At 49.1% G+C, this 126,971-nt stretch overlaps 1 protein-coding gene across 4 annotated transcripts; it reads right to left on the bottom strand.

Annotated features, from left to right (window-relative positions):
- Window positions 1–5,300: 5,300 nt before the first annotated feature.
- On the bottom strand, window positions 5,301–116,333 carry LOC119973913 (inter-alpha-trypsin inhibitor heavy chain H3-like). Of its 4 annotated transcripts, none has more exons than XM_038812527.1 (25): window positions 116,198–116,333; window positions 116,055–116,111; window positions 114,513–114,542; window positions 114,020–114,180; window positions 107,945–108,049; window positions 107,606–107,768; window positions 107,386–107,496; window positions 107,176–107,304; window positions 106,968–107,084; window positions 84,843–85,011; window positions 71,647–71,772; window positions 66,371–66,552; window positions 63,194–63,379; window positions 56,681–56,820; window positions 54,167–54,324; window positions 52,939–52,977; window positions 47,977–48,066; window positions 43,292–43,381; window positions 28,644–28,664; window positions 28,267–28,284; window positions 21,883–21,996; window positions 19,332–19,533; window positions 14,827–14,999; window positions 5,664–5,775; window positions 5,301–5,558 (listed from the first exon to the last, which is right to left on the bottom strand). In XM_038812527.1, the coding sequence occupies exons 1-25, from the start codon at window positions 116,285–116,287 to the stop codon at window positions 5,414–5,416; spliced, it is 2,928 nt and encodes a 975-aa protein (XP_038668455.1). In that variant the 5' UTR covers window positions 116,288–116,333; the 3' UTR covers window positions 5,301–5,413. The 4 variants fall into 4 exon arrangements, with proteins under 4 accessions (XP_038668455.1, XP_038668454.1, XP_038668457.1 ...); XM_038812526.1 differs by having other exon boundaries at window positions 116,055–116,114; window positions 116,198–116,315; XM_038812529.1 differs by lacking the exon at window positions 52,939–52,977 and having other exon boundaries at window positions 116,055–116,114; window positions 116,198–116,315.
- Window positions 116,334–126,971: the final 10,638 nt, after the last annotated feature.

The following is a 126,971-nucleotide window of genomic DNA, read 5'->3' as shown; positions in this document are numbered from 1 at the left end:
TGTGGACCACGAAACATTACCTGAGACTCACATTGTCCTCATCACCCACAATCATCAGGGCAAGTACAACAAATGAACAGAGCTCTGAAACAATGACTTGCCAAACATCATCAGGAAGGAATGCCGTGGCCCCAGGCACTACCAATAGTCCTGCGCTGTATTAAGGCAACTCCAAATAGAACTACAGGTCTGAGTCCGTTTGAAATCATAACAGGGAGATCCATGACACTGCCAGGAACCATTGACTTGCGAAAAGCCGATTGTCACTTGATCAGTGATGCCTCATACTGTCAGAATCCAACAAATTCTAATGGTTCTGCTTCTCAACAGGTTTTGGTGGGCTGGGAAGATCCACCAGAAGGAGGACAACACATTGTCCCTGGAGTTTGGGTTTACGTGAAGAAAGTGCATAAAGAATCTCTGAATGCTAAGTGGGATGGACCTATCAAGTGCTACTGGTCACCCAAGCAGCTGTTAAAGCCCAGGGGAAGAAATCTTGGATTCATGCATATCGCATTAAACGAGCAGACTGTGATTAAAACTTCTATCTCATAAAAGGACAATTCTTATTTGCTAACATGTTTAACAATATTGTATCCGTTGCATGCTTTTTCAGTGTTTATATGTTTATTAAGTGTTGGTGTAAACAATTAAAGCCCCTGCTAAGGATATGCCTCTAAAGACTACCCATCATCCCCTCTTGCCTAATAAGCGTTCTTCCTATATTTAAAGGCTTGTAACAGCTTATTGGCTTGCCCATTCCAGTGTTGAAGGCTGTTCTTAAGCAAAGGGACCATCAAAGGCATCTGCGAATGTGTTCCACTGCAACATTTCCTGCTGGCTTGCTTTTATTGATTCATTCTTTGAATTTTGTTTTCAGAAGAATCAAAGGGGGAATTGTGAGGAAATATTAAAAACAAGCTTTAAAAATATTGCAATGGTGAGATGAAATATTGTTCTGAGGCAAAGTCAGATTATGCATTTGCCACTTGCGTGTGATTAAAGTGAAATGTTACACCAGCCTTTCAGGATCCTGACTGCAAATGTGCAGAGCTAGTAAGTTAGATACCATTGAGTCATGGTGTGGAGCACCATTCAGAAGTCACAATTCAAAATGTGCCAGTCAATTAGGGGCAGGGGGGGGGGGGGGGGGGGCGGTACCAAAACATGCAGGTAAAAAGCTCTTGGTGTACATTGGTTCTTTGTTCTGTCTCCACTGTTCTCTTTCTTATGCCCTGCTAGGCTTTTGGGTTTTTTTGTATTTGAAAGTGTACAAACCAAGTTTTTGCAATTAACTCAATCTCTAACTACCACCGGACCCCGCCTCTTACTAGAAAATAAGAGATTCTACAGGAGTCTTGTCTAAATTGCTTTCTAAACTCATTACTGACAGAGATGCATCTCTTCTGACCTTTTGAATACTGGCTACTGCTATCTCTAGGCAGATTTCTGCTTGTTGCTGGACATCTCGCATCCTTTTATGTCTTGTTAAATTTGTTTTACTGCTGTTCCCAGGCACATTCATGACACTCACCTTATTAGGAAGTCAATGGGACAGTGGCGAGCTACACTTTCCAATAGGCAAGTGCACTGGCTACATTGTGGTTATTTAAATAAAGATCCAATCAACTTCAAGAGAAATAAATATTGTGAGGGAGAGGGAAAAAGATGATGCTTGGCTAGCTTTGACACGTGGGTTATGATTGTGAATCCAACCCACATTCATAAAAAGGAAGATTCTTTTCTCTACAGGTTGTAAAGATTGTTAAGCCCAGCCATGTCATTTTTCCAGAGGTCAGCATAATTTGCCTCAGGTCAGTGATAAATTGACGATCACGCAGAGGTGCTGTAAGGCTGGTTGCCATGGGGGGACAATTCTATGCATTTTGTGGTTCTCATATTTCAGTGTAAATTTCAAAAATCATATATGTAAAATCGAAGAGAGAATAATTTTGAGAGGCACATATTGCTTTGGGATGGAGCCTGTTCTATATTCTATAAAATAAACAGAAATTGTTTAACCTACGCCACCTCCAATCCAAAACCAAATTCATCCCAGCCCCAGTCATAGAGCTTCAGTATGCAGATGATGCTTGTGTGTGCTCTTACCCGGAAGCTCTTGATCATTGTCAACTCCCCCAAAGCCTTTTACCCAATACCCAAACAGCTAAGTTCGACATTCAACCAGCTCCCACAGAAAAAGAATTCCCATGCTCTATCAAGATCAGTGGTGAGATCCTGGAAAATGTGGACCATTTTCCCTATCTTAGGATCCTCCTCTTGATGAAGGCAGGCATAGAAGACAAAATTCATCATCACCTTAAATATGCCAGCAGAGAAAAAGAGTGTCTGAGGACCAGGATCTCAATCCCGAGGCTTAGGGTCACTGTTTAACAGGCAGCAGTGATCCCCAAGCTCCTATTCGATTTGGAGATTTGGACAACCTACAGTAGGCACCTCAAATCACTGGAGAAGTACCACCAGCAGTGCTTCACAAACTTCTCCAAATTGGGGAGGCGGTGGCATAGTGGTAGTGTCACTGGGCTAGTAATTCAAAGACCCAAGGTGATGCTCTGGGGGCAGGGTTAGAATCCCAACAAGATAGATGGTCATGTTTGGATTGAATAAAAATCTGGAATTAAGAGTCAAATGACGACCATAAAACCATTGTATTGTTGAGAAAACATATCTGGTTCACTAACGGCCTTTCGGGAATGTAATCTTACATCCTTACCTGGTCTGGTTGACATGTGACTCCAGACCCACAGCAATGTGGTTGACTCTTAAATTCCCTCTGATACGGCCTAGAAAGCCACTCAGCTCAAGGGCAATTAGGGATGGGCAATAAATAGTCCAGCCAACCATGCCCATATTCCATGAATGAATAAAAAACGATGGTGTCAGAAGAATGGCACAAAAGTTTAATAGGTCTATAGATTATGTCTGTGCCTTTGGTAATTTGCTGGAGGTGAGGAGCAGTATTGTATCAAGGAAAATGGTGAGCGTGGACTGTTTTCTACAAGTACTGTAATTGGAAACGTATTGTATTATTCAAATAGGTTGTAGGGTTATCAGTCGCATTAGTTGCTTACTAGATAATGTTTAATCAATATTGTTGTTAGTTTGTTACAGTAACAGTCTTCAAGCTTGAAATCTTGTTGGCCATTTCCTTTAAATTAATCACTGGGAATTCAAATCTCTTGTTTAAAGTTATTAGCTCCTAAGGGAATTGGGACACAATGGTTCTTTGAGATCCACTGCCATCACATGCAAGATAAATGCAACTCACACAAGAGAGCAACTAATTATGCAACTGAATGTACAGACAAGCCATGTCCTGATAAATGATAATCACTTATTGTCACAAATAGGCTTCAAATGAAGTTACTGTGAAAAGCCCCTAGTCACCACATTCCAGCACCTGTTCAGGGAGGCTGGTACAGGAATTGAACCCACACTGCTGGCCTGCCTTGGTCGGCTTTAAAAAGTCAGCTATTTAGCCCCGTGTGCGAAAGAGCCTTTATTGAACCCAATTTGATTCCAAAAGGATACTATATTGATGAGACAGCTATTGATTAGACAAGAATTATTCAAAGATTTTGAAATTCATTTCATTTCTGACATGCCGTATCCTGTAAATTGAATATTTTAACAGTGGAATGACATTGGGTTGATTTAAAATCAATTTTACCACATGAATTGTAATGAAGCTGTACATCAAGTTCAAATCTGGTGACTGGTCCATGTGCAAGAAGTATAATCATTAAGAAAGCAATGCTTCTGTGGTTTTAATTCCAGCTCCTCCTTAATAAGTGTGACAATCTCTTGCTTACATAGGAAATAGGAGCAGAAGTGCTGGTCAGTCCCATTACCAGGCCACTTTCTCTCCAGCTTTCAATGCTGGAACTATACCAATGCTTGTATCAATGTCACTGTCTCTGTTGTCAATAGGATTGAACAAAAGTAGTTATTGCAGTGAGATCAGGACACTTCCCTGAAGCAGTTCTTTAAATGTCTCAGTGGGTACTGCAACCCATCTCATAAGCTACCAGAGGATGATTATGCGATTGCTTTTGCAGGGAGAAATGATACCAGAATTTCTGCTTTTAATTTAGTGGGGGAATTCTCTCAACCCTTAGAGACAGGTTTGAGATGGAGTTTGGTGGAGATTTGGGAGGTTAGGGTTGGGCCGGGGGGGGGGGGGGCGGGATAGGGGGTGGTCGTAGTTTTTGGCACCAGGAAAATCTGAAAAAGTGTTTTGAGCCAGTTTGCTGACGTGGTCCCAGGGAGGCGGGAGGAAATGTTGAGAGACCATACAGCAGCAGAGGGAAAGAAATTGAGGTCACGAATGAGGCAATTATCAGGCATTTTCACTGGACATTTAAAATTATGCCCAGAAGAATATGCCCGCTTACTGGAGGTAGGTGCACATCCGCTCGTCCAGGTGACTTGACAGTTACAGACAATCATTACACGGCACAAATGGCAAGATGTCAATCATCTGGAGGCACAGTATTGCCACTGTGCCAGTCTCACAGGGAGACTACTATCACAAGAGAGTTCTCGAGTTAGCAAGAGCTCTCCAAAACCATCAGCCAGCTCTCCATTTCATCGCATTGCTCCCTCATGTCCCAGAATCTTCAGCACCCTCGCTGTCGCCACAGTAAAGACTGCTGACCGAGCACTGGTTAAACCTGCCAACTCCTGAGCCCACCTGCCATTTGGGCGGCACGAGAGCACAGTGGCTAGCACAGTTGCTTCACAGATCCAGGTTCGATTCCCAGCTTGGGTCACTGTCTCCGCGGAGTCTGCACATTCTCCCTGTGTCTGCGTGGGTTTCCTCCCACAGTCTAAAGATGTGCAGCTTAGGTGGATTAGCCATTCTAAATTGCCCTTATTGTCCAAATAGGTTGGGTAGGGTTACTGGGTTACGGGAATAGGGTGGAGGTGTGGGCTTAGGTAGGGTGCTCTTTCCAAGGGCCGGTGCAGACTCGATGGGGCAAATGGCCTCCTTCTGCACTGTAATTTCTATGATTCTATGATCACTGATTGGACGGTGATCTCAGAGGAGGGGTTTTAATTGACCAGTGGGATCGCAGCTGGAGTCCCGCTGCTGCCACGAGGAGAGTCAGACTCTGAAATTGCTCCCGATGCTTGAACTTTGGAAGATTCAGCACATTGGGTCAAAGTTCAGGCTCACCTTGTAACACTTGGTTTCACTCTTAACACACACGAACCACATTTGGTCATTTTCCAAGGAATGGAAATTAACATTTAAATTTATATAAAGAGATAGGAAATGCTTGCAGATTTACAATTTTTAATCTGTATGTATTTGACATATAATGTGATTGAACAATAAAGCCGATGCAAGGGATACTAAACGGATGAACTTTCACCATCTGCTCCCAGGTTATGAATACAACGAGTCAAATAAAGAAGTGACAACGTAGTCAGTGGGAATTCCATCAATAAATCCTTTCCCGTTGTAGTGAACAAACCAGCATGGGATATTGGTACCTCGCTTCGGGTCAAGTCTGTAATCTTTCTGGTACCCCCTGAAATTAAAATCATCAATAAAATGTATGTAAGAAATGTAGTAAAGAATTGCAATTATTAGATAGGATACATCAAAATTGCTAATATTGTCTTCGCAACATTACCTTGTCACCCTGAGTTTGTGACCTTTTACAATCATTGTTGCGTCAGGTTTGCCTTGATCTAAGCCAGGGCGGATGTTATATATCTCAGCATTTACTTCACGATAAAACTGGCCTGTGTCAAAATAAAAATAAATTAATTTAACTGGAAAGTCACCAATTCAGTACAGCGTACTGAATGCAGGATATGCAACAAGAATATATGTTTCATTCTACCAATGAGGATGATCGAATGGTTCAGATGGGATGAATGAGTTTAGAAGCTATTGCAAATGCTATGATTAACCTGTTATGGAAGTCAATTTACCTTAACCTTGATGTGGAGATGCCGACATTGGACTGGGCTGGGCACAGTAAGAAGCCTTACAACACCAGGTTAAGTCCAACAGGTTTGTTTCGAATCACTAGTTTTCGGAGAGGTGGGTTCCACAATCACATATGTAGACAAAGTCAATGATGCAAGAAATATCATCAAAGTATCATCTTGCATCATTGACTTTGTCTATATATGTGGTTGTGGAATCCACATCTCCACTCACCTGATGAAGAAGCTGCGCTCCGAAAGCTAGTGATTCGAAAGAAACCTGTTGGACTTTAACCTGGTATTCTAAGACTTCTTACTGTACCTTAACCTTGAGAATGGACCTCAGAGCTCTTGTGCTTCTGCAGATCGGGAGCACATTTGCATTTTTGAGTTCTTTGGGCCCAGTGCGTCTGTGCATGCAGAAACATTTAGGGCAAAAACCCAGGTTGCGTGACCAGGAGCATGGATGATTAGTATCCCAGGAAGTGGATAGGGAGAGGAGACAGAGAAGTACCAAACAAAGAGTCCCAGACAGGGGACAGGAAGAAGTCCTAGTTAAGTTAAAAGTAGATGGAAGGTGGCAGTTAGCAGACTTTAAGCAAAGGTGGCTCAGGAGAAGGCCTGATAATTTAAAGGAGCTCAGGAGAAACACTGAAGATCCAAAAAGGCAGCCAAAGATTGGTGAGTCCGTGCTTCAGGCCGCTGGGGTGAAGCTACACCTTTGGAACAGTGGTATTCAGCTCAGCTTGGCCAAAGAGCTGAAGTTGTGTTTGTGAGTTGGTGCCTGAGTGCATACTTGGGAATCCAACGGAATGGAATCTTGGGGGATGAGATTGAAACCCTGCGAGTTGGAACAATTTGTGGAGCGAGTTCCAAGGTGAGATCTTTGAATACTTCCAGTCCTGCCGATGTCTTTGCATGGCTCACATATCATGCCGCCAGGGAACCCGCCGTGGGGGGGTCACCTTTGGCAGGACCGGAAGATCCTGCTGGCGGGAAGGGCCAGAAAACCCCACCCACAGTGTTTACTGATGTATGGGCGGGTTGTTGAGAAGTCTGTGGACTTTGCCTTGGTTACATTTTAGTGTGCAGCGTGGTGTGTTTGACCCCAGCTTGTTTGTTAGCAAAGCAGGAAGAAGAAAAAGAAAGAGCAAAAGAAATGGCAATGCAAAAGCTTGAGCTTGAGTTTCAAAGAAAGAAAAGAAATTAGACAGCATGAACTGGCTAGAGAAAAGCTTAAATTACTGGGTGAAAGAGAGTCTAGTAGTTCAGACAAGATATTGAGTCCCGTTCCGAGCTTTGATACAATAAAAAGTCTTTGTGTCTTGCCTAAATTTCCTGAAAATTGTTTGAAAATTTGTTTGAAAAGGTGGCTGAAAAGCTGAAGTGGCCAAAGGACACATGGGTAGGAAGTTTCCAGCTGTTCACACCGGTTGGACCTTCCAGTCCTGCTGAAACCCAATGTGGGTTTCCCAGCGGGTTTCCCAGTGGGTTTCACCTGGAAACAGCGATGAAAACAATGAGACCAGAAGATCCTGCCGCCTATGCAACCGTGAAACATGCAGCAGGTTGTGCGGACATTCCAACTCATGGGCCCTCATTTTGCAAAGAGTTTCGGTTGAAAAGGCTACGGATGTACCCCTTCAGAAGAACAATCTTCAAATTATGAGGTTGTTAAAACAGAGGTACGTAATGCTTATGAGCTTGTCCCTGAAGCTGATCAGTTGAAAATTTGGACTCCAAAGAAAAGACCAAGTGAAACGTGTAGAGTTTGCTGAGGAGAAAGAAATGTTGTGGGACCGATGGTTTTGACCACTGATGTTTGAAAATTTTTTTGAGAATGTGAGGTTGCTAATAATATGGAGAGAATTTTGAGATAGCATCCAAATAGCTCACTGGGCTAATCGCTGGCTTTTAAGCAGGCCAGCAGCACGGTTCGATTCCCGTACCAGCCTCCCCGGACAGGTGCCGGAATGTGGCGACTAGGGGCTTTTCACAGTAACTTCATTGAAGCCTACTCGTGACAATAAGCGATTTTCATTTCATTTCATTTTCAATAGTTACCAGGTCACATCAGGAAGACCATAAGGCTTCTAAGGTTTGGGAAGCAGTGGTTCTGGCTTCTGGGTAAGGTATATCACATGGGCACCGAGGGGGAAGTAGATTTCTATTTGTAAACCCACAGGGAAGCTGGAAGAACAGAAAAAAGTCTAGATTTATAGAGACAGCAGAAACTGCTTCTGTCAAGAAAAATGATAGTGTAGAGGATAAAAGTGATGTAAAAATGCTTTTCTTGCTATAAGAGAGCATCTCAAAGCCTATTGTTTAAAGCTGAATGGTAAACTGGTGGCAATAATATGAACACTTAAGAGGTCTTTAGAAAAGGCTATATACCATATAAAGAAATAGGTGTTCTATAACAATAGTACAAATAAAACTTGTTCCTTCAGGGGGATATTGCCAGGATGGTCCAGGGTATTCCTGACTCCTGATAAAGCGAGTCAGATTACTTAAGGTTTTGAAGAGAAGTGTCCCATGACTCCTCCAACAAAACAAATAAACAAATTAATATTTTGAGAGACAGTGGGGCAGATCAGTCATAGATGGTGGCTGATAATACAGTTTGTGTTCCAGATGGCTTGATGAAGGAAAAAGTATTAATAGGGGTATTCATGGGATTCATTTTGGTAGAAAACATTTGAATGCAGATTACAGGGTCAACGGCAGGGTTCTGAGGAATGTGGAGGAACAGAGAGATCTTGGGGTTCATGTCCACAGATCTCTGAAGGTTGGCACTCAAGTGAAATGAAAATGAAAAAAATGAAAATCGCTTATTGTCACGAGTAGGCTTCAATGAAGTTACTGTGAAAAGCCCCTAGTGGCCACATTCTGGCGCCTGTCCAGGGAGGCTGGTACGGGAATCAAACCGTGCTGCTGGCCTGCTTGGTAAGCCAGCGATTTAGCTCAGTGAGCTAAACCAGCCCCTCTAAGTGGATAGAGCCGTGAAGAAGGCCTATAGTGTGTTAGCGTTTATTAACAGGGGGCTTGAGTTTAAGAGCCGCAGGGTTATGCTGCAACTGTACATGACCCTGGTGAGACCACATTTGGAGTATTGTGTGCAGTTATGGTCACCTCACTAAAGGAAGGATGTGGAAGCATTGGAAAGGGTGCAAAGGAGATTTACCAGGATGCTGCCTGGTTTGCAGGATAGGTCTTATGAGGAAAGGTTGAGGGAGCTAGGGCTTTTCTCTTTGGAGCGGAGGAGGATGAGAGGCGACTTAATAGAGGTTTATAGGATGATGAGGGGGATAGATAGAGTGGACGTTCAGAGACTATTTCCTCGGGTGGATGTAGCTGTTACAAGGGGGCATAACTATAAGGTTCAGGGTGGGAGATATAGGAGGGATGTCCAAGGTAGGTTATTTACTCAGAGAGTAGTTAGGGTGTGGAATGGACTGCCTGCTGTGATAGTGGAGTCAGACACTTTAGGAACTTTCAAGCGGTTATTGGATAGGCACATGGAGCACACCAGAATGACAGGGAGTGGGATAGCTTGATCTTGGTTTCGGACAATGCTCGGCACAACATCGAGGGCCGAAGGGCCTGTTCTGTGCTGTACTGTTCTATGTTCTAGATGTAGAGAACAAAACTCCCCGCACAAAAAACTAGTTTGCTAATGACAAACAAGAACTGGTAAGAACACTGGAGTATCAGTGACAGGAATTAAAACACTTGACTAAGGACTTGAAACATCTAAATAATAAACGTGTAGAAGCAAATGCAAGAAAAACAGATCTTCAGGTAAAACTTGATGAACTTCAAGTATCAGAAATCTTTATAAAGTATTGTGAAAAGTGCGTTTAACAGAAAAAGGAATTACTGATGAATCAGAATAGTGGGTTGAATGCAGAATGAAAACCAAGATTATTGAACTGTTGAAACTTCATTGTGAAAGGAGCGATGAGATTCTTGAACTATGATAAAATCTGGAGAACAAAACAAATGAGGTGGGCAGTTTGGACAGTTCCAGTCTTTGAAAGCAGATTAGGAAAATTTGAAGAAACATATTGAGCATCTAACGAATGAATCGGATAAGTCTAAGGGCCAGTCAGTGATCATGGCAGAAAGATTCTGAAACAAACTGAATGCTCATTTGAAGTTGCTAAGCTTGTAAAACGATTCCACAGATAACTTTGAGACAAACACAACTGAACTGACCAGAACAGTTGTTGAACTGAATGGAAAGCAAATTTGGAAAAGAATTAGAAAATAACAGAGTCAACAAATACTGGGTGAAACTGTGAAAGAAGTAGAACTGAATGTTCCATTTTTTAAACATTAACCAGAAAAATATAAATGTTTTCTGAAGACTATAGAAGAGCTCTTGGAGAAATTAGAAAGTGACTTGAGTAAAGAGAGCAACGTTAATTCAGTGCGAGTTCATTAATCTAGTGCAAAGAGAAAGTTTGTTATGGAGGAAGTGAATGAAGAATATCATTTTGAAACTGATTGTCAATCAGACATATGCGGTATCCGTAGCAAGCCTAAAGGACCCATCTAGTGTTGTATATTTCCATTAACGGAGGAGAAGAATAAGAAAAACTCCATGTTCTTCTGTATTAAAGTTGAGAAACCGATGTGAAAATCATTCATACCACATAGCATGACTAATACACACCCCATATGTGAAGAGGGGAAGATTGCCAGAGTTTTGGTTTGCAATCGCACCAAAAAAACCCTGGTACAAAATGGAGGTGCAAACTGGTCAAGATGTTTCTAAAGAAAACATTAATGTAACTTCATTATCTTTGGTTGACCATGAAAAAATATAGCCAAAGATCATGGGTGGGCTTCTCTGGTCTGCCAGGCACGTTTCCTGCGGGGCGTGCCCTGGCGGCAGCGGGATTCTCCATTCCTGCAGCCGGCCAAGGGGGTTTCCCATTGTGGCCACCCTACACCGTTGGGAAACCCGCGTGCATGGGTACACTGCTGGTGGACTGGAGGAGCCCACCGATGGAGACTTCCGCTGCATACGATATTTAATCTTCTATTCACTTGAAAGAAAATACTGAATGTAGTTGTTGATGATCTATTCAGAGTTTAAGAAAGGGTGTAGGAAAAAGGGCAGATTCTAAGTTATGATAATTCTATGATTTTTAAATCTTGCTAATCCGACTTGTTACATGTAGTGGTTTTTGTTTTGGTTAACTCTCTGTAACTTTATATGGGACTGCAGTGGTCAAGAAGGCAAATCACGGATGCCGGGGGTGATGGAGCTTCTAGCTGAGTTTGGGACCTTTTCAGGCTACAAACTAAATCTAGGCAAGAGTGAGGTGTTTGTGGTGCACCCTGGGGACCAGGAGGAGGGAATTGGTAGGCTCCCGCTTAGGAGGGCAGGGGAGAGTTTTAGGTACCTGGGGGTGCAGGTGGCCAGGGACTGGGGGACTCTTCACAAGCATAATTTCACCAAGCTTGTGGATCAGATGGAGGAGGAGTTCAAGAGGTGGGACATGCTGCCATTGTCATTGGCGGGGAGGTGCAGTCTGTCAAAATGACGGTGCTTCCGAGGTTCTTGTTCCTCTTTCAGTGCCTGCCCATCTTCATCCCCAGGGCCTTCTTTAGGAGGGTGACTAGCAGTATTTTGAGCTTTGTGTGGGCACATGGGACTCGGAGAGTGAAGAGGGTTTTCCTGGAGCGAGGGAGGGATAGAGGCGGGCTGGCGCTGCCCAACCTTTTGGGGTACTATTGGGTGGCCAATATGTCAATGGCGCATAAATGGGTGATGGAGGGGGGGGGGGGGGGGGGGGGGGGGGGGGGGGGGGGGGGGGCGGCGTGGAAAAGAATGGAGATGGCGTCTTGCAGAGGTACGAGCCTGGGTGCCTTGGTAACGGCGCCGTTGCCGCTCTCTCCTAAGAGGTATACCACGAGCCCGGTGGTGGTGGCGACCCTAAGAATCTGGGGACAGTGGAGACGGCATAGGGGGGAAACAGGGGGCTCGATACAGGCTCCATTAGGTAGAAATCATCAGTTCATCCCAGGGAACACTGATGGGGATTTAGGGGGTGGCATAGGGTGGGCATCAGTAAACTGAGGGACCTGTTTATTGGCAGGAGGTTTGCGGGCCTGGGGGAACTGGAAGATAAATTTGGGCTCCCCCAAGGGAACATGTTCAGATACTTGCAGGTAAAGGCGTTTGCTAGGCGACAGGTGGAGGAATTTCCTTTGCTGCACTCGCGGGGGGCGATGGACAGAGTGCTTTCGGGTTGTGGGTCGGAGAGGGGAAGGTGTCTGACATTGATAAGGTAATGCAGGAGGTGGAGGAGTCGTCAGTGGAGGAGCTGAAGGCTAAATGGGAGGGGGAACTAGGGGAGCAGATAGAGGACGGGACTTGGGCGGATGCCTTGGAGAGAGTCAACTCTTCCTCTTCATGTGCGAGGCTTAGTCTCATCCAATTCAAGGTGCTGCACCGGGCCCACATGTCCGGGACTAGGATGAGTAGGTTCTTTGGGGGTGAGGACAGGTGCACCAGGTGTTCGGGGAGTCCAGCGAATCATGCCCATATGTTTCGGGCATGCCCGGCACTGGAAGAATTCTGGAAGGGGGTGGCGGCGACGGTGTCGAGGGTGGTTGGATCCAGGGTCAAACCAGGGTGGGGACTCACGATTTTTGGAGTTGCGGCGGAGCCGGGAGTGCAGGAGGTGAAAGAGGCTGGTGTCCTGGCCTTTGCGTCCCTAGTTGCCCGGCGGAGGATCTTGATGCAGTGGAAAGATGCGAGGCCCCCAAGTGTGGAGACCTGGATCAGTGACATGGCGGGATTTATAAAATTGGAGAGGGTCAAATTTGCCCTGAGAAGATCAATACAAGGGTTCTATAAACGATTGCAGCCTTTTCTGGACTTCCTGGCTCAAAGATAGGTATCTTGGTCAATAGCAGCAGCAACCGGGGGAGGGGGGGGAAGGGGGGGTGTTCTTTATTATTGTTTCTATTTTTTCTATGGTTATGTAACTTAACATTGTGTTAATTTAAGTTGTTGTTAATATGTTTTGTTGTTCATTGAGGATGGGCGAATGTTTATGACGGCTATCATTATTGTTATTGTTGGTATTTTATTGCAGTTCGTTGTTATATAAATACAAAATTTTTCAATAAAAATTATTTTTTTAAAAAAGAAGGCAAATCACCATCACTTTCTCAAGGGCAACTGGGAGTGAACAGTAAATGCTGGCCTAGCCAGTGATGCCCACATCTCATAAAATTAATTTTTAAAAAATATGTGTAACTGTGGAACAAAATGAAAAGTTTAGTTGTATAATATGCAATAAGCAGGTCATGAGGAGTTCATGATGTTTAACACTTCTTGTGAAGAATTTCCATTGCCAAATGCCTCTGGTTGGCCTGCTAGTGACTCGATTGTGATGTATGTGCAGTCAATCACACCTTGCACCCTTGGAAAACCAGCCACGTCAGCCTAGCCTCTGGCTCTATTGATCTGATTATTGCGATCAGTTATGAAGACTATGGATTGATCCACACATTTAAATATGGCCTCTGTGAACACCTTCATATAGTAGTGTGCTGCAGGCTGGATAATGCTACTTAGGTCCCCACAAATGCACTGAAATGAGCCTGAAGAAAAGCCACTATAACTTTCAAAGTGACATACTGCCAATGGGAGGCCCCCTCATAGATTGATGTTGTCTCCTTGGCCACCATGTCACAAAGAGAAGTTACAATCACTCTAGAAAGCTGAAGCCGTCACAGGCACTGTATCCTGCTATCTTCAGGTTAGTCATCCATATCCTGAATGTACGATTGGCCGGGTATGGCCTCCTTAGGCTCCTCCATGGCTGTTGCACCCTGCACTCAGCAGCCCTTGCCCCATCACAGGTTGAGCTCCTTCATGTGTCTCCTGTGGTTTCTGTCCCCGTTCATCTGACCGCTTCCCTCTCCTTCTCTTCCTCATCCTCTCCTCCATACTGGAGGATGTTTCTCCACCACAAATAATGCACTGAGTGACAATGCTGCAATGATGATATATCGCTAAGTCCACCAGTGTGCAGACAACATAATGCCTAAAACCCTTGATAATGTCGAGGAGTTCTAGAACTTCTAAGAGTAGCCAAGCAAAAGCATCTCCGCAGTCTCTCTCGCTGAGGTCAGGCACAGGCCCAGCTGTCGCCTTTATATCTGCCCTTATTATCCAACCAAATGTTTGCGTCAAATATTTATTATTGCAGTTGATTAGACTGCTAGAGATTAAATAGCTTTTATTTGCTCATTTCAAAATGACCCCCCGATTTTGGATTCCGCGTACCCGCCGTGTAATGAGGGTGGGATTGCGATTCAATGTCATCACACCAGATATAACCGAATGAAATCAGTCCTATTTTCACAAGCTAAAATGGTCTAATTTTCACAGTCAGTTTCAGCGGAGAACGGAAATTACTGTTCTTGGAATATATGTCCTGCAGGGTCATCACTAAATATGGTACTGCAGTATAATAGTTCTTTTTGTAAAATCTTTGTACAAGAGCTGTATACCCTGTTAGTAGTATTGAGTGGCTGTGACAACACCAACAATGACTTGTGTTTATAAAACATCTTTTAACGCAATATAAAGTCCCAAGGCACTTCACAGAGGCATTTAAAACATATGACACAAAGCAGCAGAAGGAGATATTAGGGCAGAGGATGAAAGCTTGGTTCAGGGGTCTAATTTAAGCCAGAAGCAGGAAAGTGAGGTGAAGAGGCAGAAAACGTCAGTGTTTGAATTCCAGCCGTTAGGTCCTGAGCAGCTTAAAGCATGTCCATGATGGTAATGTGTTGAACTATGTTTGAGCGCCCAATAAAGTGAATTCATACCAAGTAGTCCATGGGTCCTGTTTGAGAGCCTGTGGCTGTCGAGTGTATAAAATCCCAGAAAGTCTCTGTGCAGAGGGTGATTTTTCCAGACCCGATGCAGCACAATAACAAACGTTGCATCATCGCCCATCGTGAGTGTGAGATTCTTCTCTTTCACGATTGAAATTGAGAAACTAGGAAATAATGTTAGAGATGATAGATTATGTAGTGCCTAAACTTTGGAATACTGAATATTGAATGCAAGCAAATAAAACTCTCAAAATTATCTATGTTATGAATCCATTATTAGTAATGTTTATAAGTAAGAATACAATTCATAAAATCCCACAGTAGTCTGTTATAATTCTCTTAACCTCTGCCACTGAATGTGGGCAGGGTAATTTATTTTACCGTTGTTTGTGGGTCTGTTTGTGCATAAAAGATCTCAAAAACTAATGGACAGGTATCAACAAAATCTGGTACACAGATAGGATATGGCCCAAGAAAGAACTGGCTAGCTCTTGGTGAAGATGTGGATCCTGGATTTTGTTTTAAAAGGATCTGTTAACATTGGGTGTTAGGGCGAAGTAACTTCTTTTAAAATCATGTTATGGGTTGTTTTATTTAGAATGTTGTTGATTATTTTAGAATGTTTCAGACTTTTTCCAAGTGCTGGGGTGGAATTTGTCAAAGCTGTCAAAATGTGAGCAGAGTTTGCAGAGCAGGTTGTTGGATGTGGGTTGGCCTGAAGTCTCCTCAGTGAGATGAAAGCTCTCAATAAAACAATTTATTTTTCTTGATTTGTAAGCTGAAATTTTCCGACCGTTTACACCAGCGGAATCTTCTGGCTCCGCTGCCGACTCACCCCTGCCACAGATTTCCCTGTGGCGGGGCTGCATTCAATGGAAAACCCTGTTGACAATGGGTGGACCAGAAGATCCTGCCGCCGACCAGTGGCAGACCGCCTTCACCACCGCAAACGACGTGGTGGAGGTACATAAAATTCTGCCCATGGTTACCGAACATCAACCAGGCAAGGAAAAGCCCAATTAAGGAAATTAAGGAGTTCCCAATTAAGGGGCAATTTAGCATGGCCAACCAATCTACGCTGCATATCTTTGGGTTGTGGGGGTGAGACCCATGCAGACACACGGAGTATGTGCAAGCTCCATTAGGATAGTGACCTGGGGCTGGGATCGAACTGGGGTCTTCGGCGCCGTGAGGCAGCCGTACCATCTGAGAGCTGTGTAACTGTAATTATGTTGAGCTAACACAGTGTGGCCCAGTTATTTTTTAAGCATTATAATATTAATTTTACTTTTCTGAAGCAATGAATACTTTGAATAAGATTTCTGATGTGCCTATGTAAGAGTCCTTAAAGGAAAATTTACAATCAGCCCAAATGCATGAAGGGAGTGGGGAGATACAAAGTAGAGGAACCTGTCAGACTGAAAGAGAGAGGACTGCTTCTTGTGCAATCTCCTGCCAACATTAGTCAAGCACAAGAGATACTGGAGCTCAAATCTCAGCAAGGCAACCTGAACATTGTTGTATAATGGTGCTGGAGCATGCTGGTATCAACATAACAACACAGGAAATGGAGGCAGGAGTGGACCATACAGCGCCGTGAGCCTGCTCCATCATTCAATATGATCATAGCTGGTCTTCTGCCTCAACGCCAATTTCAAGCCTCCTCCCTATATCCATTGATTCCCTGACAGACCAGAATGTTTCTTTCAACCCTTTAATAGTCTCAATAATAGTGTATTCACAGTCCTGTGGAGTTGATAATTCCAAATATTCACAAACCACTAAGTGAAGAAATGTCTCCTCATCTTAATGCCAACATACATAACATAACATAACAACAACATAACGGGCTACAAAGCAAAGCCGAGCAGTATCTCTGGCAGCAGCGCACCCCTCCCCGATGAACTTAATGCATTCTATGCTCGGTTTGAGCAGGTAACCAACAATCCGCTGTCGAGTGCCCCAGCAGCCCATAATTCACCCATACCCACCATCACAGTTTCCGAAGTCAGATCGGCCTTCCTGAAAGTGAACCCACAGAAGGCGATGGGCCCCGGACGGGATCCCTGGTCGTGCACTCAGAGCCTGCGCATACCAGCTGCCAGAGGTATTCACAGACATCTTTAACCTATCCCTACTCCACTCCGAGGTCCCCACCTGCTTCAAGAAGACCACCATCATACCAGTACCAAAGAAGAACCAGGCAACATGCCTCAATGACTACCGCCCGGTGGCCCTGACGTCAGTTATAATGAAGGGCTTCGAGAGGCTGATCATGAAGCGCATCACCTCCATACTCCCGGAACGCCTTGACCCACTTCAATTCGCATACCGTCGCAACCGGTCCACATCAGACGCCATTTCCCTGGCCCTGCACTCATCCCTAGAGCATCTCGAAAACAAGGACTCCTACATCAGACTCCTATGTATTGACTACAGCTCCGCCTTCAACACCATAATCCCAGCCAAACTCATATCAAAGCTCCAAAACCTAGGACTTGGCTCTCCACTCTGCAACTGGATCCTTGACTTTCTGAACAACAGACCACAGTCAGTAAGAATGAACACCAACACCTCCTCCACAATAGTCCTCAATACCGGTGCCCCGCAAGGCTGCGTACTTAGCCCCCTACTCTACTCCCTGTACACACACGACTGCGTGGCAAAACTTGGTTCCAACTCCATCTACAAGTTTGCTGACGATACGACCATAGTGGGCCGGATCTCGAATAACGACGAGTCCGAATACAGGAGGGAGATAGAGAACCTAGTGGAGTGGTGTAACGACAACAATCTCTCAGAGATTTAGAAGTCTGAGAACACGCACGAACAGACTCAAAAACAGCTTCTTCCCCACTGTCACCAGACTCCTAAATGACCCTCTTATTGACTGACCTCATTAACACTACACCCTGTATGCTTCAGCCGATGCCAATGCTTATGTAGTTACATTGTATATCTTGTTTTGCCCTATTATGTATTCTCATGTATTTTCTTGAATTTAGTTTAATTCCCTTTTCTTCCATGTACTGAATGATCTGTTGAGTTGCTTGCAGAAAAAATACTTTTCACTGTACCTCGGTACACGTGACAATAAACAAATCCAATCCAATCCAATCCAAATGTTCTGAGACTGTACCTTCATGTTCTCGACTCCCAGTGTGGGAAACAACCTCTCACTGTCTACTTCATCAAGCCCCTTCAGAATCATCTGTTTCAATTAGATCATATCTCATTGTTCTAAAATCCAGGTATAGGCCTAATTTATTCAGCCTCTTATCAAAAGACAGTTGTGCCATGAATAATCCCAGGACCCATTTTGTGAACCTTCGCTGTACCAAATTCAGATTATCCTTCCTTATGTATGGAGATTATAGCTGCACAGAGTACTCCACATGTGGTCTCAGCAAAGCTTTGATCAATTAGAGAAAAGCCTCTTTATGCTTGTACTTCAATTCCCTTGCAATAAAGCCCAATGTATCATTTGCGTTCCTAATTGCTCACTGCACCTACATGCTGTATTTTTGTGTTCCTATATGAATGCAACTAAGTCTTTATGAACATCAACATTTATAGGTTCCATGCTTTTTAAAATATATTCTGCTTTTCTGTTCCTCCTACCAAAATGAATAACCTCACACTTCCCCACATTATAATCCATCTTCCCATTCATTTAATCTGTTTTTATCTCTTCACAGCATCTGTGCAACCTGCTGACAACTTACATTTCCACCTAGCTTTGTATCTTCAGCAAACGTAGAAACATCACTCTCAATCTCTTCGTCAAAAGCCCTAATATAGATTATAAATTGCTAAGATTACAGGATTGATCCTTGCGAAATTCCACCAGTTACGGATGACAATTCGAAAATGCTGTTTATTCTTTTTTCTGCTTCCTGTTCATTAACCATTCCTCTATCCGTGCTAATATATTATATCCAACTCCATTCTTTCTTATCTTGCATAATAACCTTTTATGTGGCACCTTATCAAATTCCTTTTGGAAATCTAAATATACTGAACCTACTGGCTCTCCTTTATCTACCCTTCCAGTTACATCCTCAAAAACTCAGGTCAAACACAATTTCATAAAACTATGCTGTTTCTGGTCGTACTAAGATTTTTTAAGTACATTGTTACAGCATCCTTCATAACAGATCACAATAATTCAAGTATTTGACAGATATAAATCTTCACTTAGGGTTGCTATTGCCACAATATTGTTTTCTGCCTCCTTGTTTGTGTGATGGTGACTTTTTGGTTCTTATATGCATTTTTGCAAAGTTTTTTCATCACATATTCCAACTAATATAATTTGAAAATGCAATGATAAACCCCCAAAAATACATCTATCAAAGTGCATTTATTATGCAAATTACTCTGACATTGCAAAATGCGAGAATCAAACTAATCAAACATTTTGTTTCTTGGCTATAGTTGTATATTTTGCACCAGCTATACCCTGAAAGCTGTGGTATTATTACAAAAATTGGTACCTCTCTTTTGTTAAAGATGCTGTTGATGACCAGGGGAAAATTATTTTCTCTACTCCATGAAAGACCGTAATCATTTTAGTCGATACTTCAACTTTCACACCCATTTGGGTGTTCACAATTCCAAACTTTCCGAAGTATGTATTCATTTTCACATTTTTTTCTATTTTCTTCTCTCCAATCAGCTCTCCATTTACCACAAAATCTGGATGAAAAATTCAAAACATAATCAATTGTCACAATGGCAAATTAAAATAAGGAGAATCATTTTTTCATGGAGCCAAATGATAAACGCAAATAATAATTATAGTGAGGGACTAGTAAACTGTTAATCATTTGGCCCGCTGCATTATTGATAGCTGAGAAAATAAATGGAAAATGTTATGGGCCAGGGCTTAGAAACTCCAAAGGATATTATGAAGTCCACCTGACCGACAACTTTTATGTTGAATTTGGCTAGGATGAGCACAAGAGCCTTCCCTTCAGGTGTGATTCAACAGTCTTCCCAGACACTTTAATCAAAACAGGCTATATTCTAAGAACTTAGTTAACACGTATCTTTAAACACAGAGCAAAATTTTTAAATAAATTACAAACATAAAGACACCACACAGCTACTGTAATCTATATATAACACTGAATGAATTCCCCCTTAACAGTTCCAATTCAAAAACAAAATCCTATAAACCAAAATCCCTTTTCAAGGGTGCGGCCCAGCACTCTGCATTCTCACTTGAATAAGGCTGGCTTTCCCTGAGATTCTGACTACGTTTCACCAACAGGTTTAACGCCTTTTACGCAAACTAAATCTTTTAAGTTACCAAAACAGGTAGCTATAATCAATGTTTTTTTTTAGTGGAACAACTCTTTAAAATGAAAAAATAGAAAGGCAGGAAAAAAAATTTTCTTTCTCCCTGAATCCACAGCAGTCAAACTAAAAATGAAACTTAAAAAAACCTCACAGCCACAGCCCAGTTCCACCCACAAAATGACATCACTGAAGCCATGTGATAAGACAAAAAGCTTTTTTAAAGGGACACTCCCATGAAAAATGCAAGGAATGAGATACAACATTTTTGTGATGTTAAAGCCATGGTCTCTCCCATGAGTAAAAGTATGAGGAAATAATTAAGATATAGCGAAAACATCAAGTTAATTATCCATAAGATTTGCACGGAACAAAAATACACTTATGCCACTTCATAAAATTGGAAGCATCATACTGAACTGGCAATTTAAAAGACCACAAGTTCAGGCCAAATGGGCTACTCTTGCTCCTAGTTTATATATTTGTTCGTTTGTTGAAATTATGGTTCCATCTGGCATTTAGCATAGTGGTCAGCACAGTTGCTTCACAGCTCCAGGGTCCCAGGTTCGATTCCCGGCTTGGGTCACTGTCTGTCTGTGGAGTCTGTACTTTCTCCCCATGTCTGCGTGGGTTTCCTCCGGGTGCTCCACAGTCCAAAGATGTGCGGGTTAGGTGGGTTGGCCATGCTAAATTGCCCTTAGTGTCCAAAAAGGTTAAGTGGGGGTTACTGGGTTACGGGCATAGGGTAGAGACGTGGGCTTAAGTAGGGTGCTGTTTGTAAGGGCAGTGGCTTCCTTCTGCACTGTAAATTCTATGATTTATGTTTTAATTTTTTTTTAAATTTAGTGTACCCAATTCATTTTTTCCAATTAAGGGGCAATTTAATGTGGCCAATCCACATGCCCTGCACACCTTTGGGTTGTGGGGGTGAAACCCACGCAAACACGGGGTGAATGTGCAAACTCCACACGGACAGTGACCCAGAGTGATTTATGTTTTAATGTGGAAAAGCATCATAATAAACCTGAGATTTTATTTTATGTTACTCATTACAAATAAAAACTGGGCAGTAAAATTCCAGAATGACCAGCTTTAATGACACTGTAAGATCTGCCAACTCAGGGGCGGTTTTCGGTCTGCATTCGTCGTCAGAATGGCGACATGATGGGAAAATCTGAAGAGAATTGGGAAACATGATTTTCTCCGGAGCGGTTGTAATTCCCAGCGTTCCCCGCCCCTCACTGATGACACCATGGGTTTACGCCCACAAAAGGCAAGAACCTAATTTTCATGGATTTAAATAATTTTAAGATAAATAGCCAGCCCCCCTGCCACATGAGCCCCCCCCTCACCGAATATTGACACCCCGCTGACGTGACATCATGTTGGCGAGGTTTATAGCTGCTTTTTAAAACTGAGATTCAGTTGAGTGGGTGGATCAGTGCTGATCGGGGCCCCCTTTAACAATCACGGTCGGTTCTCTGTCGAGCCAGATACTGGCTCTATCAGGCCCCACCCCACGAAAGTGATGACATAAACCCCTCCCACTCTTTCTTTTACTCAGAGAGCCTCAAGATCTGGAGAGAAAATTGGTGTGAGCAACTGGAGAACGAGACGCCAGTTTCAGTCTGAGCCTGACACTTTGAAAAAAATATGGTAAGAGTCTGCCCCAGATGTTTCTGTTTGTGAGCAATGCACAGCTATGTTTCTTTCCTTGTGACAGATTATATCAGAGCTTGCACCTACCTGTAGACGGATCTGTCACCACGTTTAGAATTGCACCTGGTTTCCCATCAATGTTGAAACAAATGGCATCACTGCGGTCGTTTATTGAAATGATAAAATGAGGATCGCTGTCAACTTGAAAAAGATGTCAAAGTTTTAGAACATATAAATCATTGCCACTTTTTTTATGAAACAAAGCTTTGAGTCTTCAACTTCACATATTATCACAGATGCAAATAGTCTTTTCACAATATACATGAATGAAGGAACTGAAGGCACTATTGCTAAGTTTGCAGATGATACAAAGATCTGTGGAGGGACGGGTAGTATTGAGGAAGCAAGGGGGCTGCAGAAGGATTTGGACAGGCTAGGAGATAGGGCAATGAAGTGGCAGATGAAATACAATGTGGAAAAGTGTGAGGTTATGCACTTTGGAAGGAGGAATTTAGGCATAGACTATTTTCTAAATGGGAAAATGCTTAGGAAATCAGAAGCAGACTTGGGAGTCCTTGTTCACGATTCTCTTCAGGTTAACGTGCAGGTTCAGTCAGCAGTTAGGAAGGCAGATGCAATGTTAGCATTCATGTCAAGAGGGCTAGAATACAAGACTAGGGATGTACTTCTGAGCTTGTATAAGGCTCTGGTCAGACCCCATTTTGAGTATTGTGAGCAGTTTTGGGCCCCGTATCTAATTGGTGGCCTTTGAAAGGGTCCATAGGAGGTTCACAAGAATGATCCCTCGAATGAAGAGCTTGTCGTATGAGGAACGGTTGAGGACTCTGGGTCTGCACTCGTTGGAATTTAGAAGCATCAGGGCCGATCTTATTGTAACTTCCAAGATACTGCGAGGCCTGGATAGAGTGGACGTGGAGAGGATGTTTCCACTTGCAGGAAAAACTAGAACCAGAGGGCACCATCTCAGACTAAAGGGACGATCCTTCAAAACAGAGATGAGGAGGAATGACTTCAGCCAGAGGGTGGAGAATCTGTGGAACTCTTTGCTGCAGAAGGCTGTGGAGGCCAATTCAGAGTGTCTTTAAGACAGAGATAATAAGGGGATCAGGAGTTATGGGGAGAAGGCAGGAGAATGGGGATGAGAAAAATATCAGCCATGATTGAATGGTGGAGCAGACTCGATGGGCCGAGTTGCCTAATTCTGCTTCTATGTCTTATGGTCTTATGGTCTTGAATGAAAGGCAGGGGGGTGAATTCTCCGCCAGCGGGATTCCACGTTCCACTGGCAGTGCACTCCCACCCATGGGTTTCCCAGCAGCATGGGGTGGCCACAGTGGGAAGTCCCATTGTGCCATTGCTACAACGAGATTATATCAGAGCTTGCACCTACCTGTAGAAGGATCCCACCTCAGCCAATACTAATCACCTCAGGCTTCTGGGGCACAAGCTGGTGAGCACCACACAGTCGCTGATGTACATCAGGTGGAGGCAGTAATGCCCAGGCGAGACAGCAGTCAGAGCTCTGCTGGATCTCAGGACCTAGCTGGGTCTCAGCCAAATGCTGAGCCTATGGACCGGACTATCCTGGAGCTGATGGACATGTTAGGGAGCAGCCGGGACATTCAGAGGGAGATGTCAGAAGCACTCCAGCATGGGCAGCACAGTGGTGCAGTGGTTAGCACTGCTGCCTCACAGCACCAAGGTCCCAGGTTCGATCCCAGCTCTGGGTCACTGTCCATGTGGAGTTTGCACATTCTCCCTGTGTTTGCGTGGGTTTCGCCCCCGCAACCCAAATCAGTGCAGGGTAAGCGGATTAGCCACACTGAATTGGCCGTTAATTGGAAGAAATTAATTGGGCACTCTAAAAAAATATTTTTAAATAAATAAATAATTCTTAAAAAAAGAAAGAAACACACCAGCAGATCCACAGTTGATTGGTAGAGTATCAGAGGCTGCGGGTGCAGGAGATGTGGCCAGTAATGCATGGCACCGAGGCCAACACTGCTAGGGTGGCGACCGCAGTGGAGAGCCTGGTGCACAGCGTCAGCAGCATTAGTGGAGGTGTCCAAGGTGTGGGGTAGTCAGTGACGGCCATGGCTGAGGGCCTCGGCAGAATGTCCGAATCGCTGGGGGATGTGACCCAGTACCAGGCTGACCTTGATGAGGTTCTGCGGGACATGTCCCGGTCCCAGATGGGAATGGCCGAGGCTCTGCGGAGCTTGTCCCAGTTGCAGGTAGGCTTTGCCAAGGTGTTGCAGAGCATGTCCCAATCACTGAGGAGCATCGGCGAGGGCATCAGCATTTTGGCAGAGACGTTGGGCCACCAAAGCTGGCATAGCCAGATGACGTGGGGCAGCCCTGAAGTGAATCCCAGGACTCCATGGGCGCCAAGCGAGAGGATAGGGCGCTGGGTCCCTCAGGTTCCACCCCTCTGATGAGTCCGCATCTCACAGTCAGCACACAGGACACATGTGCCACCGACAAGTGCGGCGGGACCTTCCAGTCCCAGAACTTTCAGAGGATGCCAACCAGGGTTATCGGAGGCCATGGAACGTGGTAAGAAGTTGGCTATCTTAACCTCTGATGTGCATCCTGGGGCACAGTTAGACGTAATGGTAGAGCTAGGAAGGCTAACTATGTTGCGTATCACTGATGGTACGGGTATGGAGGGGGTTGGAGGGGTAGGCAGGCTGTGAGGGGGGATGAGTGGGTGGAGGGAAGAATGGGGTGGCCCCATCGGGAGAGTGGGGCATTGTTCAACACCTGTGAAACATTAAACACCTTTCACCACAACCAGTCTGAAACCTCTGTCACTTTCTTCCGCAATGCGGGTCAACCTCCGAACCCTTCGCCCGTCTCTCCAGGCATGGCCCCACCCCTCCGGGCACACCGTGTGCAGGTGATGGGTGTGAGAGAGCACTCAGCAGACAGGCAGGGATCAGACAAAGGCATAGATTAAGGAGCACCAGCGCTCCCCTGCCCTTGACGGTGACCAGCTGATGGTCCGACACAGTCCTGGCATCCTGGAGTGATGCTACACATACCATGGGAGAATGGGAAATGGGGAGAGGGGGGTGGAGAACGTAGCGATGACGGACCAGGTAACGTCCTATGTGAAGCTGATGAGTATGAGGACCTCCCTGACCCACTGGGCTTGCCAGACCCTCACCGTTGCTGCCTGTCCTGCAGCCTCTGGGTGGTCTCCTGGTTCAGCCCCAGGATCGTCCTCCAGCCCCTGCTGATCCGGTGCCTCCTCATCATCCTCGTCCTCATTCTCCTCCTCAGAGGTAGCCACATATTCCTCATCCCCCACCTCCAGGTTGTGGAGAGCACAGGAGACCACCACAAAGCGGGCGACCCTCCGGGGGGGGGGGGGGGGGGGGGGGGGGGGGGGGTGTACCTCAGTGCACTACCAGAGTGGTCGAGCCTTCGGAACTGCACTTTCAGAGTGGTCTGATGCACCGCTCAATGACAGCCCGGGTGGCCACATGGGCCTCGTTGTATCAGATCTCCGCTTTGGTCTCCGGCCTCCGTACTGTTGTTATTACCCGGCTTCTCTACTTAAGCCCTTGTCTGTACTGTTAATGTTAGCCACCCCATATCCAAATGCTTCCCATGATTCAGCGGTCTTCCCAGCAAGTGGTCACGCTAGCGCCGATTAGTACTCCTATTTAAAAACGTGAACCTGATGGAAGGGCTACTGCAGTGCCTGCAGGTACCCCTTATCCCCCAAGAGTCAACTGATAATCCTGGGGTGTTCCTCAAAAAGCCTGGGTATGCCCCTGGATGTAGCTGTCGTGCACACTCCCTGGGAAATGTGCACGCTCCCTGGGAAGTGTGCACGCTCGTGCATGATCTGCATGTGGTGGTCGCACAGGAGCTACATGTTCAGGGAGTGGAACCTCTTTCTGTTAATGTAGGGCACTCCCATCTGGCCTGGTGCGTGCAGGGTGACATGCGTGAAGTCTATCAGCCCCCGGACCTGGGGCATCTTGGCGATGGCAGAGAATCCTGCTGCCTGGGCACCTTGTTGGACTTGGTCCATGTCAAAGTTGTTTAATTTTCTGCCTGGGCAACAGGGCATCCCTGGCCTGTCGGATGGACCTGTGAGATGCCACACAGGTCCCCACTCGAGCCCTGGCATGATCCTGAGATGTAATGGTCATTGACGGCCACAGAGAGAAGGTGTCCTCTTTCTCCAAGTGGTGCGAAGTCTGAGAGGACATCTCCTTGTTGTTGCGGAGCCTCCTGTGGCATGTGCTGTCTGTCATCTGTTCTCCTCCTCTGGGTCCATCACTGGCCTGATGGGTGGATGGGTCCTCAGAGTGTGGGGCGGGCTCCGGCACATGAGCCGCCGACTTTAGCATCTGCAGACACTGCAGTAGCCCTTCCACCAGGTTCACGTTTTTAAATAGGAGTACTAATCGGCGCTAGCGTGACCACTTGCTGGGAAGACCGCTGAATCATGGGAAGCATTTGTATATGGGGTGGCTAACATTAACAGTACAGACAAGGGCTTAAGTAGTGATTATTGGCTTCTCGCCATGCTACAGCGGGATCCCCATTTTGCCTATGGGAGCTGGCTGGTTGCATTGCAAACTGTTTGGCGCCTGGCGTGGTTTTCATTTTTGGCCTCTCCCCCTGTTATCCAGCTTCGTCACACCTCACTTGAGCGCAATGAGGCTAGAGAATCACGCCCCGTGAGTGAGCAGCCTTGGCAAAGGAGAGCTACTGGAATGATTCCCAGATTAAAGAACTTTGGTGATTCAAATAGTCTCAAAGGGCGCGATTCTCCGACCCCCCCCGCCGGGTCGGAGAATCGCCCGGGGCCGGCGTCAATCCCGCCACCGCCATGTCCCAAATTCGCCGCCACCCGAGATTCGGCGGGAGCGGGAATCGCACCGCGCCGGTCGGCGGGCCCCCAGCAGCGATTCTCCGGCCCGCCATAGGCCGAAGTCCTGCCGCTGACAAGCCTCTCCCGCCGGCGGGAATCAAAACACCTACCTGACTGGCGGGATTGGCGGCATGGGCGGGCGCCGGGTCCTGGGGGGGGGGGGGGGGGGGGCGCGGGGCGATCTGACCCCGGGGGGTGCCCCCACGGTGGCCTGGCCCGCGATCGGGGCCCACCGATCGGCGGGCGGGCCTGTGCCATGGGGGCACTCTTTTTCATCCGCCTTTGCCATGGTCTTCACCACCGGGTAGGGGAGAATCCCGGCCAAGGACTTTATTTATTTACTTTAGAGCAGTATAGGCTCTAAAGGTTATTGATCCTTATTGATGGATTATTCAAAGTTAACTGACATGGTTAAAATCTGTAAGAGTGGGAGTAGATTTAGGGCGCGATTTAATGGCTGCATTGCACTTAAGTGAGAGTGCGACATGGCTGTTAGATTGCAGGAGAGGCTAAAATCGATAACCGTGCCAGGTGTGGGTGGGGCGTGTGGGGGTGGGGCAGCATGGGCGGCACTGCTGGACATGGGTGTGCCAGAGTCGGAGCAGTGCTGGGTGGGGGCGGATCCTGGCACATTCTCGGTGGGAGGGGAGGTGGGGTTAGGGGGTCCAGTGTCAACCCACCTGTGCAGCTCAGTGGAGGTTGTTGATCTTCTTACAGGGAGCCGGTGATCCTGATCACACTCCCCTAGCTGACGGCGGCTGCCAGTTCCTCCCAAGCGGCACTGGCTGTCCTTTGGCTGACCCTCCCAGACCTTCGGGGTAGCCCTCTACCACATCCAACAATCTGCCCAGGTCAGCATCTCAGAATCGGGAATTGGGCTCCTCGGAGGCATGGCTGTGAGCTGAGTGGGGTTGGCTATGCAAGGGCAGTTTAAGTGCTGTCCCCCCCTGTTAGCAGGGGGCTGGCGAGCGCGATCCCGATGAATCAACCAGCAAGACCATAATTTGCAGCATGAAGCCGTGGGGCCTCGGTAAGTGAACCAATTAACATTTTATAGTGGTATCGGCCTCGCCCATCTGAGCAATGGGAAGCTTGCGGTAGTTCCCGCTCACTACCACACTTAGAAACCTTTTGGTTAAATTGTGCCCTCAATGTGAGGGAGTTCATCTTTTCCAAAGAGTGGTTAGACGTGAGAATGGTTCCAGTTGGCGTGGAGGAAGATGACTATCTGCTTTCAAGACGGAGTTGGGTGAGTCTTGAAAGGACAGAGATCTCACCATAATGAAGATAAGTGTCCATATAGACCTGTCTATATGATTTCTTGGACTGAAGGGGACAGTAATGAATTTCCCTGTGCATTTCTATCTTTTTTGCCTTTCTCAAGAAATGACACGGTTAGAGGGAGAGGGTGTTTAAACATGATGCTTTGGCCAACATGAGAGTGGGGCAGACTTGATGGGATCACCTGTTTTTTCCTGTCCATCAATTTTAAAAGTACCTGGTTGTATGCTTTACTAATACAACTATATTTTAAAAATGCTTAAGCTGCATCTTACCGTAACTGTAAACGGGTCCTGCAGGAAAGAAAAGGAAAATCAATCTGTGATCAACTAACCAAAGGAGCTCAAAGAATTTCATTACTGATTATCTCTGCAGTATCTTTGAATCACATTGGAACGTATATTTATCGGATATTGACGTGATTTTGTACCATATAACTTGAATATATTTTAAACTCCAGAGAATGCAATAGATTATGTTATAATTCATTCATTAGATGTGTCAATTAAAAAGCTTTTCAAGGTATTTAAAGCCGATAGACAAGAGAAAGCAGCTTGAAATTGTCAATGATTTATATTTGACATGTGTAGAGCAACTTGCCACAATTATCAGAAACAGTTCAAAATCCAAATGTATGTTAAAAAAAACTTACTCTGAAAGCGTGATGATACTCCTAAAAAACATGAACATTTAGATGTAATTATACAATTTTGAAAATCCGAGTCCAACATGTATTTTTATAAAAGAATAATGTAATTGCAGGAAGCATTATTGAATTCTAAAATTAATTATTAGCTGTAGATAGTTTGATGACTTGCGAAGGACTGAAAAATTGTCTGAGAAATTTGGTTGGTTAGTTTAGTGGCACATCATAGTTCATGGCCATTGGATCGGAATTGTGCCGCATTCAATCTCAATACTATCATACTTTAGAGGGCGACATCTCCATGGGTCATGTGGGATGTGGTCACCTCAGGCTAGGCCAGCATTTATTGCCTATGCCCGGTTGCCCTTGAGAAGGTGGTGGTGAGCTGCTTTCTTGAACTGCTGCAGTCCCCGAGGTATAGGTACACCTACACTGCTGTTAGCGAGGGTGTTCCAGGATTTCGACCCAGTGACAGTGAAGGATTTGGGATATAGTTCCAAGTCAGAATGATGAGTGTCTTGGAGGGGAACCTCCAGATGGTGGGGTTCCCAGGTAGCATCTTCCCTTGTCCTTCTAGATTAGAGCAGTCATGGGTTTGGAAGGTGTTGCCTAAGGAGCCCTGGTGAATTACTGCAGTGCATCTTGTAGATGGTACACGCAGCTGACATTGTTCATCAGTGATGGAGGGATTGATTGTTTGTGGAAGGGGTACCAATCAAGTGGGCTGCTTTGGCCTGGATGGTGTTGAACTTCTTCAGTGTTGTTGGGAGCTTCATTGGAGAGTATTCCATTTTACTTCAGACTTCTGCCTTGCAGATGGTGGATAGGTTTTGGGACTCAGGAGGTGAGTTATTCGTTGCAAGATTCCTAGCCTCTGCCCTGCTCTTATAGCCACAATATTTGTATGCCGAGCCCAGTTCAGTTTCTGGTAAATGGTAACCCCCAGGATGTTGATAGTGGGAGATTCAGCGAATGTAATGTCATTGAATGTCAATGATCCACTTTCCTGTTAAGTCACCAATCAAGTACCTGCTTGACTAAATACAAATGAACCAAAATACCTTCCCTTAGCCAGTGGCGAAGAGCAAAAATGAGGTTTGTGTTGTGAACAGAGAATGAAGGAAACATTTCCCCATCACACAACAATTCATAACCAGCTGGTATTAAAAAATAGACTGGCCTAATTAATGAATTTTCTTAGTTGTGTTTTTTTTCTGACCTCCCTGTACTCCATGCAGCTAACAATGTGATTGAGAACATTGTCATTTTTAATGTATTTATTAAATCTTTACAAAACTAACTAAATTTACAGAAACTTGTGCCAAAATACTTTCTTCCTCTCTTCCACCAACATTACCCATGTTCTTTTGAAATACTCCTGCTCACTCTTTCCTTCTCCTGAACCTTCGCTGTGAACAAGGGTTCGGGAGAGGAGAAGCGAGGCAAGAGCAGCTTTGACAGTTGTGGATGTGGATGACGAAGTGGATTTTAGCAGCCCCAGATAGGCACTTCTGCACCACTGGGACTTGCACTCAGTGAACTTCCCGCTCCATGAATCGTCCTCTCGTTGTTTCCCTCTTCCGGACTGGTCTTCCCATTCAAGGTCCAGATCCGATCCACAACATCAAAGCGAAAGCTTTGGATCGGATCTGGACCTTGAATGGGAAGACCAGTCCAGAAGAGGGAAACAACGAGAGGACGATTCAGGGAGCGGGATGTTCACTGAGAGAGTGGGTTGGGGAGGGGCAGAGGCTGCAACTCGGAGGCCAGGGAGCAGGAGAGGCCACAACGTGCAGATTGAGGAGCAGGGAGAGGCCACGACTCGGAGGTTGGGGAGAGGCTGCAACTTAGAGGTTCAGGAGAAGGAAAGACCACAATTTGGGGAAGGGGGAGAGGCTGCACCAAGATGGCGCCAGTTGGGTCACACAGGACAAAACATTAAAATGAATCTCATAATGCTCAACAAAATTACAGGCCCCATTAACATACTAATGTTAAAGTGAAACAATGTTAAATGGCCATTAAACATTAAACAAAGACAAACCGTAAATCTTTTCTGAGAGTTATGAAATATTTATTTAAATGTCTGCCACTATTTCTCTACTAACCTGCCAGTTAAGCTATTTTCCCAGTTCACCTTTGCCAACTCTGTCCTCACACTCTTGTAATTGCCTTTATTTATGTTTAAGATACTACTCTTAGACATACACTTCTCACCCACCTCAAATGTTATGATCACTGCTACCTAGACCAGTGTTTTTCAAACTTTTTGTCCCTGAACCCACATTTGCCAGATGGCCGGCCTTCGGGACCCATGACGGCGAACCTTCAGGATCCACACCAGCTGCCCTTCAGGACCCACGCCACTTTCATGATAAATTATTGATGTATTGATTCACTGATTTATTGCTTCACTGATGTATTTGGTGCCTCTTAAGAATTGATGCAATACATTTCTTAATTCAGTGCATAGGCAGGGAATGGAATATCCACAAGGCCAATGTGGAAAGATAGTCAGTGTTTCAGATAATGAAAAGGAATTGATATGTTTGCCGGAATATAACATTGCTTCATGAAATGTTGCATAAAAGCCTCTTGTAATAAATAAACCATTGTTCTTCAATACATTTAGCAATGAAAATGTATCAAAGCCTTAGCAACAGCAACCTTTAGTAATGAAAATGTGAGTTTGGGTGTTGAAGATGGATGTTGGTTGTGTTGAGGTCGCAGTGTAGAAAACTGAACATTTGGAATCATTTCGAGTTGGATGTGGGAGATTTGGACTTGCTATTCCCGAGAGCGATGGCATATAAAAATTACAGTGCTCGAGCAGAGATATGGGAAATGGCAAATTGGTATTCAGTGCCAGCATGATGCGTGCACTTAGGCACTTAGACTGTGAAGGAAGCACGGCAGCAGGCATTAGAGATTGTTAATGGGTTAGATACAACGTGCCCATATGGTGCAGATCGTAGATTTCAAGAACGTGGGTATTTTGTATGTGAGGCTTTAGAGGATTGGCCGAGGAAATTTCAGCAGTTAAGATCCACATTGAGTTTCTCTGATCATAGCAAGGATGGTAAGCTGCAGTGATTTACCAGCTTCCATATTTGCGGATGCTAATGATGCACATAATAGCTTCAACAATGTGACACAGCTATGATAGATCAGATGATTCGGATGAATGAGATGTACAACAGGGCCATATTTGAGGCAGTATTTGCTTTAAATTGGGTGTTGACATTTTACTTGTGTGTGCGGGAATTGAGATGTGCTAAGGGTATTAGTTAGTGATAGAGATTATGAGAGGAGTTTCTGTGGTAGTAAATTCGGAAATCTGGTATTGGGGGTGTGAGCTAGAGATAGGCTCGTAGAGGTTTGTGGACACAGTTGCTATGGTGGCGGCTGTGAATTTTGGTGAATTGGGCTAATAGTTGCAATGAAAGTTTAAATTTAAAGTTTGTAGGTTTATTCATTGTGGTGGTATGATTAACATAGCTGCCTGCCATTGGTGCAGAACACCGGCTTACCATTGGCCCTGGTCGGTCATGTGCCTCTCGACCGATTGGTTGAGACCAGTCATGTGACGGCTCCCCGATTGGTCGAGAGGCTGAGCTAACCCCGCCTCCAGGGCGAGGTATAAATACCCAGTACGCCCGGCGGTCGTCCATTTACTGTAGTCGACCGCAGGGCTAACATCTAGCTTATTAAAGCCTAACTTTTGTACAGCAACTCGTCTCACGTTCGATTGATGGTTCATCATTCATATAAGGAGATAGCAGTATGGTAGGATTTGGTGTAGGTTTATATGATAGTATTGTTAACAGTTGTAACATTGAGTTCTGACTGTAGTTGTCAAGGTTAGTTGGTGATTAGCAATTACGATATTCAGTTGAAATTGTGGTTGTGACTAGTTAGAGCTCATTGGTAGTTATAAATAGGCAAAGTTTCAATAGTTTGGATTTGGTTTAGTTTTCGGGTGTGTGGTGTGAGTTAATTAGAGTTTTGTTTTAGAGAGTTTTGGATAAAAAGGAAATGAAAATGTATCAAAGCCTTAGCAACAGCAAGGTTAATGCAAGCACCTGGGGCGGGATTCTCCAGTAATGGGGCTATGTCCCCACGCTGTAATGAAAAGCGGCGCTAACCACTGCGGTGTCAACGGTCCCCGATAATGGGGAATGCTCCCCTTCCCTGGGGGGCTAGGTCTGTGCCAGAGTGGTCCCCGCAGCTCCAGCCGGCATGGAACTATGGGCGCTATGGCCAGCGTATTTCCGCGCATGCGCGCAATGTCCGGAGTGATTCCGCACATGCGTGGGGGGGTTCCTTTCTCTGGCGCGGTCCCCTGGCAATATGTTGGAGCCCTACAGCGGCCTGGCGTGGAGGAACATAGGCCCCCACTGAACCAGCACACCCGCTGACTGGTAGGTCCCGATCACGGCCAGGCCACCGTGGGACCCCCGATCACGGCCAGGCCACCGTGGGGCCACCGTGGGGCCACCGTGGCCCCCCCCCCCCCCCCGGTGTTGGATTCCAGGTCCCGCCATGGCCCATATCTTTTTAAGATTGGCGCACATGGTGGGCGCACGTAGACAATTAATTAATTTGAGGGACATTAATAAATCTTAGGTCATGACCAATGTTAAATAACAAATAATTTTCTAAGTGACAGACATCTATTTGAACAAATCAAGAGGTTCCAGCTGAGAATTAGAAGTCAATGTGAGTAAATGAGGGATTAGGCCATAGATATGGATTCCTTTAAAAGTAAGACCTCGTGGTTGAGGTTTTGTTCTTGAATTCCTGCCTTCCTGAATTCTTGAATGATCTAGTTCTTAACTTTTCTTATGCTTTTATGTTTAACGCTTTTCGTTACGTTCTGACCAGTTTATGTATTATTTGACCTAAGGTTTGATTTAGTTCTTATGCAAGTGTAATAAAGTGAATAATTAGTGTTAAAGTTGGATTTTTAGACACCTCAATGAACCGGACCTTGGCTCTTATTTAAAGATAAAATAAGAGATTGTTTAATTCACTTTCCCAGTCTATCCTGAGTCAAGACAGTGTTTAGGACACTAAAGCTTTCTTGCCCAAGGCAAGGGAGGGAAGGAAAGCCATCTACGTTTCCTGTTCATAATCACTATGTAATAGCCCCTGATGCATTGAATTTATGCCAGCATTGAGTGAGGACAGGATCAGACATGCAGATCTGTGATCGATGTCCTCCTATCTATGAAAATTCACCATCCAGTGCCACACATGAGAGATACTGGAGGTATTCACCTTAATGAATCATTAATCCTTGGGGGAAAGACATTTTGTATAAGTTCAATGAATGGCCTATTTTCACTGGATTCACTCTGTCTTGAGCATCTATTATTTACATAATCTCTTGTAAAATCCAGGAATAAAAGTAATAGACGACGATTCCCATGAAGCAGAGGAGCAGCCGCAGCTTCTTGCTGGGTATTTTCTCCTTCGAGGATTTTGCCACCTCGCCCTATGTTTCTGACTCCAGCAATTCCGACGGGCAATATACACTGGTCATGCCGTGAAGGGACGGCGCAATCTCTGTGCACAAGTTCTCCGTGTATTGATGAAAATGGTGCCGTTGGTGGTTGAACATAACGTTTTCAATTGCATGGCCTCCTCAGGGTGGCCAGGGTGAGTACACAACCCTGTGCCCCTGGCATCAACCCCATCGCACAGACCCGCAACCCCCACCCGGAGGGCAGCAGAACACCCACCCAGCACCACATGCAGGCACCCATACCGGCTGTCATGGCCCAGTGCCCTGGCCACTGAAGCCATCAGCTACTCACCACCTGGGCTGCATGTATCGGACTGTCTAACACTGTGCTTTTTCTATTTGCCCCCCTTATCCAGGATAAGGCCGCACACAATCACCGAGCGGAAGAAGGCTGGAGGAGGGCCCCGGCCCCTCACCGCAGCAGAACGGTGGGCACAGGACGTGGTTGGTGGGCCCGAAGAAAGGGCAGTCACTGGGACGGAGGTCGGCCTTGGGCGAAGATGTGAGACCCCGCTGAGTTGGAGTTCCCCATGGCACTTGTTCCCCGCACATCCACACCCCACATCCCCGCTCCACCACAACTACCACCCCTACCTCCCTCCCCCATCACCAACACCTCCCCACCCTCCCGGCTCGCAATGCAATCATGCGTCTTGCCGTCTGTCTTGCAATGGGGCTGCCCTTCCGGTGACCCCAATCCCAGCCGCAGCCAGAACCCTGTTTGTCGACCAGTGACGAAGACGAGATTGACATAGACAGGAGCTCTCAACCCGCATCCTGAGATACCCCGGAGCCCGAGTCCGGGGATGACACTGACTTCCCATCACCTGTCTCCAACACTCTCCACTATCCCAGAGACATTCAACTTGGTTGGGCATTTTAGTGAAGAGGCTCCTGGGGCACAATCTGCTGCACACCACACACATGCTCTGGTACAGCAGGTGGAGAGAAGAACCACCAGTGGTGGATAGTCAGAGAGCGGGTCGACCCCAGGGACTAGCTGCCGTGCAGACGAGCCAGAAACTGAATGAGGGGTTGTTGGCGGCCACCCAGCACCTGTAGGTGCAGTTGGAGGACTCCAACTGAGTGCAGGAGCAGGACGTGCCACCCAGGCTAACACCACTCAGGTGGCATCCATGGAGGAGGTCTTGGGGCAAAGGTTTTGACCGTGGGTCAGGATGTCCAAGACCTGGGGCAATCTGTGCAGACGGTGGCCGAAGCCCAGAACAGGGCTGCCCTCTCACAGACAGCCATGTGCCAGAGCCACCTGGACATTGCAGTGGCACTCCTGAGCGTGGCCCAGTCACAGTGGACTATGGCTGAGAGTGTTGGCTGCATTGTCCAGGAGCTGGTCATTGTGGCACAGTCCCAGAGGAACATGGCGCAGTCACTGGCTGATGTGACACAGACCCAGGAGGTGATGGCACAGTCACAGCGTGATGTGGCGCATTCCCAAATGGAGGTGTTCCACTCCCTGTGCTCTATGGCCTCTCGCATGCAGACCCTGGTCAAGACAAGATCGGGTTTCCAGGACTGGCAGCGTCAGGTGGCGCGGGAGCCTCATGGAGTAGCCCGGGGGCCACCGGGCACCCCGAGGGAGGAGGATGTAATGGGGCCCATGCCAGTGACTCCCGCAGGGTAAGTGCCTGAAAACTGCATTGCCTCGGACTACCCGCCCATCCCCCCTGTCTTTAGTGCATCACAGGTGTGGGGGGGGGGGGGTGGGTTGGAGGTGTGATGTGGTGTCTATGACCCTGACCAGTCCCACCCTCATCGGTGACCCTGGATGCGATTAGAGCCTTGGTGCATATCATAGAATTCATAGAATTTACAGTGCAGAAGGAGGCCATTCGGCCCATCGAGTCTGCACCGGCTGTTGGAAAGAGCACCCTACCCACGGTCAACACCTCCACCCGATCCCCATAACCCAGTAACCCCACCCAATACTAAGGGCAATTTTGGACACTAAGGGCAATTTATCATGGCCAATCTACTTAACCTGCACATCTTTGGACTGTGGGAGGAAACCGGAGCACCCGGAGGAAACCTACGCACACACGGGGAGGATGTGCAAACTCCGCACAGACAGTGACCCAAGCCGGAATCGAACCTGGGACCCTGGAGCTGTGAAGCAATTATGCTATCCACAATGCTACCGTGCTGCCATATGTTGTGCAACATTCCATGTCCTGCCCATCCTTGTCCTCTCCACATCCTCCTCGTCGGAGGAGAACTGACATACATCCTCCTCCTCCAGCATGTCGCCCCTTTGTGGAGGACACAGCAGGCCACCACGATCATAGATTATCATTGAATTTACAGTACAGAAGGAGGCCTTTCGGCCCATCGAGTCTGCACCAGCTCTTGGAAAGAGCACCCTACCCAAGGTCAACACCTCCACCCTATCCCCATAACCCAGTAACTCCACCCAACACTAAGGGCAATTTTGGACACTAAGGGCAATTTATCATGGCCAATCCACCTAACCTGCACATCTTTGGACTGTGGGGGTAAACCGGAGCGCCCGGAGGAAACCCACGCACACACGGGGAGGATGTGCAGACTCTGCACAGACACTGACCCAAGCCGGAATCAAACCTGGGACCCTGGAGCTGTGAAGCAATTGTGCTATCCACAATGCTACCGCACTGCACGATGTGGGAGACCCTCCCAGCACAATACTGGAGGGCCCCTACAGAGCGGTCCAGGCACCTGAACCGTATCTTTAAGATGCCAAAGCACTGCTTGATCACACCCATGGTTGTGACATGGCTGTCGCTGTCGTGAGTCTCCATGTTCGTGTGTGGCCTCTGGATCGGTGTCATCAGCCATGACCGCAGTGCGTACCTCCTGTCGCCCAGCAGCCAACCTCCCCGCCAGGATCAGCAAGTGTGCCAGGATGAAGGCGTTGTGCACACTACCCTGGTATCGGCTGCAGACATGCATGCTGACAGTCACACACCAGCTACACATCCTTCAAGTAGAATCACTTTCAGTTTGGGCAGAGCGGCCTGTCATCTGCAGGTGCACATAGGGCGACATACATCCTGTCGATCACCCCCTGGACCCAGAGCATTTCAGCGATGGCAGCGAACCTTGCTGCCTGGGTATCCTGGTGGGCTCAGTCCACATTGAAATGGATGTATTGTGCCAACTGGGCATATAGGGCCTCCGTGATAGCGCAGATGCATCTGTGCACTGAGCTCTGAATTCTTGAGAGGTCCCCACTTGTCGTCTGGAAGGACTCCGTGGTGTAAATATTCAGTGCGACTGTCACCTTGACAGCCACCATGGGCGGGTGTCCTCCCCCATTGCCTGGTGCACCATGATGTGGCAGATATGTTGCACTGTCCCCCTGCTCACCTGAGTCTTTGACGGCATGCCCGATCCAGCTGTTCCTCGAATGACAGGCACTGCCAGTACACATGAGGCCTCATGCGGTGTCTCTTTCCCACCTCACCCTGCACCTCGGCCTGTTGGGCGGCTGGCTCTACATCTTCACTGGCTGCCTCCTATTCCTTTGGGCACACTCTGCTTCTGCATGGTCCTCCTCGAGCAACTCCAGCTCATAGAGCTGCAGTGCATCTCCCAGGGCTGGAACATCTCCGAGGCCCCTGACAATACCAGGTCAGGCCCGCTAATGATATGCAAACTGCATTTACTGCACGTGCGGAGCAAAACGCATTGACTCCGCTGTCAAGGCACCGGAGAATTGCGGTTTGGCATGTCCCCGGCCCCCGCCACGATTCCGGTGTCAAGACCCCCACCCCAAGAGTCAACGGCTAGCGGCACTCAGCCCCCCCCCCCCCCCCAAAGCACAATACTACGCCCGTGCCCTGGCTCACCCTGGTTCCCAGCAGTAGTGCCCACGCCTGCCCCTCACCGTAGACATGCCTCTCTTGATGCATCAAGTGAACAGCCCACGATGCCCTCTCTTTGTCCCCACAGGAGAAGTTGGTACATAACAGACGGGAAAGAGCCCAGATGGGCAGCCGAATGCTGGACATAAAAGTCTTCACCCCCTAAGTGGAACGGGCCCTGGTGATTGCAGGGATGACCGAGGATAGAGCGGTCACTGACAGTGAAGTTGGCCTGTGCTTCAGAGATGAGGATCCACTGCCCCTCTACCAGACGACCTGTCTCAAGTGAGTCATTCATGTCATTCCCTGCCACTGACCACATGCAAATTCTCTCGCACAACTCCATCAGAAGGTACCTCCGATATGGGAGTGCCACCCCATCTCCTCACAACCCCCCCCCCCCCCCCCATCCCTGCCAAAGGTTACGGACACGGAGGCCAATACTGCTAGGGTGGGGACCGCAGTGGAAAGCCTGCAACAAAGTCAGCATTATGAGTGGTGATGTCCAGCGCGATGCTCAGTCAGTGACGACCATGGCTGAGCGCCTTGACAGTATGTCCCAGTAGCTGGGGAACGTGTCCCAGATGCAGGTGGACATTGCCGAGGCACTCCAAAGTGTGCCCAGCCACAGAGGAACATTGCTCAGGACGCCTGGACCATGGTTCACACAATGGGGAGGCAGCAGGGCCGGATGACGCAGGGACCTCTGGAGCTCACTCCAGCTGCCCCGCAGGGCCCTATGGACACCGTCCAGGAGGAGGAAGCAACGGAGGCCAACCCGGAGCTTCCAACAGGGAGACAACTGCGGTCTCCATCTCTCCCGAGTCCCCTCTCCTGACAACTGCACATCTTGAGAGCAGCAGACCAAAGAGGTGGCCTGGCACGCAGGCCCCAGGCCCTCCAGAGGACGTCCACTAGAGGCATCAAAGTCCACAGGGCGCATAGACCAGCAGTCTGCCTCCACCTCTGATGTGCATCCTGGGGACACAGCTAAATGTAGCAGCAGAGCACGGAGGACTAAGAAGATTGGGGATCACTGAGTGGGCACTGGGAGTGAGGTGGTGGGGGGGGGGGGGGGGGGGGGTGGATGGTCACCATCGGTAGCTAAGGACCCTTCGGGTTTAGAACGCTCAGAATTAAAACACGTTATACCTGAGATATGTGAAGTCTCTGTCAGGTTCCACATTGCAGGCTGGCTTGCACCTCTACCCCCTGTTTCCCTCTGCTCTCCACCAACCCATGCACCCCGGCTCAGTGGTCCTATATCTGGAGCCCCCCCCCCGAGGCATACCATGTGCAGGTGATGGGTGTGCACGCGCTGTCAACAGAAAGACGGGAGTCAGACTATGGCACAGATTGAGGAGCACCAGAGCTTACCTCACAGCGGGTTATCATCACCTTCCTGCCTTGTGTAATGGCCCACTGATAGTGTCGACACAGGCCCATCACCCTGGATTGATGTTACACAGACACTGGGAGTGTGAAACAGGGTAGTCAGGTAGGGAGGAAGGAGGGGGATGGGGGAAGGAGGGTGAGGGGGATGGGGGAAGGATGGGGATGGGGAAAGAGGGGGATGAGGGAAGGAGGGGGATGGGGGAAGGAGGGGGATGGGGGAAGGAGGGGGATGAGGGAAGGAGGGGATGAGGGAAGGAGGGGGATGGGGGAAGGAGGGGGATGGGGGAAGGAGGGGGATCGGGGAAGGAGGGGGATCGGGGAAGGAGGGGGATCGGGGAAGGAGGGGGATGGGGGAAGGATGGGGATGGGGGAAGGAGGGGGATGGGGGAAGGAGGGTGAGGGGGGAAGGAGGGGGAGGGGGGAAGGAGGGTGAGGGGGATGGGGAAGGATGGGGAGAGGGAAGGAGGGGGATGGGGAAGGAGGGGGATGGGGGAAGGAGGGGGATGGGGAAGGAGGGGGATGGGGAAGGAGGGGGAGGGGGATGGAGGAAGGATGGGGATGGGGAAGGAGGGGGATGGGGAAGTAGGGGGATGGGGAAGGAGGGGGATGGGGGAAGGAGGGGGATGGGGAAGGAGGGGGTTCGGGCAGATTGAAGTGATCTGACACAGACACTGGGAGGGTGAAACAGGGTAGTCGGGGAGGGAGAAAGGAGGGTGATGAGGGAAGGAGGGCAGAAGGAGGAGGTTGGGGGAGGTTGAAATGATCTAACACAGATTGTGCAAGGGTGGAACTGGATAGTCGGGGGGAGGGAGGTTGATGGGGGGATGGGTGGGAGGGGAATGGGTGGGAGGGGAATGGGTGGGAAGGTATGGGTGTGAGATGGTGGACAGCGCCTCATCCTATGAGAAGCGGGCAAGGATGAGGACCTCCCTGCCCCTTCGGGCATACCGGACCCTCACTGCCTCACCGTCACTATCCTCCAGCATCCAGCACCTCCCGTGGCTCTTTCGCGGACTCATCGTCGAGCCCCCCCCCCCCCCGGGTCTGGCCCCTTCCTTGCCCTCCTCCAAAGACGAGGTCACATGTCCCTTCACCTCCAAATCCAGCACGACGCGCTGCTGTTGTGCCAAGTTATGGAGGGCACATCAGACCACCATAAAGCGGGCGACGCTCTGGGGGTGTACTGCAGTGCATCACCAAAGCAGTCAAGGCATGAGAAAAACATTTTGAGTAGCCTGATGCACTACTCAATGACAGCATGGGTAGCAACATGGGTCTTGTTTTATCGGGTCTCCACATTGGTCTCTGGCCTCCGTACTGGTGTCATTAGCCAGGACCTTAGTCTCATCACCCAAGAGCCAACCTGTCATCGAAGATGCTGGGGATCTCTGAGTGTCCCAGGATGTAGCTGTCGTAGATACTCCCAGGGAAGCATGCACAAACATGCATGATCGGAGGTGGTGGTTGAGCACGAGTTGAACATTCAGGGAGTGGATCCCCTTCCTATTAATTAAGGGCACTCACTGTTGCCCGGTGTGCGCAAGGTGACATGCATGCCATCTATTACCCCCTGGACCTAGGGCATCCCAGCGATGGTGGAGAATCCTGTTGCCTGGGCATCATGATGGGCTTGATTTAGCTCAAAGTTTATGTTGGCTGATGCCCAGGCATGTAGGGCATCCGTAACTTCACAGTGCGCTTGTAGGCTGTAGGCTGTGAAATGCCGCACAAGGTCCCGCTCGAGCCCTGGAATGAACACATAGCATAAAAATTCAGGACTGCAGTGACCTTCACGACCACCAGGAGCTGGTATTCTCCTCCTCCATGAGGCGGCAAGTCTGCAAAGGCATTTTGCAGGTGCCACACTGCCCCCTTGTTGAGATGGAGCATCCTGCAGCACATGGTGTCCAACATGTTCTCAAACAACTAACAACGACTATACACCTTGGGCCGTCATTGACCTCCCCCTCTGGGTCCCTCCCCGGCCTGATGGGCGGCCGGGTCCTTAGGGTGTGGGCAGGGTTCCTGCACATGGGCTTCTGCCTTGAGCCTGCATCAATGCTGCTGCCGCCGCCTTCTCCGCCGTCTGGACTGCCACCAGCACCATGAGGGCGGTTGCTACGTAGTTTACAATCCCATCCATAATGTAATATCTGTCAGGAATTGGAGAAGGTGAGAGACTGACAATCAGTTATGACTTCCACCCCGGGGCCCTCAAATCCCCCAAGCCTCCCCCACCCTTACGTGTCTTACCTTCTATCAGGGTGCATCCAACAAACTGGTTGTGCTGACCCCGCCCTGCACACGCACCCCGGATCACAACTGGTTCCATTGGACTTGGATCGCAGACCCCTGCCGGGAGCATTACGTGGACAGCACTCTGGTACGCTCCCCGATCCATGTACACTCACCTGTTGTGTTCTGTGATTCTGTCTAGCAATGAATCTACAGAACTGCTGGTGACTTAGCCAGAACTAGTATTTCTAATGTACACTTAGTAGAGTAACGATCAGATACAGACCAGGTTACCATAGAGTTACATTAGACTCTCCTTTTGCACGACTGTCCTCATGTACGCCTTCCAACCTTCTGGAGGTAGCCGGATGTCACCTGACTTATATCTGATGCCACCTGCTGGTGAAAGGTCACACTGCGAAGTACATGTAATGTTATCTACAGGCTTATCACTACATTCCTCTTCCTTAGGAGTTATTGATGTTAGTGTACAAGCATGATTACTATCTTTACTTTTTACGTTTGTAATATACAAAAACAATATAAACAGATTTAACTAGGGTGTCCATAAACATGATATGCCTGGTCGGTGTCTGTCCTTTCGCACAGTTCATTGCGCCTCCCTCATGGGATCGCCCTGTGATCATTTGAGCTATTACCAACCTTTTGAAAGCATGTCTGTTTAATGGACATACGTGCATCACCAGCTTCGTCTTTTTCCATTTCTTCCCACGACGCTATTTGCTGCTTTGTTGTATGTTCTCTGTTTCTTCTGTCAATCACAACATCAACATTTTCTCTTCTGTTTTTGTCAGTGGGATGCGCTAGCTCTCACTCTTCTCCTCTTCCTCTTTTTCTGTGTTTAGGTTATCTTGCAAATTCTTTACTTCTTGTGTTTGGGTTTGGCAATTCACGTTTCAGTGCTGGTCTGCACCCTGTGCATAGAAGTGTGCAGATCCTGAGTTGTGACCTATGGCGCCAGCTTGTCTTCAAGGGATTGTGCAGCCACACCCAATTCTGCCCCCTCATCTGGAGGTTGGAAGGCCTCGCTCCCTGTTGCCTGGGTGAAAGTGCCATCTATAACATCAAGTATTGTCCCTTCTTGGCTTGTTAGAGCAATGGTTAATATCTCCTCCTCACTATAATGACGATACAAACGCTGTCTGGCCCTGACGATCCAGGCGATGGATGATCCTGGTCTTGCTCTAGTATGTGTGTGTGATCCGAAAAGCTACATAGCGATATGGTCATCAGCTGTTCCTGCTCATCTTACGGTGGAGTAGCCTTGAAGATCAGAGAGTCGACTGCCGGAGCCACTTCAGAGGCCTGAATCAATTCACAATGTGCCTCTGGAGCGAGCTTCTCCAAGATTGGTACGATATAGTCTGTGATTAGCCTATGCAAGAGCTGTTCCTCTGAGGTATCAGTCACTGCGTTCTCACTTTCTATTTTAGAATGTGCCATCTCAGAGTTCTCTCCCTGCTCAGTATCCAGCATGGTCTGGGCATCTCTTGTGACCACCTCGTCATTCCCACCAAACCACCGGAGCAACACTTCTCGGACCCCTTCATTGAGCCCGCCATTGCTTCTGCAAAATAAATTTACGGACATTTCATATTAATATTCATCTGGCTCACCTTCCATGCTGTTGCTTGCTGCATCATATTCAAGGACAGCATATTCTAGGTGTTCATCACCCAAGTCAACAAGGTCTGCAATGATTCCTCCTGTAAAATACAACATTGCACACGGAATTATGTGTTCACGCAGAAGGCAGTCAATTTCAAAGTCAGCATCAAGTTTTGCCATCGAATTCTTATTTCGCATTCCATGCTGTGAAACATCCGGAGGACTGAAGAAATTAAAGGATGAGCAATTTGGTGCAATTTTCGGAACTTTTGCGAGGACCTCGACCCTTGTGCTTCGGCTTGGTTTTAATTGTTTTCAACGTGACATTTTTTTCCTTTCTTCCAGTTGATCTTGCAGCCTGTGCACGCCATAATTTCTAGTTCATCAAGGCATGAAGATTCAAGCTTGTCAGGCTGTGATTCCATCTGGTAAAGTTTCTTACAAAACTGTTGAAAGAATTGCCAGGTTTCTGGGTACACGTACAGAACACGCATCTCTCAAATGTTTCATTCTTTTTGGCAGAGCAATGTCGATCAACGTGCCCAATGATTTCATTGTATCTCTTGCTTTCCTCCTCATTGTCAAAGGAAAAGTATTATACAGTTCTATTGCTGGTGGACCCGGCACCATGAGCAGCAATGCAAATCGCCTTTCGTCAGGCCGTGCCTGCAGGCCAAGGGCCGAAACATAGAGCTTCAACTGCTGCTTGAAGACAGGCCAGTTTTTGTCTACATTACCTGATACTTGAAGCTGGTGGGGTGCTTTTAAACCTTTCATTTCAAACTTCAGTGTCTTTTACTGCATTGAGTCGCTGATGGTTGCAGTTCACCAGGTCAGTTCTTCAGCCGAATTTTAACTTTGTGCCTTCCGACGTGTGGTGATATGATTTGCACACCTGTCTGCCATTGGGGCAGAACACCGGCTTACCATTGGCCCTGGTCGGTCATGTGCCTCTCGACCGATTGGCCGAGAGGCTGAGTTAACCACGCCTCCATTAACGAGGTATAAATGGACAAACGCCCGGCGATCGTCCATTCCATTGTAGACGATCGCAGAGCTATGTTCTAGTCTATTAAAGCCTGACTTTTGTAAAGCACTCATCTCTCGTACAATTGATGGCACATCACGACGTTACCCTCAAGTCTCCAATCTGGTACCATGTTGTGTTCCGTGATTTTGCCTAGCAATGAATCTACAGAACTGCTGGTGACTTAACCAGAACTAGGATTCATTACTGTACACGTGACGATCCGATACAGACCAGGTTATATTAGAGTTACATTAGACTCTCCTGGAACTACCCTTATGCATGACTGTCCTCATGTATGCATTCCAAATGGACGGAATCATAGCGCTCCTGAAAGAGTTTGGAGCCTTCTCGGGCTACAAACTCAACATGAGCAAAAGTGAGATCTTCCCAGTACACCCGCAAGGTGGGGGGGCAGCACTAAAGGGGCTGCCGTTCAAACAAGCCCGAAATAAATTCCGCTACCTGGGGATCCAAATAGCCCATGACTGGAAAGGGATCCACAAATGGAACCTCACCAGCCTGACGGAGGAAGTTAAAAAGGACCTGCAAAGATGGAACACACTCCCGCTCTCCCTCGCGGGGAGAGTCCAGACGATCAAAATGAACGTACTGCCCAGGTTCCTTTTCTTGTTTAGATCCATTCCGATCTACATCCCCAAGGCCTTTTTCAAAGCGCTGGACAAACATATCATGGCGTTCATATGGGGGGGTAAAAATGCTAGGATCCCAAAGAAGGTCATACAAAAAACAAAATCCAGGGGGGGGCTAGCCCTCCCGAATCTACAATTCTACCACTGGGCGGCAACAGCCGAGCGAGTAAGGGGATGGATCCAGGAGCCAGAAGCCGAGTGGGTGCGTGCGGAGGAGGCCTCCTGCATGGGAACCTCCCTCCGGGCCCTCGCCACGGCAGCACTCCCATCCCCACCCAAAAAACACTCCACCAGCCCAGTGGTGACAGCCACCCTCCAATCCTGGAACCAACTGCGGCAGCAATTTGGCCTGTACAAAATGTCGGACAAGGCTCCCATCTGCAACAACCATAGGTTCAAACCAGCACTGACTGACGCCACCTTCAAAAGATGGAGGCAGGACGGGGGGACACTGACAGTCAGGGACCTATACACGGACGACAGGATCGCAACACTGGACGAACTGACAGAGAAATTTCAGCTAGCTGGGGGGAACGAGCTACGGTACCTGCAGCTCAAAAACTTCCTACGAAAGGAGACAAGGACGTACCCACAACCGCCACGACAGACACTACTGGAAGACCTACTGGACGCAAGTATCCTAGAGAAAGGGAACTGTAGTGACATGTATGACTGACTGGTAGATAGGGACGACACCGTACTGGACGCAACAAGAAGGAAATGGGAGGACGACCTGGGGATGGAGATAGGGTGGGGACTCTGGAGCGAAGCACTGCATAGGGTCAACTCCACCTCCACGTGCGCAAGGCTCAGCCTGATGCAACTAAAAGTGGTACATAGAGCCCACTTAACGAGAAACCGTATGAGTAGGTTCTTCCCGGAGGTGGAGGACAAATGTGAGCGGTGCCAGAGAGGCCCGGCCAACCACGCCCACATGTTCTGGTCTTGCCCCAGACTTGTGGAGTACTGGACAGCCTTCTTCGAGGCTATGTCCAAAGTGGTGGGGGTGAGGGTGGAGCCATGCCCGATAGTGGCGGTCTTCGGGGTTTCAGACCAGCCAGATCTATTCCTGGGGAGGAGGGCGGACGCCCTTGCCTTTGCCTCCCTGATTGCCCGCCGTAGAATCCTGTTTGGCTGGCGGTCAGCAGCACCACCCAGAGCTGCAGACTGGCTGTCCGACCTCTCGGAATCTCTCCAAATGGAGAAAATCAAATTCGCCATCCGAGGGTCGGACGACGGCTTCCACAGAACGTGGGAGCCATTCATGCAACTGTTCCGGGACCTGTTTGTGGCCAACGTACATGAGGAAGAATAGTCGGGTGGCCAAGAACCAGGGGAAAATGGACGGGAATCGGGGGAAGGTAGCCGGGGGGAGGGGGGGGGGGGGGGGGTGGCTACGGGCTCGGTATGGGGGTTTGATGGCAAGCCAAGGCCCAAAACCAAACTATAAATAAATGCCTATAAACATGTGCCTCGGCCATATTGGGGAATGTAAAATATGTATGCTGGCTAAAGGGGGCGGCCACAATTATTGTTATGAAGATGCTTACCTGTAAATATTCATGTTAAATTTTTGTGTTTTCCTTTTTTTTTTCTCTCTCTCTAATAACTTGTAATTTGTCATATATAAAATATGAAAACTCAATAAAAAAAATTTATTAAAAAAATGTATGCATTCCAATTTTCTGGAGGTAGCTGGATGCCACCTCACTTATATGTAATGACATCTGCTGATGGGAGGTCACACTGCTACATACATCGTTACCTACTAGTGGGAGGCCACACTGCCGAATACATGTAATATTATGAACAGGCATATCACTACATCCCTCTTCCTTAGGAGGTATTGATGTTAGTGTACAAGCATGATTATTATCTTTACTTTCTACATCTGTAACATGCATAAACAATATAAACAGATTTAATTAGGATGTCCATAAACATGATATGCCTGGTCGGTGTCTGTCCTTTCGCACAGCTCATTGCGCCTCCCTCATGTGATATCCCTGTGGTCATTTGAGCTATTACCAGCCTTTTGAAAGCATGTCTGTTTAATGGCCACACGTGCGTCAACAGCTTTGTCTTTTTCCATTTCTTCCCATGACGCTATTTGCTGCTTTGTTGTATGTTCTCTGTTTCTTCTGTCTCTGGCTTGTCATCACAATATGAACATTTTCTCTTCTGTTTCTGTCAGTGGGATGCGCTAGCTCTCTCACTTTTGTCTTCCTCTTTTTCTGTGTTTCAGTTATCTTGCGAATTCTTTTCTTCTTGTGTTTGGGTTTGACAATCCACGTTTTACTGCTGGTCTGCACCCTGTGCATAGAAGTGTGCAGATCCTGAGTTGTGACCTATGGCGCCAGCTTGTCTTCAAGGGATTGTGCAGCCACACCCAATTCTGCCCCCTCATCTGGAGGTTGGAAGGCCTCGCTCTCTGTTGCCTGGGTGAAAGTGCCATCTATAACATCAAGTATTGTCCCTTCTTGGCTTGTTAGAGCAATGATTAATAGCTCCTCCTCACTATAATGACGATACAAACGCTGTCTGGCCCTGACGATCCAGGCGATGGATGATCCTGGTCTTGCTCTAGTATGTGTGTGTGATCCGAAAAGCTACATAGCGATATGGTCATCAGCTGTTCCAGCTCATCTTACGGTGGAGTAGCCTTGAAGATCAGAGAGTCGACTGCCGGAGCCACTTCAGAGGCCTGAATCAATTCACAATGTGCCTCTGGAGCGAACTTCTCCAAGAATGGTACGATATAGTCTGTGAATAGCCTGTGCAAGAGCTGTTCCTCTGAGGTATCAGTCACTGCGTTCTCACTTTCTATTTTAGAATGTGCCATCTCAGAGTTCTCTCCCTGCTCAGTATCCAGCATGGTCTGGGCATCTCGTGACCACCTCGCCATTCCCACCAAACCACCGGAGCAACACTTCTCGGGCCCCTTCATTGAGCCCGCCATTGCTTCTGCAAAATAAATTTACGGACATTTCATATTAATATTCATCTGGCTCACCTTCCATGCTGTTGCTTGCTGCATCATATTCAAAGGTAGCATATTCTAGGTGTTCATCATCCAATTCAACATGGTCTGCAATGATTCCTCCTGTAAAATACAACATTGCACACGGAATTATGTGTTCACGCAGAAGGCAGTCAATTTCAAAGTCAGCATCAAGTTTTGCCGTCGAATTCATATTTCGCATTCCATGCTGTGAAACTTGCGGAGGACTGAAGAAATTAAAGGATGAGCAATTTGGTACAATTTTCGGAACTTTTGCGAGGACCTCGACCCTTGTGCTTCGGCTTGGTTTTAATTGTTTTCAACGTGACATTTTTTTCCTTTCTTCCAGTTGATCTTGCAGCCTGTGCACGCCATAATTTCTAGTTCATCAAGGCATGAAGATTCAAGCTTGTCAGGCTGTGATTCCATCTGGTAAAGTTTCTTACAAAACTGTTGAAAGAATCGCCAGGTTTCTGGGTACACGTACAGAACACGCATCTCTCAAATGTTTCATTCTTTTTGGCAGAGCAATGTCGATCAAAGTACCCAATGATTTCATTGTATCTCTTGTTCTCCTCTTCATTGTCAAAGGAAAAGTATTATACAGTTCTATTGCTTGTGGACCCGGCACCATGAGCAGCAATGCAAATCGCCTTTCATCAGGCCGTGCCTGCAGGCCAAGGGCCGAAACATAGAGCTTCAACTGCTGCTTGAAGACAGGCCAGTTTTCATCTACATTACCCGATACTTGAAGCTGGTGGAGTGCTTTTAAACCTTTCATTTCAAACTTCAGTGTCTTTTACTGCGTTGAGTCGCCGATGGTTGCAGTTCACCAGGTCAGTTCTTCAGCCGAATTTTAACTTTGTGTCTTCTGACGTTACCCTCAAATCTCCATCACTCTGGTACCATGTTGTGTTCCGTGATTTTGTCTAGCTATGAATCTACAGAACTGCTGGTGATTTAACCAGAACTAGGATTCATTACTGTACACGTGGTAGAATAACGATCAGATACAGACCAGGTTATATTAGAGTTACATTAGACTTTCCTGGAACTACCCTTATGCATGTCTGTCCTCATGTACGCTGTTGGAGGGCATTTTGAGATTCTGGACTATGATATAAATTATAGGTGGCCCTGTAACTATATTTGTGCTCCTATATTATTTTTGTATAGTTCTGATGAGACAAACGGTACTCATTGGCTTAGATGCCTGTTTAGAAGAAGCAATTTGTAGAAATAGATAGTCAATGCTTGTTAATATCAGAAAGGACACAAAATGGCTGTTAACTATTTTAGCAATACTAAAGACACAAACTGGATGAACTAGCCTCTTTCCTTTAACAATAAGTTACAAACTGTGTAAACTACCTCATGAGAACCTAGTGAGTATTTTAACAACCACTGATAACAGCTTCACAGAACAAGAAATGCTATGTGGCCCAAGGACCCCAGCTGTAGACAGGACATCATTATGTTTGTTTTGAATGACTTCTGTATGAAGTTAGGGGCAGGTAAGAGAACACCCACTTTAACCATATATGTGATAACTGGGATGCTAGGAAAATTGATTGACTGCATGAAATGAAGTGTGACGCGAATATAGTTGATTGATTGCATGTAAATGAGAATACATCTCATTCCGCCTCTTGAATCTGTATATTAACGCATGTGAGCCTTAGCTCAAGTGAGAAAGGGTGCTGTCAATAGGCTGCGGAGCCTCAGGCCTTTTGTCCCAGAATTCTGATACAATAAACTGCTTTTTTTAAACTTATACTCAGGCCTTCATGCGAATATTCGCCTTCAAACTTCTGGAGGTAGCCGGATGTCACATGACTTATATGTAATGCCATCTGCTGATGGGAGGTCACACTGCTGAGTACATGGTTACCTACTAGTGGGAGGCCACTCTGCCGAATACATGTAATATTATGAACAGGCATATCACCACATCACCCTCTGACCGCGGTGATATCTCCAGTGCTGAAGCCCAGCTCTTGGGTGTTTAATTGTTGGCTGCTGTGGTGTTGATGTCTCCAGATTCAGGCCACGTGTCCAGGCCTCATAGTTTGATTGGGATGCTAGGCAATAGCACTCACCTGCGACATGGCACGTGACCCATGAGATTCCACTCGAGAGCTGTGAAGTGCTAATATAACTAACATTGCCAATTCCCTATCAGCAATACCCTTCAGCTGTGCAACCAGAGACTGCTCACAGTCAGAGAGAGTTATAAGTGATCTCCACCATATTAGTGCAGGAGGTGTTCAGTGGGACAGACAGGCAGCAGCTGAAGTTGCCCCTGTTATGGATATACAGAATCCGGGGATGGCCTCTAGGACCCATGGGAACTGCCCCCCACCCCCCCCCCCCCGGTACATGGGCGACCCCACCCACCAATGGCTTCTAGACCCCAACCATGATGATATATGGGACGGGATTCTCTGACCCCCCGCCGGGTCGGAGAAATGCCGGGGGGGGGGGGGGGGGGGGCGGCGTGAATTCCGCCCCGCTGCTCCGATGCCAGCTGCCGAATTCTCCGGCGCTGGATTTTTGGCGGGGCGGGGATTACATTGCACCAGTCAGGGGCCGTTGGCAGCAGCCCCCCCCCGGCAATTCTCCGGGCCCCGGTGGGCCGAGTGGCCGCTTGTTTTCGACCAATTCTGCCGGCGTGAAATACACAAGGTCCAGGTCCATACCGGCGGGACCTGGCTCTGAGGGCGGCCTGCGGAGTCTTCGGGGGTGGGAGGGGCACAGGGGTATCCGGACCGAGGGGGCCCCCACAGTGGCCTGGCCCGCAATCGGGGCCCACCGATCTGTGGGCGGGCCTGTGCCATGGGGGCCCTCTTTCCCGCTGCGCCGGCCTCGGTAAAGCTCCACCATGGCCGGCGTGGAGAAGAAACCCCTGCTCCCGCACATGCGGGAATCCCAGTCATGATCTATCATCTATTTAGATGATAAAATAACCAAACCGTAAACATTAGTGCCTGTATGTATAGTTTAGTATTCTAGCATCCGACCACAGGTGGCGTGAAGACAGGAGAACGTTAATTAATAAACAGTTTTGTTCATTTCCAAAGCCATATGTTATCTGTTCACTTCAACGACAAAGACTTCGGCATCAGTGCATACAGAGAACATTATACCAGACAGGCCCATAATCCCGGGGGCACACCTAAATGCCCCCTCCACCAACGCCCCCCCCCCCCCCCCCCCCCCCCCCCGAGCACTGGCCAGCAGCTCCAGTGCCCCTGGGCTGCATGCCCAATTTTGAAGTTGGCAACTCATCTCCGATCCTCTCAGCAGCTAGCTTCCCGTTTTAATAATAATAATAAATAATGATAATATTATTGTCACAGGTAGGCTTACATCAATACTGCAATGAAGTTACTGCGAGAATCCCCTTGTCCCCGCTGGGGAGCTGGTTAGATTTGGGAGGCCATTAGATAGTGGCATCCATCCCTTTAATGAGATGGAGATTGCCCTCAATTGATGTTAGTTGGTACCTTGCCACACCTAGGTGAGATCCGGAACCGGGATTGGGCCAGTTAGATCGGTTAAATTGCGCCCGTTGAGTCATAACGTTTTACAGAATAAAAAGAGAGCCTTCAGTCCATCATGTTTGCTCCAGCCATCAAATCCCTATCCTCATCCCATTTTCCAGCACTTGGTCAGTAGCTTTGTACACTATGTCGCTTCAGGTGCTCAACTAATACTCCTTAAATATTGTGAGGGTTGCTGCCTCCATCACCCTTTCAGGCAGTGAATTCCAGATTCTCTCCGCCCTCTGGGAGAAAAGATTTTTCCTCAAATCCCTCCTAACTTTCCTGCCCCTTACCTTAAATCTATGCCTCCGGGTTATTGACCCCACTACGAAAGGGAAATGTTTCTTCCTATCTAGATATAGAGAAATACAGCACAGAACAGGCCCCTCGGCCCACGATGTTGTGCCGAACTTTTGTCCTAGGTTAATCATAGAATTTTGGACACTAAGGGCAATTTATCATGGCCAATCCACCCAACCTGCACATCTTTGGACTGTGGGAGGAAACCGGAGTACCCTGAGGAAACCCATGCACACACGGGGAGGATGTGCAGACTCCACACAGACAGTGACCCAAGTTGAAATCGAACTTGGGACCCTGGAGCTGTGAAGCAATTGTGCTATCCACAATGCTACCGTGCTGCCCTTAAAATCTACGCTATCAATGTCCTTCATAGGGCAGCACGGTAGTACAATGGTTAGCACAGTTGCTTCGCAGCTCCAGGGTCCCAGGTTCGATTCCCGGCTTGGGTCACTGTCTGTGCGGAGCCTGCACGTTCTCCCTGTGTGTGTGCGGCTTTCCTCCGGGTGCTCCGGTTTCCTCACATGGTCCAAAGATGTGCACGTTACGTGGATTGGCAATGCTAAATTGCCCTTAGTGTTCAAAAAAGTGGGGTGGGGTTACTGGGTTACGGGGATAGGGTGGAGGTGTGGGCTTGGGTAGGGTGCTCTTGCCAAGGGCCGGTGTAGACTCGATGGCCTGAATGGCCTCCTTCTGTACTTTAAATTTTATGATCTATGATTCACCGTTTTATATACCTTGAACAGGTCCCCCCTCAGTCTTCTCTGCTCTAAGGAAAGCAACCTCAGCCTAGCCAGCCTCTCTTCTTAGTTGACTGCCATGCACATCTTTCCATCTCCTGTTGGCATTCAGTTTCCTGCTTCCATTGACATTCCTATTTCAACTCCACTAGAATACTTTCTTTGTTTGCCATTCTCATTCTGGAAGACATCTTTTTAATTCTCCTATCAATGCAGCTACCAGACCTAATCTTTTACACTCTGGTAAATGAGGTGACAATGCCTTGAAAAAAATGGCTTCCTTCACATATTTGTCTTTGTAAAATAAAACTCTTACACTTGTGAAGCAGCGTAATACTTCACTCAGACACACGTCAAAGTAAGACTGAGATTTGTTTACAAAAGCATACCCATTGAGTATCCTGAAAAACTCGGTCTTGTGACTTTTTCTGGAAAATAAATGAAAACATACATTTACTTATATATATTTTTTAAAGCTGGCAATTAATTGAATTGTTGATGCTCAGTTTGTAATAAAAAATAAATAAAAACAGAAAATGTATTTATTTTGTGGTGGTGGTGGGGGGGTCACAGGCAAGGCCAGCATTTCTTGTCAATCTAATTGCCTTTGAACTGAGTGGCTTGCTGGGCCATTTCAGAGAGCAATCAATCATATTGCTGTGGGTCGGAGTTACACATTGACCAGATCAACTAAGGATGGCTAATTTCCTTCCCAAGAGAGCATTAATGAACCAGATGGGTTCCTTTTACACAATGGTCCTAATTATTGATACTCGCTTTTAATTCCAGATTTTATTAATTAAACGATGATGGTATTTGAACCCATCACTCCAGAGCATTAGCCTGGGCTTCGAGATTACATTAACGCTACACCACTCTCTACCCCCGAATCAGATTGGGCAGCATTTGTAGGGAGCGAAACGGGTCATTGAGCTTTCATTTGCATTTCTATAGCACCCTTAATGTTGTGAGCCATTCAAAAATGTAATCAGATTTAAATGAATGCAAATTCAAAGATGGAAGTGTGACTCAAATCTTAAGGCCTTTAAAGAGGCAACCGAGTGGAGTGGTTTAGGGAGGAATTCTTGAAAATAGCACTTGGACCGCACAATGCGTAGTCACTAGGGGTGGGGCCAAATGGATGGTGGATGCATACGAGGTCAGAGGTATGTAGAGTTCTCATTGGGTAGCAGGACTGAAGAGATAGAGAAAGGCAAGGCCATGAAGTGATTTGAACACAAGGATGATAATTTATATTTGAGTTGTCGGAGGAGGTAGAAATTAAAGTTGAAAGGAGTGGACAGGGAGGTTTGGCAGAAGGGATTTGATACAAAATAGGATACAGACAGCAGATTTTCTTTCAGATTCCAGCATCGGCAGCAATTTGCTTCTATCTCCGTGTTTAATTCACTGCCACTTCTCTTCCAGGAATGCCTACGCAGAAGAAGTATTGCTCTTCTCTCCGATAAGATTTATAAACCTGACCTTATTTCTAGTTCTCTCTAGATTTGACGAAGAGCCATCCAGACTCGAAACTCCCTTTTCTGTCCACAGATGCTGTCATTGTCCAGTATTTTCTGTTTGTGTCAGTGAAAGGTAGTTTTATTCAAACATTACCATCTTCTGATGGTTTGTCAGCCACAAAGGTGTTGTTCTTATTTTCCTCGGGTTTTGTGACCACCATTGATGTTAAAGTTGTTACAAAGCTGTACTTGAGTGAGAGTTCCAGGATTCGATCCGTTAGGTTTTTCTTTTCATCTGTCTCTGCAGAAATCCTGAAGGCAACAATTGATGGCAATTAATTGTCAAACATGTGAAGTGCAGTAAATACCTGTGCTGCCATTTAAACGCATTTTCCTGCAATCATTTTAACCGCCTATGTGGTTTTCTTCGACAAGTAATCAAAACAGATAATTAAACTTCATGATTATTAGTCATTTTGCTCCAGTGACAGCTACAGTTAGCAAGATTAAAGGATGATAAAGTGTTTTGAACTTGAACAGGAACCTGTCTTTCAGGTGCTGAAGACAAGCTGTGCAAGTGTGCGAGTCATGCCTTGTACATAAATTATGGATGCAATTCTCCCAAAATATTCAAAGTGTCGTCCCTGGTGGCGAAAGGGGTGAGATTCCCAGCCGGTGGGTCAGTCAGACCAAGATTGCAACCCACAAGCGCGAGATTCTCGGGAAAGATTTCGAAGTGCGGTTGCGAGCGGGAATTGCATCCAGCTTCCCAGCACTCAGCCCTGCGAGGCCGGCAATGTTATTCAACGTTAGTTGGTCCAGTTAACGAGGTCTCACGGGCTTCACGTCACAAATGAAGGCTCGCTGGCGGGACCACGCTCGCCAGCAACCCCCCCCCCCTTCCCCCTCCCCCAACAAGATTGAGCAACACTTAAACAGCACTTGCATAACCAACCCCACTCAGCTCGCAACTATGGCACCGAGACGACCGGTCCCAAGGTTTGGAATAGTGGACCCGAGGAGGCTCTTAGATGCAGTGGAGGCCAGGAGGGATGTCCTGTTTCCCCAAGGGTCCTGGAGGGTGAGCCCCAGGGTAGCCTGGGATGAAGTGGCAGCGGCATTAAGCTCGGGCAGCATGACCAGACGGACTGGCCTCCAGTTCTGCAAGAAGGACAACGACCTACAGCGGACAGCATGGGCGAGTTAACCAACCCCCCCTCCCCCCCCTCCCCCCGGAACCTTACCACCCCCAACTCAACCAGAAATTTGTAAAAATAATAATAGAGTAATTATAGTGGGTAATCTCAACTTTCCCGACATTAACTGGGATAGTCATTGTGTTAAGGGCTTAGATGGAGCAGAGTTTGTAAAATGTGTGCAAGAGAACTTTTTAGCTCAACATGTGGAGGGTCCAACAATGGATGGTGCAGTGCTGGACCTAATTCTGGGGAATGAAGCCAGACAGATGGTTGATGTGATGGTGTGGGAGCATTTCAGTGATAGCGACCGCAACATAGTGCAATTTAAGTTTGATATGGGCAAGGAAATAAACAAATGGCAGAAAAAGGTCTTGGATTAGGGGAGAGCAGACTTTAGTAAAATAAGGCAGGATCTGGCCAATGTAGGTTAGAACAAGTTACCGGTGGGGAGACCTACAGAAGAGCAGTGGGGGATGTTCAAAGAGGAAATGGGAAGGGTACAGGCGGGATCTAAAGATGAAGGGTGCCCCGCTCTTCAGCCAACTCTACACCTCCCCCCCGGGGCAGCACGGTAGCATGGTGGTTAGCATAAATGCTTCACAGCTCCAGGGTCCCAGGTTCGATTCCTGGCTGGGTCATTGTCTGTGTGGAGTCTGCACGTCCTCGCCGTGTGTGCGTGGGTTTCCTCCGGGTGCTCCGGTTTCCTCCCACAGTCCAAAGATGTGCGGGTTAGGTGGATTGGCCATGCTAAATTGCCCTTAGTGTCCTAATAGTAAGGTTAAGGGGGGGGGGGGGGGAGTTGTTGTGTTACGGGTATAGGGTGGATACGTGGGTTTGAGTAGGGTGATCATTGCTCGGCACAACATTGAGGGCCGAAGGGCCTGTTCTGTGCTGTACTGTTCTATGTTCTATGTTCTACTCGCTGGCAGAGACCCCCCATTTGCATGCATCTGCCCCCCCCCCCCAATCGCTGGTACCAGCACACCCTTCCCTACAAGTGACCGACACCTCCTATGGGATCGTCAAAGTCTTCCCCCCCCCCCACTTTCAGTCCCTTCCCCACCCCTCCAAGTCCCCCTTTCAGGCACCGCCATCCATGCCCTACCCTTCTGGCACCCCCTCTCTCTATGAACCCCTCTTCAGGTTCTACCCCTGGCATTACGGGGGGGTTGGTACTGGGGTGTCAGGGGGCAGTGCCAGGATGCCAAGGGCAGTGCCAGGATGCCAGGCAGCACTGCCCAGCCATGTCCTGACCACCCAGGGGCTCCAATGGTCTTTGAGCCCCTTCGTCATGGTGATCGTGTCTGGTCTCCATCCTTGGAGACCTACTGATTCATGTTGCTTCATGTTGCGCCGGCAGGGGGTGGAGGGCTCCTCTCAGGAGATTCTCTGGCGCACGCGGGGCTGGAGAATCGCCCCCTACATTTCTACATATCAAGTTCACAGACAGAAAATTCTTGCTGCTTTACCGCTTCTCTAAGAGCTGTTGTATGGTCAAATAAGCCCACAGTCGCTCAGTAAAATCACCAAAAATGTATTGCTGCTGTTGAGTAATGTTTTCAGCTTCTGAAACCTTCACTTCAGCTTGTAGAGTTAGATTTTCATTGGCCTGTGGAAGAATTAAAGATTTCAGCTGAAACTTGTATTTAAATATCAGGAAAATACATGACACTTTGTTGCATGACATAAGTTCACAAATTGTAGTTAGTTATGTTTTTAAAGGCAAACATTTTCACTTTTATGTGTTAGACATAAAATACATAATTTGTTTTCACAAATCTGCCAACAAAAATTCATGGTAAATTTACAATATATAATGTGAACAATAGTATTTTATTATCATGTTGTGTTGATTTGAAATTTATTTTTGTCATGTCCAACATTTATCTTTATACTGGAACAGAACTTTATAAAAATAAATTTAGAGTACCCAATTATTTTTTTTTCAAATTAAGGGGCAATTTAGTGTGGCCAATTCGCCTACCCTACACATCTATTTGGGTTGTGGGGGTATGACCCGCACAGACACAGGGAAAATGTGCAGATTCCATACGGACAGTGACGAGTGACTGGGATTGAACCCGGGTCCTTGGCGCCATGAGGCAGCAGTGCTAACCACTGCACCACCATGCTGCCCCATACTAGAACAGAACCAGTCAGAGATCCCATTGCTTTGGGACCTTGCTGTGTTCAAGTTGGCTGCCATGTTTGCCTGCATAACAACATTAATTACATTTCGGTCTTCCGATGGCAGCCATGGAGGAGTAGGTCACACATTTGATAGCTCCTGCCTGTAATGGACTTTTGGACCTCTTCCCCCTGTTTTCATTTCGGATTTTATGGGATAAATTGGTGAAGAGTGAGACAGTAAGGAGAAATCCCCCTCCAGTGTATGGGGAATTGGACCAGAAGTGGCCGTGTGAGAAGACAAAGTCCTATAAGGAAGACGCAAGTAAAGCTGGTAACGGACAGCATGGTGGAGCAGCAGGGCCATGTGGTCGAAGGATCAGCTGGTGAAGTTTTTCGAGGATTGCTTCGCCAAGCTGAAGAAGGAAACGCTGGACCCGATTAAGGCTTCGATTGATCAAGTGGTTCAGAATCAGGAAACCCACGGGAGAGCGATTCAGGAGGTGGAACAAAAGTTGTCCGAGCACGAGGAGTATATAACCGTGCTGGAAAGCAAGGTGGAGATGATGAACGACCGCCAGACAAGAATGCAGGAGAAGCTGGAGGACCTGAAGAATAGGTCCAGGAGGCAGAATCTCAGAATTGTTGGTCTCCCTGAAGGCTGTGAGGGATCGGATGCGAGGGCTTATGTGACGGACATGTTGGAGAAGTTGATGGGGGCTGGGGCAGTCCCTCAGCCCCTGGAATTGGACAGAGCGCACAGAGCCCTTGCGAGGAAGCACAGAGCGAAAGAGCCGCCGAGGGCCATGATGGTACGTTTTCACCGTTTCATGGACAAGGAACACGTTTTACGGTGGGCCAAGAAAGAACGAAGCAGCAAGTGGGAGAACTGTGAGTTGCGCATCGATCAGGACCTGGGAGCGAATTTGACCAAGAGATGAGCTGGGTTCAACCGGGCAAAAATGACCCTCTTTAAGAAGGGGGTGAAGTTCAGGATGCTGCGCCCAGCTCATCTGTGGGTCACACATGAGGAACAGGACTTCTACTTTGAAACGCCAGACGAAGTATGGACCTTTATTAAAGAAATGAAGCTGGAGGCGAATTAAAAGACACTGAAGTCTTGGAAAAGTACTGTGGCAGCGATTTGTGATGCTGGATTGTATAAATTTAAGTAGCTCTATGTGAAATAATGGGCTGTGTGGATGGTTAAAGGTTGCTTTGTCTTGCAGGGACCTTGTTGGGGGGGGTGGGGGTGGGCTTTGAATTTGGTTCTGCTTTTTGGGTGACTATTTTTCTAAAGTGACTGTTTCTTCAATGTTTTTTTCTGATGTTTGTTTACCGGGGAATGTGATGCTTTTAAAACGTTTATTCATGTGGGGGGAGAGAGGAGAAAAAAATAGGGAGACAAACTGCTTGGTGACAGAGGCGGGAGCTACCAAGTCAGCATGGGTCAGCTGACTCTCGGAAGCGCAGTGGGGGGTGAGCAAGTGTTAAGCTGGAGCTTGACTTGGGGGTTTGAGTTTCTAGTGCTGTTGCTAGGGGGGAAGGGAGGGGGTGGGGAGGGGGAGCTGCTTTGCTGAGGGGAGGAACTGTTACTAGGGAACAAATGGGACGTCTGGAACGGCGACTGCCCGAGGCTGGCCTAAAAAGGGTGATGGCTAGTCGAAAAGTGGTTGGTAGCCTCCCATCCAGGCTGATCACATGGAACATGAGTTGGCTGAATGGGCCAGTCAAGAGGGCGTACGTGTTCACGCGTTTGAAGGAGTTGAAGGCAGACGTGGCAATGCTACAAGAGACACACCTGAAGGTTACAGACCAGACGAGATTGAGGAAGGGGTGGGTCAGCCAAGTGTTCCACTCAGGTCTGGCCTCAAATTCCAGGTGGGTAGTGATCTTGATCAATAAACGAGTGGCATTTGAGGCAGGGAGAATCGTGTCAGACAAGGGGGCTAGGTACGTAATGATGAGAGAGAAACTGGAGGGGGTGTGAGTGGTACCTGTGAACATATATGCTCCGAATTGGGACGACATTGAATTTATGAGGCGGGTGTTAGGTAATATCTCAGACTTAGAGTCACATAACCTGATCATGGGAGGGGACAGCAACACAGTCATTGATCCGGAATTGGACCGGTCAAAATCCAGGACAGGGAGGAGGCCGGCCGCGGCAAAGGAATTGAAGGGGTTTATGGAACAGATGGGGGGAGTAGACCCAGGGAGGTTTGCACGGCCGAAGGAGTTTTCCTTTTTTTCACATGTCCACAAGGTTTACTCTCGCATCGACTTTCTTGTTCTGAGCAGGGCGCTAATACTGAAGGTGGTGGATACGGAGTACTCGGCAATCGCAGTGTCGGATCATGTCCCGCACTGGGTGGATCTACAGGTTAGTGTGGAGAGAGGGCAATGCCCGCTGTGGAGACTGGATGTGGGGTTGCTAACGGACAAAGCGATCTGTGGGTGGGTTAACAAGTCCATCCAGAACTACCTGGAAAGAAATGAGGTCTCCGCAGCAATGGTTTGGGAAGCTCTGAAAGCAGTAGTCAGAGGGGAATTAATCTCGATACGGGCCAACAGAGAAAAGGTATAACGGGCTGAGAGCGATGGGTTAGTGGAGGAGATATTCCAGGTGGACAGGAGATACCCGGAGGCCCCGGACGCGGGGCTACTGAGGGAGCAGCGGAGGTTACAGGTGGAGTTTGGGCTGTTGACCACAGGTAAAGCAGTGGAACAGTTGAGGAAGGGAAGGGGGGGCGATCTATGAGTACGGGGAAAAGGCAAGCAGAATGTTGCCGCACCAGCTCAGGAACAGAGAGGTGGCCAGGGAGATAGGTAAAGTAAAGAGTAGAGGCAGCAATACTGTCCTGCACCCAGCGGGAGTGAACGAGGTGTTTAAGGACTTTTATAGTAAATTATGAGTCGGAACACCCGGCAGGGGTGGAGGGGATGAGGCAATTTCTGGATCAGTTGAGGTTCCCGAGGGTGGAGGAGGACCTGGTGGAAGGGCTGGGAGCCCCAATTGAGATTGAGGAAATAATCAAGGGGCTGGAGGGTATGCAGTCGGGCAAGGCCCCGGGGCCTGAAGGCTACCCGGAGGAATTCGATAAGAAGCTTTCAGAGATATCGAGCCCACTGCTGGTGAGGACATTTAACAAAGCAAGGGAGAAGGGAGTCCTCCCCCCAACAATGTTGCAGACCTCGATTTCATTGGTCTTGAAAGGGGAGAAGGATCCGGAGCAATGCGGGTCATACAGGCCGGTTTCTCTACTGAATGTGGACGCGACACTGCTGGCTAAGATACTGACCACGAGGATAGAGGAATGCGTCCTGGGGGTGATAGGGGAATACCGGACAGGATTTGTTAAGGGCAGACAACTCAAGGCCAATGTTCGAAGGCTTCTAAATATTATTATGATCCCCTCAGAAGGAGAGGAAGCAGAGGTGGTGGTAGCGATGGATGTGGAGAAAGCTTTTGATCGGGTGGAGTGGAATTACCTGTGGGAGGCGCTGGGAAGGTTTGGGTTTGGTGAGGGCTTTATTGACTGGGTGTGGTTGCTCTATCAAGCACCAGTAGCGAGTGTGCGTACGAACCGGCTGAGGGCGGAATATTTTAAACTACACCGAGGGACGAGGCAAGGGTGCCCCCTCTCCCCGTTACTGTTTGTCTGGCCATAGAACCATTGGCCATGGCGTTAAAAGCCTCTAGGAACTGGAAAGGGCTGGTTCGGGGGGAAGGGGGGTGGAGCATCGGGTCTCGCTGTACGCAGATGACCTGCTCTTGTACATTTCGGACCCGTTGGAGGGGATGGGGAAGTAATATGAATCTTGGGGGAATTTGGCAATATTTCGGGGTACAAATTGAACATGGGGAAAAGCGAGATGTTTGCGATCCAGGCAAGAGGACAGGAGAAGAGACTGGGAGAGCTGTCGCTTAGAATGGTAGGGAAGAGCTTTCAAAATCTGGGAATCCAGGTGTCCCGTGAATGGGAGGTACTACACAAGTTAAACTTATCCCAGTTGGTAGAACAAATGGAAGGGGACTTTAAGAGATGGGACATGCTCCCGCTATCACTTGTGGGGAGGGTACAGACAGTGAAAATGACGGTCCTCCCCAGATTTCTGTTTGTCTTTCAGTGCCTCCCCATCTTCATACCAAAGGCCTTTTTCAAGCGGGTGAATAAGATTATTTCGGGCTTTGTGTGGGCGGGCAAAACCCCACTGGAGCGCAGTGGGGGGAGGGTCGGTTGGCGCTGCCGAACTTCTGCAATTACTACTGGGCGGCTAATATAGCCATGATTAGGAAGTGGGCAGTGGGGGAGGGGTCGGCATAGGAGCGGATGGAGGCGGCGTCATGTAGAGACACCAGTTTGGGAGCACTGGTAATGGCACCTCTGCTGTTCTCGCCGGCCCGATACTCCGCAAGAACTGTGGTAGTGGCGGCTCTGAGGATCTTGGGGCAGTGGGGGAGATATAAGAGAGTGGAGGGTGCATCGATTTGGTCCCCGATTTATAATAACCACAGGTTTGTACCGGGTAGGCTAGATGGCGGGTTCCGGAGTTGGCAGAGGGCAGGAATTAGGAGGTTGGGGGATCTATTTATAGACGGGAGCTTTCCCAGCTTGAAAGATTGGGAGGATAAATTTAAATTGCCAGCAGGAAATGGTTTTAGGTATTTACAGGTGCGAGACTTCCTGAGAAAACAGGTGTCGTCCTTTCCGCTGCTGCCACGGGGGATACAGGATAGAGTAGTTTCCAGTACCTGGGTGGGAGAGGGGAAGGTATTGGATATTTACCAGGAGCTTTCAGAGGCGGAGCTTAAGGGCAAGTGGGAGGTCGAGCTAGGAGGAGAGATAGAGGTGGGTCTATGGGTGGATGCCCGAAGCAGGGTTAATGCCGCCTCATCATGTGCCAGGCTTAGCCTGGTACAATTTAAGGTAGTCCACCGGGCACACATGACAGTGGCTAGGATGAGCAAGTTTTTCGGGGTAGAGGACAGGTGTGCGAGGTGCGCGGGAAGCCCAGCAACTCATGTCCACAGGAGAGGGCAGAGCTGCCAAGGGGGTTTGAGTTCAGGTATCTACAGGTTAGGGACTTGCGCGCAAGGTCTGGAGAGGGTTCCCTCGGTTGCCAGGATACACCCTGCTGGAGCGACTGTTGCTTCCGGATATGGAAGGGGAGGGAAGAATTGGGGATATATACAAGTAGCTGGGGGGCAGGAGGTGAGCGGGTGGTGAAGTTCAAGGAAAAATGGGAAGGGGAGTTGGGAGTGGCGATTAATTGGGGAGTGTGGAGTGAGGCACTGCGTAGGGTAAAAGGGACCTTAGATAAGGTCATTGGAAAAAGAGCCAGAGGCGTCAGGAGGAAAGTTTTAATACAGCCAGTTGTTAAGGTTTGAAGTGCATTGCCTGAGTGGGTGGTGGAAGCAGGTTCAGCAATGGTTTCAAAAGGGAATTTGATAACTTTTTGAAATGTAAGAAAGAGCAGGGCAGTGGGACGAATTGATTAGCCCCGTCAAAAAGCAGTCACTCTGGCACAATGGGCCAAATGCTGCATCAGGCGACAACTCCAAAAAAATGTTTCCGGGTTATTTTTTACGATAATCTTACAACTCCCAGAAAAGGTGATAGAATCAGAGCTCACCTTTTGAACTGGAAGCTGAGAATTAATTATAAGAGAAGCCTCAGGTAAGGTATGAGGAAGGTAAGAGATGAGAGAAAGGAGAGAAATTGAGGTAAGTGAATAAATAGTTCTTACAAAGAACTTGTATAAGCACGATGCATTAAATAACATCCCACTGCAATACCAACTTCCATGTTTCACCCAAAATATAAATTGAATAACTGATAGACAGCACTTACAGTCTTAGCAACGACATCTGCTCTGAGATAATCCAGACTGTTGTCCACAATCTTGCCAGCCACAACAATTTCAGACCCAGCAAATAGATGTTTAAAATTGGCCTGAGTTGATTCTGAAATGGCATTCTCTGGATATTGAAATTCAATATCCAAAAGCAAGGGATTTGCCACTTCATCATAAAAACCCTGTGAAAAAGAAAGTGAAGAATGTGACATACTTTTTAAACCATTGATGAGATTTTAAGTGTTGTGTTATGCTGCTTCGGATAACACTGGCTGCTACTTGCTGCAGTCTTAACTAAAGGATGCTCCAGACTCTGAAATGAGTTCAACGTGTTTATTGAACTATTAACACAGTTCTCAAATGAGTTTGACTCTCTGCTAATCTAATTGTAGTAACTCAGTCTAACTGTACCAGCTTGCTCTAAGCCACGTGCTGGGGTGTGATGCTGCTGATCAACCCTGTCTAACTCTCTCAATGTCTGTGTGTGGAAAGAGGCAGGGTGTGAGTGCCTCATCCCTTTTATAGTGTTTATGTCATGCCCCTTTGTGGTGATGCCACCTCTGAGTGTCCTGACTGCCCATTGGTTGTGTCCTATTCTGAGTATTCATTGGTTGCATGTTTGCATATCATGACATTAAGCTTGGAAACTCCTATTGAAACGCAGACAGAGGTTGGAATGCACTCGCAGGACTATTTGCTCCTGATATTGAGGTTTTGTGTGATTGTTCTACTCGGCTCTGAACTTCACAGTTGGCTTGCTCAAGGAGCTCATAACCGAAACCATTTATGGTGCCAAAGCAGCAAAATATCTGTGTTCTTGCCTGCCACACAAGGGATGGGGCAATAAGCTGCAGAATTCCTGGACAATGGATATTTCTCAATTTACTGATGCAGGACTGGTTTTCATACTGCCACGAATGCCGAAAACAAGCTGAGGTTCATGGCCCTGATAGATACCCTCCAACAAAAAGAATGTGGGCACCAGTTCAGCAAGCCCCCGGGTGGTTGCCCTCTGGGTAGGATGGCATGTGGCATAGCTGGTGCCACCTGGGCACCAGGTTAGCAGGGACACTGCCAGGGTGTCAAGCTGGCAGTGCCAAACTGCCAAGCTGGCAGTGATCACGCCGGGGATCGGGCTGGGGCATGCCCTACCCATGTGAGGAGGGATCTGGGGGGGTGGCCGACGAACCCCCATTATGGGTTGGGGCTTTGGAGGGTCCAGAACCGTGTCGGGTGGGGTCGAGAGATCGGGGTGCCATTTAAAAATGGCGTCCCAATCTCCCCTTGCACTGAAGAGTTCTGGTGAGCGGAGCTCCTCAGTGCAGGAAATGGGACTAATTACGACCTCGGCGGGGCGTTCCCCGCTAGGCCCCGGATTGCAGCAAAGTCCCATTCGATAGTGTGGCTACGAGCGCCAGGAAACACCCAGTAAATGTTTAAAAATGTTTAAATGTGGTAGCGAATGGGAATTGCCACGAGCTTCCCGGCGCTCGGTCCAGCAAGGACGGCAACGCAATAGAACGTTAATTGGGTCCGCTTAACGAGGCCGCACGGGCTTCTCGCCACAAATGAAGCCTCGCCAGCTGATTTGCCGGGACCGCGCTCGTCAGCCCCCCGCTCTCAGATGGGAATGGGCGAAGCGCTGTGGGGCTTGTCCCAGTTGCAGGTGGGCATTGCCGAGGCACTGCAGAGCATGACCCAATAACTGAGGAGCATCGCCGAGGACGGCGACACTATGGTGCAGACATTGGGGAACCGCCAGGACTGGCAGAGGCAGATGCTGCAGGGCAGCCAGGGCTCAAATCACCTGCCCCTCCATCCCACGGTGGACCCCAGGGCTCTATGGGCACTGAATGGGAGGAGGGGGGGGGGGGCTGGGTGGCAACCCAAACCCATCCCATGGGATGGCAACAGTGACCCCCCCCCAGCTCCCCCGAGTTCCACGCCTCTGATGAGGCCGCGTCTTGGAGTCAGAACACAGGACAGGGCGGCAGGGCTGTGCATGTGCCATCGACAAGTGAGCCGGGGCATCGAAGGCCACAGCACAAGTTAAGCAGCTAGCAGCCTCCACCGCTGATGAGCATGCTGGGGAGACACCTAGATGTAATGGTAGAGCTAGGAGGGCAAAGCATATCGAGGATCACTGAGGGCACTGGGGTGGGGGGAATGGGGTGAGGGAGGCACCATTGGGAGAGTGGGGTCCGATATAAAACATTAAACACCCTTCTGCACAACCAGTATTTTTTTAATTTTTAATTTTATAGTACCCAATTTATTTTTTTCAATTAAGGGGCAATTTAGCGTGGCCAATCCACCTACCCTGCACATCTTTGGGTTGTGGCAAAGGTACCCATGCAAGCACGGGGAGAAGGTGCAAATTCCACACAGACAGTGACCCAGGAGCGTGATCGAACCTGGGACTTCGGTGCCGTGAGGCAGCAGTGCTAGCCACTGCGCCACCGTGCTGCCCATGCACAACCAGTATGATGCCTGTGACTTTCTTCCTCAATGCATCACCATGTGCAGGTGATGGGTGTTGTGAGCAATCAGCAGACATGCAGGAGTCAGACTATGGCATAGATTGAGGAGCACTGACACTCAGCTTTCTGCGGGTTATCATCACTCCCCTGCCCTCGACAGTGACATGCTCCAGCACCTGGAGTGATATGACACAGACCCTGGGAGGGTGGGAAATGGGGGTGGTGGATGGGTAAGGATGCGATGACAGACGAGGCCATGTCCGAGGTGAATCAGGCCCTTCCGCCAAGTTCACGTTTTTAAAAAGGAGTACTAACTGTCGCCAGCGTGACCACTTGATGTGGAGGCTGGTGAATGCCAGGAGGCCATTGGATATGGGTCACTCTCGTTAATTGGATGGAAATGGGGCTTAAGTGGTAATAATCAGTTTCTCGCCTTGCTACGGTGAGATCCCGATTTCGCCTACGGGAGTGGGCCGGCAAACTGCTTGGCGCCTGGCGCGGTTCTCAATTTTGACCTCTCGCTTGAGCAGCCGATAACTTTATCTGAAGTATGTTTGTAATTCAGTTCATTAATATCAACAGGGTTTTGGCTGCACTTACGTTGATGTTGCAGCAGCAATGGGATCATCTCTGAGGACATTCTGGATCATGGTAAATGAGCCAATATCTGTAAATATTTAATTAGCATTTTACCTGGAGCTGTAAGGGGGCGTCTGAATCCTCATAGATTCTCCGTGCTACACCGTTATTCTCCAATGCCATTTTCTCCAGAAAATTGTAATTAACATCATAGCCAAAACCAAGGCAATACACATTGTACTTGCCATTGGCGGCATTTTTGACATTCTGCTGTATTCTTGTTGGGTCTGATTCTCCTGTAATAAAAATGAAAAAAGTGAAAATGAAATGAAAATTGCTTATTGCCACAAGTCGGCTTCGAATGAAGTTACTGTGAAAAGCCCCTAGTCGCCACATTCTGGCGCCTGTTCAGGGAGGCTGGTACGGGAATTGAACCGTGCTGCTGGCCTGCCTTGGCCTGCTTTCAAAGCCAGCAATTTAGCCCTGTGCTAAACCAGCCCCTAAAATGATTTATTTTGGAACTATTCATTTTGTGAAATTAGCTCTTGGAGCGAATGTGCTACAAAACAAGGTAAAATAAATGATTATTGAAGTATTTCTATTTTTCACAGTCTTTTTAGGGGTTGTATTGGACTGGGAAAAGGTTTTACATTTTTATACGATTAGTACTTTAGGTCCTATTTATAGAGCAACTAAGTTATACATTCTAGTACTTTCACTACTGATGCACATCATATTGTGGTAATATGTGGCGATTTTCCCTTTCAGAGCAACACAGCAGAGTAAAGGTCACCTGGCCTGGACGACGAATAGGGAGTCAGAGTGGGTACTCACCCCGGGGGAGGGGGCGGGGGGGGGGGGGGGGGGAAGTCCTCTCTGAGAAAGGCGACATGTCGGGGAATAGATGCAGCTGTGTGGCTGCTGTACTGCTGCACAATTCTTCTTACTAATAAATCTTTTTGTGTTTCTAATAAAGTCTGTGAAATTGCATCATTACATCTGGCAACAAGGATAAAATTATCCTGACACTGCCTCTGGCCAACCTGTGAGTATCCTGTTTTAATCGAAGTCTGTAAAAAAAAAGTACTTACTCAAATGCTTGTCTTTGGGCGAAGATACGCATTTGAAATGTTGGGATATTACTAGACCCTGAGTAATATAGAATCAGGAAAGATGGACAGTTGCAAACTGTGTGAGCAATGGAGAAAACACACACTGACCCCTGGGTCGGAATTACAAGTAGGGTGACTGAAATGCAAAAATGTACCTCTGCTTACATAGTAAGATGAGGAGGCAAGGCTTTGGCAGGTTGAAAGCAATGGAAAGGCTGAGGGACAGATGCAAAACAAACCTGAACTGGCCAGTCAAAAGAAATGTATCACTGTGAAGCAAGAGCTGTGGCTTTGAGTTTAAAAAACAGAACTTAAGTTTTTTTAAAAATAATTTCTGCAAAGTTTCTAAGAAAGACCATTAAGCTTCTAAGAAAGTGTCACAATGCACGGGTAAATTCAAGGAGCTGAAATTGACTATCTCCCAATGTCAGAGTAGAGTTTTCAGGGGCTCCATGGCAACAATTGCTGCACTGATGGACTTCAAGCAAAAAAAGATAATTTAAAAAAAACGAATGCCCCAAACAGACCTCGTCCACTCCACGAGTGAAATTGCCAAAAGAAATCAGTACCTTAAAAAAGAAATAAGAAACAGACTTTCCAATAAGCCCAAAATCTTCCCCCTACCCCCCTCTCCCCCAACCCATGACCGCTGAAAGGGTTCTCCTTTAGTAAAAGGAGAAGTGTTAAAAGTTTTTTAAAAAGAGAGTACCCAGGTTCATGCCAAAACTCCAAAAGTGCGTGAAAGCTGACAGCTGAGAATGACAGTCTTAAAGCAGCAATGCATTTTAAAGTAGTAATACAATTAAAGTGGCAACCACAGAAGTAATAAATGGTTATGGACACGAAATTGGAGAAGATCCCAGAAAGCAATGAAGACCTCAAAGACGAGGCAATGGAAGACCTCAGAGGAGGCAATGAAGACCTTAAGGAAGGGGCAATGGAAGACATCAGAGGAGGCAATTAAGACCACAAAGAGGTGGCAACAAAGACATCAGTTAGGAGACAAAAGAAGACTTCAGGAAGAAGGCAATGAAACACCCCAGAAGGAGGGCAATGAAAGACCTCAGAAAAGGGGCAATGAAAGACATTAAATACCAACTGGAGGACAATGAGAGAATTACAAAATGAAAACAAATCAACACTTCGTCGGATACAGATCTGACCAACTGCGAAGCCAAAAGGGTTTGGCTGAAGTTAAGGAAAGTAGAAATTAATGTTCCATTCGTGAAATGTATTTTTAAAAATAAATTTAGAGTACCCAATTATTTTATTCCAATTAAGTGGCAATTTAGAGTGGCCAACCTACATACCCGGCACATCTTTGAGTTGTGGGGGTGAAACCCATGCAGACACAGGGTGAATCTGTACATTCCACACAGACAGTGACCCAGGGCCGGTGTTGAACCTGGGTCCTCAGCGCTATAGGCAGCAGTGCTAACCACTGCGCCACCGTGCCGCCCAACATTTGTGAAATATATATGCCCAGTGAGGACATGATAGCTTTCCCCTTGGAAGAAACACAGAAATTGAAGACTTTAAAAAAAACAAGGAACTAGTGAACATAAAGAGGGATTAGCAAAAAGCATAAGTTCTCTAGAGAAGACATCAAAACAAGATGAAATTTTAAAAGTTGCAAAAATTTACAAAATGAAGTTAAGAAGAAGGAGAAATTAATGTGACAATGTTGAGCAAGCTGAATTCCATGAAAAAGCAACTAGAAAATATGGACAAATCCAGTGAAGAATTGCATTGGGAGAATAAATGCTTGAAGAAGGGAAGCTTGGCAATGAGAAATTAACTGAAGAAGTAAAAACAATGAAATTGACAGCAGAGTCAGCAATTCAGACAGAAATTGAGATTACGTGTGGAAAATCACCAGAACCAATACAATAAAATGGTAAATGGCAGAGAGGCCATGTTGAAATGCTGGAAATAGAAGAAACTTTATCACATGGCTTAAGTACCAGAAACAGATCTAACAAGATCTGGTTGGGATGTCGCGATCTCACCCTTGCTGGGCGAGATCCAGATTAATATATTTACATGAGTTATTAGGCTCATTTACATATGTCTGCGCCCAATTATCCCGAGGCCTGGGATCAAAGGCTTGCACCTGTGAGACTTTGCTATGGTGCCGTTTAACACGAGCCCACGCAAATGTGGACCAGGTGTAACGGTACCTGGAGGGGGTCTCCAAGACCACAGGAACCCCCCAGGTTGTCAGGCTCTGGGCAAGGTGGTACCCTGGCACTGCCAGGCTGTCAGTGACAAGTTGCCCAGGTACCAGTTTGACCGTATTGGGAATCATGGCCCGTGGGTGCCCTTAAGAGGTGTAGTGAGGGGGGGGGGGGGGGGGGGGGGGGGTGCTCGAGGACCCCCTAAGAGGTAAGTTGGAGTTTCCAGAGGGGTGCTGTGTGGGGTGGCTGAGGGGGTCGAGAGATCAGCGTGGCATTTAAAAATGGCACCCCGATCTCTGAGGTAGGTGCGGCCTCGGCAGGGTATTGCTCACCAAGGCCCAAAAAAAACCCAAAGTCCTTTTGATAGCAGGGTTGGTTCTCGACACTGCAGGTGCTTAGAAATACCCCTCTATTCGAGCCCAAAACTGGACTTTTTTTTGTTAAATTGCACGCAATGTGACATGATATAATATGAAACTTTGGTAATGGAGCAAGTTAGAGCCCCGGAATTATTGCCTCTGATCCCTGCCATACCACATCGGTGTGGAGCGAAGAATCGTTCGTAACCACGTGAACCATTTGAGGACGAAAGTAATGCTCCAGCAGTCAGTGTTGCTATCAAGAACTGTTTTCAGACCTGTAAGTAACAAAGTAGCTGATCGACCAGTTATGGACATAACTGATGTCTCCATGGAAGCAAGTAATAATGAATTGCCTGTGCCAGAGGGGTCCCCGTTATTGCAGTTCCTGTTAATGTCGACCCTATGGAAAAATCTTAGACGACAGAATTACGGCGCTCCATAAAAATCAGAAAACTCCTTAAAGACTCCATTTATAATTGGCCAGCTCAAGTATATAATGTTTAATTAGAATTTAGGACTCCATAACCTAGTTATTGAAGATTGTACAAAGGAGTTAAAGGGGAATTTGTGGTGATTTGTGGTGATTGTCCCTTTAAGGGCAACACAGCAGAGTAAAGGTCACTCGGCCTGGGCAACCAATTGGGAGTCAGAGTGCGTAATCATATCAATGGGTGGAGTCCTCTTTGGAAGGAGACATGTAGGGGACTTTGTGTAGTTGTGTGGCTGCTGTACAATTAAATCATTTTGTGTTTCTAATGAAGTCAGTGAAAGTGCATCATTGCACATATACTGCAGAAATAGTTCAGCTTATGTGAACAGCTGAACTTTTGGAATAATACACAAATAAATATTGGAGAAAGCGTAGCAAGTCACTCTCATTAATCTTATTATTCTGTATGTTTGCTGACTATGGACATGAAGCAACTTTTGATTAAAGCCGAACTTTACCTCAATCTGTGTTAGCTCAGCTGTTTTGGAGAAAAAGGAGTGCAAGTGTGTAAGGTATTAGATGTGGCTCCTGCATCTCTGCAACAGAAAGTTGAGGCTTTAAAGTCCACTCCAGATCCTAATTCTGGCTGGCCATGCAGAATGCACTGTCAGATGTGCTGCCACTTAGATGAAGTATTGAGTCCTCTTGAATGGATGTAAAGATCCCATGGTACTAATTTGAAGAAAAGCAGGGGAGTTCGCACCAGCATCTTGACCAATATTTATCTTTCAACCAACACCACTAAAAACAGATTTTATGGCTGAGGAATTGGCAGCAGTGACTACAGTTCAAGAATAATTAATTACCTGTAAAGCATGTTGGGTGGTGCTGGGGAAGTAAAAGGGGTTCTATAAAAACAATCTATTTCTTTTCAGGTTGTTAAGTATAATCAAAAGCGACAATTGTTATACTCCTGGGTCCGGCTAAGGCACTAGTGGGTTAAAGGCGGTGGGAATTAACAGCAAGTGAACCCAGGAAGATTTCTAATACAATCCTAAATTTGTAACAGGGATAATCCCCATGGTGTGGTGATTTCTAGAAGAAATCCTTCATGTTTATTTCTATTTTGGGGTTTCATTATCAGAAAACATTGGTTATAAAATATTGCAAATATTTCTCAAAGAACTTTAATTAAGGAATCCTCAGACCGTAAGGCTTAATATTGTCCCTCTCAGATCGATCTTGTCCATGAGCTTTGAGCTCTAGTTTTGACCCCAGATTTTCAAGGAAAGTACATAATTTTAGTAACCTGAATTTGGATGACCGTCAGTTAACAAAATGATCATGGAGACACTTCTTTCAGGTAGCTGCTTGTCTTGATAGGCCTTGTCCAGTAGTCTTACTGCGCTCACCATAGGATCATTTATGTTTGTTCCTGCAACAAAAGATCATTCTGTCTTTCAAAATTTTGCAGACATTTTCACAGTTGCGTGACACCACCAAAATATTAATTAGGCAACTAAATTTCAGACGTTGAAGTGTCATTTGACTCCTTGGGCTGGATTCTCTGACCCCCCCGCCAGGTCGGAGAATCGCCGGAGGCCGGCGTGAATCCCACCCCCGCCGGCCACTGAATTCCACGGCACCGGATATTCGGCAGGGGCGGGAATCACGGCGCGCCCGTTGCCGGGCTACCACCGGCGATTCTCCGGCCCGCGATGGGCCGAAATCCCGCTGCTGTTATGCTGGTCCTGCCGGCGTGAATTAAACAAGGTATTTACCGGCGGGACCAGGCGGCGGGGGCGGGCTCCTGGGGGGGGGGCGCGGTGCAACCTGGCCCCGGGGGGTGCCCCCACGGTGGCCTGGCCCGCGATTGGGGCCCACCGATCCGTGGGCAGGCCTGTGCTGTGGGGGCACGCTTTGCCTTCCGCGTTGGGCATCAGCCTCCGCGATGACCGACGCGGAGGTGACCCCACCCCCCTGCGCATGTGCGAGGATGACATCAGCAGCCGCTGATGCTCCCGTGCATGCGCGGACTTCCGCCGGCCGGCGGAGTCCCTTCGGCCCCGGCTGGCGTGGCGCCAAAGGCCTTTCCCGCTGGCCGGCAGCGCGCCAACCACTCCGGCGCATACCTAGCCCCTAAAGGTGAGGGCTTGGCCCCTAAAGGTGCAGAGGAGGATTCCGCACCTTTGGGGCGGCCCGACGCCGGTGTGGTTCACGCCACTCCATCCCGCCGGGACCTCCCGCCCCGCCGGATAGGGGATAATCCAGCCCCTGGTTTTTAACAATCACAATTGCAAAGTGGCTCTGTTAGAATATCTGGGAGATGCTGTGTACAATAACCACATAATTAGAAAATGGATCTGTTGGGATAGGTGTAGGCGCTGTGCGGGGGTCCTACAAATCATGTCCCTATGTTTTGGGCATGCCTGAGGCTGAGGGGTTTCTGGCAGGGGTTTGCTGATGCCATACTATGTCTTACAAGTGAGGGTGGTGCCGAGTCCAGAGGTGGCGATCTTTGGTGTGTCGGTAGACCCGGGGGCCCACGGGGTGAGAGAGGCCAATGTCCTGGTCTTTGCCTCCCTGGTGGCCCGGAGACGGATCCTATTAGGATGGAAGGACTCGGAGCCCCTGAAGTCGGGGGTATGGGTTAGCGATATGGCGGGGTTTCTCAGAATCGAGAAAATTAAATTCGCCTTGAAGAGTTTGTTGCAGCATTTCCTCGGAGGTGGCAGCCGTTCATTAACTTCCTTGAGAAAAATTAAGCTGTCAGCAGGGGGAGGGGGGAAAGTGGGGGGAAAGGGGAGGCATAGGAGAGATGAGTGAGGGCAGGAGAACCTACGGAGGGGGGCTGGGGAAGGTGGCACTGTTTATGTAAGCCATGTTGGCTGGGCGTGTGCTCAGGGGTTTGTTGGTTACATTGTTGATGTGTAAAATTGTTAAAATTATAAATGCCTCAATAACATTTAAAAAAAAAAGAAAATGGATCTGTTTAAACACCGCTATGCTGTAATCACCAAAGTATCGAGGTACATATCTACGTTTTGTTTCTCCTTTGTAGTAATTTAAGAAACTTATGCCTCGCGTGTAGTACTCTCGCCGGAGTTGCAAAGTTCCAGTTCAAATCCTACTCCAGGACTTGAGCACAAAAACCTAGGCTGACACCCTAGTGCAGTATTGAGGGAGTACTGCATTATTAGAGCCACGGGTCTCCAAATGAAATGTTAAAGCAGAGCCCCTTCTGCCTCCTTGGGTCGGTGTAAAATATCCCCTTGCACTATTTCAACCAAGAATCAGGAAGTTATCTCTATGTGTTGACCAATATTGATCCCACAATCTATATTGCAGAGAACCAAATGATACAGCCATTACCACATTGCTGTTTGGGCAGCACAGTGACACGGTGGTTAGCACTGCTGCCTCAGAGCGGCATGGACCCGGGTTCAATTCCTTCAATGGGGATAAGACGAGGTAGACGGGGGAATAGACGTGGGTAGAGTGCTCTTTTGAAGGGTTGGTGCAGACTTGATGGGCTGAATGGCCTACTGTAGGGATTGTATGATTCTATGGAGGTGTTTTCTGTGAGTGCACTGGCTGCTGCATTTCTTACATTGTAGCAGCAACTACACTTCAGAAGTACTTAGTTGGCTGTCAGGCACTTTGACGTGTACCTTGGGCATGTGAAATCTTATATAATTTCCAGTTTTTCTTTCCTTTTTTTGTAAAATGAGGGGAGTGGGAATCATAGAACTGTAAATATAGTTAATTAAAATTAAATTAAAAGTCGGGTAAAGCCCCGGGGCCGGACAGGTACCCAGTGGAGTTTTATAAAACGTTCTCTGGGGTATTGGAACCGGTGTTCTGTGGTGTGGGGGGTGAGGGTGTTCGGTGGTGTGGGGGGTGCGGGTGTTCTGTGGTGTAAGAGGTGAGGGTGCTCGGTGGTGTGGGAGGTGAGAGTGCTCGGTGGTGTTGGGGGTGTGGGTGTTCTGTGGTGTGGGAGGTGAGAGTGCTCGGTGGTGTGGGGGGTGTGGGTGTTCTGTGGTGTGGGAGGTTAGAGTGCTCGGTGGTGTGGGGGGTGAGGGTGTTCTGTGGTGAGGGGGTTGAGGATGTTCTGTGGTGTGGGAGGTGAGGTGTTCTGTGGTGTGGGAGGTGAGGGTGCTCGGTGGTGTGAGAGGTGAGGGTGGTCAGTGGTGTGTGGGGTGAGGGTGCTCGGTGGTGTTAGAGGTGAGGGTGGTCAGTGGTCAGTGGTGTGGGGGGTGAGGGTGTTCTGTGGTGTGGGAGGTGAGGGTGTTCTGTGGTGTGGGAGATGCGGGTGTTCTGTGGTGTGGGAGGTGCGGGTGTTCTGTGATGTGGGGGGTGCGGGTGTTCGGTGGTGTGGGAGATGCGGGTGTTCTGTGATGTGGGGGGTGCGGGTGTTCTGTGGTGTGGGAGATGAGCGTGTTCTGTGGTGTGCGGGGTGAGGGTGTTCTGTGGTGTGGGAGGTGAGGGTGTTCTGTGTTGTGGGGGGTGAGGGTGTTCTGTGGTGTGGGAGGTGAGGGTGTTCTGTGGTGTGGGAGGTGAGGGTGTTCTGTGGTGTGCGGGGCGAGGGTGGTCGGTGGTGTGGGGGGTGAGGGTGTTCTGTGGTGCGGGAGGTGAGGGTGTTCTGTGGTGTGCGGGGTGAGGGTGGTCGGTGGTGTGCGAGGTGAGGGTGTTCTGTGGTGTGCGGGGTGAGGGTGGTCGGTGGTGTGCGAGGTGAGGGTGTTCTGTGGTGTGGAGGGTGAGGGTGTTCTGTGGTGTGGGGGGTGAGGGTGTTCTGTGGTGAGGGGGTGAGGGTGTTCTGTGGTGTGCGGGGTGAGGGTGCTCGGTGGTGTGGGGGGTGAGGGTGTTCTGTGGTGTGCGGGGTGAGGGTGTTCTGTGGTGTGGGAGGTGAGAGTGCTCGGTGGTGTGGGGGGTGAGGGTGTTCTGTGGTGTGGGGGGTGAGGGTGTTCTGTGGTGTGGGGGGTGAGGGTGTTCTGTGGTGAGGGGGTGAGGGTGTTCTGTGGTGTGTGGGGTGAGGGTGTTCTGTGGTGTGGGAGGTGAGAGTGCTCGGTGGTGTGGGGGGTGAGGGTGTTCTGTGGTGTGGGGGGTGAGGGTGTTCTGTGGTGAGGGGGGTGGCGGTGTTCTGTGGTGTGCGGGGTGAGGGTGCTCGGTGGTGTGGGAGGTGAGGGTGTTCTGTGGTGTGGGAGGTGAGGGTGTTCTGTGGTGTGAGAGGTGAGGGTGGTCAGTGGTCAGTGTTGTGGGGGGTGAGGGTGTTCTGTGGTGTGGGAGGTGAGGGTGTTCTGTGGTGTGGGAGGTGAGGGTGTTCTGTGGTGTGGGAGGTGAGAGTGCTCGGTGGAGTGGGGGGTGAGGGTGTTCTGTGGTGAGGGGGGTGAGGGTGTTCTGTGGTGTGGGGGGTGCGGGTGTTCTGTGGTGTGGGAGGTGAGAGTGCTCGGTGGTGCGAGAGGTGAGGGTGTTCTGTGGTGTGGGAGGTGAGGGTGCTCTGTGCTGTGGGGGATGAGGGTGTTCTGTGGTGTGCGGGGTGAGGGTGCTCTGTGCTGTGGGGGTGAGTATGTTCTGTGCTGTGGGGGGTGAGTATGTTCTGTGCTGTGGGGGGGTGAGTATGTTCTGTGGTGTGGGGGGGTGAGTGCGTTCGGTGGTGTGGGTGTTCTGTGGTGTGTTGGGGTGAGGTTATTTGGTGGTGAAGGGGTCTGGTATTGTGGTGTCCTTGTCCCTGCCACCTCCCCTCCCCGCTAGTTCGTGAAACGTGTGTCGACTAATGTGTCCCGTTCTCGCTGGCCCTGGCGATGGAGTTGTGCGGCCACCCGTTCCTGGCCAGCCCCATGTCCCACTCCCTGTCCCCCTCCCCGTCATCCTCCTCGTCTGACGAGGCCTGCCCTTGCTCCTCATCCTCTTCCAGCACATCGCCCCTCTGCTGGACTATATTGTGGAGGACGCAGCAGATCACAACCTCCTGCTCCTCGTCCAGTTGGGCAGCCAGCTCTCCAGCTTGAGCAGCTGCCACCAGCCCCTCTGCAGCCCGCTCCTCTGCTGCAGCCTCTGCCTCCTCTCTGAGCCACCCCCATCCACACTGCCATAGGCTGCATGCAGGACAGCAGCCCCCGCCACGGCGGCCAACATCGCTGGTTGGTGACCAAACATGATTATCTGCAGGGGGTGAGGGGAAAACATGTCATCATGGCGCATACACCCGTGCACAACCAGGTACCATGGGCCCCGTCGGTGCCGCTGGTCTTGGCGTCTGTTCCTGCTGCCAGTGCCACTGTTTGATGGCACTGCCCTCACTGGGGGCTTCCGTTGATGTGGCCCTGGGTGATCCCGTGGTTGAGTGGGTTGGGCAAGGAGTATGGGCGGATGGACGTTTCCTTGGCATCTACCCAGGGGGCGGGATGGGTGGCGAACAAGATGGCCACCTGATGTGACCATCTATTCACAAGACACGTGGTTGGAAGTGAACAGTGGTTTTAATAGTCTTACAACAGAGCCTGCCTGCGATGAGATGAACTGGTAGGCAGGCTCACAAGTGCAAAGCTTTATACTTCCGATTAACAGGAGGAGACATGGGCGGAGCCAACGATGGAGCCCAGTACAAACTCCTCATCTCCCCCTATGGGCAGAGCCGCGCAACTGCTCATAAACCGAGCTAACATGAATACAACACATCATATAACAACAGTGTGAATTACGAGGAGTGTGATTCACCACATTCACCCCCTGTAAAAAAAATCAAGTCCAGCGGGGGTGATATGTCGACAAATGACAAATTACAAATTAAGTCGATCTGGCGGCCGAGTCGTCCTCTGAGATCGACGAAGCACCGGGGTTGCAGCCTCTTCTGGCGGCTGGGTGGTGACGGTCGGTGAGGGTACGATGGTGGACTCCGGGGGTGATTCGGTCAGAGCTTCGTACCCGACTGGTTCGACTGGTGATGGGGAGCACCGGAAACCCAAGTGCGCGGGGGCGCAGAGCACGGGCAGTGAACCTGCAGGCATGGGGGGCCGGGTGCGGGGGGTTGGGAGGGGTATAGTGTGAGGGGTACCCCGGCGGAAATAGTGTCGGAGTTGGATCCTGCAGGCGCCAGGTCCCGGAGGGAAACAGTGTCCTGACAAACGTCAGGGTATTCGATGAACGCGTATTGGGGGTTCGAGTGGAGTAGGAGCACTCTTTCTACGAATGGGTCAGAACCGGGCCCGGTGTCTTCAACCATGCTGGGAGCGAAACCCCCGTGGTAGTGCCCCTGGAAAAAGCAAATAGCCGCTCGTGAGGGGTCTGGTTGGTGGCCGTACATAGGAGGGACCTAATAGCATGGAGCGCGTCGGGTAGGACCTCCTGGCAATGGGAGGTCGGGAGCGTTCTGGACCGGAGGGTCAGTAGGACAGTCTTCCAGACCGTCGCGTTCTCCTTCTCCACCTGCCCGTTCCCCCTGGGGTTATAGCTGGTAGTCCTGCTCAAGGCGATGCCCTTTTCGAGCAGGTACTGACGCAGCTCGTCGCTCATAAAGGACGAACCCCTGTCGCTATGTACATAGCTGGGGAAACCAAACAGGCTGAAGATGCTGTGCAGGGCCCTAATGACTGTGTGGGAGGTCATATCGGGGCACGGGATAGCAAAGGGGAAGTGGGAAAACTCATCTATTACGTTCAGGAAGTACGCATTCCTGTTGGTCGAGGGGAGTGGCCCTTTGAAATCAATACTTAGGTGTTCAAAGGGCCGTGAGGCCTTGACCAGGTGGGCCCTGTCTGGTCTATAGAAGTGCGGTTTGCACTCCGCACAGATCGGGCAATCCCTGGTGATGGCTTTTACCTCCTCGGTGGAGAAAGGCAGATTTTAGGCTTTGACGTAGTGGGCGTGCCGGGTGACCCCCCGGGTGGCAGAGGTCATTGTGGATAGCTTTGAGGCGGTCGTCTTGCGTGCTGGCGCACGTGCTGTGGGACAGGGCATCTGGGGGCTCGTGGAGCTTCCCTGGTCAATACATAATATCATATTTGTAGGTGGAGAGTTCGATCCTCCACCGTAGGATCTTATCATTTTTAGTTTTGCCCCTTTGTGAATTGTCAAACATAAAGGCAACCAATCTCTGTTCGGTGATGAGGGTGAACCTCCTACCTGCGAGGTAGTGCCTCCAGTGACGTATAGCTTCCACAACGGCTTGTGCTTCCTTTTCGACCGAGTAGATGGTCCAGGTCGGGGCCCAGGACTCCGTTTTCCACGACATAGCCGAGGATGGCTAGCCTGGTCGTGCGGAAAACGCATTTCTCCGTGTTATAAGTAAGATTAAGTTTCTGGGCAGTTTGGAGAAATCGATGGAGGTTAGCGTCGTGGTCCTGCTGATCATGGTCGCAGATGGCGACGTTATCAATGTACGGAAACGTGGCCCGCAGCCCATACTGGTCCACCATTCGGTCCATTGCTCGTTGCAACACCGAGACGCCATTTGTGACGCCAAAGGGAACCTGAAGGAAATGGAAGAGGCGGCCGTCGGCCTCAAACGCCGTGACGTGGCGATCCTCCGGGCAGATTGGGAGCTGGTGATATGCAGACTTCAGATCTACCGTGGAGAAGACGCGATAGTGGGAGGTCTGATTCACCATGTCTGCAATCCTGGGGAAGGGGTACGCATCAATGAGTGTGAACCGATTAATGGTTTGGCTATAGTCCACTACCATTTGGAATTTTTCCCCGGTCTTGACGACCACCACCTGAGCTCTCCAGGGGCTATTACTGGCCTCTATGATCCCCTCACGTAGAAGCCTATGGACCTCGGTTCTGATAAACACCCTGTCCTGCAGGCTGTATCGCCTGCTGCGGGTGGCTACGGGTTTGCAGTCCGGCGGGAGATTGGCAAAGAGTGGAGGGTGGCCGCCAGAGCTAGTTCTGATGCCTCGCTCTCGACCTGGAGTCGATGGCGGGAAGGTTGTGGTTTGAATGAGGGGACGGGCCTTGTCAGCGTAATTGGGAACCCATTGGGCGTAGTAAGCAAAGAAACCCAGGCAGCGTTTCAGGGATTTGAGGGTATTGGGGAGAGGGAGTTTCATCAGGGAGCGCATACGTTCGGGGTCGGGGCCTATCACTCCTTTACGCACTACGTAGCCAAGGATGGCTAGACGGTCGGTGCTAAACACGCACTTATCCTTATTGTACGTGAGGTTAAGGAGTTTTGCAGTTTGGAGGAATTTCTGGAGGTTGGTGTCATGGTCCTGCTGATCGTGGCCGCAGATGGTGACATTATCAAGATACGGGAAGGTAGCCCGTAATCCGTACTTGTCGACCATTCGGTCCATCTCCCGTTGGAAGACCGAGACCCCATTTGTGACACCAAACGGAAACCTAAGGAAGTGGTAGAGGCGCCCATCTGCCTCAAACGCGGTGTATATGCGGTCACTCGCGCGGAGGGGGAGCTGGTGGTAAGCGGACTTAAGGTCCACAGTGGAGAAGACTTTGTATTTCGCGATATCGTTTACCATGGCGGAAATACGGGGGAGAGGATACGCGTCCAGTTGCGTAAACCGGTTGATGGTCTGGCTATAGTCGATGACCATCCGGTTTTTCTCCCCAGTCCGGACCACCAGCACTTGGGCTCGCCAGGGACTGTTGCTGCCCTCGATGACCCCTTCCGTCAGCAACCTCTGGACCTCGGACCTGATGAAGGACCGGTCCTGGGTGCTGTACCGTCTGCTCCGTGTCGCGACGGGTTTGCAATCAGGGGTGAGATTAGCAAACAAGGAGGGGGGGTCCACTTTGAGGGACGTGAGGCTGCAGACAGTGAGGGGGGGTATAGGGCCGCCGAATTGGAAGGTCAAGCTCTGCAGGTTGCACTGGAAGTCCAGTCCTAGGAGTGCCGGTGCGCAAAGGTCAGGGAGGACAAGGAGTTTATAATTTTAAAAAACCTTCCCTTGGACCGTGAGGTCCGCGATGCAGCAGCCGGTGATGCGGACGGAGTGCGAACCTGAGGCTAACCCGATTTTGTGTATTACAGGATGGACAGGGAGCGCGCAGCGTCTTACTGTGGCAGGGTGACCGAAGCTTTCTGTGCTGCCGGAGTCCAGCAGGCAGCCCGTCTCGTGGCCGTTGAGGTAGATGAGCGTTGTCATTTTGGCGAGCGTGCGTGGACGTGACTGATCGAGCTGAATGGCCGCGAGCCGTGGAGAAAATCCGTATTTGTCGTCGTCGTCCGAGTCGATGCTGGAAGAACCTTGCGTGCCAGTCCCGGAAGGTGGTGCCCAGGATCCGCACGTGGAGTCGGGGCCCCAAGGTGGCGGCGCCCAGGGCCCTCACGTGGAGTCGGCGCCCCAAGATGGCGGCACCTGTGGGGCCCTCGTGGTTGCTGGGGGCTAGGTTAGCGGTGCCGGCGGGCCGATCGGAGCGGGGGCAGAGAGGCGCGCAGGCCAGGCGCGGGGGCGGGGGGGGAAGAGAGTTGCGCGGCGTCTAGGAGGGGACCGGGAGGGCCCAGAGGAGAGAGAGAGGCGCGCAGGCCGGGCGCAGGGGCCCGGGGGCGGGGGGGGGGAGAGAGTTGCGTGGCGCCCAGGAGGGGACCGGGAGGACCCGGAGGAGAGAGAGAGGCGCGCAGGTTGGGCGCAGGGGCCCGGGGGTGGGGGGGGAGCGAGTTGCGCGGCGTCCAGGAGGGGCCAGCAAGAGCCCAGAGGGGGGGGGGATCCCTGGTCGCTGCGCGGAACCGCAGCGACCGTTTTGGCCTGGCAGACAGTGGAGAAGTGGCCCTTCTTCCCGCAGCTCTTACAGAGGGCGGAGCGGGCTGGGCAAGGTGTTTAGCGAAACCACAGAAATAGCAGCGGGGCCCCGCGGACTTGTCGGGGTGTCCCGCGGCGCAGGCCTGAGGGAGGTCGGGAGCGGCGGATGGCGGTGGGGAAGCGTGCCAGGAGGCCCAGGGCGCTGCAGCGCGGCTGGGGACATAGGCGCGGGCGTTTAGATCGGCGACCTCCAGGGAGGAGGAGAGAGTCCGTGCCTCAGTTAAGCTGAGGTCGTCTTTCTCCAGCATCCGCTGGCGGATAGTGGGGGACTGCATCCCAGCCACGTAAGCGTCTCTGATCAGCAGTTCCATGTGCTCCGTAGCTGAAACTGCGAGGCAGGAGCAGTTCCTCCCCAGGATGGCGAGGGCCTGGTAAAATTGGTCTAATGACTCACCGGGGAGCTGTTGTCTGGTGGCCAGCAGATGTCGGGCGAATACTCTGTTCACCGGTTTAAGGAATTGTCCATTCAGCTTTAGCATGGCGGCATCGTAATCTTTCTCCTCCTTGATCATCACGTAGGATGCTGTGCCCACGCTGGAGTGGAGGATGTGAAGCTTCTGTGCCATGGTGGGGGGGCTGGTTGCAGACTCCAGGTATCCTTCTAGACATGCCAGCCAATGTTGAAAAAGTTCTGCAGAGTTCGGAGTTTGCGGGCTGATGCGGAGGCATTCGGGCTTGATCCGGAACTCCATCTTCAAAAATCTAGTTTATTAAATTGACGAGTTGCTATACAAAAGTTAGGCTTTAATAAGCTAGAACCTAGCCCTGCGGTTGACTACAATAAAATGGACAACCGCCGGGCGTTCCGACTATTTATACCTCGGTATGGAGGCGTGGTTAACTCAGCCTCTCGACCAATCGGAGAGCCGTCACATGACTGGTCTCAACCAATCGGTCGAGAGGCACATGACCGACCAGGGCCAATGGTAAGCCGGTGTTCTGCACCAATGGCAGACAGCTATGCAAATCCTATCACCACAGGGGGGTCGATTTTTAGCATAGCGAGGCTGCAAATAGTGAGCGGGGGCAAGGGCTCGCCGAAGCTGAATGTGAGGTTTTTCAGGTTACACTGGAAGTCGAGTCCCAGTAGGAGTGGGGCGCAGAGTTCAGGGAGCACGTACAGCTGGATGTTCGAGTAGCTAGTGCCCTGGATCGTTAGGGTCACGACGGTGCACCCTTGGAGGTGAACAGAGTGAGAGCCCGAAGCGAGGGAGAGAGTTTGCCGTGCAGGGAAGATAGGGAGCGAACAACGTCTTACCAGATCTGGGTGTACGAAGCTCTCGGTGCTCCCAGAGTCGAAGAGGCACGGTGTCTTGTACCCGTTGATTTCAACGGTCATCATAGAGTTGCGGAGATGTTTCGGACGCGACTGGTCCAACGTCACCGCGCTGAGTTGCGGGCAGTCGGCGGCTCGATCAGCTGTGCTGGGGTGGCCCCGTGATGACTGCCCTCTGAATTCGTAGCCTTCGAGGCGATTTTCTGAGTTATAAGAGGAAGGATCCCAAGATGGCCGCCCCCGTGGATCGCACGTGGCCGGCCGCGTGGAGGGGTTTGCCAAGGTGGTGGCCCCATGAGTCGCACATGTCATTTGGGGGCGGAGTCGGAGTACAGGCCGCAGCATTTCGGGGCCTGCGGGCCTGTTGAGTTTGAAAGCGAGTGCTCTGGGAGGCTGCGGGAGAGTTAGAGGATGGGGCCTGCTTTGCCAGGCAGACCCGGGCATAGTGTCCCTTGCGACCGCAGCTGCTGCAGGTCGCGTTACGGGCCGGGCAATACTGCCATGGGTGCTGGGGCTGTCTCCAAAAATGGCACACTGGAGCTGCGTGATGGCTGGGTGGCCGCGCGGCACAGGCCTGGGGAAGTCGCTGGTCGGGGGCCCAGGGTGGGGTCGCTTGGTCCGCGGGGAACGAGGTGAGGCTGCGGAACGAGACCTCCATGGTGGTAGCCAATTCTACCATGTCCTCTAGCTTCTGGGCCCCTTTTTCGAGCAACCGCTGGCGCACATAGTTTGACCTGAGCCCTGCCACGTACACATCTCTGACGGCGAGCTCCATGTGCTGTTCGGCTCATACAGCCTGGTAATTACAGTCCCGAGCTAAAGTCTTTAATTCCCGCAGGAATTCTTCCAACTACTTCGCGGGACGCTGGCGGTGGGTCATAAAAATGTGGCGCGCGTAGACCTCATTGATGGGCCTCACGTACATTCGATCTAGCATGGCTAGGGCCCCCGTATACGAGTTGGTACTATTGAGTTGAGTAGATATACGGTGGCTCACCCTTGCGTGCAGTAGACTGAGTTTCTGCTCCTCTGTAGTTTCTGGAGTACTTGATTCAGTCAGGTAGGCCTTAAAACATCTGAGCCAGTGTTGAAAGATTTCTCTTGCCTCTGCAACCTGCGGGTCGAGTTCTAGTCGGTCAGGTTGGAGGGCTGATTCCATAGTCGTTTCCTTAGTTGTTTTCTTCTAGTTTCCTAAGACTATTAAATTGATGTGACCATCAATTCACAAGACATGTGGTTGGAAGTGAACAGTGGTTTTAATAGTCTAACAACAGAGCCTGCCTGCGACGAGATGAACTGGCAGGCAGGCTCACAACTGCAAAGCTTTATACTTCCGGTTAGTGGGAGGAGCCATGGGCGGAACCATGGGCGGAGCCAAGGGTGGAGCCCAGTACAAACTCCTCATCACCCCCTATGGGCAGAGCCGCGCAACTGCTCGTATACCGAGCTTACATGAATACAACACATCCTATAACAACAGTGTGAATTACGAGGAGTGTGATTCACCACGCCGCCATAATGGCGCTCGTTGCGTGTGCACCGCCCTTGTCGTGTCAGAGGCTCCCGCTTCCTCTCCCCCCTCCCCTCCGCCGGCCCTCGCAGCAGGCCCCCCCCGCAGAAAGTATGGGCCCATCCAGGGTGCAGAATCGCTGAGGCCCCGGAGAATCAGTCGTCAGGGCAGATAATGAGATGCATATTGCACTTCCAGGCCGCGCGATGGGCGCCGCAATTTTGTTGAGTTGGGGGGGGTCCAGAGAATTTCGATTCGGCGCAAAACTGGCGTCAATCCAGATTTCGGCATTGGGTCTGATTCTCTGGCTGATCGCGTTTCGCTATTTCGCCGCGTTATCACAGAGACTCCAGCCCCTGACTTTCGTATTTCAAATGAACCATACAATCATGACCGATACAGTCTAAACACCTCATGGGGATGCCACTGAGACACACCATTCCTTCTGGCAGAAGGCCAAAACCATTCTGCTTATTCTCTACCCTGCGGAGGAACATGTACTGGCCATCACGGACAGGGGAGGAGTCCCATGAACAGGGCTGTGATGAGTGGCAAGCTGAAGAAGACACCACACCTTGTCCACTTTCTCCCCTTTTACTTCCATCTCTCCATTTGCACTCTGCACAATAAGCTGCCGCCAATTCTAACTCTGCTGTCCCTTGGCGCTTAACAAACCCTCATTTGTCTCCTTCATATCAAATGCTGAAAACGTAGACATAACTGCCAAAGTCACCCACCACAGCCAAACATTGCTTTTTCACATCAGGGACCCAGTAACCAGCTTGTGACCAAATAGCCTGGATGGAATAAAAGTAGCAGAGAGGCCTTGAACAGGACAAATGAATAGGGTACACTTGAAGAATAAGTATCCCCTATATTTGCCTTACGTGTTAACTGATTTTAGAAAGTAGCAAATCAAAACATTCTCATATTTTACTAATAAAAATAATAACTTTTACCTCCTCTGGCTGAAATAGATTTTACAAATTTCTTAGCTTCAATCACATTCTCCAGAGTTGCTTGAAATATTGTACCCTTCCATGTGTCAATAGTATCATCAAATATAATAATTCCAAAATGATCCTTTGTGTCCATATCACCTAAGATTTTGACAAGCGCTTCATTTGTCTGGAAGAGACAAAATAAAAGTTAACAACTGTAACTCGAGCATCAATGTTAACAAGTACATTAACTGTAGTGCCACAACAGGCTTTGATGCTATTTTTCACATTGTGTTGCGAAGGCATGTCGATGGCCCCATGAAACGCAGCTGATTGCACGATGAATAAGAGAATGCACTGTTATTTTTGACCAAATAGTTTGCAATTGATTTGTATTGAAGTCAACTTACAAAGCATGTTGTGGAACTATAGAAACTGTTGCTATTTAATTCTTACATCTGAAGTAGGAATGTATAATTTAATTGTATTACAGCATTATCAGTTGATATTTGCGTTTGCACCTAAATAGATGATATCATAGTCATGAAACAAACAAAATTATGTGGCTGGATTCACCATTCCTGAGACTAAGAGTTGAAGCTGGGGCAGGATTCATGGACTTCCATGACAGCAGAACTGCCCCAGCTCCTGGATCAATTCAGTGACCATTGAGGGGCTAGCACCGGCGCCATATGGAATGCCAGGTCCGTGACTGACACTCGGGAGGCTGACAAGCTGCAGCCGCAGATACACACTTCACTCCCCACACACCAGCCAACAAGATGGCACCGGTTGCGCTGAAGTGCCCACTGATGGGTTGGCTGGGGCCAGAGGGCATTGAGGAGGGTGGCCTGTGGGGGAGACACAGCCCAATTCCTGTCCACCCCCCTGCTACCCCCCCAGGCCCTGGCAGAAGCCTCCCCTCCCAACCAGTGGCACAACTGTCAGCAAACTATGACGATGTTGGATAGTTTCCATACCCCCTCTCTCTCCCTCAGCAGCCACAGTGCTTGTTTCACGATTTTTAAAAGCACAAGTGAACCTCCCCGTCAGGAATTCGCCGCAGTGAAGACAGAAACTCGCGGAGGCCCCAGAGAATACCGGGTCAGGATCACTAATGATATGCTAATATCGTTTCTGTGCGTTCTGCAACGCATTGACACCGCTGTCGAGGCGACAGAGAATTACGATTTGAAACCGGTGCCAGCCACGATTTCAGCGGGAATCGATTCTCCGCCCACTCGCGTTTCCCAATTCCGGCGTCGGCCATCAGAGAATCCCTCTCATGATGTTTGACACCCAACACAAGCATGAGGGTGACCTGATCCCCTGCATGAATCCTCATCAGATCCCCCCCCCCGCCAGAGACCCCCCGCCAGAGTACCCACTTATCAGAGAACCCCCCATATCAGAGACACCCTTATATCAGAGCCCTCATAACAGAGACCCCCATATGAAGCAACCTATAACACTGAACACCCACCACAGCCCTCCCCCATACCAGAGAACGCCCGTTAAGCACACCCTGGGCTAGTGCGCGATCGATTCCAGCCCCACAGTCTCGGGAGTCTCAATACAGGTGAATTAACCAATAATTTGTGTAATGTGTCCAACGCCACCACAGTCGGGATGGGAGCCATACCGCTGGCGGGGTCGTGATGGTCATTCCGCTGGTGGTGTGCGGACTGGTCCAGGGGTGAAGAGGGGGGTTACGGGGTGCAGCTTTTGGCAGGCCGGGTCCCCGTGCGGCTGGTGCAATGTTGTGCGGCGCAACCACCGCAGGCTGCCGGCATGAACATGCCGGGGGCTTTACGCGGCGTGGTTGCTTGCCCCCCACCGGGCGGACATAGCCGCAGGATCGGAGAATCCAGTCCCTCATCTCTGGAATCAATTACTGGACCAATAACTCTGACTCCTTTAAAACTTCTTTGACATCTTGATAAGCATTTTCACATTCTTCAGTCCTGTGCAATATCATATAGAAATTCCTCACGTGCAACAATGCAGAGCTCACCAGAAATGTTACTCTTCAAGACGAAATTGAGAACACAATTTGACTTCTTGATACCACCTGTTACTTCGGAAACTGTCAAGTGACAACAACAACTGCAAATTACTCGGAGAGAGCAAAACTCAAAGAGTAGTCTTCAACCCGTGGAGTACGAGTATTAGCTTGGTGCGATACAACAAGTGAAAAATGGACACCCATCACCATCCGAGCAAAAACAGGTCTGATATCTTATACTGTCCAGATGGATGATGAAAGAGTTTGGTGGCGTCATGCTGACCAACTACAAGCATCAAGAAGTGAATGTACTGAGTCTTCAAAAGAAGCATTTACATCAAAATGAATGGATAGTGATACATCTTAAATAGAAAAACAGAGAAAATAGAAGCAGGAGGAGGCCATTCGGCCCTTTGAGCCTGCTCCGCCATTCACTATGATGATGGCTGATTATCAAGTTCAATACCCTGATCACATCTTCCTCCCACCTGATCCCTTTGTCCCCAAGACCTATATCTAATTCCTTCTTGAAAATACACAACGAGACCTACTACACAGGAAATTGCAGAATCTGTCACTGCAGAATTTTCAGTACAGCAAGTTAGTTTCTCAAGAATTACCACCAACAAGTAAACAGGAAGACATTTCTGTGATCTCAAAGAGCCAGATTCCTGAACATGGACTATCACTGCAAAGAGACAGATGTACTCCAGAGACTGTCTTACAAATGTATATATGTATAGATGGTACAATGGTGCACTGTAATGAATATTAGTTGGTCTGTTAAAGTGTTTAAAAGAAAGGCCACTTGCACTATATGAGTAAAGAGGGAGGGGTGTTAAAGTAATTGGACTGGATTCTCTGCAGCTCACAGAGTTCCGGATGAGGCGGAGATTGCCCGCTCCGATGTCCAGTCCCCGGCTGGCGGCAGCATCGTTGTTCATGCCCTGTGTCAGCGGGAGGATATAAATGGGTCAATTTTATCCATTTATATTCTATTAACAGGCTGGGCACCAGATTCTCCAAGCGCCCATGAATCTCCAGTCCGCTGGGCCGGGATTCAGCTGGATAAGAATTGGTGCAGGTATTTCCCAGCGTGGCTCTGGCGCAGTGGACCTCACGGTGGACCAAAGGGGAACCCTTTAAGGCAGTTGCCCCAAAGTCTAATGGAGGGTCACCCTCCTCCCCACTTCAATGCAAATGCTGTCCATACCACCCCACCAGACTCTCCCACTGCCCCCCCCCACCAGACACCCCCCCATAAGAGAGACCCCCACCAGAAACACCGCATTACGGAGACCCCTGTGGCAGCCCCATTACAGGGATCCATGTCTGAAACCCCTATCAGTTCTGTCAGACTGTAAGACATACCCCTGCCTGGAAGCTCCCCATAAGAGAGACCACTGCCTGTAAGCTAGTCCAGACAGAGACAATGAAAAGTGCTTTCAGCAGAAAAAAAGAGGAAGAGAGAGCACTTAACTGTCTTTGAGGTGGTCAAAGAGCTGTCAATCATCGCTAGACATTTATAACCATTGTGGTTAGTTTCACTGCAGACTACTTGAAATCCACTCAAGCGTGAAGGGAACTGAGATTACACAATCCAGACAGCTGTGAAAGCTGTTAATCACAGCTTAGTAAAATAAATTTCTCATTGATAGGAATAAAAGCCTTGCAGGTCAAAGATCTGAGTGGGTTGAAACCCAACTGATGTGGTTTCCCTTTCTAGGAATTTACAGCTGGTACTTTTTCTGCCTGAGCTGGCAGGTGTATTGCGCAGGTGAGCTTTAAAGTGCAAATATTTTTCACTATTGCTGTCTGGACTAATCTCTAGCTTCCTGGCAGGGCTGTCTCTTATGGGGGGCTTACTGGTAAGGGTCTCTCATGGGGGGCTTCTAAGCAGGGATTTCTGTAATGGAGGGCTTCCAAGCAGGGGTCTTTCTTTGGGGGGGGGGGGGGGGGGGGTCTGATGGGGGTCTCTCTGATGGGGGATTCTCTGGTGGAGGTCTTTCATGGGAGGGGTGTCCAGTGGGGATCTTTCTTGTCGCGGTTTCAGTCGGGGCCACTCTAATGGGGGATCTCTGGCGGTGGTGGTGGGGGGGGGGTGGTATGGGGATCTGATGGGGATAGGGTGGCCCTCCGATGGACTTTGGGAGCAACCTCCTTAAAGAGTTATCCCCTTGGCCCACCACAAGGTTTACCGTGCCAGGGCCAGAGCGGGAGATACCCACAACTTTAACGCACAGCCTAGAGGATCGGAGATTCACACAGTGTAGGGGAATCCAGTGCCCAGTCCATTAATAGATGAGGAAGGAGCTGCTCTCCAAAGCTAATGATTCGAAACAAACTTGTTGGACTTGAACCTGGTGTTGTAAGACTTCTTACTGTGCCCACCCTCGTCCAACGCCGGCATCTCCACATCATTAATAGATGCAAATGTGTCCATTTGACGCATTCGCATCCTCCCGCTGACACAAGGCGTGCACCTCGATGTCGCCACCAGCAGGGGACTGGAGCATTGGAAGGACACCGATCCCGATTTTTTGGTCATTGCTGGATTCTCTGCCGCACTATCGGTGGAGGAGAGTCTAGCCCTAGGTATTGTCTCGGCTGCTGTCTAAGACATGCATTGAGAGTTATCGGCAGGTGTAACGACCATGATGTTACTCGTAACTAATTTTGAAGGGTAACAGAGGTGCCTTTCCCCTGCAAAGTGGTGACTGTAACAAAAAGCTTAAAATGTTGGTGAGAGCAATTACAACCCACTAACTACTATCTGCAGGAACTAATGGGAAGCAGCTATTGTGTAAAGAGCAGCAAGTCAGCAAACTGCAAGCTGCTTTTGAAGCCAGAACAAACCTCAGTTATGTTACAATGAAGGCTGATTGGTGCAGGACAGTAGTGTGATTGGAAACAGTGGAATTAAATGTGGTACATGTTGATCGCATCAGGCTGCAGGTATTTCATTTTCAGAACTGTAAATTCAAGTCTATGGTTGTTTAGAGTAGAAGAATTCCACGGTGAGAGCAAAATGTGACATGAGACCATAAGACATCAGAGCAGAATTAGGCCACTCGGCCCATCAAGTCTGCTCCGCCATTTGATCATGGCTGATATTTTCTCATCCGTATTCTCCTGCCTTCTCCCCAGAACCCCTGATCCTCATGTTAATCAAGAACCTAACTAACTCTGTTTTAAAGACACTCAATGATTTGGCCTCCACAGCCTTCTGCGATAAAGAGTTCGACAGATTTACCACCCTCTGGCTGAAGAAATTCCTCCTCATCTCAGTTTTAAAGGATCATCCCTTTAGTCTGAGATGGTGTCCTCTGGTTCTAGTTTTTCCTACAAGTGGAAACATACTGTTCATATCCATTCTATCCAGGCCTCGCAGTATCCTGTGAGTTTCAATAAGATCCCCTCCCATCCTTCTAAACTCCAACGAGTAAAGACCCAGAGTCCTTAACCGTTCCTCATATAACAAGTTCTTCATTCCAGGGATCATTCTTGTGAGCCTCCTCTGGACCCTTTCCAAGGCCAGTGTGGTAAACCACTGTTACACCTGTATTAGGTGATGTAAGGTAGGACCTGTATTACAGGTTCACCGGTAGCCCCTGCCTGCTGGCTCCGCCCAGTAGGAGGAGCATGTCCTCTATTCAGCAGGCATTTCGCCAGCTGCTGTGGGAGACAACACATCTTACTGCAATAAAGCCACAGTTGTATCCAACTTTCGTCTTTGTACAATTGATCGTGCATCAATTTATTGCAGTAAGATTTTCTAAAAGATGGACCTGCGAATCAAATCAGATCGCCTGCAGCTGGATCCGCACTCATGCAACGCCAAAAAGGACTTTAATCACTGGCTAGCTTGCTTCGAGGCCTATATCAACTCAGCGACCACCCCTCTGACGGAGGCTCAGAAGATACAGATCTGTACTCAAGGTTGAGCTCCAGCGTGTTTCCGCTGAACCAGGACGCCCTCAACTACGTAGACGCCATGGCGCTCCTCAAAGAAAACTACGCACAGAAAACGAACACGCTCTTCGCCAGGCACGTACTCGCCACACGCTCTCAACTCCCTGGTGAGGTCATAGAAGACTTCTGGTGGGCCCTAATCCCACTCGTCCGGGACTGTGACTGTCAGGCCGTTATGGCCACCGACCATTCATACAACGGGGATTGGGTCGGACCTCATACGCCAAAGCCTGCTAGAAGGGGCCAAGCTCAACCTAGCTGAAACTAAAAAGCTAGCACTCTCCATGACGGTCGCCTCACGTAATGCTCAGGCCAACTCCTCCGGCCGCGCGGCCCACCCCTCCTATCCCTCGTGGACCCCACAGACGGCCGCCCCAGCCGGGGCTTCACCCAGCCAGTACGCCTGCGCCACATGCCAACCCGCGCACCCCGTGGGTCCCCGATGTTACTTCTGCGGCCAGCAGAAGCACCCCCACCAACGCTGCCCGGCCCGCACTGCCATTTGCAAGGATTGCGGCAAAAAGGGGCACTTCGCCACAGTGTGCCAGGTCTGCGCAGTCGCCGTTATCGCCCCCTTCCCCCTGACCTACACACAAAGGGCGCCGCTACCTTCGTCCCAGACCACGCGTGGCCAGTGGGCGTCGCCATCTTCACCTTCCCGGACCACACGCAGCCAGTGGGCGCCGCCATCTTCACCTCCCTCAGTCCACGTGTGGCCCATGGGCGCCGCCATCTTGTCCAGCGCCCACAACGTGCGGCTCATGGGCGCCCCCATCTTGTCCAGCCCCCGCAACGTGCAGCCCATGGGCGCCATCATTTTGTCCCCCACAGGATCTTCAGGCGCCGCCATCTTGTCTTCCTCACGGGTCATGACGCCGACAGCATTCCACGACCTGGGCCCCCCACGGTCTCCATTTTCTGACGCCAGCAACGACCGACCACAGCTCGCCTCAGTGACGATCGACCAGTCTCGTCCGCACAACCTGGCCACCGCTTCGACCAGTGTGAGAATCAACAGTCACGTGACCTCTTGTCTGCTGGACTCCGGGAGCACCGATAGCTTCATCCACCCGGATATGGTAAGGCGCTGCTCCCTCGCGGTCCACCCCGCCAATCAAAGAATCACCCTGGCCTCTGGATCCCATTCCGTCATGATCCAGGGGTTCTGCACGGTCACTCTCATGGTCCAGGGCGTAGAATTCAGCGGCTTCCGCCTCTACATCCTTCCTAATCTCTGCGCTGCACTATCACTTGGCCTGGACTTCCAGTGCAATCTCAAAGTCGGCCTACTGTGTGCAGCCTCACGACCCTAAAGGTCGATCCACCCTTCCTCTTTACCAATCTAACTCCGGATTGCAAACCCGTTGCCACCAGGAGCAGACGGTACAGCACCCAGGACAAGACCTTCATCAGCTCCGAGGTCCAGCGGTTGCTTCAGGAAGGCATCATCGAGGCCAGCAACAGCCCCTGGAGAGCCCAAGTGGTAGTCGTTAAAACTGGGGAGAAACACAGAATGGTCGTGGACTACAGCCAGACCATCAATCGGTACACGCAACTCGACACATACCCCCTCCCATGCATATCTGATATGGTCAATCAGATTGCGCAATACCGGGTCTTCTCAACGATAGACCTCAAATCCGCCTACCACCAGCTCCCCATTCGTAAATCAGACCGTCCGTACTTTCGAGGCGGACGGCCGTCTCTATCACTTCCTCAGGGTTCCTTTCGGCGTCACTAACGGAGTCTCGGTCTTCCAAAGGGAGATGGACCGAATGGTCGACCGGTACGGTTTGCGGGCCACCTTCCCGTACCTGGACAGCTTCACCATCTGCGGCCACGATCAGCAGGACCACAACGCCAACCTTGCCAAATTCCTCCACACCGCCACTCTCCTCAACCTCACCGGCAACTAGGAGAAGTGCGTGTTCAGCACAACCCACTTCGCCATCCTCAGCTATGTGGTCCAGAATGGAGTTCTGGGGCCCGATCCCGACCGCATGCTCCCCCTCATGGAGTTTCCCCTCCCCCATTGCCCCAAGGCCCTCAAACGTTGCCTGAGGTTCTTCTCCTACTACGCCAAGTGGGTCCCAAATTATGCGGACAAGGCCCGCCCACTCATTCAGTCCATCCACTTTCCCCTTACGGCCGAGGCACAACACGCCTTCGCCCGTATCAGAGCTGATATAGCCAAGGCCGGGATGCACTCAGTAGACGAGACACTGCCCTTCCAAGTAGAAAGTGACGCATCAGACGTCGCACTTGCCTCCACCCTCAATCAGGCAGGCAGACCCGTGGCATTTTTTTTCCGCACCCTTCATGCCTCAGAAATTTGGCACTCGTCCATCGAAAAAGAGGCCCGAGCTATCGTTGAAGCTGTGCGGCACTGGAGGCATTACCTGGCTGGCAGGAGATTCACTCTCCTCACTGACCAATAGTCGGTAGCCTTCCTGTTTAACAACAGGCAGCGGGACAAAATCAAAAACGATAAAATCTTGCGGTGGAGAATCGAGGTCTCCACCTATAATTACGAGATGTTGCATCACCCCGGCAAACTCAAAGAGCCCCCAGACGCCCTATTCCAAGGTACATGTGCCAGCGCACAAGTAGACCGACTCCAGGCCCTACACGACAGCCTTTGTCACCCAGGAGTCACACGATTGTACCATCTTGTCAAGGCTCGCAATCGGCCCTAGTCCGTCGAAGAAGTATGGACAGTCACCAGAGACTGCCAGGTCTGTGCGGCGTGCAAGCCGCACTTCTACTGGCCGGATCGTGCGCGCCTGGTGAAGGCCTCCCGCCCCTTTGAACGCCTCAGCGTGGATTTCAAAGGGACTTTCCCCTCCACTGACCGAAACACATATATTCTCAGTGTGGTCGATGAGTACTCCAGATTTCCCTTCGCCATCCCATGCCCTGATATGACGTCTGCCACCGTCATCAAAGCCCTAAACACAATCTTCGCACTGTTCGGTTTCCCCTCATACATCCACAGTGACAGGGGATCCTCATTCATGAGTGGTATCGCCTCCAGCAGGACGACCAGCTATAATCCCCGGGGAAACAGGCAGGTAGAGAGGGAGAACAGGACGGTATGAAATGAAATGAAAATCGCTTATTGTCACGAGTAGGCTTCAAATGAAGTTACTGTGAAAAGTCCCTAGTTGCCACATTCCGGCGCCTGCTCGGGGAGGCTGTTACGGGAAGCTGGCCCTCCGGTCCAGGAACCTCTCAGCCTCTCGCTGGCAGGAGGTCTTCCCTGATGCCAGTAGCATGGTTCAATTCCCGTACCAGCCTCCCTGAACAGGCGCTGGAATGTGGTGACTAGGGGCTTTTCACAGTAACTTCATTGAAGCCTACTCGTGACAATAAGCGATTTTCATTTCATTTCATGCACTCCACTCCATCCGGTCACTACTGTGCACCGCTATGAATAACACACCTCATGAGCGTTTTTTTTGCCTTCCCCAGGAAGTCCACATCCGGGGTGTCACTCCCAACTTAGCTCGCAGCTCCAGGACCGGTCCTGCTCTTTAGGCACGTCCGACTCCACAAGGCGGACCCGTTGGTGCATAGGGTGCACTTGCTCCATGCCAACCCTCAGTATGCCTATGTGGCGTACCCCGACGGCCGCCAAGATATTGTCTCCCTCAGGGACCTGGCACCAGCAGGTTCCACCCATGCACACTTCTCCGGCCCGGCGCCACCCTCCCCTCCCTCGGCGCTCCCAACATTAATCCCACCAGGACCATCCCTCCTTAACCTGCCCACGCCAGAGGATGAAGAGGATTTCGGCACACTCCCGGAGTCATCCAACATCAGGCCAGCATCGACATCGCCAGCATCGACATCGCCGCCACCGCTACGTCGCTCCCAGCGGAACGTCAAAGCACCAGACCGGTTGAATCTCTAACTGGCACTGGACTTTCAAAGGACTTTTTTTTTCCCTGATAAAGCCCTGTACATAAATTCACTACTGTATATAGTTCTCCACCACCTCCGGCGGACTCATTTTTAACAGGGGGTGAATGTGGTAAACCAATGTCACACCTGTATTAGGTGATGTGAGATAGGACCTGCACTACAGGTTCGCCGGTAGCCCCTGCTTGCTGGCTCCGCCCAGTAGGAGGAGCGTGTCATCTATTGAGCAACCATTTCGCCAGCTGCTGTGGGAGGCCACACATCTTACTGCAATAAAGCCACAGTTGTATCCAACCTTAGTCTCTGTACAATTGATCGTGCATCAGCCAGCACATCCTTCCTTAGATACGGGGCCCAGAACTGCTCACAATACTCCAAATGTGGTCTGACCAAAACCTTATAGAGCCTCAGAAGTACATCCCTGGTCCTGTATTCTAGCCCCCTTGACATGAATGCGAACATTGCATTTGCCTTCCTAACTGCCGACTGAAACTGCACATTAACCTTAAGAGAATAGTGAACAAGGACTCCCAAGTCGCTTTGTGCTTCTGATTTCCGAACCATTTCCGCATTTAGAAAATAGTCTAACAGATCTATTACGTAACATAAAGGATGGAGAGGGGATATACATTCTGTTTGGTTCTGTAACTATTGTGTATGGCATATAATGAGTTGAATTTTACTAGACTCAAATAAACCACTGGTGCGATCTAATGAAAAAAAAAATCAGAAACGCCGGATATGACCCCGCTATCTAACAGCACACTGGGGGGAGGTTTCAGGCCTCCGCCTCACCGAGGCCTTACTCAGTCGTGTTTCCTGCACTGAGAAGCTCCGCCTTAAAAATGCAATTACACCTCATTCAACAACACATAACTTTTTCCAGGGTGTTTGCAGTGAAACTAACAGCGTCATTGTTGTTTCGACTAATTCATGATTACTATGGAAATTGCCGTCACTGCCAACCCCTACAGTACACCAAATGGCTGACGATAGACTCACTTACCTCAACTTTTGGATTTCCAAGTGCAGACGCAAAAGCTGCTGTCACTGTCAGTGGAGTAATGATGGCAAACTCTGAAAGTTTCAGTTATTGCCAGAGCAGAATTCAAGCAATTGTATCCAATTGTGAGGAAGACAGGGAATGGGTGACCAAAAGGCAGAGAAAGAGCAGGAAGGCAGTTCAGGTGTCCCCTGCGGTCATCTCCCTCCAAAACAGGTATACCGTTTTGGATACTGTTGGGGGAGATGACTCACCAGGGGAAAGCAGTAGTAGCCAGGCGCATGGCACCGTGGCTGGCTCTGCTGCACAGAAGGGCGGGAAAAAGACTGGCAGGGCTATACTCATAGGGGATTCAATCGTACGGGGAGTAGACAGGCGTTTCTATGGTCAGGGATGTCTCAGATCGGCTGCAGGACATACTGAAGGGGGAGGGTGAACAGCCAGTTGTCGTGGTGCATATAGGCACCAACGACATAGGTAAAAAACGGGATGAGATCCTACAATCAGAATTTAGGGAGTTAGGAGATAAGTTAAAAAGTAGGACCTCAAAGGTAGTAATCTCAGGATTGCTACCAGTGCCACGAAACAGTCAGAGTAGAAATTTAAGAATAGTCAGAATGAATACGTGGCTTGAGAGATGGTGCAGGAAGGAGGGGTTCAGATTTTTGGGACATTGGAACCGATTCTGGGGGCGGTGGGACCATTACAAATCGGATGGTCTACACCTGGGCAGGACTGGAACCAATGTCCTCGGGGGTGCTTTTGCTAACACAGTTGGGGAGGTTTTAAACTAATGTGGCAGGGGGATGGGAACCAGATTAGGAAGTTAGAGGTCAGTAAAGAGACAGAACTAAAGACAGTAAGGTACTGGATAATAAACTCAATGTGACTAAGAGGAAGAGTAGACAGGGAAGAGATGATGATCGCAAAGGGACAAGTGGTCTGAGGTGCATTTGTTTTAATGCGAGAAGTGTAGCAGGTAAGGCAGATGAACTTAGGGCTTGGATTAGTACCTGGGAATATGATGTTATTGGTATTACTGAGACTTGGTTGAGGCAACTAAATATCCCAGGGTATAGATGGTTCAGGAGGGATAGAGAGGGAGGTAAAAGGGATGGAGGGTTTGCATTACTGGTCAGAGATGATATCACAGCTGTGATTAAGGAGGGCACGATGGAGGATTTGAACACTGAGGCAATATGGATAGAGCTAAGAAATAGGAAGGGTGCAGTAACATTGTTGGGACTTTACTATAGGCCTCCCAAAAGCGCGTGTGAAGTAGAGGTACAAATATGTAGACAGATTAAAAAACAATGTAGGAGCAATAGGGTGGTTGTGATGGGAGATTTTAACTTCCCCACCATTCAATGGGACTCATGCAGTGTTGGAGGTGTAGATGGAGCAGAATTTGTAAGGAGCATCCAGGAGAGTTTTTTAGAGCAGTATGTAAATAGTCCAACTCGGGAAGGGGCCATACTGGACCTGGTATTGGGGAATGATCCCGGCCAGGTGGTTGACGTTTCAGTCGGCGATTACTTTGGGAATAGCGATCACAATTCCATAAGCTTTAGAATACTCATGGACAAAGACGAGAGTGGTCCGAAAGGAAGAGTGCTAAATTGGGGAAAGGCTAACTATTATAAAATTCGGCAGGAGCTCAGGAATGTGGATTGGGAGCAGCTGTTTAAGGGTAAATCCACATTTGAAATGTGGGAGTCTTTTAAGGAAAGGTTGATTAGAGTGCAGGACAGACATAGAACATAGAACATAGAACAGTACAGCACAGAACAGGCCCTTCGGCCCTCGATGTTGTGCCGAGCAATTATCACCCTACTCAAACCCATGTATCCATCCTATACCCGTAACCCAACAACCCCCCCCCCCCCCCCCCTTAACCTTACTTTTTAGGACACTACGGGCAATTTAGCATGGCCAATCCACCTAACCTGCACATCTTTGGACTGTGGGAGGAAACCGGAGCACCCGGAGGAAACCCACGCACACACGGGGAGGACGTGCAGACTCCACACAGACAGTGACCCAGCCGGGAATCAAACCTGGGACCCTGGAGCTGTGAAGCATTTATGCTAACCACCATGCTACCGTGCTGCCATGTTCCTGTGAAAATGAAAGATAGAAATGGCAAGATTAGGGAACCATGGATGACGGGTGGAATTGTGAGACCAGCTAAGATGAAAAAGGAAGCATACATAAGATCGAGGCGACGCAAAACTGATGAAGCTTTGGAGGAATATCGGGAAAGTAGGATTAATCTCAAATGCACAATAAAGAGGGCAAAAAGGGGTCATGAAATATCTTTGGCTAACAGGGTTAAGGAAAATCCCAAAGCCTTTTATTCATATATAAGGAGCAAGAGGGTAACTAGAGAAAGGATTTGCCCACTCAAAGACAAAAGAGGGAATTTATGCGTGAAGTCAGAGGAAATGAGTGAGCTTCTTAATGAGTACATTGCATCGGTATTCACCAAGGAGAGGGACATGATGGATGTTGAGGCTAGGGATGGATGTTTAAATACTCTAGGTCAAGTCGGCATAAGGAAGGGGGAGGTTTTGGGTATTTTAAAAGGCATTAAAGGTGGACAAGTCCCCAGGACCGGATGGGATCTATCCCAGGTTCCTGAGGGAAGCGAGGGACGAAATAGCTGGGGCCTTAACAGATATCTTTGCAGCATCCTTGAGTACGGGTGAGGTCCCGGAGGACTGGAGAATTGCTAATGTTGTCCCTTTGTTTGAGAAGGGTAGCAGGGATAATCCAGGGAATTATAGACCTGTGAGCTTGACATCAGTGGTAGGCAAACTGTTGGAGAAGATACTGAGGGATAGGATCTATTCACATTTGGAAGAAAATAGACTTATCAGTGATAGGCAGCATGGTTTTGTGCAGGGAAGGTCATGTCTTACAAACCTAATAGAATTCTTTGAGGAAGCGATAAAGTTAATTGATGAGGGAAGGGCTGTAGATGTCATATACATGGACTTCAGTAAAGCATTTGATAAAGTTTCCCATGGCAGGTTGATGGAAAAAGTGAAGTCGTATGGTGTTCAGGGTGTACTAGCTAGGTGGATAAAGAACTGGCTGGGCAACAGGAGACAGAGAGTAGTGGTGGAAGGGAGTGTCTCAAAATGGAGAACTGTGACCAGTGGCGTTCCACAGGGATCCGTGCTTGGACCACTGTTGTTTGTGATATACATAAATGATCTGGACGAAGGTATAAGTGGTCTGATGAGCATTTTTTCAGATGATACAAATATTGGTGGAGTTGCAGATAGCGAGGCAGACTGTCAGAGAATACAGCAAAATGCAGATAGATTGGAGAGTTGGGCAGAGAAATGGCAGATGGAGTTCAATCAAGGCAAATGCGAGGTGATGCATTTTGGACGATCTAACTCAAGAGCAGACTATATGGTGAATGTAAGAGTCCTGGGGAAAATTGAAGTACAGAGAGATCTGGGAGTTCAGGTCCATTGTACCCTGAAGGTGGCAACGCAGGTCGATAGAGTGGTCAAGAAGGCATACAGCATGCTTGCCTTCATCGGACGGGGTATTGAGTACAAGAGTTGGCAGGTCATGTTACAGTTGTATCGTACTTTGGTTAGGCCCCATTTGGACTACTGCGTGCAGTTCTGGTCGTCACATTACCAGAAGGATGTGGATGCTTTAGGGAGGGTGCAGAGGAGGTTCACCAGGAAGTTGCCTGGTATGGAGGGTGCTAGCTATGAAGAAAGGTTGAGTAGATTAGGATTGTTTTCATTGGAAAGACAGAGGTCGAGGGGAGACCTGATTGAGGTCTACAAAATTATGAGAGGTATGGACAGGGTGTATAGCAACAAGCTTTTTCCAAGAATGGGGGTGTCAATTACAAGGGGTCACGATTTCAAGGTGAGAGGAGGAAAGTTTAAGGGAGATGTGCGTGGAAAGTTTTTTACGCAGAGGGTGGTGGGTGCCTGGAATGCTTTGCCAGCGGAGGTGGTAGAGGCGGGCACGATAGCATCATTTAAGATGCATCTGGACAGATATATGAACGGGTGGGGAACAGAGAGAAGTAGACCTTGGAAAATAGGCAACAGGTTTAGATAAAGGATCTGGATCGGCGCAGGCTGGGAGGGCCGAAGGGCCTGTTCCTGTGCTGTAATTTTCTTTGTTCTTTGTAATTGAAATTGAGTCAAATTCCCCACACCTTTTCTGTTTACATCTGCTCACTTCCAGTACATTGTGCTTCACTTGAAGAATGTTTATCTAAAGGTGGCATGTGTGTGTGTGCACGTGCAATGGGAGTGGAGGGGGTAGAGAAAGATAATTAAAATATAATGTTGCTCCGCAACAACCTTCGTATAACAGCCATATAGAATGGGCAATTCTTGCCAAGCTGATTATCTTAGAAACGTATAACCTATATATTAACAACATCAATTTAAGAATGCAGGAGTACAACATGATGTATTCTACATTTAATCTACTAAATCATCCTCATACATTCCTATAGTAGTCTTTGTTCAGTAAGATTAAAAATGCATCTATTTGGCCCGGATGAGCAGATTCTTTGGGGTGGAAGACAGGTGTGCAAAATGTGCGGGAGGGCCAGCGAACCATGTCCATATGTTCTGGACATGTCCGAAGCTTAGGGGATTTTGGCAGGGGTTTGCAGATGTCATGTCCACGGTGTTAAAAACAAGGGTGGTGCTGAGTCCAGAGGTGATAATTTTCGGGGTGTCAGAAGACCCGGGAATCAAGGAGGAGAAAGAGGCAGACGTTCTGGCCTTTGCTTCCCTGGTAGCCCGGAGACGGATACTATTAGCTTGGAGGGACTCAAAGCCCCCAAAGTCAGAGACCTGGCTATCGGACATGGCTAGCTTTCTCTGTTTGGAGAAAATCAAGTTCACCTTGAGAGGGTCACTGTTAGGGTTCACCCGGAGTTGGCAACCGTTTGTCGACTTCTTCACGGAAAATTAATCGTCAGTAGGAGTTGGGGGGGTTAGTTTAGTTTAGAGTAGGGGGTTAATATAGGTGGGACCTGTAAGGGAGGGTGATGGCTTTTGCACTGTTTATAGTTTCATGTACATTGTTTATTGTGTTGTTATAATACCAAAAATACCTCTGTACCAAAAATGCATCTATTATTTCTTAATGGTCCAAAGTGAGGATGGATCTGCACTCTGTGTCTATTATTAGAAATTCAACAACTTGTATTTATATAGCCTCCAGCAAAATGTCCGAAGGCACTTCACAGAAGCATAATAAAATAGGATTTGACACTGAGCCACAAAGGAATGTAAATGGGCGGCATGGTAGCACAGGGGTTAGCACTGTTGCCTCACATCGCCAGGGTCCCAGGTTCGATTCCCGGCTTGGATCACTGTCTGTGTGGAGTCTGCACGTTCTCCCCGTGTCTGCGTAGGTTTCCTCCGGGTGTTCAGTTTCCTCCCACAAGTCCCAAAAGACGTGCTTGTTAGGTGAATTGGACATTTTGAATTCTCTCTCTGTGTACCCGAACAGGCGCCAGAATGTGGCGACGAGGGGATTTCCACAGTAACTTCGTTGCAGTGTTAATATATTCTTACTTGTGACAATAATAAAGATTATTATGAATTATTATTAAAGGCTTGGTCAAAGAGGTAGGCTTTAAGAAATGTCTTAAAGAAGAGAGAGGCTGAGAGATTTTAGAGAGGAGAGGATTTTCTTATTGCAGGAGTAGTGCACTGAAGGATCAAAGTAGAGTACCACGGAGGTGGGTGAGACAGGCTTGACCTTCTGTAGTAATCTACGGGAGGCAGGTGTTCCGTCACCACACCAATATTTATTTACAATAACGATATTACAGGAGCAGCTACAAAACAGTGCTGCGAGCAGTCCAGTCAATTTAAGACTGCTCACAAAGCCTACACAGGTGATTATATGGTCCCCTCAATGAGCTATCATTGAGGGAGCTCATACTCCAATTGGCCAACCAATAAAGCCAATTGGAGTTCATTACACCCCTCCCCCCCCAAGGTCCGAGGAATTCCTGCCAGCTGGCATTTCTCTGAGCTTCTTCCTGCTCCTCATGTCTGGGTCTGTCACCTCTGTCGTCCGCCGGGTCATTCTCCGAAGTGGGCGGGGTGTACCTTATAGGTGCCCGTCTTTTCCTTGAAGACCTCCTTGGAAGTTGTTCTTTCTCCTCCTCGGGGAGAGGTGTCGCGGCGGCCTCGTCGTGTCCATCTCCGACTCTGATCACTGGATGACGGGGTCTGGAGAAATTGCTCGGGGCTGGGGTGTGGGTATCCTTTCCGTCTGGGCTATCCCAGCTTGAGGTGGTCCTGCTTCGCCTGCCTCCAGGTGTGGTTCCGCTGCCCTTATTTGGTCTAGGTGTCTCATAGGATATGGGCCCTGTTTGGGACTCTACCGTGCCTTTGACCCACGTTGGTCCATTCCCATAATTCTTGACCCAAACCGGTGCCCCCACCTGGAAATGTCTCTGCTGCCGACTATTATCATGCCCCCTGCGTTGGGCCTCCTGTTGTTTCTCCACTTTCCCCGTTAAATTTGGGAAAAGGAGACTCAGCCTCGTTCGCAGCCGCCTTCCCATTAAGAGTTCAGCTGGCGGTATGCCCGTTGTGGAATGCGGTGTGGTCCTGTAATCAAACAGCCAGCGGGAGAGCTTTGTGTCTATTGACGCTGCCGGCTGCTTCTTGAGTCCCGCTTTAAGTGTCTGGACCGCTCTCTCTGCCAGGCCGTTGGTCGCTGGATGGTAAGGGGCCGTTTTGATGTGACGGACTCCGTTTTCCTTCATGAATTATCCAAATTCCCCACTTGTGAATGCCGATCCGTTGTCTGACACCAATACCTCCGGAAGTCCATGTGTTGCAAACGAGGCCCTGAGCTTTTCAATTGTTGATGCTGTGCTTGCCGTGTTTACCCGGTGGACATCCAACCATTTGGAGTGGGTGTCCACTATCACCAAAAACATTGAGCCCATGAAAGGGCCGGCGTGGTCAATATGCAGGCGGGTCCACGGTCTGCCTGGCCACTCCCACGGGTGCAATGGCGCCGCTGGTGGCACTCTTTGCCCCTGTTGGCACTCCTGGTACCGACGTACCAAGGCTGCTATGTCTGTGTCCAAACCTGGCCACCAAACGTAGCTTCGAGCTAGCATCTTCATTTTGGACACCCCTGGGTGTCCGTGATGTAACTCGGTTAAGATTGCCTGACGACCCTGAGCTGGGACGATTACCCGGGCTCCCCATAGTAGGATACCGTCTTCTACGGTTATTTGGTCCCTTCTGCTCCAGTATGGGTGCATCTGGGGCTCCACTGGTCTTTCCAGATCCCCTGTTAGCAGTAAATGCTTCATCTTGGCTAAAACTGGGTCTTTTTGCGTCCACAACCGAATATGTTGTGCGTCTACTGGTAGGGTGTCCAAAAAATTTAGAGTCATTACTGTCGCCTCTACTTTTGGTATTTGCGGCGGACTGTCCGGGAGGGGAAGTCTGCTCAAAGCATCTGCATGTGCTACTCGCGTTCCCGGTCTGTGCTCCAGAACGTATCTATATGCCGCCAGTAGCAACGCCCAGCGTTGGATTCTAGCTGATGCAATCGGGGGTATTGACTTGTCTTCTTTTAATAATCCTAATAATGGCTTATGGTCCGTCACTATGGTGAATTTCCGCCCGTACAGATACTGATGAAATTTTTTTACTGCAAATATCACCGCCAGTCCTTCCTTCTCGATTTGGGCGTACTTCCTCTCAGCCATCGCCAAGGTCCTCGAAGCATAGGCTATTGGCCGTTCTTCCCCATTCCTTCCTCTATGGGCTAAGATGGCTCCTACCCCGTAGGGGGATGCATCACAAGTGACCACCAACTCCTTCCTTGGGTCATAATGCTCTAGGACATTTTCGGATGACAGCTGTTCCTTAATGTCCCTAAATGCTCGGTTTTGGCGGGCAGACCATTTCCATTCTTGCCCCTTTTTTAGTAGCTGGTGGAGGGGTTCTAGGATGGATGCCCTATTTTCAATAAATTTTCCATAATAGGTTACCAACCCTAGAAATGATCGTAACTCCTGGACCGTGGTGGGAGCTGGGGCTTCTTTTATTGCCCTTACTCTGTCTTCTAATGGATGTAAGCCTGACTCGTCTACTTTATATCCCAGGTACGTCACTTGTGGGGCCAGAAAAACACATTTTTCCCTTTTTAGCCGTACGCCTGCCTTTGCAAAACACCTGAGCACTTCCTCCAGGTTCCTTAAGTGTTCCCTGTTTGTCCTACCCGTGATTAAGACATTGTCCAAATAAATCGCCACCTGCGGTAGTCCCTGCAGAATATTTTCCATCGTACGCTGGAATATAGCGCAGGCTGATGACACTCCAAAAGGTAGCCTAGTATAACGAAAGAGGCCCTTCAGGGTGTTGATCGTAGCGAACTTCTGGGAGCCCTTGTCCAGTTTTAACTGCAGGTAGGCATGGCTCATGTCTAGTTTCGTGAACAAAAGCCCACCTGCCAATTTGGCATATAGGTCGTCTATTTTCGGGATTGGGTATTTGTCTAGCAGTGCGTATTTGTTTACTGTCTGTTTGAAATCTCCACACAGAGACGTATCGTGCCGTCCGGCTTCAAAATTGGTACCACCGGCGCTGCCCATTCTGAAAATTGTACTGGTCTGATAATGCCGTCATGCCGTAACCTTTCTATTTCGTCATCTACTTTCTTCCTTAATGCAAAAGGTACCGGCCTGGCCTTACAAAATTTCGGAAGGGCTTCTGGGTCCACGTGCAAAGTTGCTTTGGCGCCTATGATTTCCCTCAAACCTTCCTGGAAGACCTCCGGGTATTTTTAGAGTACTCCACTCAACTGCCCGCTTCCACTCTGGAAAATTTTCATCCAATCTAATTTTAGGTCTTTCCGCCAGTTTCGTCCAATTAAGCTCGGTCCGGAGCCCTCTACTATCGTCAACGGTAACCTGAGCAATTGTTTCTCATATTCCACAGGTACATGAGTCATGCCTAGAACTTCCAGGGGTTCCCCCGTGTAGGTTTTAAGTTTCGTCGATGTTTTTGTTAGGGTTAGTGGCTGGAGTCCATCTTTGATTTTTCTAAATGCTGCCACTCCCATTACTGATACGGCCGCACCCGTGTCTATTTCCATTATTGTCGGCCGCCCGTTCACCCGTGGGGTAATCCTAATGGGTTCTGCTTTCTTCGTTACAATATTATATAATTGTTCCCCTTCGGAGGAGGATGGGGCGTCTAGGTTGTGTACTTCCCTGCGTCCCCACCTGCTATTCCTCTTTTGCCACCTCCTTCTAGCATTTCTGACGTTGTTACCCCACTCTGTCTGGTGCCAGAAACGGTCCTTCTCTGTTGGGGGAGCCTCAGCCGGTACTTCCCTCTGTCTCCAGTTAGTCCTGGCAGACTTGGGGGCAGTTCTGGGGTTTTCCTTTTTCCCTCTATTCCTCAGGTTTTTCCTGAGAGCGGCTATCTGGTAGCAGGACCCGTTGTGGTAGTCCCTCTCACAGGTATCTACCTCCATTGGCGTGACCTGTAGTTCCTGCGCCCCACTTTCTGCCTTTTCTAGGGACAGTGTGAGCTGTAACGCCTGCCTGCAGTCTAGCTCTGTTTCCGCCAACAGGTGTTTCTGTATTGTGAGGTCGTTTATACCACACACTAACCCGTCCCGAAGCATTTCATTTAGCGTCGGGCCGAACTCACATTTTTCCGCCAGCCTTCTCAGGCGGTCAAGAAATTCGTGACTGACTCCCTGTCTTCCTGCTTCGCTGTGTAGAATCTGTACCTACGCAAAATGAGGGGTGGTTTTGGGTCGTAGTGCTCTTTCACCAATTCCGTTACTTCTTGGAAAGTTTTTGAGTCCGGCGCATCGGGATAAGTCAGACTACGTATAATGGCGAAAGCGGAGGGTCCGCATGCCGACAGCAGGATAAGCCATCTCCTTTCGTCCGTCAGTATATAATTTGCCCGGAAGAAGTAACACATTCTCTCCACATACTGGGACCAGTCCTCAATAGCCGGGTCGAATGCCTCTAACCTCCCAAAAAACGGCATTTTTAAAACGGCAAGGCTTACCCTCCGAGTGCGGCAGCTGGTCTCCGCAAAATTCGTAGTTTACCTCGTCGCCACTGTAGTAATCCACGGGAGGCAGGAGTTCCGTCACCACACCAATATTTATTTACAATAACGATATTATAGGAGCAGCTACAAACAGTGCTGCTAGCAGTCCAGTCAACTTAAGACTGCTCACAAAGCCTACACAGGTGATTATATGGGCCCCCTCAATGAGCTATCATTGAGGGAGCTCATACTCCAATTGGCCAACCAATAAAGCCAATTGGAGTTCATTACACCTTCCATGCCACTGATGTGTGCATCTCCATCTGCTGCTGCACAGAGGCACTGGAAGAAGGTGCAACCTCACAGAAAGAGGGAAAAATCAGAACAATACTTTTCCCTGGAATACTATCACATGCTTCCTTGTTCCCAGTTGAACAGCATCTGGTGACCAGTTGTGGCTCAGTTAGCACACTTGCCCCATGTCAGAAAGAGACACAAGCACAAAATCAAAGTTCGCAAACCAGTGCCATGCGAAGAGCTTGTTACACTGTCAGGGGTTTTCCAGATGAGATACTAACCAAGACTCTGCCTTACTCTTGCATGGATGTTAAGTAACCCAGGGCACTACTTCAAAGAAAAGCAGAGGTGTCTTCCAATGTCCTGACCAACGTTTATCCCTCAACATAACTAAATCCGATTATCTGGCCATTATCACACAGCTGTTTGTGGAACTTGATCTTGGACAAGATGGCTGCTGTGTTTCCTACATTACAACTGTGACTATACTTCAAAAGTTAATTGGCTGTAAAGCACTTTGGGATTTTGTGTGGTTGTTAAAGCTGCGATATGAATTAAAGGCTTTTCCTTCTTTCACATATTGGTTGATGTATGAAACAAGTTAATTACCTTTTTGCCTAAAGCTTGAACACCTAAGAAGGAAAGAGAGTGTGAAAAGTGCGATTCTCCGGTCCGACAATCGCGTTTCCTGCGCGGCACGCCTCCGCCAGCAGCGGGATTCTCATTCTGCAGCCGGCCAATGGAGTTTCCCATTGTGGGCCACCCCATGCCGTCGGGAAACGTACAGGCATGGGTACGCTGCCGGCAGATTGGAGGATCGCACCGACAGAGACTTCCACAGAGGGATTTCGATCTTTCCCTCCTACACTGAACATTTCTCTTACCTGATGCATTTTAGTCCCCGACATAGATCCACTGTGGTCAATCACAAAGATGACATTTTTAGGGATTCTGGCTAGATTAGCAGGTGCAAAATGATGTACAAAATATCCGTTTACAATCTGAAAAAAAAATTACAACATAAATTTTGTTTTAAATCATCAGAGTGATGAATCCAATGAGATTTCCATTTTAAGTATAAGTTCCAATTACCTGAACACTACCAGCAGACAGGTCTCTATTGACATCATACTTGATGATGAAGTCTCCATCTAGAATTGTTTCATGACAATCAGGACACTTGCGCTGTTGTTGAAGAGTTGGTTTGAAGGAAACGTGTGCCTAAATGAAGCAGAGACTCAAAGTTAATTTTTACAGAAATTGGTGAGCTAAAGATTTTTCTAAACAATGATATGTACCCACCTTTGTGCCAGAAGTAGTATTTTTCACAATTGAAGTCAGATTATTGGTTAGGAAATTTGCATCAACATTCAGAAAGGCAATGCCTTGTGGTTCAAAAATGTGTACGTCAATCTGGAAACAGCAAATCAAAATGTGAGAGAATTTAATTATCAACAAATAAGAAAATCAAAAACAGCCACAGTTGAAATATATTAATAATGTTGCTGCTTTAGAAATGTACCTGGAAATGGTTGACAAGTTGCTGGGGTTTTACTCTGATTTGCATCTCATATGCCCCCAGGTGACGTTTTAATAGTTCCTCATAGGTTAGTTCAAATATGACTTTTTTCTTTGTTCCAATATTTACTGAAACTTTAAACTTTTCCATTTTTCTTCCAGATGCCCTTTGAAAATCAAGAAAAAAACACAAGTTGAAATATTGCTGTTACTTTGACAGAAGATTCTTTTTAAGCAAAAATATACGTTATTCAATCCCAAAGAGTTTCACTCATCAAATGGTATGAGGAATAAACTAATGAAGAATGGATGTCTCAGTTAAATGCAAAGAAATTGTTCTTACTTTACAAGTCCCGCAGTCTGTCCCCGTGAAACTGCTTGCTGGTACTGTTTCTGAGCCACTTCTTTCTCTTTCACAACTCCCACATAGGTCACTCCATCTAGAGTCCTACAGAGAGATAAATCACATGGATGGTATAACACAAATCGGATTTGTCTTAAATCTTCACTCACCTCTTCCACTGATTTCTTCTTTTAACCCACCATTTTTAATTACATTCAGACTGTTCAAAGAGGAATGTTCACACTGATTTAACATGCTTCTAATTATTCATTGCTGTACTATATTTCAACACATATTTATGCATCAAGAAAGATGATCTTGAAAAACACAGAGTGGACACTATACTGGGCCAATGCAGAAAAACATGTAGAGGTCTGAAAAGCAATTGAGGGTATCTTTTTCTTTATTCGTTCATGGGACGAAAATTTATTGCCCATCCCTAATTGCCCTTGAAGGGGCAGTTAAGAGTCATTGTTGTGGGTCGGCTGTCACATATAGGTCAGAGAGGACAACAGATTTATTTTCCGAAAGAACATTAGTGAACCAGATGGGTTTTTATGCCAATCAACAATGGTTTCATGGTCATCATTAGACTTTTTCATTCCAGAGATTTTTTATTGAATTCAAATTGCACCATCTGCAGTGGTGGGATTTGAGCATTACTCTGGGTCTCTGGTTTACTAGTCCAGTGACAATACCACTGTGCCCCTGCCTCCCCCATGGCACAATGAGGTCAGGAGAGTGATACCAAGCAATATATCAGAGAAATCTTGGAGTCAGGGAGTAAAGAGGTAAAATCTCAGAACCATGAAGCGATACTGTATAGTTATAGGGGTTACAAATATCTTGGAGTCATGTAGCAAATTGAAAGAAAAAAAAGATGTTGGCCTGAATTTTACATTCGGGGAGCGCCCGAGGTAGACACAAACAGAGTGGATGTGAAATCCGCTCCCATTGGAGAACGCGCTGTGAACATGATAGTGCACTGTCTGGCCAATTAATGGCCATCCAGCATGGAATGCATCCTGTGAAAGACTAAACGCTGTTGGGGAGGGTGAGAGGAGGGCACGTGTCGAGAAAACGGAACATGCGGGATGGTATTTCCAATATGTCCCTTCAGGGGGAGAGCCTCTGTGGGGCTATCTGAGGGAATTGTTGACCTGTAAAAAAAATAGATGTCAACAGAAATGCTTTGTAAATGAAAATGAAATGAAAATCACTTATTGTTGCGAGTAGGCTTCAATGAAGTTACTGTGAAAAGCCCCTAGTCGCCACATTCCGGAGCCTGTTCGGGGAGGCTGGTACAGGAATTGAACTGTGCTGCTGGCCTGCCTGGGTCTGCTTTAAAAGCCAGCGATTTAGCCCAGTGAGCTAAACCAGCCCCTAGCCCAGTGTGCTAAACCAGCCCCTGGTTTAAGGACCTGGGCAGAACAATCACACACAGACCTCAGTCCCCAGACATATCTGTTCATTTTATTGAATCCTGACTTTCATCCGGCCCTGAATCGAGGTTGCAGCTTAAACATAAAGGCCACCTTACCAATCAGTCTGCCCACCTGCCAACCATAAAGCAGATGGGCAACAAAAAGTCCCAGTCAGTTGCCGTTTAATTAATTTAAGTTGGCTTCTAGATTGTCAGTGGGCATGCTTCCTACTTGAGGGTTCATCGGCCAACTGGAACGTGGCACGGAGATGTGATGACTTCAGGACACGCAGCAACATCTTCTCATGTGATTTTAGAAGCTTCTGGCAGTGCCCCATGGCAGTGACCCCAGGCACAGCTCCCGGTACGCACTACCAGGGCAAGTGCCGTGGAGAGGGCTGCTTCAAATATAGTGGTCCATGGGTCAATTAGGTACTTGCTGAAATTTTAAGTAAATTCTTGTTGAGGAATTGACAATAGTATCGCCACGTATTGGTGTTCTCCTGTCGAATCCAAAGATGTGCAGGTTAGGTGGATTGGCCATGCTAAATTATTCCTTAGTGTCCAAATATGCCAGGTTAGGTGTCTTTAAGGTGTTAGGGTGGGGGGTGGGCTTAGGTAGAGTGCTCTTTAACACTTTAGCTCTTTAGCAAGAGTGCTCTTTAAACAGGGGCTGTTTAGCACACTGGGCTAAATTGCTGGCTTTGAAAGCAGACCAAAGCAGGCCAGCAGCACGGTTCGATTCCCGTAACAGCCTCCCCGAACAGGCACCGGAATGTGGCGACTAGGGGCTTTTCACAGTAACTTCATTGAAGCCTACTCGTGACAATAAGCAATTTTCATTTAGGAGGGTCAGTGCAAACTCGATGGGGCGACTGGCCACCTTCTGCACGTTCGGGATTCTATGGACTCTAATCTTAAATGGTGGACAGAATTTAATGAATCGCTGGAGGGGAAGGTTGGGAGACAGGATGGAGGGGGCATAAAATGGCTTCATCCCCCAGATGCCATTGCATTATATTAGCGGCAGGGATGCTGCATGGAGGCCTACCTGCGCAGAGGGAAATTGAGGCCTGTAAGTGGCCAAGTAATAGTCATCTAAGCTCTTTTTCCCACCACAACTGGAATTTTACCAGCAGGCAGGAGGGGAGCCTCCGCTGTATTGGGAAATAATTGCTGCAGCCTCAATGTGGGCAGGAGGGTGCGGGGTGTGCCCACATAGGGGCCATCCGGTGGTAATGGCCACCCATGGTAACATCACAGCCACTGCCATGCCCAATCATTCTCCTCCCTCCTCTCTTGCACTTCCCTGGGCCCCAGCAACTTGTCACCATTTACCTTCTTCTGAGGGTGATGTGCACGCTGTCTCACTGGGCTGGGTACAGTTTATGGTTCTGGCCACTGCTCCCAGTGGTGCTGCTGGGCACGAAGTGCTGCCAACTCTCCAAATGACCAGCAGCTGCTGGATGTGACACCTTGGGCACGATTCTCCAAAAAAATATTTAAGGGCTGGATTCTTTTGCCCCGCCCACCGCTAGAACACCATGGGCGAGGCACGGACAATGGAGAAGTCCATTAACCTTGGGCGGGGTTCTCTGGTCGCCGGGCGGACGTGGCCGGACAGTCCTGCCCTAAGTGTCATTTTGGGCAGGATGTTTCCCTCCAGCTTTTTGGGTGAGATCCTGACTTGGATTCACCCACACTTTGGGCTGGATTCTCCGTTTGGGAGACTATGTGCTGACGCCGGTGTGAGAACGGTGGCATTTTACGCCCAAGAAAACGTTGCAAAACCTCCACCGATCCTCCATCTGGTGGGGGGGGGGGGGGGGGGGGGGGGCGTGCTAGCAGGCACGCAAGATAAAGCCCCTGGCTCTAGCTGATGGTACGGCCAGCCAATTGCCGGGTCCGTGGTCGTGCATGTGCATGGCGCCAGCCGCACAAGGACCCAGCCTGTCAAACAGTGCCCCCCTTTGGCCAGGCTCGCCACCTCCAGACCACCCCCAACCAGTGCCTCCAGCCCCCACCAAAGTTCCCCTCTGCCGCGGATTGGCTCCCCCCCCCACTGACTGTGGTGGCGCTGAACTTAGTCCGCAGCCGCTATGCCGGGTTCCCGAAATAAATAAGCACTTGTGCTTATTTCCGTTGGGAACTTGGCTCATTGGGGGCGGTGCATCAGGGGAGGGCCTCAGGTAACGTTCCGACGGTGTGCAGTTTTGGAGGGGGTGGTGCATCGCAAAGGTGGCGCTGCTTCCGATTTTGGCACCAACAAGGGCTCTCCGGCCGATCGCCGAACCCAATTCCGGCGTCGGAAACCGGAGAATCTCGCCCTTAGTCTTTTTTGAGGGTCTTGGGGTGTTTCTCCATGGTCTAGCCCACATTTAGAAACATTTTTATAAGTGGGGATCCGAACCTTCCAGCAAGACTGGCTCCTCAGCGATCAGGGTGCCATTTTGAAAAGGTGCCCTTATCTCTAAGTGAGCTTGAGGGGCCCCTACATCCCTCCACCCATGGACAATGCCACCTCCCGCAGGTATGGGCATTACCCCCTCTCCCCCTACAAAGTAAAGTACAGCACAGGAACAGGCACTTCGGCCCTCCAAGCCTGCGCCGACCATTCTGCCCGTCTAAACTAAAATCTTTTACACTTTCGGGGTCTGTATCCTTCTATCCCATCCTATTCATGTATTTGTCAAGACGCCCCTTAAACGTCACTATCGTCCCTGCTTCCACCACCTCCTCTGGCAAGATCAGTATTGAGAAGAAACTTCCCCCACACACACCTCACAGACATGGGGAACCCTCCCACATGCATTGGGCTCCCACCCAACAAGCCTTAGGCCAACCCCCCATAAACATCGGGGCACAATCCCCCCACAAGCATCGGGGCACTCACCTGCACACACTCCCTGGCAGTGCCAGGGTGCTGTGCCAGCGCACTGCCCAGGTATGTTCCTCGCCCAGGTATGTTCCTCTACCCCGGGGGTTATACTGACATTTGCATACCCGATGGGTTCCCCTCAATAGCTTCACATTTTGCAGAAGTTGTTGTGAACCTCGCTGGGAATTCCCTACCTGAGGAGAATATATGGCGCGGAAGCTTTATTGCCTTACTTATTCTTCATACTAAAGCTCCCTCCATAACACATTAAATGTAAGTAAGGTAAAAATCACCATAGTCCGAGATGGCCGTAGTCTCTTTCCCCTTTGAGAGAGAGAGCTGGCTGGTGGTGATTTAACGAGAGGATCACCACACCTCAGCGAGGAGCATTACATTCTTCTTAATGCGTGGTTCCCAGAATTGAACACAATACTTGAGGCCAAACATTTATATTAATAATCTTTATTAGTGTCACAAGGAGGCTTACATTAACACTGCAATGATGTTACTGTGAAAATCCCCTAGTCGCCACACTAAGGCGCCTGTTCAGGTACATGGAGGGAGAATTCAGAATGCCCAATTCACCTAACAAGCACGTCTTTTGGGATTTGTGGGAGGAAGCCTGAACCGGAAAAATTGGTAGAATTGGTGAAAGATCACCGACTTGAAAGTTTAAATCTGTATTTCTCTACATAGGTGCCCATCGAGCCTGCACCAACTCTCCGAAACTCCGAGCTCTCTCCCACGCCCTATCCCGTAACCCACACATTGATCATGGTCACTACACCTAATCTGCACATCTTTGGACTTTGCAGCACTTTAGTTATTTCATCAAAGTTTTCTTGCTTTTGTGCTTCATACCTCTACTATATTTATAAAGTGTTATACTTTTATAAATGCCTTTCACCCTCCTTAAGCCAGGCAAAACTAATTTGTGATGTAAAATCACAGCAGTTTCTCTTTAGTTTAATCTCTCGCTAAATATTTTCACGCTACGGCTGGGATTTTCTGCTGGCATTTGCCATGGCTGAAAATGGCGACGCCGGGGAAAAGTCTCGCGAGACCGGTGAAATTTAAATCATGGCGGCGAGATTTCGCTCTCTGATTTTTCCCGCCCCTCATAGGTGAAATAGCGAGCTTCCCACCCTGGCTGGTGAGAGCTTCATTTAATCCATTTGAATAAATTTACATACATGCAAGGGACATTCCCACCATCTGTTCCTCCCACATTACATTGGCGAGATTTACTTCCAAAACATTAAGCAGTCGAGGGGAATCTGCCAGGGGCACAAAGATAAGTATAGCCCCTGGGAGAGAGGGACATGCCTGGTCAGTGCCCTGGCACTGCCACCGCTACTGTCAATCTGACACTGCTAGGTTGGCAGTGCCCATGCTAGGTTTGTCTCTCTCGGAAACTCCATGGGTTCCCCTTTAGTGTGGGATTCCCCTAATACATTGGGGTGTAGGCTGCCCCGGTGCTTATGGGAGGAGGAGTGATCTCACCATATCCGTTGGAGGGTGGAATATTCTGTTCAGCGCAGCCCACCCCCGCCCACATGATGGTGAACACCACCCCTCCAGATTTTCTGTGTAGAGTGCCAGAGAATCTGAAGGGAAAACACGGCTGTGCAGCTGGAGAACCAGACGCCGTTTCTCTTGCCTCAGCCAGCACTCTGTGCAAAGTGCAAAATACCGTCCGAAACATATTCACTCAGTCTGTATGAAAGAGCTAGTGATTGCTAATTAGTAACTTTGATGTCTAGCTGATACTCACATGCTGAAGTTGGTAATGAAGGCTGTTTTGGGTAGTTCAATTTCAAAGAAAGCTTCCTTTGACACATTTGCTCGATTTAGCACCTGGCTGATGACCACAGTGTGAGCAAATCGAGATGTAACTTTGGACTCAATCTTCATAGCGTGAAGTTCAAGATCCATCTGAGACCGAAAGAACATATTTCAATGAGAAGTGATTGGTGCTGGCGAATAATATAATTGGAAACATCCAATTTCAATTAAATCTGTGTTTTGTGCTGTTCTTGTGGGACATTAATTATAAAGCATCTACACTCTTAAGTGACCACAGAGTACAAGTGATAGCCTCATATACATTATGCAAAATCCCAATCCCAATAAATCATCAAAACAAAGTCAATGCAGCAATTGTGTAGAGGAAGAGTATGCAATATAACTGATATATATCATCCAACATATTAACAATATCCACAGTTTGTTACTGAAGTAAATCCTATCAGTGAAATCAAACCTACTTTCTTGCCATGCTCCTCAATGCTTCTTTTCTGTGGACAGCCAAGAAAAGGAGCAACACGTTAATGTTTCAAATTTTTTCGTTAGACACACAGATTATACAAGCAAATGGAATCATATCAGAAATTAGATTAAGTTCCAAAGAATTAGATGTTTGATGCGCATAAAAATGAAATAAAATGTCAACACTGAAGCTTTCCTCTCTCTTTTGTGAAGTTGAATGTCAATGACACCAAATGGGGGGGGGGGGGGGGTTTGTCAATACTGAGCGCTGAAATAATTTACGCGAGAGCATTAATAAATTTGCAGAATGGGCAAATAATTGGCTCGTTAAGTTCACCACAAATAAATGTGAATTGCATTTTGGAAGGAAGGGAGCGAGATCTGTTATTACATGGAAGTTGCTAATCGAGGTAGGGTAGAAAAACAAAGGGATCTCAGAGTGCAAACACATCAATCACCAAACGTTGCGCCATAGGTTTGCAAGGTCTTAAAAATAAAACAATCACTCGGCATCATTTCTAGAAGGATAGTACTGTAAAGTAGGAATGTTATGCTAAATCTGTTGAACCTTGGTTAGACTGCATGTAGACTACAATTGCATATATTTGCATGCAATTTTGATCACCTGGAGACAGGGAGAATGTTTTTTCTTGTGGGAAAAGCATAACTCGAGTCCATCACTACAGATAATCACCAAGAAATCCAACAGGGAATTCTGAAGAATTATTTACACAAGAGTGGGAAGAATGTGGAACTTGCGACCATAGTGAGTGGTTGAACAGTATAGATATATTTAAGGGGAAACTATACAAAAATACAAGGGAGAAGGAAATGAAGCGTTATGATAATCTGATTGAGGCAAAATAATGAATATGAATGCATGCAGTTTTGTATTTGATCAAACAATCTTGTGAATCAACAGTTATGCCTCATGACTTCATAAGAGGCTCTCATACCTCTGCATTTAAGAATGTCTGTCACATTCAATAAACACTAATAATGTACTACAAATTGCAATAAATAGGGTTCCAATTTGAAGATGATTTTTGCACAAAGACATCATAATAACTGATCCTTTGCAAAAAAGAAAATCCTCAGCAGGTGGCTGCATTGACTGCTGTTGTAAACTGAGGTTAAAAGCAAAACAAGCCTCCCAGCAATTTGAAGCAGTAATCCTTATTAAAGGAAATTAGGTGTTGGATAGTGATTATAAGCCGTGAACATAACTGAAGGGTTTAATGAGAATTAATAAAATTGTCCTCGGTTTACTCTCACACAGGATTTCATTTGGAAAAGTAACCTTTTTGTCACTGTATAAATTTAATTCGATATGTGGGTAGTTTGAAAATAGTTTTAGTTGTGTGTGAGGCTTGTAAATCATGGCTGGTGGGGACAACGCCTAATATGACTGACATTGATCAAAGCTCAGACATGAAGCATATAATCAATAGTTAATCCTCTTCTATTTTGCTTGAGATAACATTTCACAGTGATTAAATGAAGCACGGTACTTTTACATGTACAGATCAGTTGCTGAGTACCTTCAGGGTTCTTCCCGCCTGTTTCAGAACATTTGACGCAGTGTTCGCATGATCACTCTGCTCAAAATAAAAATGTAAATGTTTAAACAGTCAGCCAATTAAAAAAGTTATTAAAATATTTGGTCATATAAGTAAAACATTACCTTATGCTGCTCTGCTTCCGTTATTATGAAATCAGAGGATATTAAGGCCGGAATAGAAATTAGTAAAAGGAAGGACAACATTGCCTTCATTTTGCACAAGCCTATGCGTCGAGTGAGTGACAAGAAACTAGGTTTTATTCTGAACTCTGTTAATGAGCAACAATAGCATTGACCCTAATCCTACAATTGCCAAAAAATGTTGACCCAACAAGGATATAGTGTAAACAGTCAGCATAAATAAAGCAAATAAAGATGTTTGCAGAGAAATTGAGAAACCTGAATAATCAAGACAAAGGGTAGTCTGTAATGGGGCTCAATACTGAAATATAAATATAAATTTCAGTGTGGGAATTCATGGATACCAGTGTTATCCAGAGCAAGGACTGCCTCACGGAACCAGGGACTCAGGTTGAATTCTGGCCTTGGGTGACGGTCTGTGTGGTGTTTGCATGTTGTCTGCTTGGATTTCTTCCAGGTGCACCGGTTCCTCCCACAGTCCAAAGATGTGCAGGTTACATAGATTAACCATGCTAAAATTGTCCCTTAGTGTCCAAAGGTATGCAGGTCAGGTGGGGTTATGGGGATAGGGCAGGGGAGTGGGCCTAGGTAGGGAGCCCTTTTGGAGGGTCTGTGCAGACCTGATGGGCTGAAAAGGCTTCCTTCTGCACTGTCGGGATTTTATGTTTCTACAATAAGTGTCTGCGACTTGAGGAGCTTCAGTTCAGAGTCATTGATCTGAAGACTGAGCTCTGGACTCTGTAACACATCAGGGAGGGAAAGAGTTACCTGGACACTTTGTACCAGGCGGTGATCATCCCTTATGTTAGGATCTTCTGGTCTGCAATGTGGTCAGGAACAAGAGGCCGTTTCTGCAGCTGAGGTAGGGCAAGGGGACCGAGGGCAGGAGAGTAGGAGTGTGAGCCTCTGCAATCTGAGGCTCTTCTAGTTAATAACAGTAATATTTATTGTCACAAGTAGGCTTACATTAATACTGCAATTAAGTTACTGTAAAAAGCCCCTAGTCGCCACTGTTCCGGTGCCTGTTCGGGTACATACAGGGAGAATTCAGAATGTCCAAATTACCTAACAGCATGTCTTTCGGGACTTGTGGGAGGAAACCGGAGCACACAGAGGAATCAGATGGTTGAGAGTGGGGGTTACAGGGTGAATGAGCTGACTGACCATGGCACTGTGGTGCTAGATGCCATTGATTTCAGGGAAGTACGTAAGAATGTAATGATAGTAGAGGACATTATAGTGAAGGATACTGACACTGTTCTCGTATCAACACTCAAGACACCTGGGACGGGATTCCCCTCGAACTGGCGGGCGGGCCACTCCGGCGCCGAGGAGTGGCGTGAACCACTCCGGCATCGGGCCGCCCCGAAGGTGCGGATTCCTCCGCACCTTCAGTTGCTAGGCCGGCACCGGAGTGGTTTGCGCCACGCCGGCCGGCGCGGAAGGGGCTAGGCACCACGCCAATCGGCACCGCAGGGCCACCGCCGGCTGGCGCGAGTTGGCGCATGCGCGGGTGCGCCAGTGTGTGCTGGCGTCATCCCAGCGCATGCACAGAAGGGGTTCATCTCTGCGCCGGCCATCGTGAACTGTTACAGTGGCTGGCGCAGAGGAATGGAGTGTCCCCACAGCACAGGCCCGCCCGCGGATCGGTGGGCCACAATCGCGGGCCAGGCCACCATGGGGGCACCCCCCAGGTCCAAATCCCCCCACGCCTCCCCAAGGACCCCAGAGGCCTTCCTCAGAGCCAGGTCCTGCCGGTAACCACCTGTTGTAATTTACGCCGGCGGGACCAGCTGAAAACAGTTGGCCACTCGGCCCATCATGGGCCGGAGAATCGCTGGGGGCTGCTGCCAGCGTCCACCGACCGGCGCGCCGCGATTCCCGCCCCTGCCAGATCCCCGTCGCCGGAGAATTCGGCGCCGGCAGGGGTGGGATTCACGCTGCCCCGCGGCGATTCTCCGACCCGGCGGGGGGTCCGAGAATCCCGCCCCAGGTGTCTGTGTGTGCCTGCCTGGTGCCAGGGTTCAGGATATTTGCTCCAGGCTGGAGAGGACCTAGTAGTAGGAGGGGGAGGATCCAGTTGTTGTAGCCCATGTTGATACCAGTGACATAGGCAAGACAAGGAAGAAGATTCTGCACAATACGTATGAGGCGCTAACCACCAAATTAAGAAGTAGAACCTCAAAGGTAATAACATCTGGATTATTTGCTGAGAAACATAAATATGGCACAGGAGAAATAAGATCAGAGGACTGAATATGTGGCTTAAAGACTGGTTTGGGAGAAGTGGGTTCCAGTTCATGGGGCAGCACAGTAGCATTGTGGTTAGCACAATGGCTTCACAGTGCTAGGGTCCCAGCTTCGATTCCCATACTTGGGTCACTATCTGTGCAGAGCCTGCACATTCTCCCCGTGTCTGTGTGGGTTTCCTCTCGGTGCTCCAGTTTCCTCCCACAGTCCAAAGATGTGCAGGGGTAGATGGATTGGCTATGCCAAATTGCCCTTAGTGTCCAAAAAAAGGTTAGGCAAGGTGGGGTTTTGGGGATAGGGTGGAAATGTGGAGATAGGCTTAGGTAGGGTGCTCTTTCCAAGGGCCAGTGCAGACTCGATGGGCCAAATGGCCTCCTTCTGCACTGTAAATTCTGTGATTCTGTGAGGCATTGACCCCAGTACAAGGGAAAATGAGGTCTCTACCATTGGAACAGTATACATCTGAATAGTGCTGGGACTGACTTTGGAGTGAGCTGCATAAGTAGGAAAGTAGAGAGAGTTTGAAAACTAAATTATGGGGCCAAGGGATCAAATTTAGAAGATGTGGTGGACCAAAGAGTAGAGACAAGGCAAGAGAAAAGGTACTAATATGGGAAATGTTAAACAGACCATGACAAGAAGAGACGGAGAGTGCAAATCTAAGAGTAAATCAGCAGATAAGGCTAGATGCTACAAAAATAATAAAAGGACAAAATTAAGGCTCTGTATCTGAATGCATGTAGCATTCAAAACAAAACAGATAAACTAATAGCACAAATAGAAATTAATGGGTGCAATTTTCCCCCACATTCTCCTCTTTGGGAGAATCGTGCCAATGAGGATGATTTGCTATTCCAGAGCTACAGGATGACATAGATTGGTACCTGAATATTAAAGATATGTGACATTTAGGAAGGACAGGAAGTTGAGAACAAGTGGAAAGATGGCTCCCTTAGTGCTGGTAACAGAAAATTAGAGAGGAATGACCCAAGTTCAGGAAACCAGGATGTAGAAACAGTTTGAGATGAGAAATGATGAAGGCAGGAAATGACTTGCGGAAGTAGCGTACAAACTGCCTCATTGTAACTACACAGTAGGACAGAGTATAAAACAAGTGATAATTGGAGCTTGTCGGAAAGGTAGTTCATAGAACGTCTTCAGGAAAGTTTCTTCGAACTCCATGTTCGAGAGACAATAAGAGGACAGGCTGTACTGGACCCGATATTGTGCAATGAGGGATGGGGCACGATTCAGTGAACCAGAGTTAAAGTCCGGTTTTGAACACCTTTGCTGGGGAGTTACATTGGCAAGATCGTGGCCCTCATTCAACGGCATTTAGTGCCAAAAATGAGCCTCCACGAGATTCTCGACATTACTGGCTCCCTCGCCATCTGATTCGCCTGAATCGCACTTCTCACCGCTATCAAGGTGGAGCTGCTTTTAAGCGCTCCCTCATCACTCACTCCCAGCCAGCTCACAAGCATGGCAGCGCGCAGACCTGCTCCTCGCTTTGGGGATGCCGACTTGAAGGCTTCTTGTAGCTGTGGGTGAGAGGCGGGGCACCCTGTTCATCGGGGGCGGGGGGGGGGGGGGGTCAGAGGACCAGCAGCAGGGTCAGCAATGCCGCCTGGGAGGCAGTGGCAGTGCGGAAAGCATTACTAGGAGGACCACTGTCTAACGACGGAAGAAGATCAATGACCTCCACCGAGCTACAAGGCTCTCTCCGCATCAGTTCCGCCTGTGTCATAGCTATGACCTGCACCTTCCACCATCGAATAGACACACACCTCGGTGGGTGACATTAGTGCACAAGTTTCTGCAGCACAATCTGATGAGCACCACACAGCTACAGATGCTCATCAGATGGAGGCAGAAACATCCAAGGGAAACAGCAGTCAGAGGTCTGCTGGATCCTAGGACACAGCCGTGGTCCCAGCCAGATGCTGAGCTGATGCAGATGATGGAACACAGCCGTGAGATACAGGAGAGAGTGTCAGTGATATTCCAGTGACTGCAAGGCCACTTGGAGGAGTCCCAAGTGTTAAGTAATGGGTTAAGAGACATTGTAATTAGTTGTCTCATTTATGTTAAGTGTTCAATGATTGACACTGATATGTAAAGGGGCTTCAGGTGGCCTCTGGATCAGGTGATGTGCAGAGTTCTGTGCAGAGTCAGTTGGAACAAATAAAAGTGGTTTGATGGAAAAGGAGCAGAACTTTTGCCTTTTCATACACAGCATCGAATACGTCTAACACCAAGGGCTGCGGACACAGGAGATTGTGCAGACAATGCGCAGCACCAAGGCCAACACTGCTAGGGTGGCGATGGCAGTGGAAAACCTGTAGCACAATGTCTGCTTCTTGTGTGGTCATGTCCAAGGCAGGGCTTAGACTGTGACGTCCATGGATATGGTCTTCAACATCATGTCCCAGACACTGAGGGATGTTTCCCAGACACAGATGGATATTGCTGAGGTTCTGCAGACTGTGGGCCAGTCACTGAGGACCGTCGCTGAGGGCGTCAACACCATGGTGCAGATAATGGGGTTCCTCCAGGACTGGCAGCACAAGGTGATTCAGAGGCTTCTATAGTTCACTCCAGCTGCCCTGCCATCCCATGGAGTTCCCCGACGGGCACCATCAGAGTGGAGGACCTTTTTGAGGCCATGCCGGGGCCTGCCACCAAGGAGACTATGGCAGTCTCCATTTCTTCTGAAACCCCCTACTCTGGCACTGGTGCATCTCAAGGACAGATGGCAGAACAGGGTGGCACGGCAACACCAGTGACTCCAGTAAGCCGGCCCGGTGTGAGTCGCGCCGCCCGCCTCGGAGAATGGTGGGGACCGGGTCGACTCAATGGGCCCCGGGGCTGCCCGAATCCACCGGCCCACGATGAGCTGAAGTCCCGCCCGTTTTTTGCCAGTCCCGCCGGCGTAAATTGGAGTAGGTCCTTACCGGCGGGACCTGGCGGCGCAGGCGGCCTCTGGGATTCTTGGGGGGGGTGGGGGGGGGGGGGGGGGGGGGGGGGGGGGCCGGGGGGGGGATCTGGCCCCAGGAGGTATCCCCATGGTGGACTGGCCCACGATCAGGGCCCACCGATCCACGGGCAGGCCTGTGCCGTGGGGGCATGCTATTATTCTGCACGGTGGCTGTAGCAGTCCGCCATTGCCAGTGCGGAAACGAACCCCCTGCGCATGTGCGGGAATGGTGCCAGCACACGCTGGCGCTCCCGCACATGCGCCAACTCGTGCTGGCCGGCGGAGGCCCTTCGGTGCCGGTTGGCATGGCGCCAAGCCCCTTTCCTGCCGGCCGGCGGGGTGCAAACCACTCTGGGGCGGGCCTAGCCCCTGAAGGTGCGGAGGATGCCGCACCTTTGGAATGGCACGATGCCGGAGTGGTTCACCCCACTCCGTCCCGCTGGAGTTGCTCGCCCCGCCGATTACGCCAGAATCTCTCCCCAAGTTATCATAGCACACCTGCCTTACAGAGTGACCTGCTGACAGTGACATTACAGGCCCATCTCCCTGGAGTGATGTTATACAGACCCTTGGAGGTGGGAAACAGGTGGTGGGTGAAGGAGTGGTGCGATAGGGGGTGAGGGAATGGGAGGGTTGGGGTAAGGCGGGAATGGATGGAAGGGAGGTAAAAGGGGAGGGGATTTCTGGGGGGTTGGGGGTTGAGCTTACGAGCACAGCCTCATCCTCGGAGAATGGGGAAATGGTGAGGGCCTCCCTGGTCCTCCTGGTATGCCGGAACCTTGCCACCACCTGTCCTCCATTCTCTGGCTCATTCTTGGGCTCGTCCTCCAGCTCCTCCTCGGCCACCTCATCTTCCTCCTCAGACAAGGCCGCATGTCCCTCTGTCTCGTCCTGTTCCGCCCCTCTTCCTCCTCCAGGGTGGTCCACCTCTCCTACAGCTCGGTGACCGCAAACCAGGGTGCCACTTTCCGTTCTGCCATCATGGTGGCTGGGATGTGTTGGTGGGGGGGGGGGGGGGGGAGTGGAGTGTGTATATGCTGCTGGACCTTGTCTGCCTCTCGAGTGTCAATCCCAACACCGGAAAATTGGACACCGTTTTTCATTGGAATCGATCGTGTTCCAAGTGGAGCCATTGCTAGCCCATTAACGGATCCTGAATACTCCGGGTCTGGCACCAATTTAGTTGTCGAAGAAGTCCACTGATTCAGTCCCGGCTTCAACACAAAGGGCAGGATCAAGCGAAACAAGGCCGGTGACTAGCGGGAGTGGCAGAAAACGAGAATCGTGCTGGGCACCACCCAAACCGTTTGCGATGCAACTAGCCCGCTTCCGCAGCGGGAATCAGGATCCCGCCATAGTGTGGCGAGAAACCAATTATCACTACTCAAGCTTTATTTCCATACAATTAATAGGAGCCACCCCATATCCACCAGCTTCCCATGATTCAGCAGCATCCCCAGCACGTGGTCACATGGGCGCCGATTAGTACTTCTTTTGAAAAATGTGACCACGGTGGATGGGCTGCTGTGAGAAGCTGAGGAGGTGAGTAGACATCTTCGCTCACAGGCAGTGAGCCCGGGGGCACTTGGGGACTTGGGGGGGGGGGGGGGGGGGAAGCACTGTGGGGCAGTGGGGCGGATGGGTATGGGTCTGCCATGTCAACACTTGGACCTTGTGTTCTCGTACCAGGGGCAACACTAGCCCCTGCCTGTCTGCCCACCGATCACCCATAATGCTCACTGACCGGGGAGACCTCTGGCATGGAGGCTGACGGATATTGCTGAAAGGGAATTGGCAATTGTAGCCAGATGAGCACTTCACACATCCCAAGTGGATCCCTGTGGGTGGGCGGGCGATATAGCATCTGGGGCTCATTGCCTAGCATCCCAATCACACCTTGATGCATGGACACTGTACCTGAACACTGCGGGAGGCAGCACCACAGACACAGCACCTGGGCACATGTCCTCAGCCAGGTGTGCGTGGGCAGGGTATGTCAGCTGGGGGGCAGAGGCGACCATGTCTCAGGTGATGGGCTATTGGATTGGTGGTTGGCCCACATCACGGAACAAAGAGCCAAGGCGTCATACTGGTTGTGGTGAGGGTATTTTAATGTCCCTCTACAAGTGGACACCACTGCCTCACTATCCTGATGATGCCACTCCACTATCCCCACCCTCCCTCCCTTTCCCCCCAAACCCTCTGCAATGCCTTCCGACCGCATACTCCACTCCTTACCCCCACCACCTCCTCTCCCCCCCCCCCCCCCCCCCCCCACCTACCGTCGCCCTCTCCAATGCTCTCATTGATCCTCAATGTGCTTGGCCTTCCTTGCTCTACTGCTCCGTCCCCAGGATGCACATCAGAGGAGGAGGCAGCCAGCTGCTTACTACATCCCATGGCCATGCTGGCTATTTGATGCCGCCTCAACAGATGAGTGGAACTGGGGGAGCTGGTGGCCACTGTTGCCAGTCCATAGTGTGGAGATGCCGGCGTTGGACTGGGGTGAGCACAGTAAGAAGTCTTACAACACCAGGTTAAAGTCCAACAGGTTTGTTTCAAATCTTAGCTTTCGGAGCACAGCTCCTTCCTCAGGTGAATGAAGAGGTAGGTTCTAGAAACATATATATAGACAAAGTCAAAGATGCAAGACGATACTTTGAATGCGAGCATTTACAAGTAATTAAGTCTTTACAGATCCAGAGAGAGGGATACCCCCAGGTTAAAGAGGTGTGAATTGTCTCAAGCCAGGACAGTTGGTAGGATTTCGCAAGCCCGGGCCAGATTGTGGTGGATGAATGTAATGCGACATGAATCCAAGATCCCGGTTGAGGCCGTACTCATGTGTGTGGAACTTGGCTATAAGTTTCTGCTCAGCGATTCTGCGTTGTCGCGTGTCCTGAAGGCCGCCTTGGAGAACGCTTACCCGGAGATCAGAGGCTGAATGCCCTTGACTGCTGAAGTGTTCCCCGGCTGGAAGGGAACATTCCTGCCTGGCCATTGTCACGCAATGTCCGTTCATCTGTTGACGCAGCGTCTGCATGGTCTCGCGAATGTACCACGCTTCGGGACATCCTTTCCTGCAACGTATGAGATAGACAACGTTGGCCGAGTCGCACAAGTATGTACCGTGTACCTGGTGGGTGGTACCCATGTCGATAATCTGGCACGTCTTGTGGAGATTGCCCTGGCAGGCTTGTGTGGTGTCGTGGTCACTGTTCTGAAGGCTGGGTAGTTTGATGCAAATAATGGTTTGTTTGAGGTTGCGCGGTTTTTTTTTTTTTAGAATAGTACACCACAGAACAGGCCCTTTGGCCCTCGATGTTGTGCCGAGCAATGATCACCCTACTCAAGCCCACGTATACCTATACCAGTAACGCAACAACCCCCATTAACCTTATGTTTTAGGACACTAAGGGCAATTTAGCCTGGCCAATCCACCTAACCCGCACATCTTTGGACTGTGGGAGGAAACCGGAGGACTCGGAGGAAACCCACGCACACACGGGGAGGATGTGCAGACTCCGCACAGACAGTGACCCAGCCGGGAATCGAACCTGGGACCCTGGAGCTGTGAAGCATTTATGCTAACCACCATGCTACCGTGCTGCCCTGGTTGTTTGAAGGCAAGTAGTGGGGGGGGGGGGGCGGGGGGGATGTTCGTCTTTATCGATGACGTGTTGAAGGCTGCGAAGAAGATGTTGTAGTTTCTCCACACCGAGGAAGTACTGGACGGCAAAGGGTACTCTGTTGGTTGTGTCCCATGTTTATCTTCTGAGGAGGTCGGTGCAGTTTTTTGCTGTGGCGCATTGGAACTGTTCATCAATGAGTCGAGTGGCGTGATTCCGCGCATGCGAGTGGGTTCCCGTCTCCATGCTGGCCCCGGGCAATATGGGGGAGCCCTACAGGGGCCCGGCGTGGGGGAACATAGGCCCCCACAGAACCAGCCCGCCCACCAATTGGTAGGACCCGATCGCAGGCCAAGCCATCGTGCAGGACCCTCCAGGGTCAGATCCCCCCAGCCCCTCCCTCCAGGACGGCCCCCACAAACACACCTTCCAGGTCCCGCCATGTGGGATCTGAATAACCCCACCAGCGGGACTCCGCCAAACTCGGCGGGCACTCGGCCCGTCGAGGCCTGGAGAACCGCCGGGGGGAGGGGCGCTTTCATCGGCCCCCAACCGGCGCGGCGGTGATCCCGCGGGTGCCCAAAAATTGCCGCCAGAGAATCGGCAAGCCGGCATCTGGGCGGCGTGTCGCAATTCCCCCCCCCCCCCCCCCCCCCATATATACCCCGAATAATTTTATAAACTTCTATCAGGTCGCCGCTCAGCCTGTCTTTCGAGGGAGAACAATCCCCGTTTAATCATCCTCTCCTCATAGCTAATACCCTCCATGCCAGGCAACATCCTGGTAAACCTTTTCTGTACTCTCTCCAAAGCTTCCACATTCTTCTGATAGTGTGGTGACCAGAATTGGACACAATATTCTAAATGTGGCCGAACTAACATTCTATATAACTAATATAATTTGTGAACTTTTATACTAGATGCCCCGTCCAATGAAGGCAAGCATGCCATATGTTTTCTTTACCATTATTTCCACCTGTGCTGCCATTTTTCAGGACCTGTGGACCTGCACACCCAGATCTCTCTGTCTCTATGCTCCTGATGGTTCTGCCATTTATTTTATAGCTCCCAACTGAATTGGATCTACCAAAATGCATCACCTTGCATTTGTCCGGATTAAATTCCATCTGCCATTTCTCTGCTCAATTTTGCAGCCTATCTATATCCTGTTGTATTCTCTGACAATCTTCATCACTATCCACAACTCCTTCAATCTTAGTATCATCCGCAAACTTGCTGATCAGACCTGCTACATTTTCTTCCAAGTCATTTATAAATATTACAAAGAGTAGAGGTCCCAGAACTGATTCTTGTGGCGGGTTGGGGTGATGGGAGGGTTACAGTGGTGGGAGGGGGTGAAGGGTGGGTTGGGGAGCAGATGGAGGGTTGTGGGTGTCTAGTCAGGTTGGGGGTTGGGAAGGTCTCGGGGGGAGTGGTGTCAACTCACCCATGCCACCCGGTGTTCGAGGCCAGTCCTCCTGGTCACACTTTCTGAGCTGACAGACCCTGCCACTTCGTCCCTGGCTCACCCTCCGGGACCCCGGAGGAACAGGACATCCCTCCTGGCCTCCATCTAGGAGCCTCCCTAGGTCCATGTCTCCAAACCTTGGGCTGGTGGTCTTGGCGCCATGGCTGCGAGCGGAGTGAGGTTGGTTGTGCAAGTGCTGTTTAAGTGCTATTTGACCGTGGGCGGGATTCTCCGACCCCACGCAGGGTCGGAGAATTGGCGGGAAGCGGCGTGATTTCCGCTCCCGCAGGTCTCCTAATTCTCCCGCCGGTAAAAAACCGGCGTTGTGCAAATCCCGCCGGCAGCCTGTGAAAACAGCTGGCGCCGGCGGGATTTCATTTTTTAAAAACTCACCTTTAAATCTCCGGCCCGGATGGGCCGAAGTCCCGCCGC

This window comes from Scyliorhinus canicula, chromosome 11, assembly GCF_902713615.1.
Source record: "Scyliorhinus canicula chromosome 11, sScyCan1.1, whole genome shotgun sequence".
Taxonomy (NCBI): domain Eukaryota; kingdom Metazoa; phylum Chordata; class Chondrichthyes; order Carcharhiniformes; family Scyliorhinidae; genus Scyliorhinus; species Scyliorhinus canicula.
This window is presented reverse-complemented; position numbering and strand designations above follow the sequence as displayed.

What these genes read in the sequence shown, in the direction of transcription:
- LOC119973913 (XM_038812526.1), bottom strand. Translation starts at nt 116,287, where the DNA reads ATGAAGGCAATGTTGTCCTTCCTTTTACTAATTTCTATTCCGGCCTTA. An exon ending in GGTGACAGATCCGTCTACAG is followed by an intron (nt 19,534 to 21,882) that starts GTAGGTGCAAGC and finishes TTTTTCATCCAG; the next exon opens with ATTTTGTGGTAAATGGAGAG. An exon ending in GCATCTTTAACAAAAGAGAG is followed by an intron (nt 15,000 to 19,331) that starts GTACCAATTTTT and finishes ATTATTTCCTAG; the next exon opens with TTTCTCAATTTCAATCGTGA.